The sequence below is a fragment of the Falco rusticolus genome, chromosome 1, assembly GCF_015220075.1.
Source record: "Falco rusticolus isolate bFalRus1 chromosome 1, bFalRus1.pri, whole genome shotgun sequence".
NCBI lineage: Eukaryota > Metazoa > Chordata > Aves > Falconiformes > Falconidae > Falco > Falco rusticolus.
In genome coordinates this window covers 1,875,127-2,018,350 of record NC_051187.1, presented here as the reverse complement: position 1 = coordinate 2,018,350, position 143,224 = coordinate 1,875,127, and the positions used below count along the sequence as shown (strand labels likewise).

General features: G+C 48.3%; 1 protein-coding gene and 2 long non-coding RNA genes across 8 annotated transcripts; 1 reads left to right on the top strand and 2 right to left on the bottom strand.

Annotated features, from left to right (window-relative positions):
* Nucleotides 1-47,800: 47,800 nt before the first annotated feature.
* On the bottom strand, nucleotides 47,801-71,395 carry LOC119155665. 6 transcript variants are annotated; one of them, XR_005106793.1, is made up of 8 exons: nucleotides 69,110-71,395; nucleotides 59,383-59,476; nucleotides 55,212-58,804; nucleotides 53,984-54,167; nucleotides 52,402-52,673; nucleotides 51,925-52,285; nucleotides 48,615-49,643; nucleotides 47,801-47,999 (listed from the first exon to the last, which is right to left on the bottom strand). It is a non-coding gene; the product is annotated as an uncharacterized LOC119155665 (long non-coding RNA). The 6 variants fall into 6 exon arrangements; XR_005106790.1 differs by having other exon boundaries at nucleotides 47,801-49,643; nucleotides 55,212-55,425; nucleotides 57,018-58,804; XR_005106789.1 differs by having other exon boundaries at nucleotides 47,801-49,643; nucleotides 55,212-57,211; nucleotides 57,928-58,804.
* Nucleotides 71,396-77,411: 6,016 nt separating this feature from the next.
* LOC119155661 lies at nucleotides 77,412-113,532 on the bottom strand. The gene is made up of 8 exons (XR_005106787.1): nucleotides 112,828-113,532; nucleotides 108,911-109,102; nucleotides 87,507-88,625; nucleotides 85,542-85,795; nucleotides 84,239-84,285; nucleotides 79,297-79,423; nucleotides 79,018-79,138; nucleotides 77,412-78,429 (listed from the first exon to the last, which is right to left on the bottom strand). It is a non-coding gene; the product is annotated as an uncharacterized LOC119155661 (long non-coding RNA).
* Nucleotides 113,533-114,832: 1,300 nt separating this feature from the next.
* SOX9 (SRY-box transcription factor 9) lies at nucleotides 114,833-119,571 on the top strand. Its single transcript, XM_037404556.1, has 3 exons — nucleotides 114,833-115,375; nucleotides 116,474-116,727; nucleotides 117,332-119,571. The coding sequence occupies exons 1-3, from the start codon at nucleotides 114,945-114,947 to the stop codon at nucleotides 118,117-118,119; spliced, it is 1,473 nt and encodes a 490-aa protein (XP_037260453.1). The 5' UTR covers nucleotides 114,833-114,944; the 3' UTR covers nucleotides 118,120-119,571.
* The last annotated feature ends 23,653 nt before the right edge of the window (nucleotides 119,572-143,224 follow it).

The window sequence follows — 143,224 nt, the reverse complement described above, 5'->3', positions numbered from 1 at the left end:
GGAATGGCAGTGGAGTAACGAGGGGTTTGCCTACGTCTGCCCTGCTTCCTTCAGCCAGATTTTGTCTTCTGCAAAATTAACACAAGCAAATATCGATCTGTGAAAGTATACAGAGAAAAGCTTGATTTGGGTACTCCTAGGTCACAGTTTCACACACTTGCAGTTGTCACATTCAGAGAGGTTTTACTGGCTCCGGCTGCTTCCGCAGCATCTCCGCTTCGGGCTATGGCACATAACAGCTATCTGGGATCAGCCAGCTCTCTCCCTCCCCCTCACGCAGCAAGCTGGGTATGTCTTTTTCCTTTCTGCTCCGCTTTTAGAAAGGAGAATTTCTGTTTATGGAAAGCTGACAGCCCTGTTTTCTCCCTAGGTGTGCTGCTGAGTAATGGGTTTCTGCACATCTGGGCAGCCCAGTTGTGTTACGTCTGTGTATCCCACAGGCTTGCTGCGATTGAGGGACAGTGGAGGGAAGCCTGGTGTGCCTGTAAAACGTGGACTGAAAGCAAGCAGCTGATAACTAATTATAGAAGAAAAACATGGCCTCAATGTATTGCACATCTGTTCATGATGCAAGTTTCAGTGGCAAAAATCAGTTTGGGGTTTAAAAAAACCACACCTCTTGGTTCTGTATGGTTTAAAAGCAATCTAAAGACTATGAGTCACTGTTATTAGATGCCAATTAGCATTAACTTGATGTTACTCAATAGAAACCATCTACCGGTGCGTAATTTTTGGCATAAACTGACTGATTTGCAAAATCGATTATCAGGTAGTGCTGTCCTGCAGCCCAGAGAACATGCCCCACTGCAAGGCTGCATCCTCCTGGCTACCTCATGCTAACAGGCTCACACAAACTCCCTCCGGGTCCACGACAAGCCAAAGCAGGGTCCCCAGCCTTGGCATCGCTGCTCCCAGTCCTGTGTGTGAACTCACAGCATCACGGTGTTCACGCAAGAGACTGCACAGGGTCTGTCAGCTTGAGGGAGCAGGACCTGAGCCACCAGTTGTTTCCCGAGGGAACTTCATCGTAGAGTCTCCTGCTGTAAATCAAGGCTGTCTGACCTTAAGCATGGGCAGGTACAAGCAGAGAGCTCTGCAGATCGGAAAATATGCTCATGGCGTGGAATGCTCTTTGCTGCCAGCAGCTTGAGTTTCCTGTTTGTGCCTATTGAGCACCCAGGCTGAGGTGGGACTTTTCGAGCTGCTCCTTTAAATCAAACATGGGGAAAGAGCGATCAAGAAGACAAACGAAGAAAGCAAACAAAGAAGGGCAGTTTCTAAGAAACCCTGGAGATTTATGGCTTCTCCACCTGATCCCATGCCAAGTTTATTTGATCTTCATCCCCTGCTGCCGAAGGGTAGTATCCGGATGGACCACACTCCCACCTGACGGCTGCCCTGCTTGTTTTCCCCCAGCACGGCTGAATCAGACCAGCTCTTCGGGTCACACATGAGCTGGCGCTGCCTGTAAACAAGCTGCTTCCCTGGCGATTTACTGAGCATTAGGCTTTGCCCTGTCTGCTATATGAAAAGAAAAGACAGAAAAGGCTGCAATGAGCAGCAGGACATGCAGTCAGCCCTGTGGATGCCTCTGGAGTAGGTGTGGAGGAGCGAGGTACCTGCAGCCCCTCACCTTCAGAAATGAAGGACCCTGGTCAAGTTCCCCAGCTGGAGACACACCACTTGGATAGAAAGAGGTTGCTGCGAGAGCCATCGCTGCACAGGACCTCCTGGGGACAGCTCTTCTTCGGTAGCCTGCAATGCGAAGAGCAGACCAAGTAGTTTCAAACCAAAGCAGAGTTGTACAACTTATCATCTCCAAAGCAGATTGGTTTTGTACTGAAACAGGCCCAGAAGCCTTCAACCTGCTCAGTGTCCCAGAGGAGACTTCTGCTGACCGGCTGGGGCAGCTGAAGCTGCGTGCTGCATTTCCAGCAGCAATATGAAAACGTCTGCCAGGGGTGCAGGGACCTGGCAAGGGAACAGGCTGTGCAGCACTCCCAGAGGCAATGTATTCTTGATCAGGATGATCCGTGCATGAGTTACCAAAACCCCCAAACCTTGATGACAAACTGTTTACGTCGAGTAAAGGATAGGGGCAAGTCCTACCTCTATTTCAATTCTGTTTTTCAGTTCTCAACAGTCTGCAGTTCTTGCCTGCTCATTTGGCTGAGGTTAGGGCTGAGTATATCAGACAATATTTGTACTGAGTCTAAGAATGCCACTGCTTGGTTCTCAGCAGTAATAATCCCATTTTTTCATTTGTTTTGTGCCCGTAACATTTGCAGAACAAGAACAACTATTACAGGAAACTTTGTCACACTTACAGTTATCACCTCAGTAGGACACTAACATGACAATAGGCATCCTCTCTAGTTCAGGACCCTTCAGACTTCATGGAGTTTTTGAAAAAATGAGAGAAGAGGCTTGCTCTTAAGACTAGAAGAGACCATTACCGTCGGTCAGCTGAGTGTTTGCATAACTGAAGTGGTGACATGGGAAATTTTAGGGGAGACAGAAAGCAAGGAAGCCCCAGGGTTGGAAACATTTGGATGATACAGCACCCGCTTTCCTTCCCATAGCCAGAAACCACTAGAGTCTTTTATAAAATGATTCTCCAATTCAGAGCTGCTGTTTTCTGCCCAGGGCTTGATTAAATATTGTATCCCTGTGTGAAAGAGCTGAGAGAATGCCCGTTTCTGTGCACTGGTGTCTAAATATTTGCCTGTGATCTGCTCGACGATCCAGTACTCCAGGGAACTGAGGGGAGCTGCCAAGTCAGCATACTCCAACCCTCTGCAAAAAGCCACACGACTGTGTGCCAGCGTGGGACAGGCGCGCAGCCTGCAGTGACAAGCACTGGAGGTGAAGCTGCTCCCTCCGTGATGGAGGCTTAACTGTGTGCTCACTTCAGAGACAGTTCCTCCTCCCATGACTGAAATCAAGTACCTTGTGCAAGCAAGTGCTAAAGGTGAAACAAGCCACAGAACACCCGTCTAACTCCCTGGGGACACAACAGTGGCTGCAATTTTCTTCATAGCACTTCCAGAGCTTAGCAGTGGCATTTCAGCAGTGGGAAGAAGAGCACAGCGAGGCAGACCCTGTCCTGTTCCACATTGACCGTCCTGGCTTTGCAGGACCTTATGTCCCAGCACTGGAGTTCCTCTCTCTGTCCTCCCATCCTCCGCCATCAGAAGGGCTCTGCCTTGCAGCAGGCTTGAGGTTTCTGCAGCAGGCGCAGCTGCATGACACGCTGGGTCACGGTAGCGAGGGGCAGATCCAGCCCTTGCCAGCACTCAGCTGTGCACGTCTGCCGTGCACACACGTGCGTGCACTGCAATGCTTTCTCTGGGTGTTTATTTGTTTGTTCTCCCAGGGCAGGCTGAGCAGGGAGCTGTGCTCATGTTTTCCTTCCCAGAAAAGAAAGAGCAAAGCTCCAGTGAGCGAGGAGGAGTCAGGAAGCAGCATCCTGCGACAGCTTGGAAAGGCGCTGCGCTCCAGGGCGAGCCTGAAACCTCTTGCCTCTGAGAGACAAAGCCAAAATTGGTCTCTTACTCCTGGAGGAGACATCAGAGCCCACAGGCACCCCCTTTCCTTCCCCTGCTGCTGCTGGTTTCCTGGCCCAGCCCGCCCCAAGGCAGGAGATGCCAGGAGGAGGAGAGCTTTCCTGTAAGGGTTAAATCCCAGCAGACTGGTGCATGTCTGGCGGGGAAGCCTTTCTGGTTGCTCCATGGGTGAAAGGCCACGGCAGGGGAAGCTGCAGTGACAGCCTGAGCTGACCTACGGTGGAGATGCCACATGGCTGTCACCCATGGTCCCCGCTCTCGCACGTGCACAGACAGGCGCAGTATCTATCTCTCTTCCTTTTCTCATTCTCTTGCTCTTCACACAGAAGGCTGCCATCCCTCTTAACTGGGACAGTTTCCAGCTCCCATTCGTCTCCTCTCTTCCCACTCTCTTCACTCCTGGCAGCTCCAAGGCTGCTGCCATCCTGGTCGTGCTTAGCTCAGCACAGAGCTGCAGAGCACCGGAGTGGTTTGGGCATGGGTGAGCCCCTGGAGGGCTGTTGCGGGTGGTGCTGAGTCCCGCGGGGCGGTGAGCGGTCCCTGCAGCCACCCGGCAGGAGGTCCAGCGGGTGAGAGCCTGCCGGCAGGGCGAGCAGCATCGGTGCCGGCACCCTGGCTGCTGGTGGGAATAGGCGGGGGAATCGGTGGAAACTGTAGCCCTTTTAAAACCAACCCTCCTCACATATAGCTAGTGGAAATATCCCTTCATCTGACCCTGAAGGACCACCCAGGGGTTACTTAATCCTCCAGTCCATCTTCTGAAAACCCACTGTAACAAGGTGTGTTAACCTCTGAGGTAGATTCGCAATTGCAGCCAGGGCTAATGACTGCAAACTCATCTCCCTTGTGACCTTCCTCCTCACACATGGAGGCTTTCATCAGGCTCCTAATATATATATTGCAGTTAAATGTCACTGGCATAAAGAGGAGGGACACCACCTCTCTAAAACAAAATAAATAGATTGCATTGGCATCGTTTAGGTTTTTCCCCAGCCATTTTAAAATAAAATGTTTTTTTGGAAAGCCTCTACTAGGATAATTCATGTCTTCATCAACAGAGCAAATCTGTCTTTAAGAAAGAGAGCACAGTGAGCAAGAAAAATATTGTGGTCCGGCAAATGACATACGGGTTTGCAGGGTAATTACAGCACCTCTGGTCCTTTGGCTATTTGAGCGGAAAGGGGGATGCGTGTTGGACTTCACCAGAGCTTAAGGTAGTTCTGCTGAAATGCTTTTCCCTTGGTCTCCTTCCCTCCTGGGACCGTATTGTAATTTGCCTTTTCCCTTCTTCCTTCCCCTGTCTTGGAAGAAGCATCCAGAAGTGAAGCAAACATCTTATCTGATGGATGAGATGGGAGCACTTTAATTAAGAAAGAACCAAGACCAGTTCCTGGTGGTGCATCAAAAGGTCGCCATGGCTGGGTGTTTCAGCCACGTTTCCCACTGCATCTAATTCAGTTCAGACCTATGCAGAAATCATTTGTCTGATATGAAATCAGCCAGCTCTTGTCTCTCTGGACCAAAATTTCAGTGCCTTGGATGAATGTTTAAGTCAGGGTAGATGTATGTCTGAAATGCTCTTGAACACTATTCTTTAAAAAATCTTATCTCACTGCTGATTGCGATATTACGCCCCATGTGAAATAACACATACTTCCCATAAACTTTAAATGTTTTCTCAAGGCCTTTATTATTTTATCTTTACAATATCTAAAATGTACTTGTCCCTAAGCCTTTGAGCACATGCACAAACGTTACTTCGAGAGCAGTATATTCAGCTGTGTTCACTCATTTACACTTTCATTGAAGTCTGAGCTGGGTAACATTAACTGTAATTGGGGAGGAGCAGCAGCAACAGCTTCAGCATACACCGGTGCGCTGGCAGCTCGTTGTGTCTCTGCTTCAGCTGCGCCTCAGAGCTCCTCTGCTGCGGATCAAGCCAGAAAAATACAGGTTTAAGCTACTGTACAAGTGTGTGTGTGCGCACACGCATCCCGGAGTTAATTACACAAGTTTAAAGGCATAGCTGGAGTTGTGTGAATGCAACGTTGTCTGCAGAACATGCCTAAGACTTCAGAAGCCAAACTCTGTGAGATTTTATAGATCCGCATAAACACCTGAACACCAACTGGAAACCCATGCAGGACTGGGATAATAGGAAGAATGTGTTCTCTACCGTGGGCAGCTCTAAAGGAATAGGTGTCTCATCTGTCAGCTGGAGGCTCTCAGCAGCCTCTATAGCCAGCATGTTCTGGTAATTAAACCTTAGCAGGACAAATACGCAGAAGGAGGAGGTGTTCTTTTTAGTATTTCTAGCCAAATTCCAGTGGCCAAGGAGGTGTCTCTGCCCACCGCCTCCAGATACAACTCCAGGACACAGGAATGATGCAGAAGCAAACTGAGAGCACACCTTTCCCTGGTCCAACATGCAACAAACACAAGTGAGTCTCCCGTCCCCTGGGGTGATGCGTCTCACGATCAGTGGAACAGGTTTGCCCCAAGTGCTGTCGTTCCCTTCTTATAAATGAGGAAAGTAGTGCAGAAAAGACATCTGCCACCTGCCTCAGCCAGTGGCTGGAGCTCGGTAAGACCCTAAATGTTTATGACCCTAATTAGCTCACATAAAACCTCCCAAGGAGGAGACCTTGCTGCTGCAACACACAGCCCATTATTTTGGAGCTCAAGTCCTCACACATAACCTGCATCTTCTCTGCTGTAGCAGAAGCTGGCACCCTGCCTTTCCTACAGTGCATGGGGAGAAGAACTGAACACACATCCTTTCTCACCGCCTTAGATGTCAGCTAGGAAGCTAGAAATGCCCATCTGCCAGAAGTGGACTTGATCACACTTTCTTTCTCTTTATTTTACATTGACTCATCACCACTCCCTAGGAGGTGACCTTCAGGCATCCTTCTTGACACCAAAACCTTGAGCCTAACCCTCCACCCCGTTACCCACTGCAAGCATTTACAGTAACATCAGTGATCTGTAATACACAGCCAAGTCTTTAATTTCTCAGCTGGAAATACTTTGCACGGGTATCTATGAGAGATTTGATGGCAGAGGTGGATCAGACCCATTCTCTTTACCAGCAGTATTAGCTTTTTAAAAACTGACCTGCTGCTAAATCTCATGGAAGGAATGCAGCGAAGATAGGTTACCACGAACTGTAGAGTCATCTTCTACTTATGCACAGTATGTGTCCAACTATAAAAGGTATTTCTAAGCCTGCTGCCAGTGGTGGCCCTTTGCTAAATATCTAACCACATTTATGACACCTCTGGCCTGTGGGAATTGCCTGTCTGAGACCTTAAAGTCAATTTTCATCCAGCTATGATGCAAGTTTAATGCCTGCCAGAAGAGGAAATAATATTTGGAAATCAAGGATCGAGGGAGGGAATCTTCAGCTGATATAAACCTTATTGACTTCAAGAGAACCACACTGGTCTGCACCAGCTCTGCGGGTGGCCCGGGGTTTAAATAAACTGCAAAGGGTAGCTTAAATCCATTTTTAAGGAGGAAAGGGCTGTTTGGAATGTGCTTTTATTTGCATTGATTTTACACTGCTTTAGGGGTTCTATCCCATCCTCCCATTTTGAAAACTGAGGACCGGCAATGTTGTATTTTGGGGAATAGGAACTCCCCAGGTTTTCTGTGCAATCCCAGAAAACCATGATACCCGCTCCCTTTCCACACCCTCACCCAAGTGGAGTCAGCCTGTTGTGGTTACCACCACTTTCTCTGAGCTTTATTCCCATTCTTTTCTGGAATATGAGGCTGGACCACAAGAAGCCATCATGCTGGAAGGCAGAATGGTCAGGGTGAGGGGAACTTCTCTGCATTCTGCAATGTGGCCTCATCGTTTGCGGGGGCTATCACGCGTGGTCACCCGCGCTTACTTAGTCAACCCTTGCAGAGGTTTGTGAGCAGTTTTGGGAAATGTGTGTTGAGTTGCCAGCAAATGCTCCGGATGACTGAGGAATTTGTGGCAATGCTTGATACTGATGTGGAGCTGTCTGTTCTGTGTCCGACTTTCACTGCTGCTGGGGACCAGCGGATCCTATGGACTTCAAGTCAGCAGCTGATCTGGAAAAGAGAATGCAAATACTGAGGTTCCACTTGCTCGCTTTAATCTGCTTATTCCTGAAATTTATGTCAAACCATCCCGGAGCAAAAATGAAAGGGCAGATTTACAGAAAGCTCCTGGAAAGCAATTGCAAAAGAGCTCCGCAGCAGTAGCTGCCTGCTTTCTTCCCCCAAAGAAAAAATGGTTTACTCTGGGGTATGCTAAAGGCACAGCAAAATGCAGATGTCAAACCTCCTTAACTTTCACTGGCTCCAAAGGAGGGTTTAATCAGTGAAATAAAGTGAGGAGTTGTGAGTTCCTTGCAGTAAACAAGTTAAACATTATTAAACACACACATGTCTCTTTAAGGAGATGAATTGATTGTGTGTGTTTATTTTTACAGCATTATTTAACTGAGTAAGAAAAAAAGACTCAGAGTTGACGCCAAGATGATATAGCTGAAACAAAGCCCAAGAAAAGATTTTTTCCGCTGTGCTCATTATTTTTTTCCTAATAACTGTCTCCCATATCTGCCAATCTTAGGTCAACAAACATAGGTTGATTGACAAGTTAAAATGTTTAGCTTAGCCTGCAACTCATATAAACCAATTTAAAATTTCTAGTGCAGGAGGGAGATGTAAGAGAAACAAACAATATCCCTTCCTTCCTAGCCTCTCCCTGGAGTGTAATCTAGAAATGTGTTTGCTGCGAGCAGTGGCTGATAGCAGGGGACATCCCCTTGTTCGCAGTTCGGCAGGTGGGAGCTCCTCATCCTCCTTGCCTCACCAGGCAAAATGATGCAGGTCCTTGTGGGACTGAAAAGCACTCCGAGGCTCAGGAGCTCAGGATGGAGCAGGATAGTCTGGAGATGACGTATTTCTGTCCCTACTAGGAGTTGTAAGAGAAGTGTTGTCTGCTATAACGTGATCAGGTAACAACAGCTTTGGCAACCGTATCCTAAATACTGATCCAATATGATTTTGCAGTGACAATGCTCCTTCCACCCTAATGGTCTTGCAATACTTTCATGGCACGATTAAACCTTTCAACAGTATTTCACAAGTGAGGAAATTCCAAGAGGAGGAAATTGTGTTGATCAAAAGCAAAAGTGTTTGGAAGGGTGGTAACTCCCAGTCTCCCGTTATGAAGCAATAGGAAGAAAGTAGGAACTGACACCAGCTACTGGAAACTGCTGCATTTTAGACATTCCACTAAAATGGAGAACTAAACTTTCCTGAAGAAATAATTTCTTCAGTCTCAAAGGTAACTGTAGTGAAAGGAAACCTTCCCTTTCCCGAAGTAGCATGGATTTGGGTGGCTGAGCAGGTGACCTGAGATGTGGGACGTGGTCTCCAGCATGTCTCTGAATCCCCCTGCTGCTTTCAGAAGACGACTGCATGTCCTTAAACTCCCATTTTCAGTTCTTACTGCTGGGAATCATAAATAAGTCCAAGAATATTGGACCTGGCCCAACAGTGATGGGAAACAGAGAACCCAGTAAGGACAGGGAAAGAGGGATGGGATTTAGTTGGGGTTTTCCCCCCAGTGAGCACTTGCTGAAACTGCTTTCCCATCTCGCAGCATCCCCTCCAGCCTGTGGCCTATTGGCTGCTCAGTGTATGAGACCTTACTTTATCTCTCCCCATTTTATTCTCCAAGGCCATTGATTTGAAATCCCTCAGCAGCATTTAAGCAAACAGTATCCCAGACAAAATGTCTTTAAAAAAGCCTTGCCTGACCTGCAAGGGAAGCAGCCCCCAAATCTGAGCCCCTGAAGAAAGTGGTGTTGCAGAGCAGCTACCAGCTCATTCAAGAGGCGGGTACCAGGAGCTCAGCACACCAATTTTTCAATGCAGTTTTTCTTGAAGATTTCTTACTGCCTTGCAGTGGCCACCTGAGCTGCCCGCTGGCCGTGCGGCAGGCACAGCACCCCGCTGAGCCCCAGCTGGGCTGGCTGCCCTGCTCAGGGAGTGCCCCCGCTCCAGCTGAAGCAGCCTGTCCGAACCCATCCTCTGAGCCTCCTGACCACCCGGAGGGGAAAAGCCACCGCCTCATGTTTAGAAATAGCAGAGCAGCGAATTCCCACTGCCACCTCCGCTCCCAGCCCGCCGCTGAGGGTGTCCCTGCCTTTAGCTTTCCCTGGGACAGCAGTGCTTGGAAAGCAGATCCTAATCTCGGGATCAGCTTCATCAGAGTTATTCCTCCAGATCCTGAGCATCGCCCTGTGCAGTTACAGTATTGGAGGGACCCATGTCTGCTTTTTTTTTTTTCAAATTTACGTATACACCTGCAAGTTTCCTGTGCTCCAACACAGAGATGTTAACCAGCTCCACTCCCTCACCAGAAGCGGTTGCATATTCTGTGCCTGTTTTCTTCTGTAAATATTTAGCAGCAAAGTTGTGGGATTCTCAAGATGTTTAAAAGATAAATCTACGTCATAGTAGCCCTGTCTCACAACTACATTTCCTTAAATTATATAGTAAAACAAATAACCCTTCCAACTTAGCTGGATGGAAAACAATTGCTTGGCTTTGATGGTGTGAGTACAAATGCCTCTGCAGTTGACACCTTTGGTGATTGATGTTTTTTGATGCTATAGGTTTGTTTTGCTCCCTTACTGTTTGTTTTCCCACTGGGCTGACTTGGATGGGGAATGCCGTTCCTCCGCATGGAAGTGCATATTTGGGCAGCCAAAGACTTTGGACTTTGGGATCAAAGAAGCGAAACATGCAAACACAGCAGTTCGTCTGAGAGGTCGAATGCCCTAGAACGAGCCAGGGAAGGCAGATGGAGCTCCCTCCTCCTTACAGATGTGGGTAAGGACATCTCAGAGTTGAAAGAGTAATGCACTTGGGATCAAAGAGGAACTCTGCTGAGAAAAGTAACTAGACAAGTTGGCCCAGGGATTTTTTCTTATTATTTTTATCTATTAATAAAGCTGGGTACTGCCTAATGACTGGCACAGTCAGAGCTGGGAATGCCAAGTTAAGCCAGAGACACTTTTCCTGTTAGACTTCCACGCTGCCCTTGCCAGTGTGAAAGGTGCAAATTGTGGGAGCCTGCGCCCTCAGTAACTGCCTCCTCTGAGATGTTCTTGCAGTAACCTGTTGTCAATCCCCTGTTATCTGTTCTTCAGCGGGAGAAAAGCGGCCGCATACCTTTGTGCGTTTGGGTCTTGTGTTCTTTATTTCCTCAGAACCTTTTGTTGTGGGTCTGGGGTAGGTGTGCCGCCGGAGAGATGCTGTGCTTTGCTCCGTGCTGCCATCTAACTTCTCAGCTCCCCATGGTGGAAGCTGTTCTGCAGCCTGGATTTTGGATAGCTTTGAAGCAAGGGAATAGGGGACTAGAGAACTGGAATTACCCAGCTGATACTCAGCCAACCACCCAAGGAACTGGTCACATCTCTGGTGCTCATGTCAGTAAAGTTTCCAGACCTGATGTAGATTTTTCCTATCGGTTTGGGTTTGTTTTTTTTTTCTAAAAGGCTATTGTTCATTAACGCTAGAGGAGGCTGCCCTGATACAGGGGCCCCTAAAAATGGTCCGAATGGGGGAAGGTCTGGGGGTATGTGTGGGAAGAAGGATTTACCGAGGTTTTTTGGCCTCTCCTGTAGGCATATGGGGTAAGGCAGGCATTGTGGTTTCTTTAGCCAAGCCAATGCAAGCAAGCAGTCTACCATGGGTCACTTCATGGTATGCAATGAATCAGGCTTGCAGCGGACTGAGGCATGGCTTGGACAGGTCAGAGCCTTCCCGGACTGCCCGCGCCGGTCCCCAGCGCCCGGGAGACCTTCGCACACCCTTGCACCACACACACTGACAACCTTGTTTCGCTCGCCACAGTCTGGTCAGGATATACAAGTAATTGTTAAAGATGTCATAGAAAACTGGTTTAAACTGAGATGTAGCTGCAGCTGTGTTCTAAACGGCGCTAAACAAAAGTGTCCTGTCTCCTTCTGGGTGGATTTCCAGAGAAGGGCTTGCTTTTCATTTCCTTTGGATCTAGCTGTTAGAGCTAACTTTTCCTTAACAAAGACCAGCTTTAAAATAAAGATGTATTACCATAGTATGGACGTGAAAACAAGAATAAAAATTGCTGAACGTATTGACAGCTAGATTTTGATATTTTTATTAAGATCTGTCTCTGCAGTAAAAATTATCATTGTTGCTTGTGCCATGGTTGTAAAAAGTCTTTCAAGAACTGCCCCAGGTAGACTTTTATATGATTTTCGTGTGTCTATAAATCAAAGATATTATTTGAGTAAAAGCTTCATAAAGCAGATCTGGCTGGTAAGGATGAAATACCTTTTTAAGGGCGGGCGGGATTTTCGGGTTGGGGGGGTCCGGGGGGTGGGGGGGCTATGCGTCAAAGGTGAAGATGTCTGCACACCACACTTTTTTGAGTTGTAGGACACCAAAAAGGAAATGAATTGGCAGTTGAGGAGTTATTGGTTGATGTTCAGTGTAGTTTTAATATCCCTAAGAGCGCTTTTAAATTGTTTTCCTGTGCATGACACTGCTGCTGAGCTGGAAACCAGTGCTTTCCTTGCTTTTCCGTGCCCAGTTGCTCAGTGGGAGCAAAGAGGAATGCCGTAGCAGTGTGGCAGGAGCGTTGTCACTGCCATTTAATTCATTTGGTTTGAGGTTTACATCCTGCATAACAAACATTTTGTTTGTGGCCTGACAACAAGAGTTGTTTAAAGCCATTTTCTTCTGCCAGCTGCTTTGTGGTCAGCTGGAGGGAACCCAGCCAGCCAGCTACCCTGCAATCAGATGGCTTTCTAGTCAGGGTGGTGAAGATAGTGGCGGGCAGATCCCTTACGCTGCTGTGTTTCAGAAAGCTCTTTGTTAAACAACTGTCTTCTGCCTTCACTCCAAGGCGGCTCCATCGCAGTTCATTTCCTCTCCCTATTAAGTGCTTATCTGTGGCTAGACATGAGCAGCTGGATAGAGAGTGAGTGAAAATTGGAAAATCTGGAGGCATTGCTCTTGTCTGAGGAAGCAGCAGCCAAGAGCCGTTTGCCTGCAGAGCTGGAGCACGGCCGGGGCTGCTCGGCGCAGGTGCCTGTTACCCTCGCTGCAGCTGGGTGATGGACGCGATGGTCACACAGGCTGTTTATCCTCTGGCACAGGAGGGACTGACTAGCATGAAAATTAACACTCAGCCTACAGCTTTCACTCAAAGCCCCCAACTGTGGGCTGCCAGCGGGCAACCTCAGGCTTCGAGTGAAAAATGGAAGAGGAAACCGTCTTGTTTTTCTAACATCCAACATCAGCAAAAAATTAGGAGAATTGTCAGCTACCGATGACTTCGCTTTGTTATGTTCCCAGTCCTTTCACTAACCTACATTATGGAAGTACCCACTCTCTGCCCTATATAATAAATAAATATATAAATAAGCAAGAGATAAGGACAACTCCAAGGACCAGTGTTTTTATTAGAGCAACATAGGAGATGAGTTTCCTGAATCACATAAGCTGGTTTTATCTTTATCTTGAGTCTTATCTACGAATGAGGCAAACTGCCACACCATCATACTCTTCAGGATGCACATTGATTTTCAAGTTTTTAGGCACATGGAAGCCCGTGAGGCGCATGGGGAAAATTCAGCCATGGCTTCGGCTCACCCAGGAGTTTTAAATTCGATTAATCCCCTTATCTGATCCGCACACTTTTTCTTGTACCGGTAATGGAGCCACAGGGGCTCTCGGCTTCGGAGCTGCCAATCTTTTTTATGAAATAAAAGTGTTATTTTTAATATTTTGTTACTTTCTGAGTGAGTTGAATGAGATTAAGCAAAATTAGCACCTTCCAGTTGTGAACTCCAATTTCACTGCAGCGATTGCTATTCCCCTTCAGGATTCATTCCTTTCCCGGGTCAAGAGTGCACAGTAGCACTCTGGAAGCAATGGATTAAAGTGCTGATAGGAGATATTTCTCCTTTTATCTTCTCGAGAATCTGTCTGATGACTGTTTTGGCCTGTTTAAATATTGGCTTTGATTTGATTTCCTTAGCACAGAGATTGTCCTGGATTTTACACATTTATTCTGTTGAGTTTAATGGCTTCAGTTGCTTAAGAAGTGTTAAATGTTTGCAAACATTTTGTAACTGTGTCTTCACTTTGCTTAACTGTGTTGAGGTTAATTTCTGAGAATGACAGTACTGCTTAAAAGCTATAAAGTGCAAGTACTTACAATTCCAGGCTTATATGAGCCTTTAGTCTTGAAGCTACGTGATAAACAACCATCCCTGATACTTGCCATGCAATACTGAAAGCACAAAATGATTAAGCAGAGCATGAAAACCACCAAACCTCTGCAAGGTAATTGCACAGTGGTTGGAACTTCTGTTTTCCAATACAAAACAAAAACAGACCTTGGGAAAATATTGGGTGATTTCCTTTCCCTGCCACAGATTGAGATTTAGATGGGGTATTTTGTTCCCATTGGGACAGAAAATAATATTCACTGGTATATTTGCTCAAAGAATGCTACTCTCAGCATTTTCAGAAATCAAATGCAATCCATCAGCTTAAAGGGAGATGGCGGCATTATTTTGAATGTTTCATTATCAATTTGCACTGAAGGAAGTAGCCCCATGCTGTTATCTGCCCCTGTTTTCTTTTCATTCAAGAAACCTGTTTGTGGATTATGTTGTGTTGCATTTTTGGCTTGCCAGGATACCGCCATGGCTTCAGAAAGGTTTTCTTATAAAAACCGCCCAGCTTCTATCATTCCTGTTTGGTGCAGGGCCAGCGGTAGTTAGACATCTGCCTGCTTAGGCTGCTCGGGGGGACAAGGTCAGCGCAGCGCGGGGGATCTCGAGGGTGCCCAGACAGAGCTGCGGATCAGCTGGTGCCGTTTGTATGGCTCCAGTACGGCTCAGGTAGCCTGCCCAGTTAGTGTAAATGTCATTCAAAGTGGGACAGCCGTTGTGCATAAATCATGGGAATTATAGTCCTAACAAAGGCAGGGAAAAAACACTGACCAGAGTGAGCAAAACCAGCATTATTTCATCTACACCACTGGGATCTACCCCTCCCCTCCTTCCCTAGCTTAGGCATGCCTGAAAACCAGAGACCTCGGTCCTGCAGTTACCCTGAGCACGGACCTGCATCCCCCTGAGCAGGGACACGATCAACCCCAGGCCCTTTGCTAAAGGAACAGCGTGTAGCTGGGGAGTTTTAGTTTCACTCAGTCCATCACGAGAAAAACAAGCCACATACACTAAGGTTACTGTGTTGAACTTAAGGAAAGTCAAACTTTTTCCACACACTGGAAAAGATTAAGCATACGTATCGTCCAGCATTTGTCACACAGCAGTCTAAATTGAGAATATGATAGAATATTAGCCTTGCTCCTAGGGCTGGTCCACTGAACACAAGAAATAACCTGGAATAATCCAAACTTACAACCGAGCTCATTAAAAACTGGCCTTCAAAGACTACAGTTTCTGAGAGACTTTATCCATCAGTAATGACAGTAGCATCTAAGCAACTAGTGGCCTTTGGTCTTCAGTTTCAGCTTTTGGTTAATCCACCAGGTGTTTGTAGCTGAGTCTGTTTGGTCATACCATGCTGAAACCCAGCGGAGCTGATGGAATAACCCAGGATTAGCTCACTTCCAGCCAAGATCAGACCCTGAACAAAAAATGGTGCCTACCCTCAGCCTTGGCTCTCTGCAACTCTCTTCCAAGTGGTTTCGTCCACACAGTGCAGGTCTTTCCATTTCCTTCCAGTTTAATTTGCAACTTGTCTTTTCACTTAACTATATTTGATTTAGCCAGGAGCTCTCCCCACTGATCCCCCTCCTGCTGCTATGGAGAGCACGGCATACAATTATTTTGTTTGAGTCAATGCATTGGTTTTGGCAACAAGCATCTGATCAGCCTGTTTAGCATCAAGGGAGAGAACTTGGGCAAGGAATTTTGATGAACAGGTAATGCAAAGTAACTAATACGTACAAGAATTTTTACTATTACTATCAGCAGTATAATGTTCGTGCCAGCTGCATGATTCTCTTTCCATCCACCTGGCAAGAAGCATTGAAGTTTCCCTCTAGGGCTGGCAAGGGACTCTTTTTCCATAGCATCGTTTGACCATGGAACAGTTGGCAGGGGGAATTTGAAGAGTGATGTGGCTGTATCCTCTTTTTCAGACAGTTAAACGTGTCTTCTCCAGTGGCAGCTTTGGCAGTGAGTCCCTGAAGATGGGAAGCTGCATGAGTGGCCTACCACAGTGCTAAATCTCAGGCTTCTTCAGGAAGGCAACAAATTCAGGGAATTCCCATTTGTAAACTACACATGCATACAAATTTGTTCCTTTTTTATATGCATTTCAGTTTGCAAATGGCAAGATCTCGAACAAAATCGCTGCAGACTGGCATTGGCAACCTCAGCTAATGGAATCGTAAACAGTAGAGTAGGAAAAGGTCCCGTGGGCCATCCCGTCTGAGCTCTGAGCTTTCCAGAGCGACTCAGTAATGCTCTGTGTAATCACTTTTTGCTGGATCTCTGCAGTGATGAATTCTTGTGCATACCCTGGGGGATATTATCCTGTTACCCCAAACTGCTCTTACTATGAGCATATGTTTTGTAATTCCCAGCCTTGGCCTGACTCTCTTTTTCGCTCTTTCCTGTCTCACCATCATCTCAGATGACAAATGATTTGCTGTAGCTATTACTATCCTGTAATTTATTTGTAAGAGTTAATGCTGTCTTCGTCAGCCATCGTTTCTTAAATGATGCGAAATCACTGGCTCCAGAATCTTTGTATCCTGACATATGTTAAATAAAACTTCAGTAAGAATTTTAAAAGTTATTATACTCAGATGGAAAACCAGGTGTAAATTTGGTTGCTCACAGCATAATTTGCACGACCAAACTAACGAAGAGAACAATGGCTGTGCTGACTAACACCACCATCGCCTGTTGCAAGTAATTGTTTTAATCATGAAAATATTTGGAGACCCCGAAACTATAAGGTGATTGAAATGCAAGAGCCAGCTTTCTCTCGTGGCCATTATTCAGCTGTGGTGAGATCCACCTCCGTGACTCACACCTCACCGCTGCCGTTCCTACAGCGAGCAGAGCCGGGCAGCGGGCAGCGCAGGGAGCTCTGCTGCCAGGGCTTAACTACAGCCCCGTGCATGGAAAAGGCTGAACAAAAATTAGACCAAACTAAATTAGACAAAGGGTGAAATGGCAAAGCCAAGGTGAGGTGACAACACGCTGAGTAACCACATTGTCTTATTTTCCTTTTCTTTCCCCTCATAGCCGGTATTTCCTTATTGCTCTAAGAATTTTTGCCTTTATTTGGTTTTTTGGTTTGCTTTTTTTCTTTGTGTGGGCCATAAACACATTTCAAAGTCATGTGAAAACAATAACAATAAAATATTGTTCCAAGAAGTATGAACCATCCGAGCCAGAAGCAGAAGCGGTGCCCTGTGAATCAGGTGATCACCGGACACTGAGAATAGCAAGCAGCTAATGATCAAATCGTACAGATCGCATGCGATCGGGAGATGTTCCTTCCAGTTTCTCGGTCAAACATCTATTAAAAAAATGACTGTTGTAACAAAACCAGAGCCGGTTATGAACAATTCACAGACAGTAAAAGAAAAAAAGAGGCCAAATTGTGAACAAATATTAACGGCAACAAATAAATCAACAAACACCTAATTATTTATGTCTTCTCACTGTAACAGTGCATTAATCTGCCCTGAAACAGTTGTGGATGAATCACAGAATATTCAGCTTTCCAAGTGCATGTTGGATTCTTTATAACTGGACCACAGATATGAAGAAGAAAAAGAAAAATATTACTGGAAATGGTGAAATAAATTGTCTCGTGGTAGTTTGTTTACGCATAACATTTTCAGTCACTCTAAGGGGGCAAGGGAAGGGTGGGAGAGAGCTGCCCCTACATAAACTAAGGAGCTAGGAGCAGGGTTGTGTTGGGCTCGCCCAGTAGCCCATGGAGGAAGACCAGCCTTTGGAGGGTCAAACAGCAAGATTTTGGAGACGTCAACTTCATCTTTAGCCCATGGATGTGGTTGTGTCTCCCCTTCCCCTCCAGATGGTTTTTAGCATCTTGCTACCTTCCTGAATTGGCAGCAGGAGGATATTTTGGTTCGAAGGTTCAAATAGAAGGCTCATTTTTAAGGCTTCTGGCTCTGCCACTGATTTACTGGGTGCTTGGGCAAATCACTGCATCTCTCTAAGCCTCCAGTCAGGCCTGTAAAACACAGATAATTACAGCGCTTTCGTCCTGCCTTGTGTCACCCTTGGTCACAACAAAGAACCACCAGGAAGGGGTCGAGTTCATGGGGGATAGTACCCAGCACTGGGTGGCCCCATCACAAACACTCGGTGCAAGTCTTGTTGAAGTTAAGCAGCAATAACAGGTCTGATGTTTCCTATCCTAGAAAGCACAAGGCTAGTCTGGAGCTATGGAAAAAGCAGGAAATAACTGGAGATGAGGGGGGAAATATGATGGCAAAACTTTTCTAATACGATCCAGTACTTCTCAAAATCCCTAAAGATGTGGTTCAAGTTTTACACAAATGTTGTGAGATGCTTTTATTTTCTTTGAAAAGGAGTTTGCCAGCCCTCTGCAAGAGCTGCTCGTGATGGAGACAATGACACGTGAGGCGAAACTCCGTCGCCCTCGGGTTTGTACATTTTCTCCCTCCTGTTCTCACCTAGGGAAAGGTGACCATCTGCCTCCGCAGCCACCGGCGGCCACCGCTGCTCTGCTGACCGCCAGGAAGCGCCGATGTGAAGCGGGGGTAACCTTCTTCCCCGGCTTGCCCTCCGAAAGCACATGAAACACATCGGCCCTTGTTGCTTCCATAAGCTGAAAGGAGTTTGTGATTCCAAGTCTACTCCGCTCACAGCACGACATGCCCTGGGTCAGCCCCAGCAATAATGTTTTTAAACAATATTAGGTTATTCTTGGCAATCGATGATGACATTTTCTACCAATCGGGATATGAGAAAAACTTCTAATAATAAGAAGTGATAGAATAACAGAACTGGAGACCAAAATATTCTCAAACGCAGAGGCTGGTTACACTGGGGGGGCAGAGGGAAGCTGAGACAAGTCCCAGCTATGATTTGTCTTAAGAGTTTAACCCAAACATACTGTTAATTCCACACTTGGGGAGTCCAAGTCTAATTACTCTGTACTTGAGATCCTCACGGTAGTAGGCAAGGCAAATGCTGCGTTTGTATTTTTCTCTGCTTCTATGTGTGATCAAACAATTAGGTACTTAACATAGAAATTGAAATAATTTGCAAATCTGACACATGAATAACTTACCAAATTCTAAGTCCGGGTTACTTTTCTGTATCTATGCCTCTGCATGGACTAGACTCACTTTTTTCTTGTAGGTCTAACGCAATTTTTGAAGTGTGTGCTGACACAGAAGTTCATATTTCCCCCCTCCTTCATACGCAGTGGTAGGTGCTTTGTGCAGCGTGTGCAACAAGCCTGGTGATGACGGCGATTTTCTTTTATGCGTATAGTGATAATATAACCCCAAAAATGCACTCGGCACAATTGAGGAGAGATTGAAAGAAGTACTGCCAGGGGACAGCGATCACCCAGGGGTGCTAGCTCAGGTTTGACACACGTTTGCGGTGTGAGTATACCCGCAGTGGGTTTGCACGCTGTCTGGAAGCTGAGGTGAGGCCCTGCTACCGTTCCCTGTGCAGGCTCAGGGACAGTGCCACAGACGGGCAAACATGTGCTGCCCCTTGTTTTTCTCAGCTTAAAAGAGGCACAACAGGAGAAGGTGGCTAGAGGTGCAGGATGCAGGGAGGCAGAAGCAATGGAGATCAGAGGCACTTTTCCACATTCGAAGGGCATCGTGCTAAGAAGTACAAAACAGCCACAGTGGAGGTGAATATAGGGAATCCACAGGAAGGCAGGACTTTAGGGGGAAGGAGTTTCAACAGAAAGCAAAAAGGCCATGACGAAAAAGCCAAGGGTGTTGTACGCATAAAGAGCTTCCAGACTAGGTCAGCCCTTAGGTCTACCTAGTCGAGTAACTCAGCCACAGCTCTGTGATGCTGGAAAAACGCTGGATCTGAATGAGTCTGACAGCGTGAAGCACCCTGGCTTTCTCTCTCAGCCACAGGTGTCTTTCAGCATCGAGTTACTATTGCCACCGTACAGATACAGGCAAAAGGCAACAAGGCACTTTAAGCTGAAGGTCTTTCAGAGGTAAAGATGTCTTTGCCCCCATAATACAGTGCTCATCTTTGCAGTGAGATTTCAATGGCTCTGTCTCATTCAGATTGAACAATAATAAGCTTTTCCTAAGGCACATCTTCAAAGAATAATTTCAGCAGCTCCTAGACAAATAACAAGACATACTGGGACTGGGAAAAGGAACTATCTCAACATTTCCTGCTGTTACTGCTCTGCCAGCTCGCATGGTTCAGTTCTACTACAGTCCTTTCAGGATTATTTTTTATGATGCATACAGTACCTGACCCTCCCAATGAAAGCATCGGCTGGTTCTTCAGAACCATTTCCAAGGGGTTGTTTTTATTACATATCCCATCCTACTGAAATTATAACTCAATTCTATTCAACTGCCCTCCATGAGTCCTTACCGGATGGGGTCTTGCTCAGTGTTGTATTCAAGCCCTTGTTCATGCACATGGTGTGGAAGTGCCTGTGGGAATAAGAGCATCCTACAGCAGCAGCATGTTACCAGAACCAGCTTCTCTGCTAATACGAGGGACTGACTGAACAGCACCATGGGCATGAAATCCAGTTTAGCAATTGTTTCTGCTCTGCTTTTTCCCTCAGTCTCTTTTATTTCATTCTGATGTGTACCAAGCCTGGACTATTCTTCCCTGATGCTCTGCTGAGTGGTTTACACACTTCCAGAAGCTGTCTTCAGAGAGTGCCCTTCAGGCCCTTCTGTTACAGCTGGGCTGACTGCTCTCAAACACTCAGCGTTTGTCACATCACATTATACCTGGTGCTACAGGGAAGGCTGAGGACGGCAACGCGGGGAAGTCCTGCCCCGGGGGTCAGCTCCAGGGTGCCCCAAGCAGCAATGAGCCATGCAGCCCAGCCGGGCAGTCCCCAGCCTCCACGTCTCGCTGCCGTTATGGACACAGCACACCACCGTTCCCTAAACTCCTCTTTTTCCATCTCTCAGGATCCAACATGTTTTTTTCCAGCCTTCTCCCCACCCCGGGACCAACTGATTGATAGTAGCTGTTGATCTTCATGCTCTCTGTCCCACTCAGATAGGCGAGCAGCTGTCATTTGCAGAGCAAGTGAACGAGCTCCTCCTTTCTTTTTTCTCCCCATCCATCAACTCAAAAGTAACGCTGAGAGCGAATGGAGTCTCCCAGCTGGTTTGATTTATTTGGTTTAATGTTCCACCATGACCCCTTGGCTTGGCCTGGCCTTTCATCCAAGCGCGGTAGGGGCCTGAGGCTACTTAACTTCCGTGACTAGATGACTTCAGTGTATTCCAGCCTGTTTGGCCAAAATCCAAGCAGTTCACTTAACTACTGTCTCCATTTTGAAGAGGTTGAGCTAAGGCACAGGGAGACACATCCCAAGAAAATCTGCACAGCCCAAAAGCACATGGAAAGTCTGATAGAACCTCTTAATTCCTAAGTTCGCAGAGACTTATGCTAAGTTGCCCTTGGTCCTCTCCCAGAAAGACAAAGCCCTTCAGCAGTGCCAGCCGTTCTGAAGCTGCTGCCCGTGGAAGAGCAGAACAGGCAGGTCTCCTTCCTCTTCCCACCTCCCATGGCCTTTTCCCCATTGCAGTGACTCTCAAATGTTTATTCAGAGGAAAACTCTCTTTTCCAGAGTGGCTGACGTGCAACATGCCAGGCAGAGAACAGCTAGCCCCAGAAACAGCAAAAAATGATCCAAAGTTTCAGATGGGGTCTCTTTCTTGCCCTGTGACACCTCTCCCTTTCTACTCTCAACCCCTGTCTTGAGCAGAGTCCTAGATCATCCATCCATCGACCAGCAAAATGAGAGGGGGACGCTTTCCTCTGATGAAGGGACTGCCCTGGGCCGCCTGCTCTGGCTCTGCCTTTCCATGTCAGAAATATCTGTTGATCCAGGTAAACAGGCCGTTTTTTTCCATTCTGCTTGGGATCTGACAAGGACCTGACTGAACGAAGTGTTTTAGTTCAGGTACAACACTGGCCAAAAGTGGCATATGAAAGTATTAGGAAGCTGCACATGTAGCTCTGGTCTACACACAAGTATCTTTTGTACTGGTGTAATTATGTTGGCTAAGGCTGTGATATTTTACCCATACAGTTATAGCAGCATATCCTGTAGTGTGGACAGCATAAGGGTGCCTTATACCATCTAAGCTCATTCCCTTTTCTCATACAGGAATAAGCCATATGAATATAAGTGTTTTTATATTAGTAGAGCTTCACCCACATCAGGGAAATTATACAGGTTTAGCCATCCAAAGAAAAATAAACTCTTAGATAGAAAATCCTTAAAGAGGTAGGTAGCGATAACCAAAATACTTCTTGACTGTCTAGGCTGACACAGCCAGATGGAGCTTAAAGACATCGAAGGAAAGAGTTTCCTAAGAATTTCAGAAATTGCCTGTGTATTTGGCATCCCCAAGCAGTCAAATCTGCCCTTTTTGTGTCTAGGCCGGAGTTAAACGATAAATCAAGGCCCAGATTTGATACCCTGGGATTACAGCAATAGGTTCTGATTGCAGTTTCTGGTTTCAGTCCATCAGGTGGTCCAAAAGAATTATGACAGCTTAAAAATAACCGCTATGGAAATTCAACCGCTATGGAAACTCACCCTTCCACTCTTTCTTCCCAGTAGCTCATCATGGTAAGTGATCTCTGAAGGACCGCAAAGACTTTACAGAGCACGTGGACCGGTTTCCATCACTGAGCTGTCCTTCAGGTGTCACTGGCAGCGACCATTTCCAGCCTGTCACCCATGTGCTTTTGAAATTCTTGCACCATCACTGAAAAAAATAATAAAAGGTTTGGGGAGATCATCTTCTAGACCACACAGATCAGCACCTTCTTACAGAAAAAGAAAATAGGGTGCAGACAGTCTGATCCCATAAAGATGGCACTGTAGCTTTGTTATGCGTGGATATTTCTCTTACTTCCACTTTGGCGTATTTGCACGGTCAAAGTTAAACATATGTGTTTGGATAATGAGAGCCACATAGGGTGTGATTTAAATAGCAGGAAAGAACATCAATAGGCTATTCAATATTTAATTACACCTACTCCATTTCACACTCCAGTGCTGATTTTGTTGGTCTCAAAAGTCAATGGTGTTCTTTCTCGATCCTCAGAGAAAGCAGTTTGTCCTTCTAAAATACTATCTGAATCCTTTTCTGTCCTGAAGCATGAGTTCTGCATGTGTCTTTAGAACACTTCCAGACCCTATGTTAATGAATTATCTAGTTCCGATGGCTCCCTGAGATATTTAGCACAATCGCTATGTAATTAATAATGGCAAACAAAATAACATATTTAAGGAAATCTAATGAAACCAATGCAGAGCTTTTCAGGGTAAATATCACCTTCCACAAAGCAAGGGCCAGGTTAAAAAAAGCTCAGAAATGTTGCTATGGATGTTAGGAGGGAGCTGGAAGGGCTGTTTCTCATGCATGTCCCTCTGTTTTGTTTTTTATCAGCTCATTTTTTAAAACAGCTTCCCTGTACATAAACCCTCAGCACGTGTGAGTTGGTTGTTTGGTCAGTCAGAAAACCCACCATGGTGGTTGGTCGTGGCGATGTGTTTGACTAATGGAGGTTACATTTCTCTACCTCTCCGCATCTTTGTCTTAGACAAGAAGGGGGGAAAAAAGTTCTGGCTTCCAGACAGCCATGAAAACTAAATAAACATGCATGTAAATGAGAGGTTATTTGGAAGAGGGATTGTGGATGTTGGCAAGAAGAACAGCACAACTTATGACTTCTCTTTTTTTTTTCTTCCTCTCTGCCTCTCTCATTTTTTTTCCTCTTCCCCGGCCCCCCCCCCCTTCTCTTTTTAAGGCCAACGGAGATATTTTTTAAGGCAAGAGTTTATTTTTAGACCACATTGTTATGGCAAAATGGGGAAATGACCTTTTCATTTAGTCAGGAGGCGTCATGTGATTGGCAAGTGAAAAGATATGGGACATGATCCATCCGTGTCTTAGGTCCTTCAGGGAGGATCCTTGTCCCCATGGTCTTCGGTAATCCTCTAGATGGAGAGCCTACACTCTTCAAGACTTTAAGGCTTGATATATAGGCAGAATTAACGCCCGTTCTTATCCTTCACCATCCAACAGCTTTTGTAATGGGAAACCATGAGCCAAATGCTGGTATCAGGCAAAGGCTCAACCTGTAGCAAGTTACTATTGAGGGTGGGATTAGAGCTCTCATTACCAGGGTGCCTAATTTCACAGGTGAAATCAATGTTGTAGAACTTTCTCCTCAAGGGGATAAAGGTGGCAGTTACTTACTCCATACCTAAAGCCAGTACCTTGCAAGAAATGTCAGTGTGTGTAAATAAAGCCATGTGTAGCAGCTGTGGGTTTGCAGAGGCTTTTGGAGAGAGATGCTGGCTTGCTGTGCTCCTGAGGGACTGGGGTGCATCCAGCTTGCTTCAAATACCTGCTGTGTGTCTGCTTGAACCAGAAGTCCTTAGCATCAGGCCACAGTTGGTAAGTGATGAAGAAGGGGGTTTTGTGTGTGTTTTTGTTCTTTTGCCCATGATAATTGTTTCCCCTTTATCAGGCTCTTTCATGCTTGGTCTTTGAAATAGCATCTGCAAGGATTTGAAAATGGAGTTATTCTCCTGTAAGGGCTGTAGCTGCTGCTTCTAAACTGTTTATTTTCATTTGATTTTGTCCTGTGACCAACTTTAACTGGCTTTTCTTTCTCATTTTAACATCTGCGTACTTTCTGAATGTAATCTCTAAAAGGTTTAGTTCTAGCTTTTCTTATAAATATACGTATCCATATGCCATCTGGCTCCTGCCCTGTCCCAACTTTTGCACAATTTGAGCATGGTGGGTGCAATAGCCTGCTGCCTCTGGAGCTTCTGTGGTCTGGAAGAGATCCCTGGATCCCTCTGGCAGGTGACCCATCTCATTTCATATTGAGTGCCTCTCTTCTCCCTTGTCTATAACTCTTAACTTGCGTTTTTCGCCTGCTGTTGAGCTTGACTAGTATTTCATCCCTGGAAAGCCTCTCAGGATGCTGAGCCAAGTTGGTTTGTTGTTTGTTTTTTCTTCAGTGTGTGTTTGTATGTGCGTAAGTGTGTGCGTGCATCTGTGTGTCTACGTGCATGCGCATAAGTCCCAGAATAGGTATACACCTATCATTACCAAAAGCAGTAAAAAAGATACTTGTCAGAGGAACTGATTTATTGCAACATTTAATGAGATTCTTGTCACAACCTGGTTTACTGGTGTAAATGCAAATGTCAGGTTAGTATAAATCACAAGGGCAGGGGACAGAGGCAGCAGAAGTACTCTGCTTCTCCCTAAGAGATAAACCAGCTCCCTGGTTAAAGTGGTCTCCTCCTTGATCTGCCATTTGAGATAAGCTAATACATGGCACACCAAGTGCCCTCTCCAGCATTAATTGCTGGTTAACTGGAGGGGCAGGGCCCCAGCTGTGCAGATGTGAGAGGTTCATCCCCCTGGGCTGCGATAACTTCCAGTGCCTGGACCCTCACCCTGCTGCGAGCCCCCTTTGCTCCCACAGAGCCAGTATCCCTGACGTTCTCCTTCCGTGTTTGCAGCCTCCAAGCTGAGGCTGTGCAGGTTTGCAGGCAGATGCCAACAAGCTCCAAGTCAGATGCTGAGCAGCTCTGAAACAGAAGCTGCTGTGAGCATTGCCCAGCTCTACAGCAAGGACCCCCCTTCACTGGGGCTGTTGGGCTCGTAGCGCAGGCAAAGCCTTCCCCCCAGGCAGCTCGGTTCCTTAGGCATGATGTCAAATGGTGAGATTCCCTCATGTCCAGCACGGACAGGCTGTAGCTGAGGGCTTTCCCTCTGCTCTCAGAATGGATTCTGCCACAGCGAAAAAGTGGGGGCTGCTTGGGGACACAGCCAGCAAACAAGAGCGAAGCTGCAGTGCATATGTGAGAAGCCAGCCCTGCTGTGCACCCTTGGGCTGGCTGCTTGCCCGGGTGGAAGCAGTCTTCCCATTTGTGCCTTGCTCCCTCGTGCAAAGCCCTCACCTGCCTGACCAGCAGAAGGCCCACCAAACTGCAGCAGCTGCTCCCCCTCCATCCCCTCGCTCCCAGCCCTTCCCGGGGAAGCCTGGTGATGCACACACGCCTTCGCTCCATCCCCACCCAGGGCTGCTTCCCAGAGGACCCTGCAGAACAGCAGCTGCTTTCCTGAGCTGAGGAAGGGACTTGGCCCGGAGGGTCTTGGCCCCTCCCTGGGGCTCGCTGTCCTGGTTGTGCCGTTCAGCTGCTGGTCTGCATCGCCTGCCAGCTCCTGCCTGCTTTTCCTTCCTAGGAGGGCTGGGGAGAGGGTCAGGGAAGGCCAGATGGTACTCCTGCTTTTCTGCCTTAAAGCATGCAACTTTTTTTCCAAACTCAGTAGCATAGGCAGCTAGTAAAATCTATTAAAGATGCTGTTGGATGTAAAAGCTGGCTTTTTTTTTTTTTTTTGTCCAGAGTCATAAAAGCTCTTTAAGAGATCCAAACCGGAAAAGACAGCCACCTAATAGTGAAAACAAGGAAAGGGGAATAAAACTGGCATAAGGGTCCTGAATTTTTCCATGACTGATGTGAGCATTGCAAGCCACTGGCACGGAAAAGCAACACCCGCAGCACCACAATAGCAATAAATAAAACAAGGAGAGGAGAGGCTGAGCTCTGCTGTGGTCCAGCAGCCCTGGTCCTGAGGCCAGCCCGGGTATCGGGTGCCCTGGCACGGCTTCTTTAGCAACCAGAACAGCCAGCACAACAATCGCGCTGGGATTGGGAACGGAGAGCGTTAGTTAATTAAGCCTGCATTTTTTATTCTCTGGGGGCAATTCAGCACGGTTTGAATAAGTTGGAGTGCCAGGACCTGGTGGGAATGTCTCTCCCAGCACAGGAGAATCCAGTCTCATGGGCTGCTTTATTAGCATAACAATATTGCCCAGGATGCACTTGGAGTGATGTAATGCCAAGAGTGAGCGAGGGGAGATGAAAGTTGGGTTTTTTTTCCGTGCAGGAGCTGGGAGCGTTTACCACTGACTGGGGCTCTGTCAGTGCATGAAATTCCTTTCCTTTCTCTCTCCCCTCCTGCCCCCTGGCCATGGGATGCTTGCTAATTGATGCAGCTCTGGAAAACAATAAGTTGTTAGAGCCCCCTCCCCCACCTTCTCTTTTAAATTCACATTATTCTGACTTACTGGCAAAGAAGGAGCCTTTTCTGCTCCTTGGAAAGTGGCATCTATCTGCATTTTCATGTGGGACCAATGGAGAAGGGGAGCACAGCTTGTTGGGATGGGCAGGTGGGAGGAGAGGGGGCCTCTGCCACCCTTATTTCCTGTAACAGATACTTCTGACAGCCCGCATATTTGCATGGGGAATGGCAAACAAAAATAAAAATGTCATTTCCCAATTCTCCCATTCCCCCGGCTTGAAGCATTTGTTCTGGCATGGTTCTGCCTTCAGTGCTAGTCCCTCCAACACTGGAGATCCAATTCTCTTTCACGTCAAAGACCTCCATCTAGGGAAATCTGTGTGTCTGGGGTCTCCTATATGACCAAAGTAAGGATTTCTCTTGCCTCATGTGTTAGTAGATAACACCAGGCACATGCTGGTTTAGTGGGCTTTGCCTATACTGTCCCTGAACACGCTTCTCTGGCTACCAGTGCTTTTGGTTATTGCTTGATCCTGTGGGCTGCATGGATCACCCATGCAGGGAGGAGCACAGCTGGCTCGTGTTAGCTGAATATGTAACTGTGGAGTTACAGCACTGTGTACTGAATTATTTATTGTAAGTACTGGAAAAGCACCTATCCATGATTGGGTCATTTTCTGAGTAAGCAATCTGTTGTAACAAAGCAATGACTTTCAGCTGGGCTCCTACAGGTAGCAGGTAGCTCTGCCCATCCCATTTGTCCTGATTATTTAAATGTGGCTCTAGAACAGGAATGTCTCTGCCTGCGTGGAGGTGCTGGCCTAGTTCTTGTAGCTTCTGGACACTAGAGGCCTCTAGACACTCTGGTATGATTAATACTAGTTGTGGCAGTCCTGTGTAATTAACATTCACTTGGAGCAAAAGAGCAGAATGGTAGCACTCTGCTGATTTTTATTTTTATTTTCTGCAAATGTTGCCCATTACAGTTGGTGCAATTTCTAATAAGGTACCTGGTAGCAGTCAGTTTACAGGAGAATATGGGCTGGGGGAAGCTGGCTCAGTGGAGATTAGGATTAATCTCTCTCTCTCTACCCTCCATTCATGTAGAAACACACACAGGCAGCAGGCTTCATCTGGGGGTTGCTATGTCTTTGGACACAAATCAAAAATGTGCTTTAAGAAAAAGTTATGAAACATGAAAATGAGCATTTTATATCTGTGCTATAGCAAAAAAAAAAAAAAAAAAAACAAAAAAAACCCCACCAAACCTGGGCTGGCCCACCCAGTGTTGCATTTCTGTCCTCTAACTCCACAAGCCCATGCATCCTGAAGGGCAAGGACCTCAAGGATGGTGCTGCCTAGAGCAGCCTGGGGTAGATCCCCACTATTGGCTTTGCTTTCCATCCCAGCGTGTCTCCTGGAGACTTCAGCCAAATTCCCTTGTAGGCAGGAACAGACTTCCCTCCTCTGAACTCCCGTCTGTATTTTCCAGGAAGCTCTTCATGCTGCTGCCTGGCTGGACGGGGGGATCTGCCCCGAAGGGGAAGCCTGCTGTCCCGGTGTGGTCTGCTCCCTGGTTTGCTTCCCTATTTTCCATGTCTCTCGCCCTGCATCCGAGCAGCCTGGCTGGGACACGCGGGAAGCTTGCTTACGGAGTGTTTCTCCAAGGGCTGGGGTTGCTGCTGGGAGCAATCTGTCTGTTAACCTTGATCAATCCAGATTGCCTGGCAAGGACTCCTGTATTACTCAACTTGCAAGAGGCAACATGTTTTCCAAAAGTGCTGTCCTGCCAAGATCCCAAACTCGCATAGGACCTACCTGGGTATTTTTTGTGCAGCAGCAGTTCTAGTCACAGATGGCTATCTAAGCTTCTGTTCAGTGTGCTGCCCCAGAACAATCTATTCTTGATGTGTTGAGTTACACAACTGGTGACCAAGGTTGGGGTGTTGTGGGAAGCCTCAGCAGCTCGGAGTGCCTTTGTTAAATGCGCTGTGGTAGCGATACCCCAGCAAACAGCCGCTGAGTCTGAGGGGAACCGGCTGTGTGAATTGAGGCACTAATTAAGAATTAAATGGTGTTTAGCTGCACCTGAAGAGCATCCCCCAGCCCAGGCAGTGCAAGCACCCGTGGGGAGGGGTGAGCCGCGGTCTCAAGCGGGGGGGCTCTGTGCAAGGTGGGAGGCAAAGGGCAGCACGAATCCCCTCCTCTGACAGCCCTGATCGAAACCACATTGCTGCTGCCTTTGGCCCCTGTGGCCAGGGAGGCTGTAAATGCTGGTTGCTGATAATTGTTGTAATTAGTGCGCAATGTGCTGCTGCTAAAGGGGTGCTGCCAGTTGCTTTAGCAGATGTTGGGGTGCAATTTGGCTCCTGGCACCCTGAGGAGGATGAGGTGTAGCACCAAGCCTCTGAGCTACTCCTAAAGATGCTGCCCCTGCTCCTTTAAGTAGTAGCCAGAAGCTTTCTAAATATTATCATCTTACCAAAAGAGGGGGGGGGGGGGGGAGGGGGGGGGGGAAGGCGGGGGGAGAAAGTGTTTTGGCATGAGAACAATTTCTCCATTACCTCAATTAGTTCAAATGATCTGGAAAGGTTCTCTCTGGAGAAATCAAGCTAAATCTCAGCCAGCAAAGGGGCTGGTGGCTGGTTGGTTGCTGTAGGTGTTGATATGAGCATTAGTCAGCAATGTAGATTGCAGTGAAGTCAGTCAATATTGCTGTCGCTGCTGTCTGGCTACAGTCATAAATTAATTCATTATATCACTGCAGTAATTGAAGGCCTTATTCTCTCTAGGATTCTGACTCTGGCACCTCCCTGCCTGTTTCTGAGGCTGTCCATCAATTCAGTGAGGTCTGGGTTTTACTGAGATCATTATTTCCTGAAATACTGTAAAGTCTCTCCATAAAAAGGAAACTTTTTTTTTTACCCATCTCCATCCTTTTCCCTATTGCCCGCAGAGGAGGGACAGCAGCAAGTTCAGGAAAGATGCAGAAGAACAAGGCAGGGATTTCTAGTTCTAGCAGTTTGGGGTTGTCCCTTTGCAAGTAGGAATCAAAAATATCCTCAGAGTCCCTGAAATGGCAATAGCATCCTATGGAAAGGCAGATTAATTGCTGTCAATGATCCAAAGCAGCTCTTTTCCTCCTATGGTGGGTTTGAAACCCAAACACTATGATGGAGTAAGATTGAGATAATGAAATAGGCTGAGAAACTCGGTGGGCTGGCTCCTGTGCTGGTGTAAATCAGTGTTCCTGCACTGGCTTTGCTGGAGCAATGCCAAATTCTTCCAGCTGAGGGTCTGGATTGCATATTCTACCTATAAAAATGGTGTTTAGGATATCTTGGCAAAAGTAGGTATTTTTGCAACCCACTTCTAACTGGGCAGTGCTGTGTGGAGATGAAATCCAGTTACTCTGGTGAGGAAAAAAAAAAAACCAAAAACACAACACTAATCGGGCTAAAAAACTTATGCTGTGAGCCTGTGGAACAGAGTTTTTTTTGTAAGACTACAAGTTGTTAGACACACAAGGATTCACATTGAACCCCAGTGGAGAAGAGGGAGGAGCACCCTTATTTCCAGCACTTGTTATTGATTGTGAGCTTCCCAGCATGCAGTGTTATGGTTGGAACTCCCTGCTCTGAAGGTAAGCAAGCGTGGAAAGATTTTTTGGCTTTCCCCATAAAAATAAAACTGATTTCTGCTCTTCATGGTTATTCATAATGGTCCCAAAATCTGAATTTCAGGTCCAAGGCTCACGAAGGTGAGGAATACTAAAGAGCATCAGGTGTGCAAGCTCAGGGTTCATTGCTCCATTGTGAAAAATATCGCTTATACTGTGTATGTTTTCTCATAAAAATTTTCAACTTGCCTCTAAATATGTAACATTGCTCAAGGCTGACATTACAAATGAATACAGCTGGTCATTTTTTATTTTAAAAGTAAAAAAAAAAAAAGCCACTATTTGAAATCAGTAGTTGTGTGTGTAGAGGGAATGGCACATGCACAGAGATGTTCAAGGGAGCCTCACTTGGGGGACACTTGGGACTGACTCAAGCATATTTGGGGCTGGAAGTGAAGATTTTTATCATGTCTGGTAGGCAAGTACAAAGAAAATGTGCTGGATCCTTCTGAGGCAAAACCCCACTTGGTCATGGGTGAGCTCATCTGGAAGAAACGACCTGTTCCCTGCCCTTGCTTCTGCACCCCGATCCCCCTTTTGTGAGTCACAGCATGGTTCAGTGTCTTCAGAAAATAGACCTTTGAGGTGTGCAACACTATAGGAAGCCCTAGGAGCTATGGAATATGTTTTTGTACACATATAAACCTCTTGATTAGTGCTGTAAAGGAGGAAAATGGTCTTATTCTGGACATGGCACTTCTGCCACGGAAGCAAGAAACACTTTTGGCTGACTTAGAAATCAAAGGAAAGGAAGGTACGGAGCTTTGTACCTGACCTCCTGTCAGTTGTACCCAGCTATTTCCATAGATTTCCTGCAGAGAGGAAGATATGTGTTTGGGTTTTTTAATAAGATTCAGCAAAACCTCACAAAATGCTTCAAGATAGTAACTGTATATTATTGACCCCCAGACAAAGGGGGGAGGAAGGACTGGCACAAGCTTTCACATGGTGATTTGGAAGCTGCTTCTAGGGTCTGTGTGAATGTGGGAGTTGGTCCCACTGGAACGCAAATGGGGACAGCGGGAATGCCACCCTGCCTGCTCCTTCCATGCAGCATCGCTGTGACCACGGGGCTTTGCAAAGCCCTGCACCCTGGCAGGCATCAGCTGCAGCAGGGATGGACCTGGGGGTGCTGGGGGCCTCGCTTAGTGCTGTGGTTACCCTTGGGGTAACTGGGTAGGGCTTCCTGGCTGTGCCCAGCTGCATGGTTTCAGGCACAGTGAGCAGAAGGAAAGGGAGCATCCCACTGACACCAGCCTTTTGAAGTTCCTCTTCATCCCCTGGGATCCCTGTTCCTCTGCCTGGCTGTGGCCTCTGGCCATTCTCCCAGCTGTTTTTCAGCTCATTTTAACTGCTGGGTGAAGCAGGAGGGAGGCAGAGCTGGTGGGGATGGCTTCAGGACATAAGGCACATTCCTTTAGGTCAGCTGGCGTTTCCAGGCCTTTCAGTGAAAAGCCCCAATTAACCGATAATCAGCCGAGCATGGCAAACCCAGGAGTAATGAGTGCTTCTTCTGACTCTAGGGCCAAAGGCTAAAATCTACTCATGGAGCTAAATTAGCTATCTAATTGGGATTTCTGTCCATCCTTATCATCCTCTGAGTCCCCACAAGAATGAGATCAGTGACAAACCTCCAGTTTGTCCCCCCACCATTGCCTTTCCTTAACAACCCTGTCTAATTAGTGCTGTAATGCAGAAGACTGCCCAAAGCCTGATGCTGGGTACAGGAGGGGAATCTATGCTTGAAGTGTCTTTTTTTCATTTTGTTCATACAAACTGCCCCAGTCCCAGAATTTGACCAAATTGCACTGATTTACACCAAGAAAAGGTTGATTTCTTCCCATCCTACTCCAGGTGGGACATACTAAGGGCAGCTCACCACATAATCCCCCTGCATTTCCCAGCTTTCAGCATATGGAAGAGGAGGGTGGCATGGAGAGGCTGTGGAAGCTTGCTATGGATGATGTCTCATGGCAGAGCGTGTGGGACAAAGCGAATGTGGAGAGCAAGTAATGTCATGGGAGGAAACCCTTAGTGCAGAGCAGACATCTGCTCAACACGTGTGGAAAGGTTTTGGTAACCTCTACAGTCTTGGTTGTCCTCAGCCTACCTTTCACTGCTCAGCAGTGCTCAACAGAAAAAGAGAAACTGCTTTCCTTGGGTTTGTTTTGCTTTGAAGGCAAAAATGGAAGTGAAGAGTGCCAGCACCTAACCCCCTCGGGGTGGAGCGGGGGGAAGATAATTCTGCAAAGGTTGGAAAGCGGATACCTTCATGTTGGAGGGGATGTCTCATTCCAGACTTGATGTGACTGTGTTTCTGAGGGATATCACAAGCCAAATATCACAATCTATTTCCATGCCCTGCGCAGCAGGTAGCCAGGATGAGAGGATGCAGGGAGGGGTTGCAGGAGCCAGAGCTAAAACCCTCAACCCCCTTGGGGGCATGAAAAATCCTGAACTATAGGATGGGGAGTGACCCTCAGAGGTCAGCCAGCCCATTTCCCTTGCCCCAAGGTAAAATCGGTGATAACTAAACCACTCCTGATTAATTCTTGTCCAAAATGTCATCAATGTTGCTTGTGGGGTTGACCCAAACTGGCAGCACATCAGCTGCATGGAGGATGGGGCATCCTCCTGCTGCCTGGGACAGTCAGAGCATCCCTTACTTTTTTTAATGATAGAAACTGCATCAAAAGGAGCTGAGTTCAGGCAGAGCTTTTAAAATAGCCTTTGGCATCTTTAGGTTTTAGGAAGAGTGACTGCTGTATCTGTGAGAGCTGATCAGATAGAATGTTGTCATTCTTGCTGACTGTTTTTACTTTAAAAAAGTTTTAACATTTCTTTTGGATTTTCAGCAATCAAAATATGTTGTCCCAAAGCTGAGGGGATTGAAGAATTTTGGAGGAAAATAAAGCCAGTATCTTTCCTAGGATAGGAAAGATGTAATAAAAAAATCTAATGTGATCAAACCCCTAACTTTCTATTTAAAGATTAGATTAATGGGTCAGATTGGAAATAGCAATTTCCTACTTGCTATGCAGAAATACATAATCCACACTTTTACTCTAAAAGCATTTAAAATTCTAGAGTATGAGTGAATACAAACCAGTGAAAAGCAGAGTTGCAGGGAGCAGTGGAAGTGCGATGCCTTCTCTTTCAGAGACTATAGTAATTCTGGGAATAAAATAACAGCCAGACCCTGGAGATGGGGGAGTTGTTCACGCTTTGTGCTCTGTCCGCTTGAAAAGTGTTACAATTCCCCTGCCACACAGGTCTGTGTGAGCTGGCAAAGGGAAGAGGCAGGATCAGAGCGGAGAGGGCACTGCGCCCTGCCAGGATGGGGCTCTCGGCACTGATTCTGCCCTGGAGCACAGGGACAAATTCCTCCCTGCTGGTATTTGTTCGTTTGATTATGAGAATTGTTCCCAGTACCAGGCACTGGGTTTGGGGATCTGTCCCCACCTCTGACACTGTGAGTGTGTGCAAAAGCCATCTGTCTATAAGCTTTGGAACTGCAGATACTGGGTTTTACCGTGCCTTGGGTGATGGATTCTAAATGTTCCTGTCAGGCTGATAGCAATAACAGCGAGAGTATTTGACTGAAGGGTAAAGGAGATGAACTAGATCTAAGATGCTTCTTGGAGAGATAAATTGCATACGCTGTTATGCTTTGAAAATCTGGAAGTTGTCCCCGATGTCGGCAGCCTTGGTCCCTCCAGCTGAGCCAGACGTGGCCGTTCCCTGCATCTCGCCAATCTCAGCAGCGAGTGCTTTCCTCCTCCCTGAGACCGGCTGCTCTGCACTCAGGTCCATCTCAAGGTGGGGTCTGTTCCCCCTGCCCCAGCTCGCTCCCCCCAGGTCCCCTCTCCCCACCAAGGACCGATGAGCCTGGGCACTGCGGCTGCCACCGTGAGCTACCAGCCTCCCCAGGGCAGCTCTGCGGCAGCCCCGCGAGCGCAGCTTCTGAAGGGGGCTTTCTTAGTATTATTATTTTGTGGTCAAAAGGTTGCATACACTATTTTTTTCTGATGCAGAGGCTTAGAAAGAGTGGAAAGCAAAATATTTTGATAATTATTCAGGCCAGCGGGTTACATAAAAGGTTCCATAGCCCTCTGCATCAAACCTTAACAGTTCAAACCACAAATTCTGTTTTTGCAGCCGTAAAACATTCGGGGGGGGAAAAAAAAGATATTAAAAAAAAAAAATCCATTTTCCATTTGCTTGAAACTTATAAAATTTTATGTGGTGAAAAATGACAGTTTACTCCCAGAAGGAAACTGCCCAGAGAGGCTTGTTTCATAGGCACAGTGGGATCAAGAAATAGGCATGGACTTGTGTCCTTAGTCACATAAAATAAATGTTGAAAGATGTGACTGAGCAGCAGGGCAAAGCTGCAGCAGCGTGGGTTACCCCCGCCTTGCTGGAGGGGCTCTTGCTGGTGGGGAGATGGAGGGGAGGGCAGGTGGGGGTGCTGCGTGTCCCAGGGCTTGCGTGGTGCTCTCAGCTTTGAGAAGCTGATCCAGCACTCGGAGAACAAGGGCTGTGATTCCATGGGGTGTTCAGGCCCCTTTGATCTCACAGGCTGTGATACAGCATTTACCAGGCTAAAGATGCATGTGTGAGATGCCCAGTGAAACACACAAATGGGAACAAGGGCGTTGCCGTAAGCATCCCAGTCTGTGTGCTGGTCCAGGCAAGGGCTAGTATCAGTGCTTACAAGAGCATCTCTGCCTCACAGGGTTGCCTAGCTCACATCGTTGCCACAGTTTTATTCTTTGATTCTCACAGTACTGCCTGAAGCAGAAACCTCCGTGGAGTTATTGAGGTTTTCCTGGGCTTTGCTGAGTTAAGAGTAAGCAGAATCAGACCCAGACGCCAAAGCTCAGGCTGCGATGCTGCAGTGTGGATGGAAGCACTAGCAAAAGAGCTCAGAATTCTGAATTCCTGGTTGCACAAAGTCAAGCCCATGGTGTCTGGGAGTCAGGTTCTGAGAGCACAGAGAAGACCTCTCTCTCCCCCCTCAGCTAGCTCCACAGCTCAGAGCAGTGCCTGGGGTGGGTCTGATGAGCTTTTGCCCCTCTGTCACAGCTACAGCTGGCACCGCTGCCCTGGGCAGAGCAGCCGCGTCAGCCCTAGGGCACCCGCCCGGTGCTCCTCAGCCGGGTCTTTTGGATGCCTGCTCCCTGCCATAGTTGAAATATATCTTGCACACTACCTTTACCAAAACCAAGCCGCCTTGAGGCGATGCCCTGAAATATTCCTTAGTTCACTGGTTATTTTCCAGCTCTATGAAGGCACAGGGGCTGATGCATTCTGAGAGCCCTTTGCTGGGAAAGTCCAGCTGTGCTGAAACTCCCCAACCTCCAGCAAGGCCAATGCTCTTCCTAAATGACCCGATACTGCAAGTGCTTTGAAAATCACTGAAAATAGCAGGTGCAGTACATGGGACAGGCTGCCACAGGGCTGCTGCATCCCCTCGCACATCTTTAAGTCCCAGGCATTGACAACACACCACTGAAATCCTGAGCAAAGTGTGCAAGTAGTTGAATTCCATACAAACACGTGTGTTGTCAGGTTTCTGGTTGATAAATGAACATAAAGACATGTATACAAAAAGTTGCAATTATGTAATTAATTTTGCTTTCTAGGTAAGATATCCTCAAAGTTATTGAGAATAAGATGTACTTCTTAAATGGGATTTCTACCCTGAAACATTCAAAAGTCATCTCATCTCCTGAAAATACAGGATGAAGAAATATGTTAAAAATTTCCCAATAGTCAGCCACAAAAACACAGACTATTACCAGCTAAAAAACAACATTATTCCCCCTGTGTGTTAGAATTTGACACTTCTAGGTATTGGCAACATTTTTCAAAAGAAAATTAAAAAATAGCTGCGTATAAATGAAAAAGGTCTCTTTATTTTCCTTTTCCATTTGCAAAGGGAAAACAAAACAAAAAAACTTGATGTTCTTTTTACATGGGAAACATTAAAAAGCCATCTAATCTCCTGAAACTAGCACTAATTAATGAGCAAACATGAGATCTGGGAGAAAAAACTGTAACCTGGACTTTCTTTAGCGCAATTCAAAGTCGTGACACGTTTAAAGCCATAAATTCATTTTGCTTGAATCTGTAGGATTTGTAATTAGCAACTTGAGAGGAAATCTATGGAGCAGTGAAACACAGGCTGCTTTTTTTTTTTTTTTTTTTTTAAATACTTCAGCATTAGTGGTTTTCTTGGTGATGAGGATGCGTTAAACTGCATCTGGAACCTCAAGCCCACCGTGTAGAGCCATACCACAATCTGCCTCTGTGGTCATTTCTGAAATACCCAGTTGCTCCTGTACCAAAGCTTCTTGAGATTTTGCAACCAAATGAGCCTCCAGCATTTTTGAATACCAACTTTGTACCTGGGAGATTAACTCTTGGCTTGACAGCATACCTCTGAGACAAGTGGGCTTTAGTAAAGCCCCATCCAGCAGATAAGCAGTCAGCAAGCCAGGTTTGTTCTATTCTTATTGCCACGCAGGAGAACCCATCCAAAACACCCCTGCCCAGAGCTACATCCTTCTTTATATTTAGTTGCCTACGCAGCCTGGACCTCTCCCAGGAGTGTGCTGAGCTTTGCATCAAATACCTGTCTTGTTGCTGGCTCTCATGTCCTTGCCCAGGGGACACGTGTGCTGCAGTGGAGGTTCCAGCATTGAGCTCTGCGAGGTGGCTCCAGCTTGTGGGCGTTTCAGACACCCTGTTACTGTGAAATGCTTTGCAGATGGAGACCAATGTCCTCAAAGAGGCTTTGCAGCTCATGGGGAAGTCACAGAAGTGATGTGCTACCTCCTAACACCTGATCTGCTGAAAAAATGTGTGTTCGGCACCAACTGGAGCTCTGATGCTAACAGCATCATCTCTGGGCATATTTATTGCTGTAGTCCCACAGAACAGGCCTATAATGTGAGAAATTGCATCCAGGTTGTCGCCTGCCAGGATGGGATGGATTTTCTTCGCTGAGCAAAGACAGGAAAAGTTGTTCTCAGAAACTGTCCAGTGAAAGTCTGAAGTCAGAAGGGAATCCAGGAGAAGGTCTAAGCTGTGGACTGAATTGACCGATTGTGGTTGTGTAGCCTCAGCTGAAGGCGTTATTATTTTTATGTCTGGTCATAAATAGAATAATGGACAAAAAACCTAACTCCCTGCATGAAGTCTGAGTAAACGTGCTTGGTGCAGTGGTTCACTGCAGGATTTGTGGTTTGGGACCTTCTTCAAAGCTGTGAATCAACACGCAAAGCAGCTCCAGGGCCACTCATGTGGCTGCGAGGACGCACAGGTACCCTTGGGTTCTTTATTCTGCCTCCTTCACGCTCTCTCAGATGGCCATAAGGGTGGTCATCGCCCAAGCACCTCCTCCTCCGTGTCCTCCATAGGTGAGAACGTGCACAACGCGCGAGAGCTGGACCCCACCACCAGCTGGATTTTATTGTCATCTGATAAAGCCTCTCCTCTGTTCTCTGTTTTAAACCCTTGTTGGAAAAACCTTTTCAATAGTAATTCAGGCTCTGACAATAAGCACTTAGAAGAGCTGTCCTCCCAGTTTAGAGCTGTCAGCCCTAAGTCAGTGGCGGTACCATTAACATAATCCAGGTGTCTTCACTCTCATTTCCAGACGCTACCCGCCGGGCAGCGGTCCTCCCTGCAGACAAGCTGCAAGACAAAGTAACTGCTTAAAGCAGCGTGATAGTGCTTGACCAAAAAAATACATATTCATTTGCAACACAGCGAAAGAAAAAGCAGTCTGGTTGCTGGTATTCCCGATCAATTCCTTCTTTGGTCTTGGGACCACTATATTGGCACTCTCCTATATAGGATAGGATAATAGAATAGAATATAATGTAATGTATCATATAATAATATAATATAAATGCTACTGATGCCCTGGGATATTACTGTTATGCTGAGGGATGTTAACGTAGAATGTGAACACTTTCCCTACATCACAACTTCTCTGAAAATATCGCGCTCTCTTTGTTGTTTTTTAATTCCCTCTGCCTTCCACGAGTCCCTCGGGAAACCCAGGGCTTCTGCTGAGCCAGCCAGCACCCAGATGTCGCCCCTCCAGCACCGCTGCAGTACTGGGCAGCCTGGTCACGCTCAGCTCAGGGCGAGACGTTCAGAGGCACCAGCTGAATTCGGGTGGGTCGAGCCCACACCACGCTGGTGGGCTCGGGCTCTCAGGGCTTCACACACACACAGGCTCAAGGTCAGCGGGTATTTTCTAGAGTCCAAGAGAGCAAAGCCAGGGGCAGCTGGGGAAGCCACAGCTGCATCAGGGGTACATGGCTGAGCACCGCTCACGGGTGCTTCTTTACTGAATTATTTCTAGGAGTGATGTCCGTGTGTTCTGCATGTAATTCAGATAGATGCCCACTGACCTGTTTTCAGCATCTTTCCCTTTTTATTCCCCCTTTTACTTTAATGCTAAGAGTACTTAGAGCCCTTGTTTATTTCAGGTTGCTTTTATATTTATTTTTATTATTATTATTATTATTAGGTGCTTGTTTATTTTGACATTTTTTTCCCCCTTGGGAAAACCCATGGTGTCTCCTCAGCAGAGATGTGAGCTGAGCCCTGCCTTCCCCAGCTACTGCCATTCCTCCAGTCCCAGCTCTGGCTGCTTTCGGTTGCCACAAGGCAGGGAGGAGTTCAAGGTTTGATGAGTAACTTTCAGTGGAAAACTTTGATTTGTTTCGTTTGTTTGTTTAATCATTCCCTTTCATACCTGGTTGGGGTTTTTTTTGCTGGGTTTGGTTTTTTTATTTGGAAGGGGAGAAAGCTACTTGCTGTGGGTGATCAGCTCTATTGTATTTAGTTATTACATTTATCTCTACATTCCCAATATGTGCATACTAAATGACATTTCCAGCCTAAATGATCTTCTGAAATTTTATTGAATGCTATAGATATTGCTAAATCTCTCTGCAGAAATCAGACAAACTAACATTGAGACAGATACCATGAGATCATTCAGAAAATCTGTCCCTTCTCATTACCTGCTGTATGGTGGTTTGGGTTTTTTTTTTTCCATTAGAGGTTACATGGGCTTTAAAATAATCTGCTTTATTATTGATGAGAAAATTGGATTCTTTTAATCTGTGTATTATTTTGAGGCTTTGACAGCAGTCAAGCCACCATGCTAATCCCTAATCCCTGGGCAATCATCACCCAGCAATTTTGAAGTGTGGCCTCAGTGAATTACAGGAGGAGCCAGGAATAAAGCAATCAGAGTCTGCACATCAGAGGACTTTCACTGTTATTAGCATTATTATTATTATTATTATTTAAAGTACACCTCTGGCATGTCTCACAAAAATCTCTTCCCCATCTGCTCTGCGTAGAATGTTTCAGGAAAGAGGCGAAGTCAATCACCCAAAGCAGAACAATGTTGAGGGTGAGTTTAATAAAATAAAAATAATTTTTCCTTTAAAAAAATCACATCGTTTGCCACACATTTTACAGCACAGAAAGTATTGCATAACTCCTAACCGCCGAGCGAGCTAGGAATACTGTATCCCTTTATTCTCTGAGTTTAATAGTTATAATTAGAACCTTTCCTATACGATTTCTATACCTACGTGTAATTCTAAAAAAATCCCTCTTGTCTTTCCCAATAAACTGAAGCATTGTTACACAGACTGAAATCAAACAATTAAAAGTGAGAAATGGAGACATTGTTTTTTGAAGAGGGTGGAGGGTTTTTTTCCTTTTTTTTTTTTTTCTTTTTTTCATTTGAGGCAGAAAAATTCTCCAACTTGAGATGTTCTCACAGCATCATCTTTTTCTTTGCAACATTCCTGTCCACACTTGGGTAGCCTCTGGAGACAGAGGGTGACTACCAAGAAAGTGAGATGGAGCTAGTTATGGGGAGCAGCAAACACACAGAGAACACAGAGATGGCAAGCCTTGGTAAATTGTCATGTGCAATTAAAAAAAACCAAAAAAACCCCTCAGATAAATGGCCCTCATCATGGCAAAATAAGACCTGGGGGAGGGAAGGGGAATATGGCCAGCAGCCCAGGGAGAAATTTGGTCTCATGAGAGCCAGGCTATTGGAAAGGAGTAGGAGAAAGAGAGACCCATGGCCTCTCATGGCCATGACACCGCAGCAGCAGGCATGGGCAGTGCAGCCTGATTTTACATCTCCCAAAGGAGGAGTTACACTGATGAGAGATGTCTGTTTAGCTCTGCTCAAAATAGCTTTAGTAGTATCAAGTCTGTCTGGGATGACACATCTCACCTTTCTCTCCTTCAAAAGGAAACCTCTCTCCTTGCTTAAAATCAGAGGATGGTAAAGAAAAAAAATATTTCTTGGACATCTTCCTAAGCCAGAGAAGCTCTTGTTATTAATGCCAATGTACGGGAGTGCGCTCTTGTCGTAACTGCAGTGTAGCCACACGATTCTACACACTCCTGTACACATCAGTGTTTCAGAATTCTTTCTGTAGATTTTTTTTTTTTTATTATTGCAGCTTATTTTTCTTCCCTCCTGCTCTGCATGTCATAAGATGATTGATATGTGTAGAAGTGGGCCTTACAAGCACAAGTCATTGCCTGGGGTTCTTCCTATAATCAAAGCACATGCCCACCCATAGCTAATTAGACATTAGCCTAATGTCAACTGATTGATTTAGAGCAGCCCTACCACCCACCCAAACAAGAGCACGGAGCCTTTGACAGTGGGAACGGAGGGAAAGTGGCACCTGGAGGAGGGGATGTTTTGCCTTTGGAAGTTCATGATGTAAAACCTTTTTGTGTATATTTATGTAAAAGAGATGCAAAGTAGTTTTTGCTCTTTAGTGTTTGTGTTAAGCAAAGGGAACTTGTCCGCAGGAAAAAAAAGATTTAAGGTCCATTCCAGTCCGATTTAGGATTAAGCTGCTGAAAAAGTTAAGTGTCGTGGAATATGTCACCATGACAAAAGCAAAGGTCTTGCCTCAGCCCCAAGCACTGAGGTGAGACCTGGCTGTCTTGCTGGGTCCAGTCTTGCACTTTGCAGTAAGCTAGGAAAATATATTTGGCTATGATTTACATACAGTTTTTCAAAATCCTTTGCATTTTTTTCTTTTTCTTTATTTTCCCACCCCCCCACCCCCCTTCTTTTGCCTCCCACCCAAAGCCCACCACCCTCCCCCCTTTGGATTTATGGGTTAGGAACCCTCAAACTTGTCCTGATGGATTAAGCAGAGACAAGTTGTATCAAGTAAATTAAAAATGAAATAGTTACAGCTGTTGGAATAGTCTCAGGGCCAGAGGAGGTAAAAGACTTTCTAGTCTCAAGGGGCCTGGAAGTAATCTGTGAAACGCCAACTGCTTAAATAAAGACAGCTTGAGTGAGGGCTGGTGTCCTGAAGGGTGGGGAGAGCATCCAGCACCATTGGGCCTGAGCGTGCTTTAGGGGAAAACAAGGGAGCAGCTACCCTCCGAGCGCAGCTGGCCCACGTAGCCCCAGACTCGTGTCCCAGGGACAGCAGGGTGGGCAGTGAAGAGGGCATTTTGGGACCAGCAGCTGCAAGGATTTAGTTTCTCTTATTGTGAATCTCTGCTCTGCCATGTGGCATCAAACCATGGGGGTTGAAGGTGCTCACGAGTGGTGATGCTGAGGCTGACTCAGGTGGAGATACCCGCATTCTCCATCACGCTCAGCCACATCTTCCTCTCTTTTGGCAAACTGTTTTGCTCTTCAGACACCTTTTCCCTCCCCAGCTCTCTGCTTTTTATATTCCGTTTATATAATGCCTATGCTACCATCTTGCTCTGGGGCTTGTGTTTTTTGGTTTGTTTATTTTATTTTATTGTATTTTTAGAGTAGCATTGAGCTGTAACAGGGCAATTCAATGAACCAGGAGCTATAGCATTGCAGTAATACCACGCACAGAGAAGGCAGTGTCTCATCCGAGGGCTTGGTCCTGTTTGATCCAGCTACCCGGAAAAGCGCAGTCTCTCCCTATTGATAATAAATCAAAACCACAGACAAACCCGTTCATAATTCACCTTTTGTGAATTTAAAGTTGTACAGAATGACCCTTTTTAGTCAAATAAAAGCACTCCAGAGTTCTTCACTGCAGCGGGCGCTGGTGAGCCCTCCCCCAGCCACACGCATTCACAGCGAAGATGTTTGGGCCAGTCCCAGAGTTAATGGAGCAGAAACGACAGGGATGGCTGGGAATAACACAGGGAGGAATTTTTTCATCCCAACTCATCTTCAGTGCCCATGAGCTCTCTGCTGTGCACACAGCGATGAACCGCTCTCTTCTCCCAGCACCAGCAACGAGTTCTGCCTCTGAATTACTGCCTTTAGACACGTTTAAGGTGGGATTTGTCACTGCAGATGAGTGGAGAAGCTGAACGTGGTCCGTGATGCAATATTCCCCTTAACCCAGCAGCATCTGGGGGAGGAAGAGGAGGACAATGCATTGCCAGCAGCAGAATCTGTGCAATTTCACATTCCCAGCTATAAACTTTTCAATAACTGGAAGTAAATCCTTCAGCTTTTGACTAGAGCTCAGCCTTTGCAGCTGCAAATTTATTCAGCAGGCAGAGAATCGGGCCAAAAGAAGTAAATATGAGTGATGTGACTGATAGTACTAGAACATTACCCAAGCTCCCACACGCCTGCAGTGGAGGGCAATTCCTTGGCTGCTAATTCCCTGATGGAGATCTCCTACCAGAAGCTGGAGCCATCCTTCCCAGGATGCTGGGAAGGGAGGAGGATGCAACTGCAGGAGGGAGAAGGTGTTTCTGGAGGGGAGCTTGCAGAGCTCAGCGCTGGACCGGCAGTTTTGGGATAGGAGGCTGTTCGTATGTGCTGGAGAGCTGCAACCAGGGATGATGCCCTTTTCTGTTTTGTTTATCACCCCACACACACCCTTGTCTCACGTACATAAGAACTATAAATCTATTTGTGGCTACTGGGGTTGGGCTGGAGGTTCAGCTTTTAGTGGTGGTTAAAGACCGGCCAGCGCACGGCACTGGCAATACCTCAGATGTCCAATTAATTGTGATAGTGTCAGAGCAAAGAGCAAAGGCTTAAAAGCATAAAGACCTCACTGCATAGCAAATGAGCATTTTGCCGCATGCATTACCCCACAACTGTCCCTAATTAACACATGGTGCATTAAACAGCCTCTCTGGGACGCACCTCGTGGTTTCGCCATGCTCAGGCAGCTCCGCCGCAGCACCCGGAGGCACGGAGGCAGCGGGGACGCGGGTTTGCCCGCAGGGGCTTGGCAGCAGCCGCAGGTGCAAAGGGTGGGGAGCAATCCCAGGTCACACATGCCAGCACGGAAAATCACAGGGGTTGCCTGGGTTAGGAGGCAGAGCAAGTGAGAGCGCTCTTCATCTGTCATCTCCGCACTCTCCGTTGCTTCCCAACACACTGAGTAACATCTTGGGCTGTACATTAAGGGGCTATACATTAGGAGGAGAACACCCCTGTGAACCCATCTCGAAGGCTGGGTGGGAGCATGTGTTTGTCTTTCCATGCAAAAGCCAGCGAGCTGTTCTCTGCCCTCTGGGACACGTGCCGTGGGAGGGAAGGTCCTTGAGCAGCATCAGGGGCTGCTCTCCAGCTCTGCTCACAGGCATCTCTGCCCAGAAACCAAGCGAGCCACAACAAGGCTGTTTTTAGGAGCTGTCAGAAGTTGCTGCCACTTTTAGTACTCAACACCTCGGAGAGCAAATTCCCCCTCCCGGCCTCCTGGTTCACCTCGCCGCTCCACCCCGCGTTGGAGACTGGCTTCTATTAACACTGTAAAGCTAATAAGTCCCCTGAAATCGGAGTGACCTGGATCATGCTGAGTGTGTGTGTGCGTGTGTGTTGTCTGCTGGTGAGGAAAAAAGGCTAAGCTGGGCTCTTGTGCATGCACACATATACACACACTTAGAAGGGGAGACTATTTCTTCCTTTAACCCTTAGGATGCCCTGCTCTCAAACTTTACCAAGCTGCAGCTGATGTCAGAAGGGGCTCTTTCTCTTTAGTATTCCATATTTTATTTTTCATTCCATATAATATTAAATTGTTGGGGTATCCTTTTATCACAGCCTTCATCTCAAGGAGAAAAGGACAGACATCTATCCTATAGAGCAGTACAGGAGAGAAGGGACTGGCTGACCAGTTACAGCATTTCATGAAAGCAATATTATATTTCCATATTTCAAACTATCATGGTGTGAGCCGGGGTGGAGGGATGGTCCTTTTCTTGTTTTGTAAAACTCCAGCTTCTGGAGTCATGTGAATCTCAAATTTCACTTAAGCAGCTTCTAATGCTCTTGTTACAGAGATACTAAAAACTATGATCTGAAATACCCTCTGAAATTTTAAAAACTAAATATGAAACATGAATGATCCTCATTATCAAATGAACCTTTATTAGTTTCATTCATGTAGCCAGTGTCTGTCTTCTGGAAAAACAAATTCTTGAAAGATGGTGCGGGTAATATTGAAGGTGCTGGACCCAAAGAAATACAAAGAGACAATTTCATAGGGACTGGCTGTTCCATCCCTGAGCTGCAGCCCCTCGGGCTCAGGAAGGTGAAATACAGCTGTGCTGTGCTGTGGGTGCCTTCCTGCTGTACCATATCCATCCGTGCATTCCCACATTGTAGCTGCCCAGGTAAAAATCAATATAGTCTGTTTGTGTGCTGTTGTGTGCCATATCTAGTACCAATGACGTGTGCACTGAGCTGGGTGAGGTGGATGCCGATATTTCTACTGGCGTTTGTGTTGTTGCTATTATTGCAGTTCCTATTGCATTAACACCTAGGTCCCCTGTCATAGAGTAAGAGCCCTCTGTGCTAACACTTACAGATGTGAAATAAAATTGTGAGGACTGGCCCAAAGCATCTACAATCTGACTAATACTTTTCCTCCCCCTCACAAATTGATGTTGCTTAATACTTCTGGAATCTCACAGCATTTCAGCCATCTGAGATTTTTATTATCCTTTTTTGTACACAGGGACCTTGTGGGCTTGGGGCAGCAGGGGTGTCGTTTCTGTTTTGACTTTGCTTTGATTTTGTAATTTAAAGTAATTTCTTGCCACTGTATTGTAAAGGGGTTCCATCAACTTGCAAGCATATTGACAACAGACAGAGTCTGGCTTTCTGATTTGAAAAGGACACTTCATTTGTCTGGGGTCTTTTCTGCCAATTTTCAATGCAGCAAAGCTAGTTTTGGATCCAGGAATAGCTCCAACATGCGGTCACTTTTTTCAGAAAAAGAATGGGGGAGTAGAATCTATTCTGAATGCTGGGACACCGAGATAATGCTGGGCTTCAAAACAAGCTTGCTCGGGTCTGCCTTTTTCGGGAATAACAGTGTGGAGCACCTAGGTCTGGACTTGAGTTACCTACCAGAGTCTGAGCCATCGTCACCAGCCCAGGAGGCAATGCCCCTGCAAGAAGACGGTGCCTGTAACTGATGGAGTGGGGGAGTCCCTTGGCAAAGCACAGACTGTCCCTCTCACAGCAAACCCCCAGGTTACAGCTGCAGCACAATAACCTGATTTTTGCCATGGGACACCCGCCGATGCCACAGACGTTATGGCTGCATCCTGGAGCCCAGACGAGAACATTCATTTCACACCGCAAACTTACTTTTTTCCTCCTCCGACGCTTTCTTTTATCGAGTTTCAATATAATAAACAAAGGGGACGATATTATTTCACTGGCAAAGACTCCAACTAATGCACAAACAGTTTTCAATACTGGCACACGGAGGGACTTTTTCACTGTATACTGGCCAGTCAGACCCATATCAGTCCTAATGGCACAGGGAAATGGAAATTCAGATCTTTCACCTCGAAGAATAGCCACAATTCATACACTGCTCATGCTCCCCCCTCCCCCCCCCCCTTTTTTTTCCCCCATTGCTAGCACAGCAAAATGAATCATCATAGTGGTATCAAAGGAAACTTTTCCAACTGTTGATGTACAGCAAAGGGACAGTTTCATATAATTCAGCATTTCATTGTCCCAGACCATGGCAATGCACTTTGTTGCACTCTTGTTCTCATCATGACTTTGAGCAAGTTGCCTCACTCTTCCGGGCTTCTGCTGCCCTTTGAGATGGTCCATTTGGATACCAATTCTTCCACCCAAAAGTCATGAATTTAAGCCTTATCCTTTGGCTTATGCCAAAGCTATTCCCAATAGACCACATCTAAATTGGTACCTAATTAATTAGGACAAAGGGTCAGAGGCAACCGAGTCCAGCTCTATCACTCTTTCTGTCCTACTGGCTTTTGCTACAGGTGCCCTTAATGGTGCTGGCCCCTGGACCCCAACAGAACTTTGACTAGTTACAAATAGAAGCCACAGTTCATACACTTGATAAAATTATTCTGTAACCCTAACTAGTGTTGGTCTAATGATAGAGCATCAGCAGTGGTTAAAGCATTATTTTTAAATTTTAAAAATTATTTTTATTTTTTTTTTGGCGTTAGCTTTTGACCATTCCTTTCTGGAGCTGAAAAGATACTGAGGTCGTTAAAGAGAGCTTCTGTATGAGCATTTTATGAAGGTGGAGATTTTTGCAGGCAACCCCCCAGTATGAGATCCAGAAGTACCTGCCAGCTTTCATGGCAATGACAAAGTGGAGTCCCCATCCCACCAGAACACCCACAGGGATTCACTGGGAGACCACACTCATAGAGGGAAGTGCATGAAGTGCTGCCACTAATAACCAAGCAAACCCCAGGAAAAAAGCAGGCCCAGCGCGATGCATCTGGGTAACTCCGCCAGGCAAATCTCTCCACCAAGAACAAGCCAAGATTCATTTCTGGCCAAAATTCCTGCACTAACTGCCGCTTAAGTGATTTTCCCTGAGATCATGACGCAAGTCATTGTCAGAGAAAGGGCTTATGCAAGGCTACAGCAGTCCCTGCTGAACACTTGAGCTGTTCGATGATCCAACCCACCGCACAACCCGTCAACCCTGTTACCTGCAGGCAGCTCCCCTGTTGGAAAAACATGCAATTTTCCAAAGGTAAGGGAGTCTTGGGTTACTAGGAACACAAATCATTATGAGTAAAACTGCATTCCCAATTTATTGTATTTGTTTTATTTATAATTTTATTACTTATTCCACATTTTCCATATTTTCCATGTGTTTCACATCATTGTTATACGTTCAGGCCTTTACGTGGAAACTTGGGCTCTTCTCCACTGCCTAACGTGCTGAAGTCTTTACAGACAGCCTTCTGTCATTGTTTGCTCTGCATGGTTCCACCCCAAGAGCACGCAGCTAACGTTGTGCCTGGTGCAAGCCTGAGCAGTCTCCTCCTGGGGAACAGGACAGGGCGAGAAGTGGAGATGAGCAACTACTGATATGATAAGCTGGTGAAAATAAAGACCTTCAAATTATTCAGCTGGCGTCCTAACAACGAACAGTTTGAGATTCCTCTGATTTGGGCTGTGGTTTTTTTCATGGTACGGTTTGAAGTTGTCAAAGACAGAGACTTTTCTGTGCACTGCCGTTAAGGCTGGACTGGACAACGAGCTGCACACGCGGATTTCCCACCAAACCCAAAACCACAGTTCACTGAATGACAAGGAATGTCATTCCCAGCGCTGCTAGGTTCCTTCCCTGCCGTACGCTTCTGGAAGGTAATATCATGCACCTGCATGCCCAGTCAATTCCTATTTTCTGCTCTCCTGGATGCATAGGCAAGTGTTTCCTTTCATGCTCCCATCTGACCACAGCCTGTGAGCAGATCAGGAGTGTTCAGCGGGGCTGCTTTTAGCTGCACTTGCAAGGGTTTGTGTCAACAGGAACGTGGTCAATTTGCAAACAGCCTCGGAAAATCTGGTGCAGCATCTCTAATGCTATCGATAAGACCTGCTTCAGTGCAACCCTGCCGGACTAACAGTTGTCATTCAGCTCTTGAGCACACTTACACCATCATCTCATCTATTTTTCATCAGTCTTGCACCCTTCATGACCCCCTTATCAATCCACGAGCGTGTTCATTCTGGTTCAGTGCAATTCCACAAGTACCGAGTCACACATGAACCTGACTGCTCTCGCAGGTAGCAAAAGAATGCTCAGGTCCTGAAAAAAAAACAAAAAACAAAACAAACAAACAAACAAAAAAAAACCACAAAAAAAAACCCCAAGTTTTTCCTATATTCCCTAGTTAAGGTGACATTTTCACATCAGGAACTCAAAAAACAATGTATTATTTGATGGCAGAGGAGGGGCGAGGAGATTGGATTAAAACATCTGGCGAGGTAATTAGATTCACTAAAAAGTTTACACTCCAAACTGCCCCCACATAATTGATGGGACCATCGTGATGTGTCACTTCCACTTACTGGTGCTGAGCAGCCGCTCTCACCTTGCTGCGCCCGGCGCTAACCTCCGTGGCTGACCTGCTGCAGTCCCCCTATTAAAGCTGCAATTATGGGGTGACTCCTAATAGCAAGGTCTTGCTTCAGCGTGGGGAAAAACGTTTCTGTAGCTCGCATGCAACAATTAAAGATCATTTAAAATGTAAGTAATTGCACTAGGTTTCTGGAAACTACTGTAGAGGTCTTGTCCCAGGCATCTGACAGGCATGGTGGTGTATTTTGACAAGTTTTGCGCAGATTTCCATTAAATACCAACTAGCAGCTCTATTTTCTTTGGAGTCATTGGTCAGGAAATGGGGATTGTGAAAGGTCAGGCTTGGAAGTTTTGGGAGGGGATGGAGGTGTTATTCATGTTCTGATCCATGGGGATCCAGTTCCAATGTAAATCCTTCAGTTGCTTGATGCTTGCTTTCTGGTTAGCCTTTGAGCAGGAGTAAGGTGAGGACTGATCCACAGAGAAGAGCTCCTGTTGAGTTGCTTTCACTCCTGCAGAGATTCCCAGCAAGGTGGGACCCACAAAATGTTCATCTGCTTTCTGAAAACCTATAGAAACGGGTTGAGTCTGGGTTGAGAGACCTGGCAAACACCGAAATATTTATGGGATCTCCATCCCACCACAAGCATCGCACTAAACCTCTTTGTCTGCAAAGCTAGATTTGAAACTGCAACTACTCCGAGGCTTCTGCAAGGTCAGCAAAGTGTGAACATGATGCAGAACGTACCCAGATACTTTCAGAGGTTCAGCAGTCCCTGAAAGAGTTTTGTGTCATGAAAACAGACTGTGAGATGAGTTTGGATTCTGCCACATGGTCCTAGTGATAATAAGCCATCTGCGCTCATCGTGCTGCACATGACCTTTCCTCTCTCAATTTGGTCTCCATTACTTTCCTTCAGTCCTCTCTGATTTGACCTACTTTTGAGTAACCCAACAAATGCCAGCAGTGCACATAGCAGAGTTACATACGCACTTGGTTACCAATGTGCTAACAAAGAGTGAGTCCATCAGCAGAGTGAAAATAAGAACATGAAAATAGCACAATCCATAAAATGGAAAAGGATCCATCAGGACTGTAATCACCTTCTGCCACGTTTGACTGATTTAGGCTTCTCTCTTATTGAGTGGGACTTTTGCTTCTAAATCGTTTGCGGTAGGGTTTTAAAAGATGTTTGGTGTCACAAGATGCATTTGAAAATTGAACTTTTATTTCCTTTTCCATAGCTGGATTTCTAAACCATGTTCAAAAGCTAGACATTATACCTCTCTGTTAGAAATGTATTCAGTTTGTGCCACTGCATAATAAAATTAACTATGTTTATAAGCAGTTGCAGGATCAGGATGCCTGAAAGCCTTATCCTTTGTATAACTTTATATAGGACAAAATACATAGAGGAAATAAAAGCTAGGACAGACTTGCCCTCATTATTGCTTTCAAGTGGCTGTCTTTCTGCCTGTAATATTTCAGATGCATTGGTAACACCATGGCAGCTCACCACAAAGAAAACATTGTGGGACTTCATAAAAAACAGAAAATGAAATTAAATATTAAAAAAAAAAAAGAAATTAAACATGTCTCTGAGGCAAAAGCAGTGAAACGCAAACTTAAACTGCACAACCACAAAAAAAAATTGCATCAAACTTTAAAATTATTTTTCTTCCTTTCTGAAACGCAATGATCCCAAATAAGAATATGCCCAAGCCCCTGGTCTTTATATTTATTCCAGTGTGGTGATTTTAATGAGGGACTCAAAGAGAAATTACCCTTGAAATGTAAAGACAGCTGCACTTCTTTTTTTATCATGACTCAAGTATCAGTTACGCGATGGCCGGATCCTTATGGATGCACCAGAATGACAGGAACAGCTTTTGGGGTTGGTTTTTGTAAGCCAGAATTGCTTCCTTTTCTTTTCTTTTTTTTTTTTTTTTTTTTTTTTAATTAAAAATCATCCCTGTGCTCAGACACAACATGACACATGTTATGGTGACCCAGACAGAGGGAAAAGGCTCCGCACCCTCCCGAGAGCCGTGGCTGAGTGCGCCTGACAAATGCCACCGCGTGGCACCGAGCAGAGACAGGCGCTGCAAAAAGCATTCCTGGGCGATTGCCTGGTGCCTCTCCAAGCTGACAGAGGAGGTTTATATTAACATCACATGGCTGTCTTCAGCTGCATTTGTTAGCACAGCCCATTTGGAGGTCTTGCCATGTTGGGCTGCATGAGGAACAGGAAAGGGGGGGGAGGGAAGCAAAAAATAAAAAAAAGCAAGCAAAATAGATCTAGATTTTTAGCACCGGCATCTTCATCAGTAATGCTATCAAACCCAGGCTCCTCCACCCTTGCCCATGCAAAACCTTTGTAAAACACTTGGAGGGCAGCATTTTAAAGTTTTCAAACACATAACATATAGGAAAATAACACACTATAGAAACTTGGCAATAAGTTTGTCTCAAGTAGCCAACTTAGGCATGGAAAAAAAAATTAGACAATAAAAGGTCATTTCTAGCCAAGTTTTAAGTATACAATACATACCTTTTTTTTCCCCCCTACTCTTTGCCTTAGTTATTGGCCAGCTTGGCTAGGAGCTTATGGAAAACACTGAAGTGGAATTATTATAATTGGGGTTTTTTTCTCTTGTTTGACCAAGCAAAAGTTCTTATAAGCAATAATTTAATTATGGCAAAAGAGTTACACAGACACAGTTTTTATCATCATCAAAAATTAGCATCATCAAAAAAGCCTCTCTTTACTACACCATACTTTAAACTAAGGCTAGTTCATGAGCGCCAGTGATCTAATACTACTGCTATTTATGATTTTTTAAATTATTTATTATAAAGTACGCCATAAAGTGGAAAATTACCGGTGCCGATCGCATTTCCAAGCAGGCTCATTTAGAAGCGAGTGCCGTAAGTCAATTAGGATAATAAACCTGCTGGAATGAGGAGGGGGACTTATTGGAATGAACTTTTTCATCCTGCTTCTGGCGTGCTGTCATGTGGGGATCAAGCAGGAGACGTTTAACAAGTGGCTTCTGAAGGCACCTTCCTGCTGGCTGTTTGGGTGGCAGCTCTCCTCCGGGATGCCTTCATCTGTTGCAACATGTTCCCGCAGCCTCCTTCCTTGCCCCCAGGTATTCCAGGTGGATGGTTGATTAAGAGCAAGCTCCTTGCTGACGTAGGTTGCGTATTTAACATCCTGCTCTGTTCCATACCTACATGCGCCTTGGGTTTTATTTTATTTTTTTGGAAGGGCAGTTAAAAAAAAATAAATAAATTAAAAGGAAATACGGGATTTTTCCCCCTCCCTCTGAGAGCTTAACTGGAGGGATCCTCCTCACCTTTTAAGGATGTGGTCTTTTAGTCTGGAGGATCAGAGATCTTCTGAGATGTTTGCCCTAGAAACACGGGTAATTCCAGCGTGCATCAGCACAGACCAGGCATCTGTGTGGCCTGGACCAAACACTTCAGAAAAAGCTGCATGAACAGCCTCTGTGGGCTGAAATATCCTGATGATGCAGGGATATTTTCATACAAGGACACTGACTCTGGATGTAAGATCGAGAACACAACTTCAAAACTGACAGAAGATCAGTTTTGAGAAGCCAACATCCTACATGAGAGAGAAAAGGAGTCAGGCATGGCAATAAGAGGGAGAAAAAAACCAGATGCAAAGATGAAAAGCAAAAAGAACCAGGGACCACAAGCCTGAGATCAATAGAAAGTTTATAAGCTGCAGGTTTGGTCTGTGTTTCAATAAGAACAACAGTTTCCTTTCTGCCACTTGTCAATTAAAGAAGGCAATTCCTTTTCAAATCTTACATTTTCTCATATTCTCTTGGAAACGTCCTTCCGAGTTGGATCACTTTTGGGTTTTTTTTTTTTAATAAATGAAGGGTTTTCCAAGTGCATTTACCTCTGCAATTTTTTTGTCTTTTCACAAAATAAGAATCTGAAGTTAAAAAAGAAATAATCCATTTCTATTTATGCTACTGGAAAATGGGAGGAAGCTGCAGCAATGGAAAAAGCAAAATATCTTCAGTTTGGAAAGACTGATTTTTTAAAATAGAAAATTTTCATGGCCAAACTAATTGTGCAAAGAAAAGGGTATTTTCCTGCTAGTAATATTTTATAGCAGAGCGCTACAAGTCACCTCCAAGCCCATGTTGGTTGCAACATGTAAGCAGTGAGCAAATGGGAACGGGTGGTGAGCGGAGAGCATCGCCCAGCTGGCTGTCGTGACTGTTATGCACAAACCCAGCGGCAGGCATCTCCACATCTCAGGCCCATGAATTTGGCAGCAGGTGATGCGCCGCCGCGATGGAACAGCCAGCCCTCTGGGCAGGCTTCATTGCAAGCTGTTTACTTGTGCTGCTGAGGGGTTTGCAGCCCAACAAGCCTTGTCAAGCTCAACATGTGTAAGGCGGGTGTGGTGATCTCTAATTATACCCCTTGGGAAGGACTTACATGACCTAACATATCTAGCACATAAGAAGTCCATTCCACACCGTTTAGATGGCATTTGTTAGCTGGCACGACTGGTTCTACTCTGCAGAAGCAGGGAGTTGGATGGAAAGCAAACACGGTGAGTAACACCAGAGTCACATTGGATGGGGCGTGTAATAACTTGATTTGTGACATATGCAGCGGAGAGGCTGGCTGATGCGACCCGCTGTCACCAGGAATTGTCTCTGCTGATGTACTGCTGATGCTTCATGTTCGGAAGTTCATTCTCATAGGTGAGACTATCACCTGTAGTGGTTCAAGAGCACTGGATGGACCTGGTTGAAGCGAGCCAGTGGGACGGGGTTACACGGCTCCTTGCTGCTTGCCCTGTCCCTGTCTCATCAGGCTGCACATGTTTTGGCAAGAAGACTCTCCTGCATTTGTGCAGTGTCTCTCTTGCACCTTTCTGCAGCTCACCTGTTAGTCATGTTCCAGCAGAGATTCTGAGAACTTCAACCACCCAACAGACGCATGGTGCATCGCTGTCCTTCTCTCATTGCTGGGGAATCTGCCCAGTGCTATTGTAGAAAACTGGGGATGGGACAGGGCAGCCTGCCACCCTCTCCTCAAGTGACAAGACTGTGTGACCCTGAACTGGTGCCTGCAGAAGTGCCATAAAATGAAATAAAATAAATAAATAAATAAATAAATCCATGCAGAAATGAAGAGGAATATGCCTTTTGCTTGCAAAATCCAGAACTCATCCTGCTATATCACCATTTCTGTTCTCGATCTCTGCTATCTCCTTGTCTCTTTTCCTTAGCCTAGTCCAGCCACCATGCACTCATTCTTTGGGCTGATGAGACACAAAATCCCACCCAAGTGTGAGACCCTCTGAGCATCACCAGGACATCCTGCTAGCCAAAGAATCTGGAGACTTCTAGCTTTTATGAGTCATTGTCATCATCTCAAGCAACATTAGAAGGAAATTGCTGTAGGGCACTGTCATTACAGTTTGAAAATATTTCTTGACGGTGCAATGACTGTGCCATTTTTATGAACCTGAGGCTGAGCGAGCTTTGTGAGATCACCAGCTTTAGCACATACAAGTTCACCAGCTGAGCAGAAAAATGAAGGTTTCAGCATCACTAAGAACTGGCAGGTTTTTTAAAGTTACTGCACATCTTTGTGCACAGTCTTTGCCAGTGACAAATGCAAAATGACAGACCTAGCACAGCTGAGAACAAAATATAATTAAAACTTTACATACCAATGTAATTACAAAGAGGTAGGTGATTAAATACCATTACTGATCTGGACCTAAACCTGTTAGCAGGAGGCAACAGATTGCAAATAGATACACACACTTTTGCCAACGACTTACACAATATTAGACTCCTATAGCTACCAAAAACCTGCATGTTTCCAGGTCTGGCTGGTGCTCACGTGGCCTGATGGCATCACCAGGAGGGTGCTCATTTATTCCAGACAGTGAAAGTAGCATCGACTGGAATTTTCCCATGCAGGAACGAGACTGACTCATGCTTCATCCAAAAAGACATCCTCCACACATGTCATTGCAAGACATGTCACCAGATTTAGTACGTACAAATGAACATGCAAGCAGACTTCATAACTTTTACTACAAAATAAGGTGCGCATTAGCAAGGATGCTAATCACAGGACTGTTTTCTCCCAGCTTTACCTCCTTGACAGCTGACAAGATGCTAAGTCTCCACCTTCATCCCAGAGATGAGCTTGGATTTGGTGTGAGGCAAGCGAGATAAAGTGGGAAGTCCCCTTTTCCTTCTCCTCGATGAATCCCACCACTAGTAATTTATAGCTGGCACCTTTCATGTCAAAAATAGATGTCAACATGACCTTCTGCAATAGCTTTTTGCCCTGGACACTGAAGTCGCCTGGAATACATGAAAATGGAAAGTCTGTGATGCTGGGTGGTCAGCACCAGGTCAGCTTTGTGCAGGGGTAACTATTTGTAAGTATTTGATGAGCCCAGCCTCCAGCATCCCAGTCATTAGGCAGGTGGTCCATGGAGAGCCTAAAGTCTGGATGGAGGAAAGAGGCAAAGGAATAAACAGACAGATAGGTGTCATTATTGTAACGAAAATTAGCTCTCCTGTCCTCTTCCAGTCGGAGACTGTCTTGTTCTGGTGAAAGGTGGGGATGGTGACCTTTTCAGAATCAAGCTATCAACCCCATAGAGGAGCCAGGACACTTAAAAAGCTGCAAGAACATCCCCGTGTGGAAGGTGTCCTGCTGGAGAGAGGTCCTCAGTGCAGGCAGAGATGAGCGAACAGCACCGGGCTCCCCTCCGAGGGCGTTTCCCAATCCTTGCCTTGCAGGCACCCCACCGCTCCAGGCGGTTGACTCACCGTGACAGCTCAGGATGCGTAACCTCATCACCCTCTGAGCAGAAAGCTGTTCCTGTCTCCCAGACAAACACAGAAGCTTTGGGGAGGCAGAATGAAAAATTGCTGTGTGGCCACAAGGAGGTGATTGTCAGCTCTCTCTTACCATCTGATGGGGCTTAAACCCAGTTTTGTCCAAAATCTATGGGCATTTGCCATAGCGGTGCTCTAACCACAGGGTAACACGCTCAGAAAGGCTGGCTGAGATCCTAGTGTAGCTGAAAGCAACTTGAGACCCAGCCAGCCCAAGCAAAGTGTTTTGTTGTTGTTTTTTAAAAATGATATTCATTAGGACCAGGAATCGGGCAAAGTTCCCCTCTTTTCATCAGACCAAAGTGCTCTTCTGCAATTGCTAATATTAAAAGAAGGAGACGGGAGGGGGGAAAGAAACCTCAGAAAATAAAACTTATTTGGCACTGCTGATTAAAACCAGTTTGTGTTTCATTGTGAAAGGCTGTGTTTGCTCAAGGTTTATTCAGTTCTGGTCTCTTCCATCCACATAAGGTTTGTTTTAATGACCGTGGAGTTATATGAATCTTTTTTTTTTTTTTTTTCCTGAAGGTTTCATAATAACAATGCCTGTTTTTTTCATATAGCACTTTACAGCCACGCGTCTGGAAATGCATTGCAAATGGGCAATTAGCGTCAGCCCTATTTTGAGGATAGAGAAACTCAAGCAGAGTCTAAGCAAGACAATTCCTAAATAGCAATGCCAAAACCAGGCGTTTAGCTTGATCTTGAAAAAAATTGGAGCTAGAGCCTGAAACAACTCTCAAAAACAATTCAGCAAGCATTTAATTCAGAAAAAGGGGAACGACTGACATCAGGAGTGACCATTGATTGCTGGGCAAGCCTGGCTCATGGTGCAGTCAGGCAGGAGTCACCAGTCACCTGCCCTCATGAAAAAGGCAACCACTGGACCAGAAGGTATAAATAGGATTATTGCTTGCAAAGTCCTTAAGGGATGCACTCTCCTGCCACCAACCCTGGGATGCTGGCTCCAGCTTCAGCACCCGTCACCTTGTAGGAGTGTGGTAGACCAGGACAGATGGAAGAGGGGACAGGAGCAAGGATGGACTTACCAGCACGGGTGCTTTAACCTCAAGAAGAGCAGGAGGAAGAGGGCTGTTTCAGTAGTGATAGACTTCAACGAGGCCACTTACATTCCAAATCCAGCAGTGGGGGAGCCCGCTCCAATGATGGTCACAAGTTCAGTAGCTCCTCCTTTTTGACAAGATCTTGTTTCTTTTCTCCCTCTGTGTTTTAATGGGAAAATCTGGAAAGGTTAAAGGTCAGAGTAGAAAACCAGTGAGAGAATATTATTTGAGGCAAATCTCTAACCCTTTACTTGGGCTATGTGGGAGGCAAGTGAAAATATTATATGCAAGGGAATATTAAATTATTAATATTATGTCTAGGTTGAGTTTAATCAGATTTCAGAGACGTATAATACCCACTTGCTGCCTCCTCAGATATGGATGTGGGGGGGCATGCATTTAATAAGCAAACTCGCACAAGGAGGACCACAGCCTGCAGGGAAACAGGTCCTGGGGCAGGAGACGCTACCTTGCACCACAGGTCTGAATGCAGCTCACCAGAGAAGAGCAGCAGTTGGACAACAGCTCCCTGCACGGTGAGCTGAACAAGCACATGCAGTCCCACCAGTGGGACGGAGCTAAGCCAGGCTGCCCTCCCACCCTCCTGTGTGGATGGCGCCACTGCCAGCTTGTCTTCCCTTCTTTTCTCCTCCAGGAGGAAAGGATACTCGGGAGACCTGCTACTAAATCTGGGTACCAGCAGAGATGCTGACACCAAACCTCCCCCCTTCCCTGATGCACTTGGCTGCATGGGCTTCTGCAAACAAGAGGCTGTGGTTGTGCCCAGCCACAGCTGCAGATTTGCTGCCAGAAATATTGTGGAAATACATTCAGCCCTCATCAGAGCTGCTGGATGAAACTCCACAGCCTCTGCAAAAGCTCAGAAAAGCCTTACCCCGGGTGCTGCGCAGGCTCCTGATCTCTCTGTTGGGTCCAGCCCACGCCAGGCTGCAGCATCCTTGGACACCTGGCCCTGGACCGGTGCTCCCAAGCCACTGCTCATGGACAGGCCACCCGAGAGGAGCATCCACAAGCCACAGAGCAGTAATTAAGGTGGAGCCGGGCACGTGGGCTGGGTAATAGCAGACAGCCAGGAGGAGCCGCCGGCAGGTAGGGGACGTGGGAGCGGGGCGAGATTAGAGCCAGCCAGAGACCCACCGTCATATTTCACTTTTCTGCTGATCCCCAGAAACCTGCCCATAGATCATCCTGCAGGAGCAACACGTGGATCTAATTCTCTAATGCCAGGCCTCACTGCGCTGTTATCCACATAAATTCTGAAGCCCTGACACCAGCCCTTTCATCATTTAACTGGAGTTTGTAGGGAAGAGGGAGAGGAGGGAGCGTAGGCTTGGAGGGAGAGATGGGTCTCAGCAGCAGGCACGGCTCCTCTTTCCTCGTGGCCTTTATCCTCCTTAATAATCCTCTCTCTATTTCATATATCAGCTGATAACATGTGGGTCCTATTTCCCCCTGCCCTCCCCACATCTGAACTAGATGGCAGATAAAGCCGTCCTGCAATCTGAGGCATGTTTGCAACTGCTCTTGATTAAAAAAAGAAAAAAAACTCTCGGTGTAATGAATGGAAGGCTCGGAAGGGCTCCCCGTGCCATTGCAAATGCCCTGGGTGATGCCAGTTTCAGGCTTTGTGGTGTGCGTCCTTGGAGCTGATCCTCTCCTGCCTTTGAGGTGACGGGTCAGTTTCTCACCTGGGGTCCACTGGCACAGGGAAATCCCCCCTTTTTATTATTCTCCCAGCTTACTTTGTCTACCTAAACAAATAATAAATATAGTAAATAATTTTAGTGGCATTAGGAACAAATCCATGCATTTTCAAGTAGGAGGTTTTGAGAGAGGGAGGGTGTTTCATCCCAAATATTTTTCTGTGTGAAAAATCAGGAGTGTGTTTTGTTTGAAGGAATAGAAACTAAAACCAGAAAATCCACAATTTTAAAATCAGAAGGGAGGGATTAATGAAGCAAAAATGTTCCCACTTTCCTTTTTAGGGTGGGAATTAAGAGAAGTTATTTGGGGCATGAGGTTGAGATGCAGCAGAAAGAAAAATTGCCTGATCAAGTGAAGCAACAGAGAAAGTATCAACCAGACTGGGGACATTTTCACCATTAAACACTTCTGCCTGATATTTGCAATATGAAAATATTAAAAGTGTGAAATGGACCCTTAAATAATTTCTATTTCTTCAGGATTTCCATCCTACCTGTTATCAGTGTTCCTGCCCGGGTGCATCGTCCTCCGAGTTCACAACAAAGGAAAGTGTTGAAATCACATAATCTGGAATCAGTTGGAAATGTGAGGATGGGGGCAAAAGCAAGAGACCAAGAAAACTCACATCTCCTGAGACCTGGACAAACACTTCACCACCAAGATCTTCCAGCACTTCTAAGTGGCTCTTGGTTACTGTGAGTCCTTGAAGCTTCTCCTTCCTGAAATAACAGAGAAAGACAATTAATTCAGTGCAGAACTCAGTTTCATCCTGAAATCACCTCCCAGCACCATCAATAGCATTTTGCTTCCCGCATTGATTTATCTACCAATTCATTTGAGCAGATGCTGGTCTACATTTCCAGCCTTTCTCTTGCATTGCCACCCATCAGCTGTAAATCTGGTCCTCCATGGGTTTCCTGTGGTTCAGGCTGCTTTGCCACCCTCCCAGCTGTGGGCTCTGTTGAGGGGGAGGGTGCTGCCACCCAGCCCCTTGCCAGGGCTCTGGGGCTCATCCCTGCCCCTTGGGTAGGTGACTACGCTCCGCCTGGGTGAGCAGCCCTTGCTAAACCCTGTGGATTGGAATGATCCTGCACCAGGCTGGGAAATCTCAGTTAATTCAATTAGAGAGTGGGTGCTGCTCTTTGAAGCTGCCACAGGCCAGAGCGTTGAGAGGTGAGGAGCGAAGAAAAATTCACAAGATACATACAAAAGAAAAAAAGATACTGCAAGAGAAAGAGATGATGAATGGCAAGAAGGGAGTTAATGAGAGCCAGAAACTCAAGTTGGAGAAATGTTGATTTTATTTAGCATTAATTGCAGGAAAGGGCCTATAAAGTGCGGTAAAAAATTATTAAGTACCACTATGCAATGCCAGCTTTGTGCCAGCCATCCCTACGAAACAGGTGTATTATTCCTAGTTCCCTAGGTATAAATAAATAATTGCTTTTCCACATCTTTTTTATGATGGCATTTCATTATTTTTTACTGCCATATTGTTATGGCTCCAATTCCTCCAGAACAGATTTGGAGATTGACCGGCGAGGGAACGCGTGTGCATGTGCGCATATGGATGCTTACATGGGCTGGCACGTGTGAGCTGGATAAGCATGAGGTGTCTCAGGTCGCAGCATCCCAGGGGAGCATGCAAAGCCTGGTCCCCCTGCCCAGAGGTCAAAACAAAGTCCCATCAGCGGGCTGAGCTCTGGCAACGATGTCCGGATGAATATAGAAAGGAAAATTATAGCCACAATTACAAGGCAACGTGCATCACATCAGGGAACCACTCGGCAAAGGGAACAGCTGTAACAAACAGACCATCCAAGTTACCTTTCCTGAGAGGGGAGTTGCTCTGGGACAGGATGTTTTGGAGGCTATCACCCTGGTTCAAACACCAGTATCATGTCAGCCCATTTATCTTGATGTCAGGGACACAGAGCTGGGGTTTCCCCGAGATAGCCCATCCATCTATGACTCCCATTTGCATGTACTGAGATTAGTAAAGGAAAATAAAACCTATGTTGCACTCCACTTTTAGTTTTCTGCTCACGATCTGCCCATGTGCTTTTCCCCCCAGCATTGTTACATGCAGGCTCCGATATTCTCCGAGTTAAGCACAACGAGGGCAGATCACATTTTTCCTAAGCAATGTTTATATCAGCATTTTTGGGCTTATTTTATCAAGTCTCTCACTTCTCAGAAGGATACTCAGCAGGGAGATAAGCACTGGAAACGTTTTCCTAGCAATGTCTCTTGCTTCAGATGAGGCCACCAAAGACGTTCAGGGAAGCAATGATTCCCTGGTAATGCCTCAGTCCAAGCCCTGACCTGGAACCGTGGGCTCTGCAAATACGCATAAATCTTCAGCTCACATCCAAATCACTGCAAGGTTCAGTGAAAATAGCAAAACTGCCAGTGAATCTAACCTAAGCTTTAATCCAGCTCCGGCATGATTTATGACCTCAGGTGGAAACCATGAAACGTGATGGCTCCAGCCCCGAGCTGGAGGATGGTCGGCGACCCCAGCCCGGAGGTGGCTGGGTTCAGCGCTGGAGAACTGGGACAGCCAGAAGCACAGGTGAAATCAAACAGCACAAATGCCCCAACAAAGTCTTCAAACCCTGTTCATCATGTGTCAAGTAAACGTAGCTGACACACAAATCAAACCAGTGTCCTGCTCAAGTCAGAGACAGGAAATTAAACAAATCAAAGGATAATAAAGGCAAGCAAGCAATAAAGTTGCCTTTTTTTTTTTCTGATTGAAAAGTAGCAATTCACCAGCTTCACCATTTGTGAAGCTTCCCTAAATGCAGAATTCTGCAATAGTGCTGCGGTAATTCAGGACATTTATAATGCCTTTTTGATATTTATTCCCCTACCAAAATATTACCATAGACAGTAGGAGACAATTACTTTTTCCTACCTAAATAAAAGAGGAAAAAGAGAGAGGGCTTGAGTCTCAGTGACCCAGTTTTATAGGGACGAATGGGTGTCACACCAGTGGGGAAAGATGCTCCAGTTGTTCTCTGCCGGCAAAGTTCCCCCCAGCCAGAAGCAGGAACGATTATCTCTGCCGAGCATTAACGAGGCCATTTCCTCTCCCTTCTCTGACCCTCGTTATCTTTTTACACGTTAGCTTGGAAAAACTAACCACGATAACAATTAGTATCAGATCCCAGGTAACATGACCAAGAAGACTTTTGACCAGTCTAGGTATCTAGGTATCACTAGCAACCTCCAAATAATCATTCTCAGTCAGCCCTTGAATTTTGAAGCTCTTTAATAGTTTAGCTGAGAAATTAGTGGGTGGGGAGTGGAAGGATGGGCGAGGGGGGGGCGGAATTTCTGCAGCATTAGCATCTTGAAAGGCAGCCACCAAGAGCTGCTCGGCTCTGAGCCTGCAGTTTACAGCTCACATTGACACGGGCTCACGCAGTAACATCTGCATCCCACCCCAGTGCCAAGTCCATCTTTTTTCCAATACTCGGCATCCCCCCCTCCATGTGCATGTAAATCTCCAAAGGGAAACACTGCATCATGGGTTTTGACCAAAAAGGTAATCCCGGGCAGTACGTTATAGCAACACCTGCAGTGTGCTGTGGCTTTTCCAGCCCAGACTACCGTTATTGTGGCACCGGGCTCCCACCGCCCCCAGGACCCGCAGACAGCCATGAGCTAATAAACCACAACGCAGACAGTTTACGACACCCCGCAGGCTTTTGGGTCAGGAGGCAACAAGAAATGGGTCACTCAGCCGGTGACTTCGTGGGACTGGGGAAGGTGATGCTGTGCGTGCAACAGCCAGGTGCAGTGCCCAGGCCAGGCGCAGCGTGGCAGGGGCTGGTGGAAAGGGCATGTGCCATGGCAAGACAGAGATGCCAAGAGCAATCAGGGTGCCAGGGAATGGAACAAACTGAATTTCTGCTTCCTGGTTCAACAGCACCCAGAATCACAAACCCACTCACCTTGATGCTTCCAAGTGTTTTGATTATAATTTTCTCCTGTTTCTTTATGCTGAGTGTGGGCAACCACTGTCATGACCGCAAAGCTGAAAAACCAAGTCCTTGCAGCTTTTCCCAGTTCTCCCCCATCTCTTCTGGGCGCTGTGCAAAAGAAGCTGGAGTTGAATGGCCCTTTGACTGTGAAAGTGGAGTTTCCCTGTTTCTGGGAGCATTACCAATGCACCCCTCTGCATGCTGCAGCCCCCAGTGCACTTACCAAGCCCTTAATACTCATGGCATGGCCACTCCTGCCTTCAGAGGGTTTAGACTGGCTGGAGACATCTCTGACACTGAATGGGTTTAATTCACCATAGAAGTAAGAAATTAATCACTTTACCTTTACACAACATCAACTTCTTCAAGCAGACAAAACCTAAGGCAGTTCCCTGATTATTCACAGCTAATTCTCATCACTGAGTTAGCAAGTGTGACATGGACACAGATGTCACAAAAAAGCCACCTGGCCCCAGCTCGCTCTGTTAAAGCCTAACACCTCTGTCCTAGGCTGATCAAGCTTTTTGTTGAGGCAGACATTGGCAAAAACATAATCCAGAGAGCTCTTTCGCTCCCTCTCAGTGCAAAACTGGAGATTCCCAGCTCTTCTCATAGGAAAAAGTAAGCTTGCACTGAAAGGGTTGCTGCAGGACCTACCTTGTAAATGAAATGTGATTAATAACAACGGTTTTGCCTTTTTTTTTTTTTTTTTTTTTTTATTATTTCAAGTGAAAGAAAGAGTGTGACAAGGAACCAGGAGTCTGTCTGCCATGGAATAATCCTGCAGTACTTGGGGCTGTGGTTTATTTTACTAGTGGTGACTAGTTCAAGCCACATTTAGTCAATAAATATGAGATATGAGGTCACTCCGCCATTTAGCTGTTACCCTGTCTACATATTTCACAGCTGGGTAGTAACCTTTTAACTAGCGTCTACCTCGGTGGGGAGTCTCCATAAAAAAAGAGCCAGGATCCATTGGTCGTGGTGGGGGATCAAGGCATAGGAGCACCACGGAGATTCCTGGGCAGGCTGAGTGGGAGAAAGGGAAGGCTCAGGGATTTGCTTTTCATTTTCTTTCCCTGCTTTCCAGTGACATAGCACCCAGCCGAGGTGCAGCAGCCTCCAAGCTGGCCCTGCACCTCTGCACAGATAACAGGTGATGAAGCAGCACATCCCACAGGCTGAGTTTCACAGCGAGTTTCCCCATCTTTCATAGAGAAATTGGCCAAGAGACAGTTTCCCTCCAGTTACCAGCTTTACAGAACACACCTGTCTCGAACATTTCCAAGGGGTTAGTTTCTCCTTTTATCCATGTCTTATAGTCTTTAACAGAAATTTAACTTTTTTAGAAGGTTAATTCTCCTTTTTCCAAGTCTGTAGCTTCTTCTTGCTGCCTTTGCTTTGGGATGAGGAGGACACTTCCCTGTTTTCTGAGCTGGTAACTCAGGGCTAAGTCTGGTTCATATGGAGCATCCCTGAGTCCAACAATAAACCTACACGCCAGGCCATGTTGCACTGAGAGCAAGCATTCTGCGATTGTCTCAAGTGTAACCGGGAACAGAAGGTGCATACCCAGCCCTGCCCCTGCCCTGGCTCGAAATCTTCAAGGTTTCAAAGTCAGTGGATCTTAAAGATGTTGTTCCTGTAGTTCTACCTTGTGCCCATCCTGCTCCATCACTGGCGTGGTCCTGCCGAGGGCTCAGCCCCAGAGACGGTGGCAGCAATCCACAAGAAAGCGGTGAGCGTGAGAAGGGACCCGAGCCAAGTCACCTGGCCTGGCGCCAGCGAGGTGTTTAAGTGTCTCCCAGAAATGAGTGGATGCAGCGAGAAGCGGGCAGGGAAGAGAAAGCAAACCCGCGAGCGAGAGAGGCCACGCTAGGGACCCAGCTGCGGACCACACCGTGCGGCTGTATTGCTTTACACCAGCTCTGCCCATCGTGCTGGCATACGCATGCTGGAGACAAACGGAGACCGAGGACCTCAGCTGGCCTCATCCTTCCCTGCAAACTGCTGTACCTGCAGCGCAGCCACCAACAGCAGAACCAGAGAAGGGAGGGAGATGTGCCCACCCTGTGGAGCAAGGTGCTAGAAAAGTCCCTTCCAAGCATTGCACACAGTCTCCAAGAGGAGAGCCAGGAAAGCAGCAGCTCGGCACTGCTGGCAGGGCTGCGGGGATGGCTGGGGTGAGCGCGCAGCTCCTGCCCTCCAGCACGCTGGGAATCCCATCCTGGCTCTCCCTCCCCAACGTCACGGCCGGGGCTCGGCACCAGCAGACACAGCTCCGGCGCCGGAGACGAGGCCGGCTCCTCCCAGCTCAGCTGGAGCCTCCGAAATCAGAACCTTTCTGTCAGCTGCCTTTTATAGGGCTATAAAACCACGGGTTCATGTAAGAGTCTGTCAGACGTTGGCTGGCATCAGCCTCTGCCACCTTCACCACCACCTCCCTGACTCCCGCACACGCGTGGTCCCTGCTCCCTCCATCCCCAGAACCCATACCTGAGGACCAGTACCCTTCAGGTGAACAACTGGACGCGCAAAGATGGACTTGCAGCAATGCCAGCTCAGATGGACATGCCCAAGCAGAACAGGGTACGAGCAAGGCAATGAAATGCCCCTTATTTGGAGCCTCCCCATTCTAATGATGCTCAGTGGCATAAAGAACACCTGCACCATCGGCACGGGGCTGCAGCTGGACACCCACCCACCAACCCCTCCCAGGCACACACTGCCGCAGCCCTCCGGACCCTCACGGCAGGTTGGAACCAATCAGTGGTGCCACACGCTATTATCAGTCACCACTAATAACGTGTACACTTGTAATGCTGGGCCCAGCGACAAGAATAACATGAAATAACACTGCACCCACCCACTGAGAACACCAAGTGTGTCACACTCCTCTGTGTCATGTGTTTAAAAATATCTCTACTGACGGCCTCTTTTTTATTCCCCACCCCCCCGCCCCCTTTTTATTTTTATATTTATTTATATTTTTTGAATGCCTGACTTGGCCAGGTGGAAAAAGTTTGCATCAGAGCTGAAGCAGAGGATGGTGACGGGTGTCTGCTTGTTTTACATTAAATGGGAGGAAAAGGAAGAAAAAAAAAATAAAAAGTTTGCAATTACATGTTCTTTGCAGAGAGGTGTGGCCATTGGCACGGAGAGAGGTTTCAACCTAAACCGCATAGACAGATGCTCAGGGAGGTGGCTTTCGTGGCCAGTGGAAATACACAAACAGGGGCAGCCTGCAGCTGAGATTTTATGGGAGCGAAGGGATTAGAAGCTAATTGAAAGGCTGGGGAAGAATTTGGTCCTCGTGAGGGCTTCCGCTTTGTGTTAGTTGCTTTGCCCAAAGCTGCAAGAAGGAGTTGGCAGCCCCAGGTGACAGCGCTTGGGTCCCTGTCCAGATCTGTGGGCACTCGCTCCGGCTCAGGATCCCATCGCTGTGGAGCTGGCAGCTGTGGCCACACCGAGCAGCAGGTCCCTATCAGAGGGTAACATTGCATGAGCCTCAACTAGCCAAAACCAGCAGCGCACTGCGGTCCGCATCCTGCATAAACACTTTTCCTACCCTTTCACTAGCTGCTAGTATTTTTTTTCCCCCCAGAAAATAAGTGTTGCGGTTATATTTAACTCATCAATACGCATAGTTAGCTTTCAATCTAAAGCCTCCACAAATGGAGGCATCTGGGAGCAAGGTATATTTGGAGAACAGCCAAAAGCAAACAAGTCAAATAATGGGTCAAATCACAGGCATAAGGGGAATTTTGCCAGCTGAGAATCAGGGCTTTAAGGCAAGGCTGGAGGAATCAGCAGGCTGGGAAACAACTAAAGTGCAGAAAAGAGAAAAAAACCCAAATTTTGGTAAAATAAAGGCTGAATCTCTCTGTGTTACCCTTGTCTGGCCTGCCAGCCTTGCTAAAATGACTTTAAACTAAGCACAATTGCCCTTTTAACAGAGAATCGTCATGCTGAAGACAGGATGAGCCAGAGCAGCACAAGCGGTGCAGGCGTGTCCCACTGCATGAGGCTTCATTTCTTTTCCCTTGAAATTCCTCGTGCCCCTTTGGGGCAAATTGTTCCTTTCCAAACCAGCATAGAGTGGCTTGTGTTTCTAGATGATGCATTTAATTGGCTTTTACAAACCTTCCCAGAATTAGTGACCCATTTTTTCTGTCTTTTCCTTTTGCACAGGTTTTTGGATTCCCCAAAATTTTGGACTTTCCCCCTTCCCAACCTCCACTCGTCCACCATTTGGGCTTCAACCCATCACATTATCATTCCTGCAGACATTGATCTCCCAGGTACAAGAACATCCTTTCTACCACTGATGCTGTTGATGCCCATCACAAGAAAACATACTTGAAATTAATGGCTGAAACAGTCCCATCTGAAATTATTACATTATGCTATGTTGGGTTTTTAGGTTTGTTTGGGCTTTTTTTATTCAGACAAAAGCACAGCCACGCAACAACCGTCTAAAAGTACTTCAGTGGTGCTGGAGTGTGCAAGTCGCTACAGATGACGTGCCAAGCCGTGGGAGGTGTGACATGGCCATAGCTGCATTCCCTGGGGAAACCTGCTGGCAGAAGGTTCATCCCTGAGCCCTCGGCGCTGCGGCCGGAGCCCGGCTCCACCAGAACCCTTCCCTGCACAGGGGCACGACTCCATCCTGCCCAATGAGGCATGAAAGCATCGAGAGCCCGACAGTGCTGTTTCTGTCATCTCTTCAGCCTAATGTAATCCTGCAGGAAAATGGGGTTTGAGCTATTTTTGATTCTTTTTTCCAGGATGGCAAAAGGATAAAAAAAACGCAATGGGAGGCCCAGAGCTCAAAATCTCTCCCCCTAATTTTTTTTCCCCCTTCTTTCTTTCTTCTACAATACCAGGCTGAGACACCAAATCAAATTGCTGTCCTAATGCACAGCTGCTGCAGGGTAAGAAAAAAACAATTGAGTGATGCCTACAATTGCCATGTTGTGGCTTTCGGGAGGCTCAGCTGCCGAGCTAATTTGGTGCAGCTTCCTGTTTTTCTGTAGCAGACAGAAGGAGAGAAGGAGGGAAGGGAGATGCAGCTGATCTGAGCAGCTCGAGCTTTGCAGCTCTTGTGCTTCTGGGCTGAAAAGCTCCGCGCAGCACACTCAGAGCCCCAGCTCCAACCCATGGTTAATAGCAAGCCCCAAGCAGCTCATCTACTGCGAGGCAACACTTACCCAAGCTACCAGCTGGCTTTTGCAACTGGAAGCCTAGGGATGGGGTTTGATTGCACCTCTGGGCAGCAGTCTGGTTTTGCAGCTGACTGGCCAGGTCGGGGCTTGCACAACCCCCTTCCAGTTCCGAATGGTCATTGCGAACATCCCTCAGGCTCAGAAACCACTGGGGGCACGGTGCTTAAGCCTGATACACGAGCATTAACTTCTAATGTTGAAAAAAACTTCTAAACATATCTGAACTCCTCAAAGTCTCTGCAAAACATACACCAAACCAAGAGTGTATGTCTGTAAACAGGTGGGTACACACTGCATATATACACATACGCTACATATATATATACTCCTACTAAAAATACATAACACCTATGTTGAATGCATTGTAAGGATAGCAATTTCCAGGGCACTACTATATTTTAAGGAGCCGACTAATTGACAGCAACACTGTGCTGAACCACAAAGCCATGTCCAGCTCCTCGGACAGGCATTACAGACTCATCCCACAGTCAGGGAGAGCCATTCTGCAGCTGGCATTAAGAGGAGCTGCTCATAACTGCCCCCAAGACCTCTGAATCAAAGAAATGCCACTTATAAACAAGCTTCTTTCGGGGAACTTGCCTAAAGGGGCCTCGCTGAAATATCTGCCCCACCTCCCTTCACCCAGAGCATCTGTGCAAATAAATACGAGCCACTTCAAGCAGCAGCCGTCCCTTCCACATGGGGCACGGGCTCATGCCTAATCAGTAACAGCAAGAAGGCTGTGCATGCCACAGCCCCTTGTTTGAACATCTGCTGGCCCTAATAGGAACGGCAAAGTACAGCACATGCCGACTCCTGACATGGATGGCGATGGATGGATCTGAAAAATGCATTTCATCATCTGTACCAGGGAAGGATTTCACTGCGGCCAGTTGGTCCCATCACTAGCACAACACCCACAATCTCAGATTATGTGACACTGCAGCCAGGGACTTCAAAAAGGAAAGGATTATTGTCTAATTGGATTTCTGGTCTCAATTAGGGCAGAAGGGAAACCAAATGCAAAGCTGACATGGAAAGCTTCAAACATCTGTAACAACAAGTAGCTAATTTACAATGTACCCACCTAGGACCGTGCAAGCAGAATTCAAACCTTCCTCTTGAGGTGACTCACCTGCTCCTTCGTGAGCCCACGGATACCTCAGATCAGCAAGGACCCAGTATAACCAAGTGTCGCCTCCTTTCCCTGCAGCATCACGGGGACGGCACCCAGAGGACCGGGTTCAGCAGGTGATCGCTGACTCCTTCCTCCTTCCAGACACAGGCTCAGCTGGGGGAGACAAGCAGGATTGAAGGGGGCAGCACCCCTGCAGCTCGTTTGAGAAACTCCAGGAAACTCAAATCGGTTTCACCTTGAAATCAAACAGAGATTAGGGCCTAACAAGCAGCTAAAGCAAAGTAATGGCCTAGGCCACATGTTGCAGATCAGATGCCATGTGAGGCTAATTATTGCAGCCCAAAGGTTAGAATGGCTGCTCAAGCATTTCCACATGGGCTTTGAGAGCCAGCCCTGGAAGCACCAAAAAATGAATGAGTCAGTACCGAGGTACCAACAGCTGATGGCCAGTGCTTCTGCTGTGCTGCAAGGAGAGGTGAAGCCCAGGCAGGGGGGAGCCTGAGGCACCCCTGTGACCGATGTGGCTACTGGTGTGGCTGTGTCATCCTGTGCTTCCCAGCACTGTCCATCAAAGGACCCCAGAGACCTCCAGGTGAAAGCCAGGCATATCCTTCTCTTTCATATTGCTAAGGCAAAGCAGCGCTGGCAGCAGCCCCAGCTGCTGCATGCACAGGGCACATGCACCCATCCCTCCTCCCTCCACTCCTAGAGCAGGAGACGGGAGGAGATGAGACTGGGACGTGTACCAGATCACCCAGTTTACTGGCACTGGGTTCTGCCAACTAAAACACTGGTGATGGCATCACCATTTTTTGCACGAGACAGCATCTGTTGAGAGGCAAAGGGCTTCCTTACAGCTGCTAAAATCCAAAGGCAACATACAGCTTTCAAAACCAGTACTCCTGGGAAACAAACCCTGGGAAGAGCCACGCTTCACGCTCCAACTCTCCCTCTGCTGGCTGCTGGCCCGTGGCCGCTGCACACCCCTTGCTCCCAGGACCCCCGACAGCAGAGCGGGGAGCAGAGCCGCTTTCCCGTGTGGCTGCCAGCCCATGCGAGCCCGAGGAGGGGTCTGCTCCATGGTCCTGCTCTGACCCTTCAGGCTGGGCTCTTCAAATGCAAAAGCATCCTCTGCATCCCCACAGCAACGTCCAGCAGCTCTCCCCTCCTTGCTCTCTGAAGGGCATCGTGCCTGAAGGCAGGGGATGAACCCGCTTGTCCTTCCCACAGGAGGAGGCTCCAGGAGGCTGGTGCTCACTCTGCCACCAGTGCCTTTCCCACTGCCAGAGCAGGAGGTTTGCACAGCATTAACATTTTCCTTCAGAGTTCCAGATTACATTGTTTAACTATATCTTGCCAGCTGATATACTTGCCATATAAAATTTGAGTTTGCATACATTTGCATGGCACGTTTACATACACATAAGGGCTAAATTCTGCTTTGTGAACACACCATAGTTGCAGTAACCCCAGTGGCTTCACATAATCCCATTCCTACCTGGCATCGCAAGACTAAGAGCTGTGCTCCCAGGGAGGGAGTAGAAATTACATTAACGTTTGGGGTGACAGACTCCTCCATCACACTGCATACTGTGCTGATGCAATGGAAAAATGCACGATGCATCTTTTTTTAGCCCCCCAAAAAGGCCTGTTTCTCAGGGAGCCATTCACCAGCATCCCCGGAGCCACCCGGCAGCAGGGCTCTGGCCAAGGGGCAGCGAGCACACCGGGGCTGCGGCCGGGGCGCACGGGCTCTGTGCCGCCGCAGCGGGAGGGAGCCCGGCCGTGGCACACCACGCAACCGCGTCTTATTTATGACACAGGTTCTAATGATCGGCTGCAGCCACGGAGGAACTCCCAGCAATTTCCACCCTCAGCAGACACCAGTTTTCAGCACTGGCTATTTTTGCTGCCCACAAGTATTTTCATTCAGCTGGTTCAAAATCCGGGCTGTAAATGTAGCAGGCTGGATGCTGAGTGGGTGCGAGCAGCTCTTGCTCCATCTAAATCCAAGGGAGATACTGCCATTCTCACCCACACAGCATGAGATTATTGCTTGGCCCCTTTTCAGAGGGGTTTCCAAGCAGGTTTTTCCTTTCTGCTGAGCAATCTGGAATTTTACTTTCCTCTGCTGTGTGTTCTCCTCAGCGGTAGACGCAGGGACTGAGGGTTCAGCACAACATCTTTAACGCCAGTGCTCAAGAAGGGCTGGAAGCAAGCCTCGGTTTTTGGAGTGCATCAACACTAGGATTGGGAAATGAACCCCAGCGGTCACCAGCACTCTCTCCTATATTGAGGGAAAAAAATCAAATGAAATCTCACGAAGATGGCACAAATAGCAAACAGAGTGGAAAGAACAAATGCTTGGGAGAAAAAAATAGGACAAACCACAAAAGCTGCAAGCAAAGTGGTTACAGAAAATGGATGCAGTTTAAGTGTGTGATTCAGGGAGTCTTGTCTGAGTGTCAGAGGTTCAGTACTATTGCCTCCAATTTAAATCATTTTTAAAAGAAGTGCAAAGGAAAGGTGATGAAAGGGCCCTAACGTTGTTCCCTGGTCGGAAAAACACAGCCCACTTGTGCACTGTGGTAAAGTTTTGCATTTTGGCTAGACATCGCGTGCAGGGCTGTGCTGGAGCCTTTGCTTATTTTTAAAACTTGAAGTCACCAGTGATCCATGGAGGCAGAAAATGCTTTTGCCTTTGAGGAAGATGCTGTAGGAGCAGCATCTTCCAAAAGAAGGGAGCACAGCCACTCCTGGGGGTCCGAGGGGGCCACAGCATGCATGGGTGCCTCCCAGTCCAACAGTGCATGGGTGAGGATCAGACCTTGGACTGACACCTCTTCCTGGTCACTGGCTAAGGCCTGCCATAGATTGTAAGATGGTTTGGGTTAGAACATCGAAGAATATCTAGTCCAACCCACCTTCGGCAAAGCCATCTTCCACCGGGCCAGGTTGCCCCCAGCCCCGTCCGGCCTGGCCTGGGACACTTCCAGGGATGGGGCACCCACAGCTGCTCTGGGCAGCCTGTGCCAGCGCCTCGCCACCATCCTCACAAAACAGTTCTTCCTTCTATCCCATCTAAATCAAATCATAACCCCGCTCCTCCCCCCAGTCCCACTTTGGAGAGGTGTTCGAGGGCAGCAGAACTGCTCGCGAGTGGATAGTGGTGGGCAGAGCTGCAGCCCAGCCGCAGGGACCGCTGCAGGGACCAGAGCGCCCGCACGCTGCCACGGGGATGTACGGCCGCGTGCCATGGCTCTCACAGCACCCTGAGTCTGGTTAAAACCATTCAGTGGCAAAGCTGCCCCTATCCCTGGGCTTGCGGCATCGGGCGACCCCGATCCTCCCTCACCCCCAGAGGCACCGGCAGCAGGTTTTGACATTCCCACCCTGGCTCCTGGCCTCGACCGGGATTCCTGGTAGGGAAGGCCGAACCCTGCCTGTTTTCCAAGATAAATACGCTGGGCTTTAGGCAGTTTACTCTATGGAGGCCCTTTGCTGTGGCCTGTCTGCTCTGACCAGATGCTGGAAGTGCCGTGGCACCGTGTGCCACCACCCTGCGAGTGAGCAGCGTGCCAGCCTTGGAAGCGTGGTGCTCCCCGGGCTGCGGGTCCTGCCGGCACCCCCTGTCCCGTGGGGAGGCAATGGACAGGCAGCCCGCGGCAGGGTCTGGCCCCGGTGGTGCAATCACCAGGGCAAAGCCGGGGTTCACCTCACAGGACCCGAGGACCCGCATCCAGCCCCTGCAGCCCTCAGTGGAGCCCATCCTGACAACACAGCACCACAGGGATGCAGAACCCCATCGCCCTCCAAAGGGGATGGAAAGCCGGGCACAGGCAGCCACAGCCTTCACCAGAGGGCTGGAAATAGCCGCTTCACCAATGGAAAGTGCTTTGCACTCACGGGTTTTTTTTGAAAAAAGGGGGTGGTGGGTGGTGAGAGGTGACAAATATACTTTTTTTCTGCATTATTCACACACCTCGACATTTCACACACAAAGCTAGGCTCAATAAACTCACCTGAGCTTGGATCATTCCTGTCCCTGCATTGAATCTTAGATTTCAAGCTCAGCATGAGCTATTATTATTATTATCCATCTCCTTCATAACCCAGGCCAGACACTTTCACTCCTGTATCAAAACAATAACTTTTAGTTAAGCCTGCCAAAAAAATTCTACGTGGATGTTCTCTCTATATTTTAAAGGAGAAGAGAAATGCACAATAAACACTCTTTCATTACAGCAGCCTTCAGGATTTGGGGTGTCCCTGTGTGTGTATAGGCTTGGACTGAAAGATAAGTTTAACAATCGTGTGATTTCTTCTTTTTTTTTTTTTTTTTTAAACTCTCCTCCTGCTTATGCAGTGAGTTACTAATATCCTGATTGGAACCAGATTTGCATGAATTAGAAGTCGAAATTGGAGCAGCAACTGCTGTGCAGAGGATGTAAAGGGAATAAAATGAATGGGGTATTAACCTTCAACCACTGAATATTAATCAGTGTTTCACAAAAAAGAAAATACAGAGGCTGCCACACTAAATATTTTTAGCATTTATTGACGGGCTTGATTTCCTCTCTCTTTTAGACCTTTTGCTTCCAATCATGGACCATAAAAAATCACACAGAAGATGGGGACGACTAGAGAGGGGGAGGGGGTGAAGAAAAAAATAATCATCCATTTTCTTAAATGCTGGATGATATTTGTGAGTTATGCAACACAGAAACCCATCTAACAAACAGAGTACCTTATCCCACAACTGATCGGTTCAAAAGCTCATTTCTCCAAGTCCCAAACCAAACAGAAATCTACCCTGAAGTACAGCGAAGCCTTCGGAAATGAATGCACGATAAAGAAATAAACTTCTTAAAATCTAAACTTCCTGTGTGCTGAAAGGTAGAATGCAGCTGAAAATCAGCCTAATAAAAGAATCAGCTGGTTAAATGAAGACCTTTTTTCTTCCTTTTTTTTAATTTTCTTTTTTTTGCCCAGTGTGCTCCAGTGCAGTTCATAAAATAGCTCAGTGGAAAAGAAAATATGAAAGCCTACCGATATGCCCCTTGAAATGGTGACATCCCCATCGCGCTGGAAACGCTTTGGCCTGAGAGCAATAGCCAGAGCACGGTGGGGTGCCACATCCCCTGCATCCCTGGGGGACTCAGCTCTTCAACCGTCCATGGGATAAGGGCTACATTAGGATTTTTACTGGCGTTAGCAGTAATGGCCATGGTTCTCCTTGGGTTGTTACAGGGTGCTGGGGTGGGTTGGGCTGTGGGGAGCCTGGGCAGGAGGGTGCCATGAGTGGTTGGAGGGGGCTGCCAGGACTGATGCTGGAAGCATCGATCCCGAGGTCCTTGGGAGGTTGGGGTTCATCAGGCGGAAAGTGCGGTCCCTCTTGCAAAACCATATCACATTATATTGACCAAACCACATCATCCTAGAGTTTTCTCACAAACAATGTCTAAAATAACAAAAAAACCCACACAAGTGGAAATTTACAGAGCTTCTTCTTTTGCCGTTTCTCCTCTTCAGAATTTGGCACGGGAGGATTCTAAAGCCAGATGTCCCTTGAAATCTCTTTTCAGCAGAGACAATTCCCTCCCTCGCAAACACTGCTGCCCTTCTCCTCAACGCACCTTCGCAAAACAGAATTCATTTGTTTTCATTAACTTCTTATCAAGTTACCTGGATTTGTTTCAATACTCAGAATGTATTAGAGAGAGGGAGAGAGAGAGAGAAAACAGTGGTAGGTTTTCAGGAAATAGCAAGTTCTTTTTCACTGAGATAGAAATCGTTTGGCAAGCCACAGTGAAATACTTCTAGGTTCCAGAAGAAAGCAAGGGGGGGGAAAGCAAGCAAGGAAAGGGAAGATGCTAATGAACTGCAGAGGAGAGAAAAAATAAAGTTTAAAAGAAAAAGAAAACAAAAGAAAAAAATTAAACTCAATGGTGGTCATACAGCCACATTGAGCTGATCCGCAGAGGGAAACTGCAGCGTGTCTCTAAGTCACTAGGTAAGCTCCCTACACTCTTTTCTCAGGGAATGGTTAAGGATAGGTGGCGTTAAAGTCCCAGAAATAACTGGTATTTAGACCCTTTTTGCCAAAAACACCCTAGGCACCAGGTCAGCAAAAATTTTAGGGGCATGCTTCCCTTCTGCCTCAGTAAGACAAGAGCCCAGCAGGTATGTGTGTCAGTGTAAACAGCAATAAACATGCGTAACTAGCACACACTGAAGTGCTTTCTTTTTAAATGGCAACAACTCCGTTGAATCTGTGCTAGCCTCCTGCATTTGGTGCTCTAAAATCTCATAGCACACCAAAACCCACCGTGTTTGCTTGAATTCCCACCCTTCTGCAGCTAAGTGTTAGACCAACACAATGAAGCATTGGGTCCGACCTAGGCAGGAATCAGCTGCTACCAGACCCACAAGGCAGCTGGAATAGGGTAAATCCCAAAGTTTTTTTCCCCAGGAGAGGGCTGGGACAGCCCAGCACCTCCTCAGCCACCTCCCAGCACTCCCAGGAAAGCGCTAAGGAGCAATCTTCCACTTGCACGCTTTGGCTGATGTGTATTTTCCAGCTCTAAGCTGAGTTATTCCATATTCTCAGCCCCTTGGTGCTCAGTCGGCTTCTTTCCTGGGGAGGAAAGGGGGATTTTTTTCTTTTTTCTTTTTTCTTTTTTCTTTTTCCTTTCTTTGCATTTTCTTGGAAACAAGGCTGCATTCTAATTAGTTTGCATTTATAGGCTGCATAATGGAAATGGGATCCGTCCTCTAACCTTTATCATCTGTTTCTTATCTTCAGAGCTGCACAGTCCCCTTAACTCTTTGTGCACAGGGAGACATTTAAAAGCCCTTCTGCTGTGAGGAGAGCCGCAGTGAAATGGGAAGGAGGAAGAAGCAGCATCCCCAATCCATGTGTGTATCATGGAGGGAACACGGACATGGCTCTCTCCTCCCACCATCCCCAGGAGATGTACAGGAAGATGCTGGCTGCTGTGTCCACATGGGCTGCAGAGCTGTACCGCCAAAGGTACACAGCACCTCGCACTTATCCTCTCTTAGCATCAATCCATACCAACCGTACAGGCAGCAGCAGAACAGTGCGATGTGCTCAGGGGCCAGAGGGATGTTTCTGGATGGTGGAGGAGAGAACGCAAGGCAGCTGTTGACACCATCTATCAGACACGCTTTGAATTAAACTCTGTTCTGCCCAGACCTTTGCACCAGAGGCTACAGCAGTGCAAGGAGCAGCGCGCAAACGAGCATGAAAATGCAGCAGGAGGGAGGCTGCAGAGGCCAGCAGTAGCACTCCCAGAACAGTTTGGCAAGTGATGAGCATTTCTGCAGAGCTAAAAGTTTAATCACTTGTTTAGATCTTAAATAAGCCATATGCCAGAAAAAAACATCCTTCTGCAGCAAGTGTCTTTGGTTAGACGTTTGTATATATAGCCCCTTTGAGCCGCACGTTAATTGTAGGTTGCTATAAAAAAGTTTTTTCCCCTTGCACATTTTAAATCTGTCAGTTTTGATTTCCATCATATGCTACTAATGCAAAACGTCCTGGGGACTCTCGGCGTGGAGCAGGGCTCATCCCAAGCTGTTCCTCCTGTGCTGGGAGGGGAGGAACCTCCTTTGAAGTCCTCCCTGTGATTCATGTCCGAGTCCTTCCTGTCCCCTCCCCAGGAGAGGTTTCCCCGGGCTGACCTGACCTCCTCCCCTCTCCGCCTCCATGGCAGAGGCAGGGAAGATCAAGCGACCTTCCCAAATCCCAGGTCAAGGAGGAAAGCCTTCCTGCCCTGCTGAGCCTTCAGCAGCTGGGAGACCCAACCCTTCCAGTTTTACACCAGAACTGGACTGGATTTAAACATAAGGGAAGACAACCTGCTTCAGCCTTACAAATACTTCGGGGGTTTTTTCATCTGAGAGGGATCCATTAGGATCTTTTTCAGCACTAAGTTCAGGGAGTTTCATTGGTGATTACGGTGGTGAGACAAACAAAAGCCTTATTTGTTGGCATCACTGAATCACCATGCTGCATCTTGCTTTGATAATACAAGACTGCCAGCTGGGGTTTTTTTATTATTTTTTACTGTTTCTCTTTTTGGTGTTTTTTTTTTTTTTTAAATAGTCTGTATTGCTTTTTAACCTGTGCACGTGGTTCAGCCTTTTACAAAAACAAAACAAAAAAAATCCCTAGGTGTGAGAAGATTAAAGATTTCAAGATCTGGACATTTTCAAATCAGAAACACATGTTTAAAATAAATCGGGCTGGCGGACAGCCACCACTTTCAAAAGCCAAAGAGCTGCTGCATTAAAAGGATCCCCCGAAAGCCTAAAGAGAACAAGAGCATCAGCGGTTCCTTCCACCTCCCTGTCAGGGACAGGGCCAGGACAACTCCACAGGGTTTTATCATTCATCTCCACAGCCTGTGCCTGTCTCCTACCCACATAAATGTCACAACCATTTTTCAACCAGCCCCAGTGATAGCTATGTGCACACACTGGCCATCCACATCCCTGAAACTTCAGCATCCTCAGTCTCCTCTGAGAAGACCTCAAAGCCCAGCCACCTTCCTGCATGGCCCAAATCAGCTCCCACCAAGATCTCCAGGGGAAATTGCAACAGCAAAAGCTACAAAAGCCCATCAGAATTCATCAGGGAAAGAAGAGACCTGCTCTGCAAAGGACAAGGGAATGGCCAGAGCCTCTGCTCCTGCCAACAAAGAACATGTACCTGAAGGGACACCAGGAAGAAGCAGCAGCCCAAGCTGAAGAACAGCATTGCTGGATCCAACTCTCCTGGCTCAGCCAGGGAGCTGCAAATAGTCAGGAGGAGATGGCTACAAGCTGCCTCTTCTACCTCTTCCCAGCTGTTTTCTGCCTCCTATATCCAAGGTGTGCATCAAGCTCTGTCCCCCAGCCAAGACCCAAACCATAAAAAATGTGTATGCTAACCAAACAAGATCTCAAGTCCAGTCCTTGATTTAGGTCAAATAGGCATCATCTCACCAGCAGCAACTGCTGTACAGCACCGGGGAGCCTGAGCTGTCTTGAATTTTGCTAGCATGAGTGCTGAGCAGAACCCAGCACAACTGAAATACCTCCCAAGAGGGTCCGTCACAGCTGGGATGGAGCTGCAGACTGCAAGAGCCATGAAAATAACCAGGTTTCTTCCTACATTTCCAACCAACAGGAGAACACCCCAGAAAGAGTACCAGGCACTTCGTTCGCCACTCCTCAATTTTCTCATTCCTGGTATTTTCCTAGTTACCAGCAGGAGAACCATCTAGAGCTGGACTCTGGTTTTTGGGGGCCTAATTGGTGAGGAGAAAAAAAGAATTAACATAATTACCTTGCCGTGATGTTCAGAACCTGCTTTACATGGAATAGTATTCTTAGTCCTACAGTTGTTTATAGGGTCTTTAACTCTTCCCTTTTTATAGGGGGGGGTCTGAAATCTATTTTATTAGGGGAAAAAGATTTGAGTGTATTAGGCAAAGTGCCAGTAGCCATGGTAACCTCGGATTTTTCCATCTTCATTACAAGTTCAAGTAAAACCTTCATATAAAGTCTAAATGAAAGGGTACATTATAAGTCCATTTTGAAATGTTTGCCTGGAAGTAAAACTTTGGACTGCATCCTTTTTTCTCCGCTGAACATTCTGGTTCTATGCGGAACACATTTTTCAAGTCAGATTTTTGTTTTCTTTCAAATTTTATTCCGTTTGCTCATACAGGGTGGGTCGTCTAGTGGTTAGAGCAAGGCATCAAGGCAACTGGTTTCCAGTCTCAGTCTGTTCCTGATCGGTCAGGGAGTGTTCCCAATTTTATCCAGGTGACTTGGGCAAATCCTGTCAGCTTTAAAAATCTTCCCTTTTTTTTTTTTTTTTTTTCCTTCCTTACCAGCATAACAATGATGATAGTTACTGTCCTGAGGCTGCACCAGGATTCACTCATTAGCATTGACAAAGAGGTCGCTCCCCAGAAGCCTGGCTCATCTCTTTCACTGCATTTTCTCCTGGGTCTGGAAGGCAGACGGAAAGGTTTAGAAGAGGTAGCGGTTATAGGATGGCATTTATTGTCTGTTTTCTTTTCAAAGAACTTGATTAGGAAGTAGGAAATTAGACTTCCTGGTGTAGATACTGACCCAATGTTGTTGCAGGAGATACTCAACATACTTACACAACCCTTTGGTGCCACTTGAGCGGATTGATTCTTGCGCTGTGTTGTCTTAAAGCGCTCTGGTTTCATCCAGTCTTGGGAGGAGGCAAATTCTGCAGCTGCCTTTCATTTCTGGGCACCATCTCACCTATGGCCAGAAAGCCCCAATCATTGCAAGGACTTCCTTCTCAAACAGTCCCCTCCAGTGCATATTGCTGAGCAGCTTCTCTAAGGCTAAACCAGAAGGAGAAATCTCCTCTTCAGCCTCTGTCCAGTCCATGCAAGGCAGACCACCCCAGGGACTCCGCGGAACACCTAGTACTTTGGTTTTCCCTGGCAAACATCTTGAGACCTTGTCCATGGGCTGGTCTCAAGGCTGCAGAAACATATGGGCGGATGCACTGCAGGGAAGGAGAATTCTTAGAAAAGCTCTGTACTAATCCCCTCGTATTTCAGCCCATAGATGGGTACTGAGAACTCAGCCCCTGTGCTGTGGCTGCAGCGCATTTTGTCTGTGCATGGGCTGAGGGTGACTCAAACTGGCATTTCAGTGCTTCATCCCAGCTTCAGGCTAGCTGCAAACCTAGCTGCAAATGTTGTGGGCACAACTCCCACCCACTCACGCTAAAACCATCACTTACCTTCTCAAATGGGGTTTTATCAGAGCAGCCCCCTGGTCCGTGCATTACATGAGCATCTACTCATGCTGGGGCAGCTTTTACCCTAAAGGACCACCACGTGTGGCTCGGAGGGGCTGGAGCACACTGGCATAGGTGCCAGTGGGCAAGGCAAGGCGAGCAGGAGGCATGCTGTGCTACGTGCCAAGAGCTGCAGGCAGCAGCCAGGGCAGCCGGTGCAGCCGTCCCCCCTGCGCTCTTCACCAGGCAGGGACAGGGCACCAGCCAGCCTTTAGGGCTTTTCATCCTTTCTAATGATGCTGGAAAACATTTTCCACATCTGCCATTAGACTGAAAGGAGACCCTGCTCCTGTTGAATCTGATTTCCCTTCTTCTTTGTTACAGTCAAAACTACAACCTGCTGCCTCCTGGCTGGGCACGTTTCGGGAAGGGGGGAGGGGGTCACAAACAGCGCAGGGGCTTTTGCTTTTTTCGATACATCCTTCCTTCCGCTCTTCGCAATCAATTAGTGGGCAAAGACTTCCGAAAAGCTCTTTCCTCCCTAACCTTTCGCAGCCTGTTGCGATAATGACTCTGGAGAGCTCGACCTGGGCCTTTGCGTGGGGTTCGTTACCTTCCCGGGGCAGCGGAAGGTGACCTTCATCACTCCCTCCTCTTCCTTTCCTACCCCTGCAGCTCGGATGGTCTCAGGGAGGAGGAGGAGGGGTTGAAGCTGCCTCCCTCCCAGCAGATACAGTTTCTCTCCAGTGTCCTCTGACTTTTTTTTGCAATAAAAAGTCAGAGGGTGGTTCTAGAGATAACATAGACCCTGGGAGGTGGAGGGGGGCTGCCCTTAAAAATAATGATTATGATTATGCATACCTTGAATCAAGGCATCAGGAGATGGAGGGAAAAGGGCTTTCTGGTTTTAATTTGTAATTTCTTTCTCTCTCTCATGAGGCATGCTGCTTTCCAAGCACCAAGCTGCTCCAGCCTCCCCCGAAAACACAGCTTACAACTGAAGGAACTTATTTTACCAGCAGTAGTGGGGTTTTTTTTGGTCCCTCCATGATGCAGACACACAGGTAGGATGTACTACCAGAAGTTTTCCCTGGCACCTGCAGCTGCTTTCACAGCCTGCCTGCCTGGGGACAGCGTATCATGGGCTTTTCAAGCAACACCTTGTAGAAAAGCATCCCTGCTCCACAGGGCAGCTTTGTGCTGGCTCCCATGCCGGGGGAGCGGGGGGAAGGACTGTGAATATGTCCTCAGACAAGCACATCCCACACAGCATTTACACAAGGTCTTCCCCAAGACCTAACAATACTCCCTAAATCTGGCAAGTGACTCTCCCGTTGCACCAGCATCACAACAAACCTCACCCTCCACTGCTCACCATACCCCACCCCCTGGAGCCACCATCCTTGCTGTGCCACAGGCGACAATGCAGTGGTTTACTGACTCACATCACCGTCCCCAAAGAAGCAGCTTTCCAAGTAATTCTTCCTCCTTGAATAAACGAGGGAGCCAGCTCCACCGCAGCACTGCTGCCCACAGAGCAGCTGCATGTGGGGAGATACAGCAAAGGCAGATAAATAGCTGCTAAAACCCATGATTAAGACCATGCAACCCACCAAATGCAACACTTTAAACACACCATCCTGATACAGTCACAGCTGCAGTGATGCAGGTCCTTCTTCAAATGCAAAGTGACCCCCTCAGCCAAACAAGGGGGCTTTTTTTAAAGTTACTGCCAAACTCGGATAATGCAGGAGATGCTTTTCTCCCCAAGCACCACCTGTACCAGGAGGGTGCGAGCAGCCACCTGTGCTTCAGCTCCTCCATGGCTCAGCATCACCCCATTTGCACCCGCAGCACCCCACACCCGTTTGCTGCCCACTGCAAAGGTGCTGCCCACAATCACAATGGGCTCTCGCACGCTGATGGCAGGTAATCAAAACCATCCCATTCAAACCCAGCTGAGAGCGACTGGAACCACTTTGAGGCGAGAAGCCCATTACTGAGTTATAAACCTCTCCCATCCTCCACGGCAGCCTTTCATAAGGCCAGCTAGAAAAATAATAACTCAAACCCATGTGGTAAGAGGGAGAGAATACGGTGTCTCCAGGTCTTCTTTCGCTATTGTTCCAGCCATAAAATGGATTTATTAAAAAATCCAGAATTTTATTTCATTTGAATTAAATGTGAATGTGACACCCCTTGCTCCCCGCTGAGCATTGCTTAATATTTTTTAAGCTACGAAGTCACAGCTGAGTGCATATGATACGGAAGGCTAGGCTCTCGGTGGCTAAAATAGCCCAGCCTCACTGGTATCAATGGATTAGCGTTGATTTACATTAAGTAAAGGCTGGGCATATATGGTGTGTATGTGCAGGCAGTCAGCACGAACAGGTCTTGGCGCAGGCATATTTCTTCCTCCACCATCCACCTTAACACAGAGGTCCCAGTGCCCCTCAGCACATCCCTGCTGCCGTCCCACATCGCCTCTGCCTAGCAAGGATGACAGGAAGAATCAACCCCCTGAGCCACTACCATGGAATGAAGCCTTTTTTTTCCTCACCACCTCTAGTTTCAAAAAAATCCCCCCATTTTTGTTCTTAAAACTTTTCCCTGCCTTGGCCCAAGGGGGCTGGGGGAAGCTCTCACCTGCTATCTGGAAGAGAGAGCTGCACAGAGCTGTGCCCGTGGCACAATGGCGATACCACGTTCCCGGCAGAGGTAGGCTCCCCCCGGGAACACGCTGCCTGCCTACCTTGGATTCCCAGAAGACACCTGAAATTCACAAAATTCCACATTTTGCTCCCCCATTTACTCTGCTTGAACCCGTTCCACCAGCCTCTCACCCCACTCCAGCAACACCCTTTGGAGGGACAGAATTCCCTTTCACGTAACCAAGAGGATTAAAAATCAAAGTTTTAATCACAGCTTGCCATTAATAACCCCATGATAGACCCATGCAGGGTCATGGATCTGCCTGAGACTGAGATAACAGCTACAGCTCAGGAAAACCTCGTAACCTCAGGACAAAAAGTCCATCACTACATGGTCTTTTAGGATCACTGATTTTCTGCTGCTTCTCCCCTGAAATCTCATCTCTGGCCACTAGAAGCAGAAGAGAAAGTCAAGAGACAAGCAGAGGACACGGTTCCTACTGCTTTGCCCCCTCCTTCGCCCAAAATCTAATAAAGACGATTAAATTACATGTCTTTTCCTCCCATTGAAATCACCGCACACTGCTCGAATATTAGAGCTCAGGAAATCAGGCACGACAACTTCCCTCGTGAAACTTAAGAAGGCAGAGCAGGGGTCTGGAGCGACAGGCCTGCAAGACTGGGCTGCTCTAATTAAGAAATCACCCTGCTGAGCAGAACCTAATCTAAATAAAATAGAAAAAGGAACTTAGTTCAAAATGCTGCCTCGCGCTCGCCCCCCTCCCCGCCAGCCCACCTCCCCCCATAAGGAACCCATCCAAGTCACAGGGAGTTTTTCTCCTCTGCTCTCTCGGAGGGTGAGGGAGGCTCACACAGAGCCCTGTGTGTGCTTGGGGTGGCCAACTTCCAAAGGAAAAATACACCAGCCATGGATGGCAAAAGGCTGCTATGTTTTTTTATTGGTGATTTTTTTTTTTTAAATGATACTTGGCTTGCTGTTTGCTAAGGAAGGGGGGGTAAAAAAACTCTCTGATGGTTACATTGTTGGTATGGCTGGTCAAAACTGGTTTGGGACAGAAAATTGGAGGTTGGATTACTTCTCCCCCTCCCCTGAAAGAGTTCCTGCCTTTTATGGAAAAATGTTGAAAAAATGAATACTAAACAAAAAAAAAAAACCAACTTTTTAAAAAAATTATAGAATTTTAGAACAAAACAGTTCAGCCAAAAATCTCAGCTGATTTGGTCATTCGCCATCTTTTCCCAGAGAAGTTCCTTACGTTCGCATTCACCCCAACAGCTCAGATTCCCCAGATGAAATAAATCTCCCGTGAACCAATATCCCCACCTCCCATGCATCAGCACCGGGGATCAGCCCCCCAGCCTGGACCAGAGATTCAACCATCATCTACTGCTTGTCCAGGTCTCCTCCAGCCCCATTCTCCTCTTCTCCCCATCACCCGCTTCCCCACGTGGTTTCTCTCCCCCTCTCCCATTTGGAGTAGGTGTCCCACCATGTACGGCAGCCGCTCGGTCCATCAGCTCCTCACATTCATGAATTTCAGGAGCATGAAGTTACTGTGCAAATGGTTATTTAAAAGCTCAGGCACAGAAAGATTTATAGTGATAAACAGAGAAGCACAGACATTCCCGTGTATGTTTTAAAAAAGCACTTACCTGCTTAAAAGGGAAAGTGCTGCTACTTGAAGGTTTCCTGGCCAGACCTGAAAAGTAAATCAAACAAACACTATTTGCATTTATTCATAATTCCCAGCAGACTGTTGTTCTAGGAGCTTTTGACTTGAGTGGAGTTAACCTGACTCGTGCCAGCAGAGGACCACGCTGGCTGAAGATGTTCTCCTAAAGGCATCAGGAACTAGACCAGAACACCAAAACCAAACACTCCAAGTCCATGTGGTGCAGGTAGGCACCAGCTGAAGGATCATGTGGATTGAGAAACCTAAACTAGAGGACATCTCCTTTCCTCCTCCATGTGACATGATGCAACAATGTCAAGCATCATAGATTCAAGTACACACAAGGGCTGCCATTGCCAGCATGTCATTTAGTGTCTGGAAGAACTGGAGCTGTGAAACAGAGAGGAGGACAGAGCCCCGTGCAGCCCACCCAAGCCAGTTCACTGTCTGCAACACCTGCAGTACCTTGCCCAGTCTTGGGCGACACCTGTACTAGGCAGGCATGGACACACTGGCTTGAGTCCAGTAGAAGACATCAAGAGAGGAGGGGACAAGCTGAGAGAACTGGGTTTGATTGGCCTTAGAAAGAGGGTGAGTTATTGCTGTCTTCAACTGTCTGATTCGAGGGTACAGAGAAGATAGAGCCAGGCTGCTCTTGGACAGGACAGGAGACAGTGGTCACAAGCATTAGGACAAATTGTTTTCACCATCAGGGTGGTCAGATACCGTCCTGATGACCACAGAGGTGGTGGGATCTCCATCCTCATAGATACTCAGACCTCAACTGCACATGCCCTAAGCAGCCCAACATGGGTGGCCCCGCTCTGAGTGGGGTTGGACTGGAGACCTGCAGAGGTCCTTTCCAGCTGAAATTATCTGCAGTTCTGCATCTCTCTGCACACACACCCCCAGTGCTCCCAAGCATCCTTCCAGCCTCCACTTGCTCCCAAGCTTCTGAAGGGACGCAGCATGCTCCCAGATGTATTACTCTCGCAATTTCTTCTCAAACAGTAAACCCATTTCTCCATAACTCAACTAAAGCGTTAACACTCCTGTTTCAGTTTCTTTTATGACAGCCTCGGGCTTCTGCCAGTCGGGCTCCCCTTGTCACCCAACCCACTCTGCAGCAAGTCCCTCAACTCTCTCACAGTGCTGCCTGTTCTCCAGTGGGGCAGGGGTGGGGGGAAGTAAATAAATACGCTACAGAAGAATAATATTGGAGTTATTGGCCAACAGAAAATGGCAACGAGCCAGCATCAGCCTCAGGTCCACATTGCACCCACCCCACGTGCCAGACATGGGTCCAACCTGCTTCGGCCAGAGGAGCTGCCAGGGGTGCAGCAAGGCTGAACAGGGCAGCAGGGCTCTCAGCCGCTTATCTGTGCTGTTCGTGCCTGTTCTTCATCCCTCCAGCTATAAAGGGAAAAACTAGGGGCTGGAGTGGAACCCGGTGGCTTTTCTCCTTTCCGTGGTCTCTCCCATTTTTCACAGGGGGCTGCACAAGTCCCACAGCTGCTCCTCTGATTTGGTTTCTTCCCTGTAAAACAGAAAAAGGTTGTTTTAACTTTATCGGCCGTTGTGAGAACGAAACCCACTCGCCAGGTATCAGGTAAGGGATGCCCACTGTTGTATAGAGGGAAAAATAAACTCCTGCCAACATCTGGTTCCCAGTGGGGAGGCGTTATCCCCCACCCCTGCAACGCTCCCCCTGGGCGCAAGCGGCAGCTGCCTTACGCAGCGATGCTGCGCTGAGATGGCATTGCTGCTTCTCGAGGTGTGACCAGCTACACAGTTGTGGTGCACTGCACCCAGCAAGTAGCACCAAAGGGGTAAGGTGCTCCTGCCCTGAAGAGCTTATGGCCTGCGTAGATTTTAGGTATGGGAGTGTGATGACAGATGATTTCTCAGCTTAGCGCTGCATGCGGTATTTTAGCAGATCCGGTGTGAGAAGCATCCTTTACATCTGCTTCTTTCTCTTTTTTTAACAAAACCAACGGGAGACTTTCCCCCCAACACCTACCAATGACAAACTCAAAGGAAATTGTTTTTTCCCTCCACCTCTGATTCATTCACTACCAGTTTCTGTTCATTGTGGTGCTCAGAACAGATCCTTTGGATTCAGCACAGCGCAGATCCAGTGCGATCCCCTGAGGCACTTCAGTAACTGCAGCTCCATCGCTACCGCCCAAGTGAACACGTCAACGCTTACCGCACAGACTCTGCCCACCGCCCCTATCTCACCACTGCTGGGAGTGTCCATAATTACCGTAATTCTTCTTGAATAGATAGGAAACTGAGGCAGAGGGACATGTGACGTATTCTGCCGTGAGCACAAGACATAAGCAGAAATGGAAAATATTTTTTTTGAACCTGAGCCTGTGTTTAACCCCCAGGCCAGGCTTTCCTAGGTGCCCAGGGTCATCCCTCCATTCTGCTAATGAGGACATACATTTCTAACAACTTTAACCTCACTATTTTGTAGAAATACGTAACACAAAGTGCAGCACTGAGAGGCACCATCACTGAGTAAACACCAAGTAACAGATATCAGAAGAAAAGAAAAAATATTCAAAATCTACAAGGAGATATTTAAAAAATCTTGAAGTTCTAAATGTTCATTGCAACTTAAATTCTTCTTAGCCAAAAACATATGCAAGGCCCCAAACTACAATCACCATAAATTTTTTGCTTTATATTACATAAAAGCTTTGCACTTGCACAGTCTATAGTACACTCTGCTGCTTACCTGCACACCGACGACACCAATCTGTATTTTATGTCATTAATAAAGCTTTTATTTTACTTGTATCTTTTCTGAATACCTGCTGAACTTCAGGAAATGAGTCAAACCCTTTAACAAAACAGAGCACACCGGAGAGGAAAGCTCAGTAAGGATGGGAAGGCACCAGGTGACACTCTGCCACCACCATTCCTCCCCCTGGACCCCTGCAGCTCCATTCCTCAGTCCTGCTCCAGAAGACACGCTTAGAGAGAGGATCCAACAGCAATGCTGCTGAAACCCTATGCAGCTATATGGTCTCCTGACAAACTATGCTCTCCTATAGTTCATCCTTTGAACAAGCTAAACTCTCAGCAGGAAAAACTTGATTTACTTCCCATTCCAGGTTGGAGAAAGGTATTAAGAGTCTTTGCATGGGCTGAACATAATACAGCCAGGCCAGGAACAACGGGAAGGCACACGTGCTGTACTTACACACATACACACACACACAGAGGCATACACATACCTACACACCCGAGGGTTTATGCGAAGCCATTCCAAAGTCATGCTTTTCCTTTTTATCCTCTTCATCTGTGGTGGGGATCCCAGGGCTCCTCTGCAGACCATGGACATCCAGCCTCCCCGGAGCAACACGGGGCTGTCACAGGGACCATGTCCCTGCAGTGCTTACAGAAACCCTCCTGTTCACCGGTGAGTTTGCAGCTCAGAGCACGCTGCAGCAAGCCATGCAAGCACGCCAGGCGGAGGCATGGCCGATATTTGCTCCTTAGCAAGAAAGCACCTGTGCTGCTCACGTGGACTGCCTGGCCCACCTCAAAGGACAAGTTGCCCCAAAGACCCCGTTCAGGACCAGCTTCCCCGCCCCCCCTCCCCCTGCCTCTGTCTTCAACTTTGCTTTCTGCAACGCCAGAGCTCCCCAGAGAGCAGGGACCACCGAGCCGCAGCCCTGGCACCCCACCACAGTGCAGCAGGGACGAGCAGCTAACTGGCGGCTGCCGGCAAGGAAATGAGGCTGAGCGCACTCCCATCTCATCTTTTATACTGCTTTGTTTATAAGTTGTTGGCCTGTTTCAGGAGGCAGCGGCAGCGAGCGGGCACACGCAGGGAATGGAGAAGATGATGGGTTTTAGCAAGAGTCCAAGGACACCTTTTCTTAAGCTTCATTCATAGAGGCAGGCGCGGTACAACAGCCCAGCAATTGTTCTCTCGAACATCACTTTCCCATGGAGGCCACTGACAAAAACCTCCCCTCACGGGTATGTGTGGAAGGCAGGACGTTTTATTATTTTTCTAAGGATTTTTTTTTTTTTTAACCACACTGCCCTGCAAATATCTCCAGAGAAATTCCACCACGCACAGACAAGGATTATTTCCACTCCCCTCCTCCCAGCTCTTCCTTCTCTCCTTTGCTTTTCCTTTCTCTCCTTCTTCCTCTCTCTTCCCTTCTTCTCGCGGCTGGAACAATTTGGCTCTGTTCACCTGCATTCCTGCGGGCCCGCTCCTCGGGCTGCCCACGCCAGGCTCGCTCTGTGCACGGGGGACGCACAAGCTCTGCATTCAGGCAGGGGTGGGCAGGAAAGCGAATCTAATGTACTTGGGGATTGTTGTGCCATCAACTTAATACCTGCGCAGGGAAAACAAAGGCGCTTTAGAGAAGTTACTTCGATGCTGTGACCCTTCCCCCAGCCCTGAGGAACCCAAGAGATAACAAGAGCTGAAAGAAAAGGCACAAACATAATTAAAACTACCCAAGCGATTTCTGCAGGTATTATAGATGATGATAGCCCAGAGGATAACAGTATTCCTGGTATTATTAACATCCATTGGCACGAAGGGACAAGCGGTTTGCTTGCTTTTTTTAAGCTCTTCAATTATTTTGGAGGGGGAATAAAACATTCCTTTTTGGAAGGGAAACCAGGGTGCAGTTGGAGCCAGGAGCGGTGCTGAGCCCAGGCTCTGCCGTGCTTTCTGTGTGCAGAGCTGCGGCGATGGGACAGGCATCCCCGGGGGCACGGCCACCCCATCCCCCCGCCCCCCCCCCTCCAGACCACTCCAACCCACAGGCTGGATGTGCCCAGGAGGTGCCAAGGTTCTCCTCTGCCAGCTCAGGAGTTCAAACCCATCTGGCATGGCTCGGCTCTCCATCCCACGAGTGTGTTGAGTGAAAAGCATGGTTAATTCTTCTGCTGCGGCTGGTTTCTTCTTGCCTGCAGTGTCGTGTCTGCTGATGCAACCCTGGCTGAGGCAGAGCGAGGTTGAGCAAAGCTAGACAGGTGCAAGGGATTAACGTCCCGGACAATCCTTTTGTTCACATGAAACAATTTCAAGCTCTTGGCTAATGAAGTCCAGAATCGGGCTATTCATCTCTCTGCCCATAGCAACGCTCTCTTAATCAGGCTAACTGATTCCCAAACCTGGGCTGGCAGCACAAGTGAGCATCCCCTCCTTCCCTACCAGCACATGCCATCAGTTGGGATGTCCCTGAGCACCGTGCCACGGCAGCCAGCCAAACACTAGCCCTCTCCTTCCCTTGGCTTCAGCCACTTTGCCAGCCCTGCTCCCACTGCTATCACAGACATGTTCCATGGAGTTTAACTATTGACCTAAAGACAATTCAGTTCAAAAAGTTCAGTTCCTTGGGGAAAGTGCTTGTCCAGCATTCCTGGCCCATCGTACATGCTCAAGCAAGCCAGGTCCATGTGCTGTGACCAAGCAGACCGCAGCTATCACAGGCTGGATTCAATGATCCTCATGGGTCCTTTCCAGTTTGAGAGACCCTATGACCCCAATTTGCGATTTTTGCCATCAGCACTGCTGATACACCACATCGCTTTGATACAGATGGGAAAGGCAGCAGCAAGACCCAGTGGAGAAGGCTCCCCAGGCTGGCCCAGATGGGTTGTTTTGGCAGGATGGCTCCAAGCCAAACAACCATGACCGGTGAAGGTGAGAAAACGGTGTCAGGAGCATCACAGAAATGTTTGCAAAGAGTTTTTGACCCCAGTCTATTACTAGATAGAGCCAAATTCCATCCTATTCCCATTGCATAATATAATTAATAGTAATACAAGCTCTGCCGTTGTGCAAGAAAACTGGGGGCACTTTCTGTTCCAGTTTCATCTTGCCTTAATCACTGCTTTCTTGCATCGGAGTTAACAGTGTCTCCTCGCTCTGCACTCAGTGTAACCTCATTAAGCAAAAGCATAAAGTCTATGTTATTTATTTATTCCACATGATAAAACCAGGATATTACTCACTGTGATAACACGGGTTAATTTTCACTGAAGCCTCTCTTGGCAAACTTTTAATACAATGAATAACACCCCTATCAGATCTGAGATAAAAGGCTGTCATATTGTAACCTCATTTCAGCCTTTGTCCCAGTAAAGCTACACTTCAAGGTGCTGTAATTACGTTCCACTGATTTTTTTCTTAATTGTTACTCATAAAAAACAAAGCATAAAATTAAATTAGTTCAATGTTACTTAGCACAAGCTTTGTCCAAAGCCAGAGCCCATGTCAGACTGAGAATGGCTGTGTTAAACTCTGCTGCCAATGCACCTCTCTGCTGGCCCTTGAGTTTGAAATTAGGTGGACAGCAGCTGGGGTAAGTGGGATAAATATAGTCACCCATCCCCTTTTGCCGGCGCAGGAGGGTGCAAGCAGAGCTAGGGGCAGCCCTTGGCCATCTGAGCCCCCAAAGCTGCACCCAGAGCAGGTACCCAGAGCATCCTGCTACTAATGGGAGAAACAAGGGAGAGAGAAAAAAAAAACTGACAGCTGTTAATCTGAGCAATTCCCATCAAAAGCAAAAAAGGATAAAACCTTTACAGTCTGGGGGGGAAAATATGCAATGGTCACAGATTAGAGTTACCATTTTGACCCACCCCAGCTGAAGTCTCATTGCAACACTAGAGACCCAAAACGAGCCTTTCATCCCATGCGAGGCTGCTTTAGTCCCAGCAGAGCCCAACACTGCTTCTGGGGCAAATGTGAGCAATATGAGCAGTGCAGTTAACGGTTTCTGGAAGGCTGGATCAGCTTCATTGACCTCAGATCACTCCTCCTGCCTTTATATTTTACCAGCGTAATCCAGTAGAGAAACGGCCACATGATTCAAGGGCAATGGTGTTATTTTAAAATTAGAAGAGGCCTCAAATAAGATATTCCATGAATTCATTTTGCAAGTTTACCTTTTTTTTTTTTTTTTATAATATCTAGAATAGCAACGCGGTAAAAAGTCTACGCAAGAGATGGCATGAAGCATGCTATTAAACCAGGGAAGCCTTCGCGAGGTGTCAGAGCCATGATAAGTCCTGTTTAAACTTTACCCAGAGCTAAACACCAAGTGTCAACACGAGCCGCTGCCCAAGCTCTCTGATCAGGCCAGGCAAACATCCAATCAGGAGTATAAATCAAAGCCCAGACACATCCAAGTGAGACTGGAGTGTTTAACTCTACAATTCCCATCTGACCAGGCCTTTCCCAGCAGGTTACCCACAGCCAGGTCTCTCCCCAGACATTTATTTATATAAGAAACCCATCTGTACGCATTATTTTTATATTTATTTTCCCCTGGTAGGCACAGACACAAAGCAAATGCTCCGCAGGGTACACGGTGTACCAGCCCAGCAGCATCCACGGGGACTGCTGGTAGACGTTGTATTTGCTTTTCCTCCCACCCCATCTCCCCACCACCAACGCTGCTGGCCCCAGGAATCAGCTTCTGTCGCTGGTTCAAAATTGCAAATAACAGGAGGGAAAAGCCACGCTCCTGATCTCATCAAGTGGGAAAGGGGAGGGAGGGTCACACTTTAGTTTGGGGTCATCAGGCTCCCTCCACATCACCCTTCCTCCCCCTTATATTCCCCATGTGAAGCAGCACAGCAGGGAGGTGCTCTCCTTTCAGGAACTCTTTTAAAAAAACCCAAATGCCACTTTCTTAAACTCCCTCACAGCCCACCGTCACCTACAAGACCAGGCACCCACTGCCAAGGACGGCAGGACATCTTGGCTGCCAACAACGCATGCCTTTGGGAGCTGTTGGCCACAGCAGTCGCCAAATGTTTGCTTCCAGGAGTGGCTTTTGCAGTTTTCCCTGCCCATCCTGGTGCCTGGAGGAGGAGGGGGACCCACTCCCACAGCCACCCACACTGTCACCCTGCAGCCACCCACACCATCACCCCGCAGCCCTGCTCCGGCACGCGCCTGTGTGTCAGCATCCATGTACCTTAACACGTGAACGTCTCTCGAGCTGACAGTCTGTCTGCTGAGCTCACTAAGCTTCATATTAGGTCTTCAAGTGATGTAACTCATAATTAAAAACCCATGTCAATATTCTGAGAACCTTCTTTTTTTCCAGATTGGACAAAAGAAAGGTTAAAAAACACCATCTGTCATGGTAATTTTTTTTTCATATTTCTCTGTCCTTTCCTTCGTTCAAGGGAAGCAGGGAGGGGAGAATGTTCATTTGAAGCTTGCAACATGTTTTATTAATTGATGGCAAATAATCCTAAGATAAAGTGCACAATAAAGTTTTTAATGAGAACATATGGTGGGGAAAATTGATAGGACAGAGCCTTTGAAGGTTTCCTTGTGGGTGCAGTTACAAGAGGAACGAGCAAAGGCTTGCACGGGGGAGCCTGAACACTCCTCAAAGGGAGACCAAGGCAAGGGGCAGGGGGGATCGCTGCCCCTGCCAGCCAGGTACCAAGTGCTCCAGCTAGACCCAGTCCCCAAAGCCATGCCCCAAAACCCGACGGCTCACTGCCGGTCTAAACACAAAACCATTTAAGCTTTCTAAATTCACCTGTGACTTTGATCCGTGCTGGGTGTCCTGGTACCACTGGCTCCAGGGATGCTCCTTCACATCAGCTGGGTAGGAACAGGCTTAAGCTAAAGTGAAATCAGCTGCTCATAAAGAGCAAGTGGCTCAGGAGTTTATGCCCATTTGGCCACCTTAATTAAACAAGAGTGAGTTTGCACAGGGATGCAGGCTTGCTTTCATTTGCTGTAAAGCTAACAGACCCCATCCTGGAATGACTTTGGTAAAACCAGGAGGAAAAAAAATCTTGTGTTTTCACATTACTTCCTGCTAAACTCCATGGACGACCTTTTGCTTCTCCATAACCTGTTCTCTGCAAAGCCATACTACACTGAGATGATGCAACAAGGACATGGGACACCTGAACCGTGCCCTGTACCCAGCACCCTGCACAGCATCCCCTGCCCCTCCTTGCCTCCCTCGCTGTAAAACTGCCATTAAACAGCAGCAACTTCAGGCTCCACCCTGAGAAAGGGAGCGAAGCCTGAGCCAAAAGGAAATGCCCAAAAGCACATCAGGAGCTGTCTACCATGAAGTGTTTTTTCTTAATAATGTAATTCATTTATTTTAGATTTATTAGCAGCACCCAGCTGTGCTGCAGACACATTCACAAAAACCAGGGAACGCGACGGGAGTGGGGGGGTATTTAAAGCAACATCTGTGACAAAAATAAATAAAAATTACCTCCCAAGAGGTAACCTGATCCCCAAGCAGCCATATCCACTAAATATGGGATTCTTCCAGGGACGAAGTGACTTAGGAGCACAGGTCCCCAGCTGATTTCTAGAGGACTTGTGCTTACTTCGGCATCTCCGAATATCCCATTCTAACGCATGTCCATAAACAGTTACACCCTCCAAACCAAACACACCCTGGCCCTTAATCCACCACTCCCAGAGGAGCCTGAGAAAACAGCCGAGTCTTGCAGGGTATGATGAGAATTAGCTCATGTAGCCAAGTGCTCCCCACCACGCACCAGCATGTTTCAGCACTCGTGAACCAGTTCTATGTCAACGAAGGCCAACCCCTGCCCTGGCCGTGCCGGCCTGCTGGGGATAATACCTTCAAAACACGGGAGATTCACCACACGTGCTTTGGGAAGGAATTTTGCCTTGTACCCCACAGCAAGACACAGCTCCGGGTGATTCAACACCTTTAGCAACTCCTCAAGCCCCATCATGGGATGCGGATGCACAAACAGCCCCAAGGATCTGGGCTCAGGCTGGTGCTGGAGGCTGACCCCAGATTTCATCAAACAGTCACTTTAGAATATAATTAATTCCTTCATTAAATGGAAGTAAAGAAATGAAAAGGCATCTGGCTTTCACACAGTTCATGTTCACATAGAGAAGTGGCTCGCCTCCACCAAAATCCAGCTTTCAGGTAGGAAAAAATAGGGATTCACACGGTTCCAGGAGCTGGAGCTTTAAAGAAAATATCCTCGGAGTGGAGAGCCTGGTGCTTTTCCAGCCTGTTGATATTTCTTGGCCCCATTCGATTCAGTCATGAGACCTGGCCGGGGCACCTCGGGTCAGGAGCTGGAAGTGCCAGTTTGCATCTGTAACCCATTAACCACAGGCAGATACAGATACTGAAAGAACTTTGATTTAAAAACATAATAGCTGCAAAATAAGATGCCTTGCACCTGGACTTCACAGGTTTTGCCAGTCATTTGGGACTCCTGCCTAACACTTTTAAGACCCTGATGAGATGGACAAACAGTTCTGGACCAGGAACACACTGACTGCTTATAAATGCAGATATTTTTCAGTAGCACACAATAGAGGGTGCTTCCATTTTCCAGCAACCAGCCCTATTGCCCTTCAGGGGAGCAATGAAAACCAGATCTTTTGAAGATATGATCCCAAAACAGCCATCATGCCCCACCTGCACTGGGTGGTCCTACAAGCTCCTGCCCTGGGCAGCGCAGGAGGACCTCCAGCGTCCCAGCCCCAGCTGGTCCCTGGATCCCAACCCAGCAGGATTCCTCTCGTTCTTCACATGGACTTTCACACTCAAACCAAACATGGGAGAGGAGCTGCCAGGAGCACGAGCAGGTAGTGGTAGTGCCCGGGGGAGGACGGGCAGGCTCAGCCAGCCCTGGCAACTTTCCCACACTTTCCATGATCCCTTTTTATCGGCACTGTGACAAAAGATGTCAAGGACAGTGCCAAAGGTGCCTCTCTGGCCTTATGGGGTGGCACTGGGGAGAACTTGCCTTCCTACAAGGGGTCCCTCTTTGACCCAGCAGCTGGATCCAGGGCAGCTCTGGGACCCGACATGGGGGAACACCTCGGTGCCATCCTCGGGAGCAAAATACTCCAAAAAAGCCCCACAGCCAGCAGCCCCCCCTTACTGTCCAACCCACCGGCACCAGCTCCTGCAAAACAGCCCCAGGGCAGAGAAAAAGGTCCCCCACATATGAGGGGGTGAGCAGCAGTAATAGGAGGGGTAACAGCAAACAAAAGCTCCTTGGACACTTAAACAGGCTCAGGACCCCATCGGGACCCCAGGACCGTGGCGGTACAGCCCCGGGAGGAGTGTCTGCAAAGTGCCCAAATACCTGCATGGCCCCTGTTTCAGCAAAAGGCTTTTGGAGGGGCCCGGCTGGCTATCAGTTTGTTTAACACAGTATCCTGGGAGAAGCAGAGACACCTCCCCGAGCCAACAGTTCCAGCAACTGACCCTTCATCACACCCCATCCTCCTCCTCACCCTCTTCTGCACATGCAGCCTCTTCCCACGGCTGTGCTCCCTCTCCCTGCTCGTTTCTAGCGGGATTTCCAGCTTTTTGCAGCAGGTCTTGAAGGAAAAGTCAAAACGAAAAGCCTGGCAGTGGCAGGAGGATGATGAAGGTTTAAGGGGAGGGAACTTCTTGGAGGAACAGGGGGTTACTTGCTTGGAGAGCCGTACGCCCACCGCTGCCCTTCCTCCCTGCCAGTTCCTCGCTGTTTACCAAAAGGCACAGACCAACCCAGACCCGCACAATATTCACCAATTTCCATGCACCTACTTCCAATAGCCTGCTCTTCATCCCTGCCAGGTAAAGTCCTGGGACACAGGCAGGATAGAAAGGAAGTTTTTTCTTATGGCAGCTCCTAAAATTAAGACTCACAGAACAAAAAGGCAAAACAACAAAAAAAAAAAAAAAGGCAAGAAACTGCGTAAAAATATTTGCAACATTTATCTTAAAGCACTACTGGAACAAAAGGCATCAGTAGTGAACTCGGGTCTTGCCCACAGCACTCGAAAACTGGCCAGTTCCATTAACACAGTAAAGGCAACATGCAAGCGTCTGCACATATTATTTTTTTTCCACATAAGGATACATATATAATTTTTCCCACAGAACTTTGGACTAAATGGAAAGTTGGGCTAGGAATCCTATGAGAAGAGAACAGAATTTCCCAGGAGATTTCCATACTTCCTCCTGGCGCTCAGGCCGGAAAGCTGGTGCTGTGAGAATTGTCCTTCTCTGGGTGTTTTGGCCCATCCTCTTCCAGTGCCAAACAACCTGGGGCCAAACGGACGGGAAACATCAGATCACCTCTGTTTTTTTAATTAAAAAAAAAAATGATGTAAATATTGTTCAAAATTTGGATAGAAGTTCAGACTTGAGAAGCCATTTTCAAACGGGGAGTCTGCAATCAGACACGGGCTGTGAAGTTATCCAAGCCTGAGGTTGCTCCAAAATGACTTTGCTTTGCCGTGGGACCCACAAGCAGAAATCCCAAGCCACCGATGCAACCCTGACCAGGCACCCTTTGGAAAACGGGACTTCAGCTCTTTGGAGGACACCTTGTTGACATTTGTTCAATAATGAGGCATCCACCTTTGGCATAAAAATATTCTATCCAAGGGAGAGAGAGGGGGATCAGCAGGTTTTCAAGGAAAAAAAAAAAACCAACCAACTTTCCTCACTTCATGGCTTGATCCTCCCCAGGACTGAGGGGGTGAGGCCATTCCACCTGCATTCTTTGGGACAGAAATACTACATAAAGTGAAACTTCTCTACTAAAAAAAAAAAAATATTTTCATTGTTTCTTAAGTTGGGCTAAAGACACTTTTCCTTATTGGCTGGTGTATCAAAGAAGCAATCATAAATCTTACCTAATTTTTAAAAAGCAAGGCTCTGTAAAGAAGATGGAAATGCAACATGCAGCCCTGTCATACTTGGTTACTGTCCCCATCAGTAGCCCATCCAAACAGAGCCCCAGGAGGCCAACAATTTGCCCTAAGCCAAAGAAAAATTAATTTGTGACTTCAGAACTTCAGGCAGACTAGGAAAAATGACGGCTTTAATTTTTTGCAGACCTATAATAACGAACCGCTTTCTGTTCAGTCACAGACAGAAACCTGCAGAAAATGCTTTGCCCATCTGCTGCATCCCACAGAGCAACACAGCATCTGTAATTCTTTTTTTCTGTCTAGAGACTAGATGGCAGGTCCTTGGGAATCTCATTGCATCGCTATGTGTGTGGAGCAGTACAGGCAATGATGCCAAAAAAATCCAGTTTCTAAAGAGATAGAAAATAAGGACTGGGTACCAGCTTAAAAGCAAACAGAAAACAAGATGTGTGGATGTCCCTCAGTTCCAAACATCCACACTACTACATAAACAAACCCCACCAAAACTATCTGACCTTGCACCATGGATAAGGTTTCCCCAGATCTGTCGCCTCTGCTGCTGATTTTGCCCTGATTATCACCAAATGCCAAACCCATTTCTTTACAGTAGCTTTTTCAAACCTGACTGCTTCCAAGTGGAAACCAAGTTCAGCCACAGAGTCCCATCACCACCCAACACCCACATAGGGATCTTCTCTGTACAAGTCCTTCCAATTCAGAAAATACAAATCTTAAGGGAAAACACTAAGGAAGGATCTGAGGAGCTGGGCTGGGGCTTTTTCTGACTTCAAACCCTTGAGGTCTCACCTTTGTGAAGAAAGAGCATTGCCCACACCCAACTCTGTGCACAAAACCAGCCCTGTGCGCTCAGCAGCGGTAACTCACCCACATTTTGGACAGTAATTAGCACCGTGTGTGTCCTCCCCCCACCCCTGCCCACGCTCAAGGAGGCCTCAGGTCGGCAGGGAGGAGGTGGGAAGGGAAAGGAGGGGTGTTCAGAGTGAATTTCAGACTTTCGCATCCCCTCTCCAGATGTGCCGGGTAAGCAGCCGGGAGTGGAATCTGACCCCGGAGGAAGGGATTTAAGACATGATTTAGCAGTTTACCTCCAACGTTTGTCCTGAATTTTTTACGGAGCAGTTCGAAGTCAAGCTGAGAAGTTTCTCAAGCCCTTGTCCAAGCTGGCAGGGCCGCCGTGCCGGTGCCAACCCTTGCCCCGTACTTCCCCGCAGATTCTAGGAACTTCACCCGAGCAAGAGAGGAATTTTTCTGCAACCTCCCTCCCTCGCCCTTGTACTTTTTGGCCGGGACTGCGTAATACCATTTGGCCTGTCCTGGCAGCCAAGTGCCAAGGTATATATGTACGTACCGATCAAAATGAATGGAGCTGCTGAATTAAGTGTTGGAGCAAAACCCCACAGGACAATAAAATCCATTGATGGTGGAGTGGAGTCCAAGTCTCCATTGCTCCAAGCCAAAGCTCCCACAGCAGAGCCCTCTGCTGTGGGATGGTCACCAGCCTCCCAGCTGGATTGCTCCTGGGGAAAAGCCACTTCTCTCTGGAAACATGATGGGCAGACCTCTGCTGCCAGCTCAATGTGGGTTTATGTCTTCTTTCGGATCACCTACCACCTAGTCTGTAGCCATCTCAGAAGCTGCCCAAACCCACACCCACTGGAAGAGGAGTCCTGGTCACCCAGTCCACATAAACTGAGACAGGGCATGGTTGAGCAGGCACTGGTTTAAGCCAGGTCCAGCACATGCCCTGGCAGCCTGGTGACTCAAAACAATGATGGTTGCATGTGCCTTTGCCTTCCAATGCTTTCCTTTTGCCATGCAAAACAAAAAGTGGAAGCAGCTTCCAGTTGCCACGCTGAGTTTGGGAGGGAGAAATCTCACCATGACTCATAAACGGAGCAAATTTGATACGGACAGCCATTGACAAGGGATAAATAGTAAAAAACCTGTAGGATGTCAAATTTACAGTTGCTCTCTGGCTCTTTTCTGACTGTAACCACACTTTAAACACTAGTTTATGATGCAAACAGCCAGCAACCTACTACTGGAAGCTTGTGGAACGAACTACCCACTTTGCAGAGATAGCAACAGCCCAGGTAGACATGGGCAAGCCAGCTCATTTGAAGGCTGAGCCAGGACAAGACGACTTGCTTGGCTCTGGGATGCAAACCACAGCTCTGAGCCATTGATGCTGCCCATCTGCATGTGAAAAAGCAAACATATAAATAAAAATTACTGTGAATGGCAGAAAACGATGCCGGAGAGCATTCCCACTGGCTTGGCTTCTCCTTAGCCCTGGAAGCAGAGCTGCACCGCAGCCAATGCTCGGCCAGAGCCAGCCTGCACTCATTCGCCCACCTCTGCGCCGGGTGTGCAGGCTGGGCTGCAAACCCTCTCCCACCCACGCTTGTTGGAACAAGGAAGAGGCTGTACGCTCACAGCTTTTAAAAATTATTAATGAAAACGCCAATGGGTTGGTCATGGCTTTTTTAAAAAAAAATAAAAAATAATTTGGTTTTGAATGACACAAACCCTCCTGTATTGCAAAAGCTCATCTACCACACATTTGCCAATGGTGGAGTCTGCTTTCTGCAGAGGAATGATCCATGATCTGCCAGGGTTTTGGGTAAGGATGGAGGTTGGAAAACTCACTGAGCTGCCTCTGGGATGGGCCTGCTGCATGACTGCAAGAGCTTGTTTCAGCTTTCTCCTGTGGTAGCTTATTTCTGCCGTTGAAGGCAGGAGAGATTCATGCTTGATGGTTGCACCATTGCCACCGAACTGGTTCCTAGGGGGTGCTGGCACTGACACCCCAGTACACACGTGGAGTCCATAGTACAGTAAACGGGCCAGGCAGATTCTGCACTGCGCTCCCCGCTAGCACACAGCCGCTCCCCAGCAGCTCTTGAACATGTAACACCTTTGCTCTGTTTGCTGGATCTTTAAAAAAACCCCAAGACGAGACCAGAAAGGTGCTGGTTACCCAACCTGAAAGGTGCCGCAACAAAAAAACCTGCAACCTCAGCCTCTTATTTTTACTTTTTTTCTAAAAGTTGTGGAGTTTTCCTCTGTGTGTCCATGGATCTGTCATTCTGATAGCTTCAAAAGTTATTTAGATAAGCCGACCCTTTGGCCAGTTTCAAGCCCATTTGGGAAAAGAAGGAGCTGCTAAAGGATGGAGCTGTTACAGAAGATGATCAGGGAGAGGAAGAGAAGCCTATGGACATGGTGACTGAGAAAGGACTGCCCTGTGGGCACGTGTCACATAGATGCATTGGACAGAAGAGAATTAACCCAGAGAAAGCTTTTGTGAATGCCCCAGTAATGGGAAAAGCTTTCACCCATCTACTCTGCTAACAGAGTAAGGGTTTCTCCACCCTTCACCCCACCTTTGGAACAGGATTTATAGGACGGGAGCAATTTATTTCTAGCGATCTTGAGCCAGGTGCGCAGTAGTGGCACACCAGCACCGGAGCATGGTCTTGTGTCACACCCAGCACTCAGCTCTTCTGAAAAGTCCAGCCATAACCTCTTACATTTGCCGCTCACCACATTCCTGCAGCCTGTGCCAATGCCACTGCAGAGGCTGGGACTCTCCAGCAGACAAAGCACACAAAAATGGCCATAAGAGACCGACAAGGTCACACCGTGCCGTTCGCACGCATTCACCAGCCCCTATGGCTTTCTCCACTGCAGCAAACCCGGCCACTGCAAGCCAACCCTACTGATCACCCTGCAGTTACCGGCAGATCTCATTAATGCAATTCACCCTCCTGAAGATCATAATTTTAAAGAGAGAGAGAGACAGGTGGCACACCCTTCAATAGAGAGGTTTTTCGTAATGGTTAAGCACTGGCCTGCAGCCAGACCGCAGCTCTGAAAGCTCAGGGGCAGGAGGAAGGGACTTGGGAGCTGAACTCCAAATTTCACAACTGGTCCCATACACGCACAGGGACGAGCCCAAACCCCCACATTCAGGAGGCTGAAGTCAGATCTTGATCTGAATTCGGTGGCTTGGGCTAGTTTCAAGAATCACAAATTACCTCTACTTATTATTAGTAGTAATAATAAAATGTTATTTTATGCAGGAGCTTTGAGGCTCATTGTGATATGCAGACAAGCAGTTAGACCAGGGGTGAAACACACAGCTGGCCGGAGTAGGTGGGATTTGCATTGTCTCCCGCAGCTCCCAGCACCGAACTCTGCCCGAACCCCGCGATGGGAACATGCCATGTGCAGGTCTCAGCACCACCTGAGCTCCACGCCAGCCCCCAGCCCCAGCCTGCCAGCGTTCACCTCAAATCCCCGCTCCCGGCTGCACAAAAGCAGAAAGATCAGTGTCCTGGACCTTCACCGTGAGCACCACCAGCCAGGTTTGTCCCCTGCAGTGGCCACAAGCCCGGGGCTGGCTCTTGGTCTTCTGCCATGGAAGAAATTTTACCATGGAGAAGCAGGATGAGGTCAGACACCAAATCAGTTTGGCGCAACCCACGCTAGCTCAAGTCTGCATACAGCAATCTTGTTGGGCTTTGGGGGAAAACTTTGTGAATACGGTCGTCTAGTCTTTCTTGTATTGCCCAGTTTTGGAGTTTGTTTAGTAAAAGAACCAAAATTGATAAAAAAAGATGTTGCTTCAACCTACAAAAAAAGGAGGGAGGGCTGGAGCCTGGAGAGGACCCACTGGAGCACTTCTTTCCAACCGGACTTCAAACGGATTTCCAGGAGCTCGGCCTGAGCTGCGGAACACCTTCACCCAGAGCCAAACGGCACCAGCAAAACCCACTGCCTCCCCTAGAAAAACACCCCGACAAGCAGCATTTCTGCTGATGCCAAATGCTCCACCAGCTCAGCAACCCCAGCCCCTCAGGGGACAGTTTTGTTTCTCTGTCTTCCCTCGCAATGCAAAGCCTCCCCCGTGACCTTCAACCAGGGCAGCGTTATCAGACCGGCCGCTTCCAGGCTGGGACCACTGGAATTGCTGGTCGTGTTCCTCAATCATGTTTGCAAACAAGCCCTCATTTCCCGCTGGCTGGGCGAGTGCCGGCACTTTGTCCCTTTGAATCCTCGTCTTCAGCCAACGGCACCGAACACTGAGCAGTCCTCACCACAGATGCTCAACGCCATCAGATTCAAGGAGTGGGTAATTAATATTGAAAGGTGTGATTGCAGCCAAGCAGGCTGGCTAATCAGCTACTGATTTTGCTCTAACATCCTAGATCATTTAGAAATATAATCTGGAGGCGGTGGGAGGGACAGAGGAGCACTAACAGGAATTACTGTGGAAATGCCGTATCCCTTTCCACGTCTAAACACCGCACAATTACGGCAGTGACTCGGTTACTTCCTTATTCATCAGGCCAAGGCCAAGTTCCCAAGCTAAGGAACGTGGATGTATTTTTTCCTCCAGCCCTATTCTGCAGCAGGTCAAATGTAGCTCTGCAATACGCAGTCCTTCCCAGGCTGCTGCATTAGCAGCTGGATCAGGAAAAAAACCTTTGGGGTGAGTTTGGTATCTCTGCCTCCCTTAAATCATAAAACACCAATATCCATTTCCTATAACATTGCTGTAACACAGACCCAAGCTACCCGCAGGAACACGGCCAGACCAAGGCTGCTCAACTGATGCAGCTCTAAGCACAAGGCAAGAGGAGGAGGACGCACTCACACTACAGTTTGGAGATTCATCACAGGTCATCAACCCCGTGGATCTTGTCAGGCCATTAAAGCGAAGGATTGCTGTGACTACGTCATGTCCAGAGATTCCACAACAAAACAGTTCCTTTAAAATTCCATGCAAACCAAACCCAGTGTTTCACATATAGGGTATTTTATACCCTATAGGTATAATTCATGTATAGAGTATTTTATAAGCGCACTATCTTGTAGATGGGCTACATTAATAATTAGCGTTCTGTTTCGATGAGTTGGAGACTGCAAGGAACCACCTGGTTGATTGGGCTTCAGGGAGCTATCAGTGGCTTATTGAAACTCAGAGCCCCAGACCACCATAGCTGGGACCTCCGCAGAGCAGGTAGCTCTCCGAAATTACTCACTCCACAGCTGACACCTACCACCGCATCCCTCCATCACTCCGGTCTCCCTTATCCCTAACAACATCTTTCCACCAAACAAGCCATCCCAGGGCAAGCAAGGGCATGGTCATTTTGCAAAGCACTGTAGATCTCCTTGGCCAAGCTCTTTGTAAGCCAGAAAAACACAGGGGAAAGCCGACACTGTGCTGAGAATCCTGTCCCCCCCTTTTCTGCAGACCTGTGAGCCCATCAGCCTGGCTGTCCCACAGGGTGCTGGGACACAAAACACTCCCCAAGCCACAGCCACAGGCTGTTGTCTCACCTTGTGCAAAGGAGATTAGAAGCCAGGATCTTACGCTACAAACAATGAAGCTCTCCGTCTCCTAGATTTGTGCAAATCATTGCTCTCCCTCCCCTTTTTAATTAATTGAAACAATCCCTCTGCAAAAATGTTCCCGGTTTTTCAACCCAGGAGGGTTTCCACACCTTCCCCCTCCCACTGTTGGAGGGGAGGATGGCCCTGGGATGCCAGCACGGTGAGAAAGGACACAGACCTGCCCTCTCCTCACATGGGAATCAGCTGCAGCGAGCCCGCATCCCTGCGACAGCTGTTTGTTTTGGATGCGAAGCCTGGTGCCTTGGGTTAGATGTTACTCAAACTGACCTTTCCTGTTTTGTGAGTCAACGGTCTCAGATCAGGCAAGTCAGGCACAAGATGTTGAAAATTAATCAGCATCTGGGGCTGGCAGGGAACAGCTTGATTGCAGAAATGGCACGTGGTGGGAGCAAACAGCCTCATTCTCTCAGCTGAGGCGAGGACCTTGAATGCTCTGCTAAAAAGCCTTCCTGGGGCCATCATGAGCCCCTGCAAAAGAAAGGGCTTATAAAGCACCGAGTGGTCACAATCCCACCACAGAGTCAGCTGAAAGCACTCAGCATCCTGCAAGGTCAAACTCCAGGTGCTGATTGCCAGGGCTCAGCCCGCACGGGAGGGATGCACTGAGTGCCCTGGCAGAGCTCCCAGTTGAGGGTGGCAGCACCAGGCAGGCAGTGAATGGGTCACAGCACGGGCTTCCTTAGCGCAATCCACCAGATTCCCCTAAAACAGTCCAATAATTTCTGGGATTTGCCTTAAGAGCCTTACCAAGGCAGAGAGGTCCCCTCTCATGTGTGGACACACTCCACAGCCACCCAGTTGTACTCCTGGCTTTTTCTTCCACGAATGCTGCCAGACCAGTAAGACTGGATCTTATTTTCTTCAGGGGATATTTTTTTTTTTTCTCCTATCCCAAGATATATCTCTCCAACCCCAGCAGTACAGAAAAAATGTAGGCATTATCTGTGTAGTTTCAGGTAATTTTGGAGACCTCAGATTCATCACTTTCTCAGGGACTGTTGCTCAGACTGTCTCAGAGAACGAGCATCTCGGAAATTATTCAGTCTGGACACCAAACCTGGACCGTTAGACCCCAAAAGATAAAAGTGACAGACAAGTAGCTAAATAAAAAGCCCATGAGGAGTTGTACGGGCAGCAGGAGACAGGTGCCTGCCTTCCTACAGATAGTCCTCAGCATCTGTGGATTCTCTGAGGTCTAGTACAGGGGAAGCTCACGTTGCCATTCTTCTTCTCAGCAATGTTGTACTGTATCTTCACAAATTACCAAAAAAACCTGATCTCTTCAACATCCTCTTTGTCGAATTTGGCTGAAATTGGAGCAGGAGTTCAAAAGGAGGATGCAGGGTGCTGGTGAAGGAGGATGAGACACACACATACACGCTCATACTTTGTTTGGTTTGAGTTCAGGCACACAAAAGGGACGCTAAGAAGCCTCAGTAACAGGAGGATGAAAAAAAAAAGCCAACCCAACTGTTTTATAAAGAGCAAACACTCCCCACTGCCAGGCCCCGGGGCCGGTGGCATGAGGACAGTCCCGTCCCAGGACTGGCAGAGCAGTGCTGTCCTGGCCAGCACGGATCCAAAATCCTCCTTTGTTTCTCAACTTGGCTCTTTGAGTTTTCTTTGCTTATTTTTTTTCCCCTTTTTCTTTTCTTTTTTTCTTTTTTTTTTTTTTTTCCCTAAGGTAACAATACCTCCTTTCAGGCACTGCCAAAGTCCTACTCAAGCCCACTCAGATAAGAGCTGGCAGGAAAGGTAACTGCCATCAATATTTTGGTGAATGTTAACTACCTGAGGACAGACTGGGTGGGGGATCACAACAGTCGGTTGCGAGCACCTGGGCTGTGTTTAAAAACACCACATTAAAAGTCATCTCCCTCCCTGGATCCCCTTGAATTCCCAGTAAAGTCTCTCCAGCGTAAGTGGCTGTAAAAGACAGCGCTTAGCGAGTCGGGACTAAGCCGGCAGTCATGCTCCACACGAAGGTACGTTTCCATGATGCTACTTTTGCGGCCGTTTCACTTACTCCACTAAAATATTATTCTTCAGCCAGAGTTTATTTTGGATAAGTGTGGCAAGTAGAATTTGTAGCCCTAAATTCTCAAGTGCAGGCTTCAGAATTAAATGTTAAAATAAAAAATAAAAATAAATTAAAATTGGGGATGTCTTTTTTTTTTTTTTTTTTTTTACTGGGGTTTCCCAAAGAGCTGCAGGCTGCCGCTCCCTCGCCCAGGATACGGGATACGGGAAAGCGGCATTTTGTCTGTCTTTTGTGAAGGTAGCACCTGTTTTCATCCTTCTCTTCAAAGTTAAAAATCATTTCGTATGTTATGAGTAGGAACCCAGGATTACGATAAAGAGTGGTTTCAGACTGACAGCAAATTAAACTGCAAGCCAAGGTATATATACACCATTCGGAGACATATTTATAATAGGTTTTTTCCTAAAACCAGAAAATATAATGATATTCTGTCATGGAGTCTGAGACTTTCTGTGTTATTATTAAGACATAGCAAACATTTCTAGGTAAAAAACTGGGAGCTGGATGGTGTTATTCTCAGAATAAACTTTTCCCACTTAGCAGCAGGATGATTTTTTTTCTCATGTTCATGCAAAAAAAGTATGATTTTTGCCAAGCTAAATGGCCAGTGCATATTTCTAATCTGTCACAGATAGGAGAGGCAGGTAGACAGGCAGACGCAGAAAAACCAGTACTCCCTGCCCTCCGATTTCTGTTTTTCTATCACACTCCGCCTTGCTGTATTGCTTTGAACGCACTGAGTGTGATGCTGGTTTTTCTTTTAACCGTAAGCGCACCATGCCTGCGACAGCTGTTCCTTCTTTTTTGGTACATAAATGAAGCAAAATGGAATAAATCACAGAATCATAGAATCATTTGGGTTGGAAAAGACCTTTAAGATCATTGAGTCCAGCCGTTAACCCAGCACTGCCAAGCCCACCACTAAACCGCGTCCACCAGTGCCACAGCTACACGTCTGTTAAATACCTCCAGGGATGGGGACTCAACTGCTTCCCTGGGCAGCCTCTTCCAGTGCTTGACAACCCTTGCGGTGAAGAAATTTTTCCTGAAATCCAAACTAAACTTCCCCTGGTGCAACTTGGGGCTGTTTCCTCTTGTCCTGTCCCTTGTTATCTGGGAGAAGAGACCGACACACACACCCCAGCCCCTGTCAGGCAGCTGCACAGCCATCAGGTCCCCTCCAAACCTCCTTTTCTCCAGGCTGAACCCCCCAGTGCCCCCAGCTGCTCTTCATCAGACTTGTAGACTGCTGCAAAATTTCATTGTTAAATAAATATTTTTTTAAAAAAAAAAGTTAGTTCTGTTTACAGATCAAATAGTGATTTACAGAGAAATTCAAACAGCAGCTCTGTCTCGGCTGCCCAGCACCAGAGCCAAGGTGGGTCCATATGGGGACCTGGACCTCGGTCCAGCCCCAGGGCAGGTATTTAAAATCAGCCTTTAATTTCGGTGCCTTTTAAATAAAGCTCACAGTCTTTACCCCAGTCCCTTTGGACACCCACCCCGCGAAACTCTCTTAATCACCTGGACGGGCCAAAAAAGGATGAAATGGGTGAAGCAACCGTGAACCTCTCAGAGGTGCTGGTCTGCCAGGAGCATGGTGCCAGCCCTGAGTCCCTGGGTGCCCAGCAATGCCGTCCAGCCGCCACCATCAAAACCAGTCACCTTAAAAATGGCTTGAAAAGCTTTTCCCATGGAAAAAGGAGCCTGGGAGCTGCTCAGTGATGTGTCCCTCTCTCCCTGGGACGGAGCACCCTCAGCATCTGTGGGGAACTGGAAAATGATGTCCCATGCTCAGCAGCATCCTTGGAGCTAGGAAAACACTCAGCACTCATTCCCAGCCACATCCTGTCCCTAACTGATGGAGACACACAGCCACATCCAATGGCGGAGAGACCAGGGCAAAAATATGACTAAATTTAAGCAGAGCAAACCCTGTCTCAGCATGCCCCGCAGTGGGTGCCCATCCCCAAAGGGACGTGCACAAAGCCAGGCACCGAGCGGTGAGGGACCGGGGTGGCCCGGAGCACACCCTTGGCTCTCCCCGCTTCCAGCAGCCCCAAGGAAGAAATGCAACACAAAACACAAACAAGTTTTTATCTAAATTCTTAGACACATCTTAAGATTTTTGTTCTATGTAAAGTAAAATATTTATATAGCGCTCCGGCACACAGCTACGCACTTGGCATAAAAGAGGAACAGCAAGGCACAGATATACATATTTTCGGTATATGTGAGTGCATGCATACGTGAGTCTGTCTTTAGATATATACATATAACTAAAACAAATCCCTGTTTATTACTCAGTAGAGAAAACTGCAGGTTTTTTACATAAATAATCCCAGTGTAAATAAACTCCCCACCCTGAGCAAACTAAAAGTGATCCCATAGCAGATTTCTCTATTTTTCAAATAAATCATCGTTCCACCCGAACATGGACCTGGCAGCTAGAATTTCCAAATCACTCAGGAGCAGCGGTGGGATGGGAGCTGGAAACAACCCAAACAAACAATTTTACAAGTTCCAGAAGTCAAATGCCTGCACACCCACCCCCCCACCACCACCACCATATCCACCATCCCTTTTTTTTACATATAATTTCTTTTTTTTTTTAATTTGAAGAGTGGGAGGGTTGGGCATCGCCGCATTCATTGGCCCATAGGAAATCAGTGACCCAGGGACATCTGCAAGCCATTAGGACACAGACTTCAGGTAGCTCCCAGAAACACGTGCTGTCCACATTACACCCTCCAAGTATATTTCCACAACTTTACTTCTCCAAATAAACAGTCAGGCTCTCCCCGCATTAGCAAGGAGCTGCACAAACAGGTAGAGAGAATGGCAGTTTTATTCCCCCTTCCAATTCTGATGGATTTCTTGTAAGCTGTTGCTGGGCTGTGTAATTTGAACTATTGCTTGGAAAACATAATAGGGCCAGTTTAAAATTACAGCCATTTATTTATCTGTATGTGACTATGAAACATCATGTACGATTTGCACAGCGTGTTAGTTCGCTTCCACACTATACCCAAACTGCTGCCTATAGGAGCATGTTGTAAGGAACTAATGGTTCAAAACAAAACAATATATATATATGTATATTAACTAGAATCCACCAGGGTTTATAATTGGGTGGAGAAATATTTTATTTTTTTTAATTTATAAGCAGCTTTTATACCTTCTAAAGCAATCCTACTTCTCTTTAAACTCACTAAGAGCTTTCACGTTGCCATGCACGTCCCTGCACAGGCACAGGGACATGTGCGGTGCTGGCAATGCTGACAGCGGGGCACTCATGCACTTATAAGAAAAAACGGGAAAAAATGGGTAGAAGATGCTGCTGACCACATGTTGCCAGCGTTTCCTTTAGGGCATTTTTCCTTTTCTGGAGAGCTCGGTATTGTTATGAATGAAAACTACGTCTTTTGTCCTCATTACCGGAGCTTTACTTTTGGCTTTGATCAGTTTACCTTGAGTGATTCGAACCAGATTGATTTATCTTAGCATCTGATGGAGAACTGCTTCCAGCTCTGGCTGACAACCGCTCCGCAGGGACGGCCGGGGGATGCCGGGGCTGGCAAACAAGGCAAATCCGCAGCCAGCAGCAGACCAACAGACATCACTGATCAGGCCAAAAGTATTCACACGCATTAAAGGTGCACCTCGAAAAAATAAAAATAAATTAATAATAATAATTCTCCTCTTTTTCTCCCAGGAGAAACACCCAGCACTTTGGGGAGGGTATTTCCATTCCACTTTAACTAAGCCTGATAAATTTTCCATTTACTCAAGTTTGCAGAGCTTCAAGCCAAACACTGCAAGCAAATAAATAAATAAATAAATAACCCAAAAACGTATCGCTTTAATCTCCAGCAAAGAGCATTTGTGAAGTACAAGGTTATGCGCGGTGGTTTCCAGCTGTGGGAGAAAGAGCAGCAGAGAACGGCGAGGTTATGTCTATTTGCTATGGTGGAGCCTGCGCCGGAGCCAGGGAGTGTTCCAACTCCTCCGGCGCTGCTCAGCTCGGAGATCCGGACTCCAAAATGTGAGCGAGGATAAATCCGTCACTGGATTTTCCTTTGGGGAAGCAGCTCAGCAAACTGGGGAGCTGCCCATCAGCACTGGTATTTCTCAGTAGCAAAGTTAAAAATCCCCATCTTTCTCCCTCCTTTTCTCAGCTTCTCATATTTTCAGCATTTTCAAAGTTTTTTTCCGGGGGGGGGAAATCTTTTCTCTGATCCAAAAGACGACAATGACTTTACTGCCGTCCCTCAGGCTCAGCCTAACCCTGAGCACCTCAGCAGGATCTGGCGCCCAGGCGCTTCATGTTCCCAGGATTATTTTTTAAGTGGTAAATCTTAATGCTATTTAAAGTGATGCTATTTCACCAGCCACAATGAGTGTGCAGTTATTTAATAGCTAAAACAGACAGACAGGGTCAAATTAACACTGCCACCCAGCTCAGCCCTTGTAAATAATCAGAATCATTTTACAGCAGCGCTGAGGTTCTTCCGAAACTTCTGAATTTCCTTCGTTTTATTCTATAGAGTGAGTCCATCGAGACAGTATTTTTAGGCATGAATTAAAACACTGTAAAAGCAAATATCTTCCAGGCACTTGCCTCAGAGTCTTCAGACTCTCTGTTACCTTACACGCTGAAAAAGAGGGGGGGGGGGGGGGGGGGGGGCGGGAAATGCCCATCCTTCAGCTTCCTCACCCATTCCCAGGTCAGCACGTGCCAAGCTTGAATCAACACACCCTATTGTCTCCAGCTCAAGCTTTTGAGGACGGTATATTATCATGACAAGCTGGAGAAACAGATAGTTGTGGGGTTTTTTTTTAAGTAGAATAATGATGTAAGTATACAGTGTCAAGGAATTCTTAGCTAAATTTACAAAATGCATAACAATTCTGCCCCCAGTACATCACCAACCCCCTACCCCCTACCACTCTTCCTCCCTCTCTTTTTTTTTTTTTTTTTTTTTACTGTACAATGACCTTCTGATAAGGACATGTCAGAATGTGCCTGAGAAATGCTCGGGCTTTTGAAAAATAAATAGATATGACCACAGGACCACAGCTTTGCGCAAGGCGGAGGCTGCAAACCCTGCACAGGAGGCCGGGGCAGGCGTGTCCAACAGCCCCGACGCGAGGTCACCTCTGGACCAGCTCAACTCCTCCGTGGCATCAAGGGTCCCCTTGGAAGGGGCTCGACACCAGCCTCATGTCCTGGGGACCATGGCTGATCCCATGGCCCTTGGGCAGGTCACACTGGAAACCCAGGTGCAAGCTCCATTCCTGCATCCGTAAAGCTTTTGAGATGGGAAAGAAATGCGTGTCGCTCAACGCAGGAACACCTGGATCGGAAATATGGGAGATACATGCCCTGGAGACCTGACCACGACTTGAAAAAGGTGATGGAAGAAAACTAAAACATGAATATCTTGTGTTGCACGTAAAAACATTGAGCCGCAGCCAAGGGGGTGACTGCCCCCCCCCCCCAGCTCACAACCCTCGTTCCTTAGAGAGGAAAAACCCAGAGCACGCAAAGGCTGTTTGGCTGCTGGAATTATTTGGTGCTTGGTGGGATGCAGCCTAATTCTCATTTTTAATAAAATGTCATTGTTGAGGAAGGAGTGATTTTTATAGGAGGGAGCGATAATTACGCTGCAATTAGTTGCGCTGCACCACCCCCAGGACCTGCCTGCCGAAAGCCGCCATCCAAAACCACTAGAGCAGACGGTCCCAGAAAAATCCAAAGGCACTATCGTATGTGGTGTTCGTGTTTTATGCCATCAAAACAGTTTTGATATCAAAATTAAGCAATCTGGTGCAGGAATGCCTTTTTTTTTTTTGAGAATTCCACTACAAGCCAAACCTTGCAGGTTTGCCCCCGTTTCACACCATGGCAAATGTGAGCAGGGAAAGCGTTTCTCTGGAGGGGGAAGCAGCCCCAGCTTCTCCTTGGGTTTCTCACTGACTGGGGGAGATGGACTTGAGCACAGAGGTGCTGCTGGCCCTGTGTGACGTCAGAGGGGATGGGGTGACATCACAGCCTCCCTAGCAAAGCCAGCACCCATCCAACACCCATCCCTTGGGGGGTGGGGGGGTGTAAGACCCCCTGCAGCGGGGAGGAGAGGCACACAACTTTAGGAAGGAGCAAACTTAATCCAGCTCAAAGGGGTAGCTGAATACACACGCACACACATCCCCCCAGACACCAGTAAAATATAACTGATTTCAGCACCGCAGATCTGATGCGCACCAATATCATACTTTAAATGTTTAAGAGAAAAACCTCCCCAAACACCCCAGGTGGGTGCTATTCCCTTCGCTACCAAGACTCCTGTCTCCTTCCCTCTCTGCTCAGAGCCCGGGACAGATTGTTTCTTAAAAACCGGTGATTTGGTTTAGCACAAGGCAGAAAACCCCATCAAACAAGGGCTACAATCCATGCGCTTCTTGCTGAAAATCTTTGCCACGGTCCGAGCTTGCCACTTATGATAAAACAATGTTAATTCTTTAAAAAGAAAAGAAAACTTCCATCCTGACGTAAAAGCAGCAACAGCTCATCACTTGAAAGGAAACTTCTAGCCTTGCAAAACAACTGCGATTAATCAACTTGTCCATATTGTCTACATAGCCCATAGAACAGGAATTAGAAATAATAATTCAGAAATCATAAAATTACATGTGATAACATAACTGGAAAGCTCATTTCCATTTCTCTTTTGTTTATTGTTCATACTTGTCAAACCACTTTCTTTTCTTAAAACAGATTCTTTTCTAATGAAAAGGCAGAGTCCCTTTCAGCAGATGGACTTTCAGAATGAAAAGCGTTCTAATTATTACACTTTTCATTAAATCAATTATCCTCCCAAATTGTTTTTCTGTTTATCTTTGCCAATCAGCAGTAAAGCCATGGAAAAATCTTTTGTCACCATATTTTTCTCCTCCAGGTACATTTGTTCAGATTTTTGCTACAGCAGCTCCAGCTGAGATAAGAACAACCTACTGCCTGAGTTTTCTTTGATGTTCCTATAACAAATACATATATTAAAAGAGATTTGTTGAGCTAAATTCCACTCACGCACTAGCCTAGAGCTAAAATTGCCAAGGGAAAATATTTCAAAATTATGTCCTTTAGCATTTAGCTAAAGCATTGCTATAGCTTTACCTTTTTCACTGCAAATAACGACACACAATTCAGCACATCTTCTCTTGGGCTACTGCATATTTAGCAAAGTGAAAGGCATGTAACGCTGTGAAAACCGTCTTCAGTGTCGCAGGCATGAGAAACCCCAAATGCTCCTGAAGAAAAACCACCCTCTGCTCTCATTCCCCTGTTCTTTCAGACAAAGGCTCTGGAAGCAGGACAGACACTTACCTTTAAACTCACCCAAAGAAAACTAGTTTCCAAAAGTTTGCAAGGAAAAAAAAAAAATCTCAGGGAAAGATAGCAAGGACAAGCAGGGTCTACCAGGGTGATTGCTTTCAAACGCATTTATTCAGAGCTCCTTCCCCCACTGCCTTTTGCATTATTAAAAAAAAAAAAAAAAAAAAAAAAAAAACCCAAACTTTTTTTTTACGTGCCATTTCCAATACCTTTAAAACCCACTTATTAAGGTCACGGTGACAATCGTGATAAGGGATCCACACCAGGGACCGGCTACAGAGGCGGCCGCTGCCCCAGGCTTGTCCACCAGGACAAAGCCTGCAAATTAAAGCAGCAAATTAAAGCGGCTTCGATAAAGCACCAACTTTAACGCTCGAGTTGAAATGAAAAATTATGCCCTGCGTGTTCGGTGCCGGGGGAGGCGGTGGAGGTCTCTGCCCCCAGACCCGGGCTGGCGGAGCCCCGTCGGGGGAGGGACGCGGGTCGGGGGCGCCCAGGTCCCATCCTCACCAGAGACCCCCGCTCCTGGAAACCTTGAGAGATGCCATCTGCTCTGCCGGCCACCCCGGCACCCGCTCCCCTCTGCCAGCACCCCGAAGCTGCGTTCTGACGGGCTCGGGGAAGCGATTGGCAGCTAAGAAGGCACATTCTGCCCGCTTCGCTGGGAACAGAAATATTTGCATTTTTCTAGAGATAACCTGGAGACCCCCCCGCGCTGTTTTGTTTCGATGCCAAGAGTTGGTCACCCCGGGAAAACTTTTCTTTTTTCTTTTTCTTTTTTTTTTTTTTTTGGGGGGGGGGGGGCCGGGGGCAGCCTCCTTCCCCTTGCGGATCTCCCGCACGGGCTCCGCCGGCAGAGCCCGCTCCCTCGCCCCGCAGCAGGGCAGTCCGGCCGGCCGGGGAGCAACGGGGCGGCCCCGCCGGGCTAGAATAACGTTATGGAAGCAATATCGGCGGGGGGGCTACACGGGGCGGGGGCGACGCGGGGGGATGCGCGACAGCTCCCCCGACACAACCCCCGTGGGTTTAGGGGTGTTCTCGGTTCCACGCCCCCCGTGTCCCCCCCCGACTCTGCGCTGAGCGGGGGCGGGGGGCGCAGCGGGCGCGGACACCACCCCCCTACCCGCCCCCGCCGCGCCGTTCCTGGGCTTTTGGCGCCCCCTCTGGACAGCAGCGCGCACCGCCCGCGGGTCCCGCCGCGCCGCGCTCCGCTCCGCGGAGTCCCCGGCCGGCGCCGCGCTCCGCCGCCGCCGCTCCGCGCCGACGGGAAAACCCACGGAAAGACGGCGGAGAGCGTGCGCGTGTGTCGTCCCCCGTGCTGGCCGCACAACCGCTGAAAAACCAGAAAACACCGCGGCGGGCGCAACGCAGCCCAGGGGCGCGGAGGTCCCGCGCCTGCGACCCTGCACCCGCGCAAAGGGCCGCGCGGCGCCGCGCCGCCTCCCGCCCTCTCGCCGCCGCCCCCTGCGCGGCGCTGAGCGGCACTGCGCGCCCGCCGGCCCCGCCCCGCGGCGCGGCGCAGCCAATGGCGTGCGCGCCAGCCCCCGGGGGCCGGCCGCCCATTGGCGGAGCGCGCCCGAGCCGAAATCGCCGCGCAGAGTATTTATTCCCGCGCCGCGGCGCGGGCCGCAGAGCCGCGCTGGAGACCGGCGGGGCGCGCCCGCCCCCACGCTGCCACCGACGGCCGCCCCGGCCCCGCGCTGCCCACCGACGACCACCCGGCCCCGCGCTGCCCAGCCAGCCCCGGCCTCCCGCCACCCCGGGGTTTTGGGTTTTTTATTAATTTTTTTTGTACTTTTTTTTTTTTTTTTTTTCCCCCTGACTTTTCTCTCCTGCAACTTTCAAAAGTTTCTCCTCCTACCCTTGTTGGGTTTTGGGTCTTTTTTTTTTTTTTTAACTTAGACGAGTAGGGGAAAACAATAATAATAAAAAACTTTTGCAAACTTTTTCCAGCTTTCTCCCTCCTCTCTGTAGCTGGGCTTCACACTGGTGGAGACTCCGGTCACTCCTAGTTTTACATTTTTAACCATTCCCTGCCCTTTAGCCACCTGATTTTTTTATTATTATTATTTTTTCATCCCCTGTTCCCCCCTCTGCCACTGTCTCGCATGAATCTCCTAGACCCTTTCATGAAAATGACAGAAGAACAGGACAAATGTATCTCCGATGCCCCCAGCCCCACCATGTCGGATGACTCGGCCGGGTCCCCCTGCCCCTCTGGATCCGGCTCGGACACGGAGAACACCAGACCCCAAGAAAATACCTTCCCCAAGGGTGACCCAGACCTGAAGAAGGAGAGTGACGAGGACAAGTTCCCGGTGTGCATCCGAGAGGCAGTGAGCCAAGTGCTCAAGGGCTACGACTGGACCCTGGTCCCCATGCCGGTCCGGGTGAACGGATCCAGCAAAAACAAGCCCCACGTGAAGAGACCCATGAACGCCTTCATGGTGTGGGCACAGGCGGCCCGCAGGAAGCTGGCGGACCAGTACCCGCATCTGCACAATGCCGAGCTCAGCAAGACCCTGGGCAAGCTTTGGAGGTGAGTGCGGAGGCTGAGACCGGGCAGTGGCGGGGCAACGGGGGATGCTGGGGGACCAGGCTGCAGCCTGCAAAGTCCACTCCAGCAGCCAGAGGAGGTGGAGGAGGAAGGAGAGGATGGCTGCAAGGCTGGAAAACTCCCTGAAAACTTTTGCATGTGCTGGCAAACTTGTTTGGCATAGAAGAAGCCAGAATAGTAGGGAAAAAGTTGGGAAAGTGGTTCCCTGTGGCTGCCTTCTGATCTTGCAAGTGGTTTCTTTCCCTTGAGCAATGCTCGGGGTGGAAGCTGGCCCCGTTGGGCAGGAGGGGGCTGGGCAGGGGGCTGGCAGGACCCCCCACTGCCACCCAGCCAGCCTCCACAGCTGGGCGAGCAGGGCCTGCCTTGGCGATTGTTTGTTTGTGCGTGCTCTTGTCCAGGGGAAATGATGGTTTTTCTGGATTGCATCAGCTTGGCCCGGGAGGAGAGGCGATGCGGGGCGAGGGGAGGGGGTGGGAGAAGCCGGGCGCAGGGCAAGCGCCGGGGATGCTGTGCCAAGCCCTGGGTGGGTGGGTGGGTGGCTGCGATGAGTGGTGCATGGCTGGGTGCCCTCCAACTTCCAAAATAAGCAGGGAGGGGAGAAAAACAGAAGGAAAGTGAGTCACCTGGCCGCCTCTTACTCTGTGACTGCAGAAGGGAGGAGGAGGGGGGGGGCTGGAAATCCTAAATTTGCGGCCGCTCTTGCGGCAGGAGTAGAAAGCAGTAAGCAAAGCTGCCCTGGCAGGCAGCGACGGGGCCCTCGCCGAAAGCACCCCGGGGACCGGACGGGTGCCCTTGCAGGGACAGACAGAGTGGGGAGGGCAAGGGCCAGACCCTGCCGTGCCTCTTGCACCTCTTGTTTGGCCACCAATGCAATCTAGGGGGGCAGGGGGAGAGGAAGAGGGGGGCAACAACTGGCATGTGCCCCAGATTGGGGGTTCAACATTTGGGGGGATTGCATTGCTGTTCGGGGGGGATCCAGGGGAAAGGTTTGGGCTACTGTTAATGCCATGGGGGGGGGGGGAGCTGCTAATGCCCCCCCAAGCTGCAACTGACCTCTCACCCCATCCGTGTCCCCCCCAGGCTGTTGAACGAGAGTGAGAAACGTCCCTTCGTGGAGGAGGCCGAGCGGCTGCGGGTGCAGCACAAGAAGGACCATCCCGACTACAAGTATCAGCCGCGGCGGAGAAAGTCGGTGAAGAATGGGCAGTCGGAGCAGGAGGAAGGCTCCGAGCAAACCCACATCTCCCCCAACGCCATCTTCAAGGCGCTGCAGGCGGACTCCCCGCAGTCGTCCTCCAGCATCAGCGAGGTGCACTCCCCCGGGGAGCACTCGGGTAGGTGTTCAGGGGGTGCTGTGGGGCAGGGGCGTAAGTCGCGGCTACCTAAGGAGGGTCGCATCCCAAACCAGGGGAAATTGGGATGAGGTAAGAGGCGGTGGGGAAGGCGAGAGACCCAGAAACATGGTGAGAAGGGGATGGCTGCACCGCGGGAGGGGCAGAGCTGCCCACAAGCCTTGCCTGCAGCACGGGCACACCAATGCTCACCCCTGTGTGCCAGCCCCTACAGCCACCTCCACCCCCTCTGTCCATGAGAAATGCAAACCCGTATTTAACAGGAAAAAAAAAATGGAACAGAAGACAGCCCCACTTTTGCAGCTGAGGTCTGAAGGTTGGATTATTTAACCCCACGCGATACATCGGTGCTGATGGGGCTCGTATCTGTGCTCCTCGCACCTGAGGATGTTTGTGTTACCCTACACAACCGCTTTCCAAAGCAAATGCGCTGTTATCCAGCCAGGTTAACTAACCACAGACCGTGGGTTAACTATTAATGGCCTTACCGTGTCCGGCAGCACCCCCCACCTCAGGGAGCTGTGGGCACAGGGGTGCCCAGCCACAACACCCCCTTCATGCCCGTGCCCTTTCCTTCCTCCCGCAGGGCAATCGCAGGGCCCCCCCACGCCCCCCACCACCCCCAAGACGGACGCGCAGCCGGGCAAGCAGGACCTGAAGCGGGAGGGTCGCCCTCTGCAAGAAGGTGGCCGGCAGCCGCCCCACATCGACTTCCGAGATGTGGACATCGGCGAACTCAGCAGCGACGTCATCTCCAACATCGAGACCTTTGACGTCAATGAGTTTGACCAATACCTACCCCCCAACGGCCACCCGGGGGTCCCGGCCACCCACGGGCAGCCTGGCCAGGTCACCTACACGGGCAGCTACGGCATCAGCAGCACGTCGGGCTCGCCCGCTGGGGCTGGCCACGTCTGGATGTCGAAGCAGCAGCCACAGCCGCCGCAGCCCCCGCCGCAGCCCCAGCCGCAGGCACAGCATGGGCTGCCGGCGCTGAGCGGTGAGCAGGGCCAGGCGCAGCAGAGGACGCACATCAAGACGGAGCAGCTCAGCCCCAGCCACTACAGCGAGCAGCAGCAGCACTCCCCCCAGCAGATCAACTACAGCTCCTTCAACCTCCAGCACTACAGCTCCTCCTACCCCACCATCACCCGCTCCCAATACGACTACACCGACCACCAGAACTCCAGCTCCTACTACAGCCACGCCGCCGGCCAGAGCAGCAGCCTCTACTCCACCTTCACCTACATGAACCCCACGCAGCGCCCCATGTACACCCCCATTGCAGACACTTCTGGGGTCCCCTCCATTCCCCAGACCCACAGCCCACAGCACTGGGAACAGCCCGTCTACACACAGCTCACCAGACCCTAAAGCCATTAAACAAAAAGTAAGAAAAAAAAGAAGAAAAAGAAGTAATTAAAAAAAAAGAAGCAAGAAGAATGGAAAACTTCTGCAGACTTTTTCCTTCTTTGAAATTAAAATAATAATTAAAAAAATACGCTAAACTTCAAGCTAGCGGGGAGGAGAGAGCGCCTGGAGCCTTCTGCACTACAGCTACAGCATCCTCCAGGAAGCGGCCAGACCGCTCTAGAGAACCGGCAGAACTCGGTACAGACTTGCCAAGGACTGGACTTTAACTTTGCTTCCCGGGCGCGGTGTGGAGATGAGATTTCTAACCAACCAGCTCAGCTGTCTTATTCTCTGGACTTTTGTAATGATTTTTTTTAGCAGTAATTAAAAAAAAAAAAAAAGAAAAAAAGGGGGGGGGGCGGGGAGAAAAGAGAAAACTCGGAGTCCTCTGTGAGGAATATTCTCTATTTTAAATATTTTTTAGTATGTACTGTGTATGATTCGTTACCAATTTGAGGGGATTTATACATATTTTTTAGAGAATTTTTTTAAATGCTCTTATTTTTCCATCAGCTAAAAAATGACACTTAGTGGAGCAGTCCTAGGTTTTCTTGCAGAGGTATTTTTGTATAGATAAGTGTCTTTTTCTCTAAAAATAAAAAAAGCGAAACGGCGTGCTTTTAACTGGGAACAAAGCTCTGTGAAGTGGCCGGCGTCAGGCTTGGCGATGGTCAGCTCTGCAAGCTGAGATTGTGTGGGGATGAGCGTGGGAGAGGCTTTATTTTTCTAACTCATAGCAAAACCAGCCAGGAGGAGATTTTTAACTTTATTTTTTAAAACCTTGAGCCTTAAGAAAGAGAAAGGTGGTGGTTGTTGGTTTTTTTACAAAAAAAAAATAAATAAACCCACACACAAACAAACCCCCACACGCAGCAGAAAGTGCTGTCCCGAAGCCTTAAAGCAGCCCTGCGATAATCACTTGTCCCCAGCTCTGCCCGTCCCTGGGCTGGGGGGGGCTGAGCTCGACCCCCTCCGTGCAGCCCCCCCCCCCGCCCCAGGCCTGATGCAAAACCCATCCAGGGGCTCCTCTCTGCTTGCGGAACATCACAGATACTTTAAATTATTTATTTTGTGAGAAGAGCAGTTTTAAATCACAATTTTCTTTTTCATTTTGTTTTTGTTTTGTTTTTTTTTTTAACCTCCCTTCTATTTTAAGTCCTTTCAAAAGCAATTGCATTTGTCAGAGCATTATTTGGAAGGTAACCGTGCCTGTTAAATTATGGTCTAAACTGTAACCAGTCCTTTATTTATCTCTTTAATTCTTTTTTATTATTATTATTATTCTTTTTGGAATCTGTGTCCTGGGTTTGTACAAACTTGTGCCCTTCCTTTTTTTTCTTTTGTCTTAAGGATAAACTGGAAAAAAAAATAATTTGTACAAACTAAAGATTGCAAATGTAGCGTATCACTGAATCATTTGCCTTGTTTTCTGCCTCAGCTCTCTGGGACACATGAGCTCGTGCAAGGACGAGACCCATCGCCCCGGCTGTGCCACGGGGGCGGCCCCGTTTTAGCCTTCCACCCCCAAACTGGCATGACGTGGGGACACTGACATTGGTGAAGCTGTGGCTGAACAGTTAAGGATTGCTTTTTAAAAAAGACAGCGAACTTTTTTTATTTAAAAAAATGATATATTTGTTAACATTTTTTTTTTAGGGATTCAGTAGAAGAAAGAAAAATCTTAAAGCACTCTTATAATATGGCATCCTTCTATTTCTGTATAAAAGCGGATCTTTTTAAAGTATTTCTGTAACTTAAAAGACCTGTCATTTAAATCATATTTTGTCTTTAGGTAAGTTTTTGTTTTGTTTGTTTTGTTTGCAAGATCCTTCTCTTTGTGAAACTTACCTTTTGTTTGTTGGTTGGTTTTTTTTGTATATTATTGTTTGCAATAAATATACATTGTATCAAAAGTTAAACAGACCACCTGTGTCTGATTTATTAACAGCCTTCGAGCAAAGCTGGGGATGAGCTGAAGCCCCAGGATGGTTTTGGCTGCACTGGGGGGGACTGGGTATGTCCCTCCCCTTTCCCTAGTGCAGGTCCCCAGAGCCAGCCGGAGAGTAAGCGGAGCGAGGGAAGCCTTGGCAGGGCGTAGGGAAGCGCTGGGATTTGGAGATGGGAAAAACCAGACTTGGCTGTTCTGGGGGTGATCTCCAAAGGTGACAAATGAGCTCTGGCTGTCCCCAAGCCATGCTGGCTCTGGCCGCAGGCGCCGGGGGGTTGTCTGCTCTGAGCCGTCCCGGTTTGGGGTGAGCGGGCAGAGAGGGGCTGCCAAGGGGGTCTGAGCTTTCAGGTCATTCTTATAAAATTTCTCGCCAAAAAAGCTGAAATCCCCTAAACAGCCAAGTGGGACATGTATCATCCTCAAAGACCAATGTCACCGTTTGTCTCAGAGATGCAGCACAGGCACCTCAGCAAGGAAAGACACAGCCCACCCCCACCTCCTGGCATTACTTTTCCTATCAATCCCATCCCAGATAAACCACTGCTCCAAAACCGCCTGATTTCCAACCCTGCTGCTCCTTGGGAGCAGCTCGCTGTGCTCCAGGCAATCCAGCCCATTGCCACCTTGCCCCACCTTAACCTGCAGCATCACTTGCCATACCCCTGCCCTGGGGCACCTCTGTGCTGAGCTTGGCCAATCCTCTGCCCCACTGGTTTGCAACACTGAGAAGCATTCACACTGAGAAGCATTTGAGTCCTCTGCCCCGCTGGTTTGCAACACTGAGAAGTGTGCACCGGCTGCGGGCATCCTTGCAGAGGTCACTGGTGACGGCACAAACCTGTGTGAGTCCCCTCCCCTCCATTCCCTCCAAGGGCACAGTTATGCACATATGAAAACTTCCCCCAGGATGTCATAACTTGACCCAGGCTGTGTGGAAGACGCAGGTACCACGCGGCAGCCCCACGCCACGAGCCCAGCAGGCTACAGGACACCTCAGGGTGCTCCCACGGGGCACAGCACAGAACAGGGGCTACGCTGATAAACTTCGTCAGACCGATCTGATCAAACATCACCAAGTTTACTCTCTCCATACTCTTTACCTGGCCAAAAAGCCCATCTCTGACCCCAGCAGCCAGACCTGCTCCCCAGAGCAGCCAAGCTCAGCACCTCGGGGCAGGGATGCTGCTCGCAGCAGCCCCAGCGCAGAGCACAAGGAGCTCACGACTGCAATGCAAAGCCTCTGCACCGTTGTAAAATATTTACTCTCACTACAAGTAACACTTAAGCCAATTAACTGAAAGAGATTCATTTACTTTGTGCATTAGTTAGGGTCAGTGTCACTATTTACCTGTGCAATCAGCCACCACGGCTGGTGGGAACGCTTTGGTCCCAGCCATTTTTCTGCAGCACGTGGCAGGTTTCCCCTGCCCTGATCAGACTTTGCCCGCTGCAAGTTTGGGCTTTGCTGCTCCTTTGGAAAGAAGAATAAATATAACTACCGGAGTTATGGTGAGGAAGCCCCAGGAGCCCCAGGAAGAGCTTGGCAGGCCCACCACCGGCACGGCACCACCGGCAGGGCACCGAGAGCGGCAGCCAGCTGTAGGCACTTCAATAAACCAGTTAATGTCCTTCTGATGCTCATGGGGGTGGGGTGGGCTAGTACCCAGCGACAGGACAGCAAACATCCCAAAAATGGGACAGCCTTTGCCTGCCTGCAAACTCCAAGGGTCTACATCCCCCAGGTTGGCACCAGTAAGAAGCGGAGGGTGGGCACAGGGCAGAGCTGGGATGATCGCAAGCAGGCAGTGCTGTGATGAGCCACAGCAAGCCCCAGCTGCTCTTGGGGTCTGTGGTGACATTTCTGTCCCAACACAGCCATGCTCACCTCCCTCTCTCTCCCGCTCCATGAGCCAGCTCCACCTTCCAGCCGGAAGCATCCCAGGGATATCTTCCTTGGAAGAAACCAAAAGAGCAAAGCTCATGACCCAACCCTGGACCTATAATTTCTGCACTGTTTGCTTATGGTGTGGGCTTTAAAACTCTTGGCCTCCGTTCGCGAAAGCCAAGCTGGACACGGTCCCGGGCAGCTCCAAGCTTCCAGCCCACCCACCACCAAGGCTGTGCCCCTCACCACGGGGGATGGGGGTGGAGGGGTGGGCTGCTTTCTGCACAGGGGGCCAAAGGGGAGAGAAAAATGCTGGAAAAGCTGCAGAGCTTCAGGGGACTTTGTGCTGGAAAGCAGAGCAGGAGGAGGGGCGGCGGGGGGAATGAATACAAGGGAACTCTGACAATGCTGCAGGGCAGGTTTGAGCCGCAGCAGGTAAAGCGGGCGCAGGGACAGATGTGCACCAGGGCTGCTGCAATGCTGCGCGGCGGGTCGGGCAGCGCTGCGGGCAGGGCAGGGTGGGGGGGCACCGGTGGAGCCCCCCCAGCTCCTGCAGAAAGCCACAGGGTTGGGGTGGCGGTGGGCAGAGCGAGGCCGAGCCGTGCACCTGGCTGCTTTCCCCTTTGCCGTGCCGTACCGGGGCTTAGCAAGGAGTTTGCTTTTTGTTCATCGGGTCAGAAAATAATAAGCAAATAAAAAAAAAAACCCACAAACAAAAAAACAAAACGAACGGGGGGAATGTTTCAAAGCAGCCCTGGGGAGCCCCACAGCACACCCCTTCTCCTCTGCCTGGGTCCCTGTAATGCCCCGTTGGGCTGGGCTCTATGCCCGGCCAGCTACAGCCACACACAGCTCCGCCTGCAGCGGTGTCAGCTGCTCAGAAATGTAGCTTCAATTTGCATTTCCTCAGCCAGCTGTTCATGTTGACATCGTATTAAAGCCGGAGCTTTCTCCAAGAGAGAAGGCAAGATCACAGCCAGCTGTGCGCCAGGATCCTGGGATCGGCCGCGGCTCCTGCCCAGCTGTAGCGTTTGGGACATGGAACAGCGATATATCACAGCAGAGCCGGGCTCACGGCGAGTCAGCCGAGATTTGCTAGGGTTTCTCTTTTCCTTTTTCAGGGGCCAGTTCCAGGAGTCAGGTGGTTAAATGAGGTGGAGATTTATATGTCAAAGTGAAAAGCGCAAGCTGGGTTCCCCCCAGCATCTCAGCGTCAGGCCCCTCCCGGACCACACTCAGCAGCTGGCACTCCCCAACCCCTGGCCGGGAATTGCTGCCTCCACAGGAGAGATGTCTTAGGAAGGTGGGGGACGAAATGCAAGCCCTGCTTTCTTGGCTGATATCAGCAAGATTTGACTAAGGTGCTTGGATTCAATGCCGTAAAGATAAAACCATCTGGAAAAGATGGAGAGAGCAGAGAGCTTAGTGACACAAGGCACAAACGGGTCCAAGGAATTGGAAAGGATACTGAAGGAAAGCTGGAAAGCCTTAAACATCTCTAGCACAAGCCTCCTGCCTTTCAGGCTGTCTCACACCATCAGGATGGCAGTGGCTGGGGGTGCAGGTGGGATCGCTCGGGAAGCAGGTGCCAAGGATGCACTGTGCAATGCTGCAGGCCACTAAGCCACTGCTGTCCCCTCTGCCACCCCCAGCCTGGCTGCTCGCTGTCACCCAGGGGCTGCACCCACCAGCAAGGACCGCTCCTGCACCCACGTGCCTTGGCTTTGCAGGACCAGCTCCCGTGGTGCCAGGGCAGAGGGCTGGACGTGGCCAGAGCAAGTGGTCACACAGCACCCATCACACCCAAGACCATGCTAACAACGTGCGAGGGAGTGGAGGAGAAGGCTCCAGAGGACCCCTCCTCCTCCCCCAGTAACCTTCCTCCCCAGGGAGGAAGGTAAAGCCACCTCCAGTGCAGAATTAACCCCTCCAGAGCTGGAACGGGTTGTTACCGAGTGCAGGTCAAGCAGCAAAGCCCAGTGTCACCCACCTGTCCTGCAGATCCCAAAATTCCCAGGAACAGGCTACAGACACCACAGCCACTCACATCAGCGTGGGCACAGACATGCCGTAAGTGCTACTGCAATATAAATAATTGATCCTAAGGTGTCTCAGGGGCCATAAAGACCTCAATTGTTAGCTCCTTGGGTCAGAGCCCACCGCTTTACTACATGTTTGTACAAGGACTACTCTAATGGGGCGCTGAGCCGCAATTGGGGTCCTGAAGTGCTATTGTAATACAAATACTAATCATGCAACAGCCGTTATACAAGCAGCCCCTGCTCAGGGCTGCGCTCCGAAGGCTCATAAACCAGGCAAAGCTCTATTGAAGTCAACAGGAGCTTGGCCCATGCGTGGGGACCTGGATCAGAGCTGCTCAGCCAACCCTGCGGCTGTGAAATGCCAGTTTAATTCTGCATGTGTGTGTGTGCGTGCTTCTGTGTGCGTGCACACATGTGCACGCAGAGGCTGAGGCCATCAATGGCGAGTAGCTTGAGCTTTGAGACACCTTGTTTGTAGAGCTGGGGTGGGGAGGGGTGTTATTTCTTCATTAAAACAGAGTCATGTTTATAAGAGGCTCAATAAAAATCATTTGAAATAAGAAATAACGGCAACTATTCGAAGGGAAGGGAAACAAGCCTCCAAATTCACATTTCTAATTAATTACCTGCCTGGGAGCTGCTCTCAGTTTTTAGTGACTGAAACATTTTACGGGGAGAAAGTCTGAGAGCTCAGTCTGTGCAGCTTACGAGCGCTGTAACCGCAGCGCTCCGGGAGCGGAGATGCAATAACAGCTCTTCAGCCCGACAGAGAGAGGCATAACCAGGTCCAAGGGCTGCCCAAGCCAGACAGATGCAGCTATTCAGCCTGGAAACAAGTAAATTTTTAACAAGGTCGTAGCTCTGATTTGAGGAAACCCACAGGCTGAGTAACGTGTGGCCGTCCTGAGATGGCCACGTGCAGAAGACACCCACGTGGAGTCAGAGCTGCAGAGGTACCAGCACAGTGACAACCTGGCCCTGTCCCCTGCCCTGCAGCAGGTCAGCTCCAACCCCTGGATTGGGCGTCACCTTCATCATCCTCCTTAAAAACCCCATCGGGATCTGCACCCTATGGAGTTCAGATCCACAGTCTATTTTCCCAGCATTTTAGGGGACAGTTTCAGTCCCCAGACCGGAGTTTCCTTCAATACAAAGTGACATGCCTCATTAGTGGAAAGGATGAAACCCTCGTCGCTCAACGTGACGACTTAGACGTGGTCCTCCAGCTCAGCATGGGCAGGATAGGGCTTCTGCCCAGCCACCCTCCCCGGTCCCCTGCTCGCCCTGAGATGTGTCAGAGAGAGGGAAAAAAATAACCACCAACCAAAAGCTTTACATTTGATTTTCCTTCCCCCAGCGTGGGGATTAATTGCACACGTTGTCTGGGCAGAAACCAACTATCACCAAGCAAAGTCTCACTCCATAAATTTTAAACTGCTAATAATAAGGCTGGACAGGAGTTTTAAAGCTTCAGTAGACAGTTTACAATTAACCTACTCCTGTCAGCTGGAAAATCACCTTACAATGTGATTCCAGTTCACGTCTGACTCACTTTGAGAGTTAGAAACTGCTTTTGAAACCCGGTAAACGTATCGTGCAGAGCTGGGAGGAAGGTCTGAGGGGCAGTTTCAGCCCAGACCTGACCAGAATTTCTCCCAACATTGGGACAGGTTGTCACCAGGTGTCACGCAGGGCTGCCAGCCTGTCCCTTGGGAGCTGGAAACCAACCTCCCCAAATTTTGAAGCTCTCTGGACCCACCCCAGTCACATTTTTACCTTCTGCTCCAAAAGGACAAAAAACCTGGGTCAACACAGCTTTGATTCAGCAGTTGCAATGCAGGTGAGGGAGAGGGAGATGTGGATTTTGAAGTCCCAAACTACCAGAGATGCATAGGGGATGCCACGGAGCATAGGACATCCTCACCACACCAGCCCTGTTGCGTCCTGATTCTCCATGGGCTTTTCCCAAGCCGTCCAAGCTGGGAGGTGGAATCCATGAGTTGGAGCCACCATCCCAGCGGTCACCTCCCGACTGAGCCAAGCTAACCAGGTCTACATGGACATCCCTATGGCGCGATGACGAGTTACATCCCTAGAACTCAGTTGTGTCCAAAACCCTCTCCTCCCTCTTTTACCAGCTCACTCACAACTTTTTAAGGATAAAAAGCATACTATGAAGAAAACGTGGAGTTCCTTTGGTGACCAGCACATATGTTTAGGGAAGTTTGGGCACCCAAAACAGCCTACAACCTCACAGACCAAGACTTTGGCCACAGCCACAAGGTGAAGTTTCAAAAAGGTCCCATCTGAAATATCTTTTTGTAAAAAAACCCAAAACAATAGTGAATTGCATTAGTGAGGAGTAAGTTGGGGCGGCGGGAGACACCCAGTCATTTTCTGTGATTAAAAGGCAAATTTTATTCCTCTAGAAACTTGGAAGCAAATGTGGCGTTGCTATGGTTTCACACCCACTGGCTGGAAATGACAATATTAGCAGGGTGACCTGGTAATTAGAAACTGTGCCCCCAGGTCAGACTGCGGAGAAAATAAAGAGAGATTACGGAGTCCTAAAGACACAGCATAATGCTGCGGGCTCCTGGGCTCCCTACCTTTTATAACCGGCCCATTTAAATGCAGATTATGACTTTCCACCTGGGGCTGCTAATCTGTCTCACAGCCAGATCAAACAATAAGGCATCTCTCCGCACTGTGGGGCCAGGGTGCTTTCGAGCTCGGTCTGTCATCAGGTCTGTCAGTCTGTCTATCCCCCTTTTCTCAGGGTAAAACCCAGAGTTTTTCATTCACAGATGATTATTTTTCCACCCTGGATGTTTACATCTTCCTCTCCCTCCCCCAAACCCCAACGATTTGGAGCAAACCAGACTCAGATTTTCCTGTCGGTGATGCAATGCAAAACAAGGGGGAGCAGTCAAGCTCATTAGCATTGGGCTGGCATGCACTCAGTTTGGGGGGGAAGGATTATGCAGCGATACTGAGATAGCAGGAGGGTGATTTCAAGGAAGCAGGTGACTCCTCTCAGGCCAGCATCCTATGATGGCATGAGAATGGCTCAAGGACTCAGAGTCACTCTCAGCCCAGCAGATCCTACTGGTTTCAACTGGGTTAGGGTGGGTAGATGCATGTCATCCCCCATGGGAGCTACCTGCCCCAGCACCTGGGCCATCCCATGGCTCCAGCCCTCCCCCTGATGAGATGTCTCATGGACACAAGCAGCATCTATGTCGACAGCATCTGGAGACCACACTTCAGACAGGGAAGACAACCCCTGTGTGTCTGAAACAGGGTAAGATACCTGCCTATCAAAGCAGGGGGGAAGTCTCGGAGATCCAGCACTTGTTCTGGTCCCCAGCTCACCTTGGCCATCAGCCTGATGAGCCTTCCGGTGTGCAGAACCTCCCACCCCAGTAAAGTAAGCGTGCTCCATCCCTGCCACTCTCCACAGAAGGTTGCTGAGCCTGGGGTCTGATCAAGGCAAAAGCTGTCAAGGTATTTTTAGCTGTGTTTTCTCTGGTGGCAGCTGGTGGCGGTGGCTGGGTGGTGACTGTCCTCACACAGGACTCGCATGGTATACAAGGACGTTAGAAAGAAACAACACAGAAGTAATCCCTGTAAGCTGGACATGAAAAAGCCATCCCCCATTTTAAACGCAGACAGTGGGTAACGCCAGTATCATTAAAGCCAGATGACTCCATCAACACCAACAGAGAGTGAAAGGTTTAAGCTCCTTAGACTCTTGCACCTGGCCCTTTTAACGCTCTCCATTTTCAGTAAGTGAGAGCATTTCAATGAGGGCTAATAACAACGCTACACACTTAGCAGCCTCCATCCATGTGTCTGTCATATATTTTCTCACAACCCAGAGCAGGTGTCAGGTGTGTGGTCATCAGGCACCTTCCACAGCTCTTCAGAGACAGCCAGGAATTTTGTCTGCTCTTCTGAAGATGCCAAGCCTAAGGCCTCAAGACCCCGTTTGCCCTACTGTGAGACTGTGACAGATGCTGGTGTAGCGTGGGGTTTCTAGGTCCCACTGCCCCACCTCGGATGGATAGCCACCATCTCTGTTGCTTTATGGTCCTGGAAACCCAAGCTCAGGCAGCTCCATCCGTGACCAGTTTCAAACATTCCCCATTCCAAAGCCACCTCAACCTTCTCAAAGTAGGAGAGTAAAAGGGAAAACTATGCCCAGAAGGCTTGGGAGGACACAGTGGAGGATGTTGTCTTCCTCCCATATCCCACTCTTTGCAAAACATTCTTAGCAAACATAGGAAGGAAAAGCCAAGAAGGCATCCTGGAAAAGAACTTGGGAAGATCAGCTTCTGAATGCAGCTGGGGGGGGGGGGACCCTTCATTTCCAGCTGCCTTCTCTTCAGTAGTGAAATAACAATTGCTCCTCGTAGCTATGCTGGAGTGATGATAATATAAGGAGGAAATGTGAATGCTGCAGTGCAAAACACTGGAAACACAAGAAAAGCAGAATTGGATCCCCCAAGCCTTCCCACGCACACCTCTGGCACCCAGACAAATCTGAGCTCTTCCACGCCTCAGTTCCCCCCTGCTTGTCCACCCGAGATCCAACTGCACTGCAAGAGCAACTCTCATTTGATGCTTGGAAACCAGAAAGACCCAGTTTTGCACGAGATCATTGATCACTGCAGATATCAGCATGGCAGACATGATTTCGGTCGCCTCAGTCCCGCGGGCAGCAGGAGCTGCTGAGGCACGGCACAGGCATGTCTCTTACCACTGAGAAAAGACCCCAATAAAAAGCCAAAGCTGAGCCTTATTAGCTTCATACTTGCCTTCCTCAACCCCTCTGCTGCCTCCCATCCCCTTTCCTCACCCCCTTTCCTCCTCCCTTCCCAAACTGTCATGGTTTATTTTGTTTGGGTGGATTTTCTTTTTCTTTTCTCCCCCCCGCCCCTTGCAAACAGATAGTTTTCCCATGGAGATCCAGCCCGCTCAGTGCCTATTAGCATCCTTGTGCATAATTAGAGCCCAAGGCATTGTCATGCAAAGCAGCCTCAGATGACAACACTTCAGCCTGGACAGCACAGCAATGCTGCGAGGAAGTTTCTCACACTGGTTTTAGCCAAGGCAAACTGGACTGCGCACGGGTTTGAGATTTTAATTAATCGATGGGTGCTGGGCTCCCTTCGCAGTCCCACCACTGCCCGAGCAAAGAGCCCCATCTGCCCATGGGCTCCCCTGCACCCATCCCACCATGGGCTTCACATTTCTGTGTAATACTTTTAGCTCATTAAAATAAATTAAAACCCCCACCCCAGGCAGTCACAGAATCATTTCTCACCAGTCACGAGGGACAGCAGGGCTCAAGCAGAGTCTCCATCACAGCAATGTATCTTTGATGGGCTCTGTCTTCACTGCTCTCCCTAACAGTTCACATGCAGCCAAAAAGGTTCAAAAAGCTTTTTCTGCTCCCAGGTCAATGTCTTCAGGGGTTGTCTGCTGGCTCAGTGGGTCTGGTTTGCTCTAGCTGGATACTGGCGGTGTCCCTTGGGAGAGTTCATGCAGCGTAACGATGGTTGGGGAAACGATGGGTCAACTGGCCCAGGACAGCTCAGCAGAGATGTGCCTGGTGCTGAGCCCTGCTCAGCTAAACCCACCCTCTCCTGGAACCTTCCCCTTCTCAGCTACCACCCCCCTGTTCCTTGGGCAGCAGATGTGAGCTGGTGGGTGCACGTAAAAGGCATAAGGACACATTTTCCCAAGGACCAGAAACGCTATAAATTAAGAGGAGCAGATTTTTCAAATACCTTCAGCAGAGCCAGGGGAAGACACCCCTATCTACCTACCCCACTGAGAACAGCCACATTTGCCATATGGCAGAGCAAAAGATCAGCTCATAAAGGGAGAATAAAGGTAAAATTTTAACTAGGCTCTAAGAAATACCCAACTCCCATTTTCAGAAGGGATTTAACTTCCTAACGGGCAAAGTCCCATTCACTTGCAGTGGGATTTGCGCATCATGTGCAGCAGTCACTCTTGCAAAGAGCTTAAGAACCTCCTGTCAGAGCATTTTGCTCCAAGGGAGAATATTTAGAAGCATTTTATCACCACCACCCCCAAAACATTAACTACAAAAACATGCCATGTCTGCTCCCCCCTGCCCCTCACCTGGCTGGAAAGGGTTGCTTTCCAGCACTTTGCAGGCAAACCCAAGCTGCCTGTGGCCACTGAGTTTTTAACTTTCACCACTGCCAGGTTTGCTTTTGGCTGGAGGGGGTTTTACCGAGCAGTGTCAGGACCCCCAGGACAGCAGAGCCAAGAGCACTCCTGGTCCTGCTCCATGCTGCCTGCAAGGAGCTCAGCCCGGGCACAGGCAGCGAGGTAGAGGGCAGCCTGGCACGGGCGATGCCTCCCTCCAGCCAGGTACCTCTCGTGCCCTGCCTGCCTGGGATGGCACCCTGCTCTGCGCCACTGCCCCTCCTTGAGCCAAGGCACGGGCATCCTTGCTCTGTCTGTGCCAAGCAGCACCTGCACTGGTCCTGCCTCCCCCAGCAGTTTTGGCAGGTACCTCGTGCGCATCTGTTGCAAAAGGCAGCTGCCCCTCCTCAAACAGCAGCACAGGCAGGCAAACAGCCTCTCTCCTGCCAGCTCGCTGCCTGGGGTCCCAAACGTGCATCCCTGCAAGATCCACAGCCAGCAAAGCAGCAGAGGCCAGAGGGGCTCCTCCAGACCCGACAAACAGAACAAAGCAAACCCCAAATCCTGCCTCCGCAGCCACTCCTGAAGCATCAGTAATTTGTCCTGGAGCACTGCCATACTTCCAGCAAGCACTACAGCTCGCAGCAGGGCTGGGGGGGACGGTGTTGCAGCAGGGGCCGATTGGAGGCAGAGGTATCCCAGCCTGGGTTCCCATCCACTTCCTTGAGATCTAATAAGAAGCCCCCAACAAGAGCCACCAAGAAGTGAAAGGCGGCTGAGTTTAGAGCTGTTCAGGCAGTGCAGTCGGGTAATTGAAATGTGTTGAAACGATTTGGGATGCTTCTGGGATGGTCAGAGATTAACACACCTGGAAGGTCTAATCCTTCCTCAGAGCAGCACCCTGCAAGCACTTTCCTCCCTGAATGCCAGCTCCTCTGCTCCTCCACCAGCTGACAGGTATTTTGGCACCAAATTTTCAATGTCTTTTCATATCCCTCGACATGCTTTGCCAACATTTTCTGTAACAGTAACAAGAATGCTTTTGATAGAAAAATTAAAGAGAAAACCTGTGGGAAAACTGGGGCTGCGGGGAAGGACAGCTCTGCTTTAAGCCAATTTCTGGTTATTATTTTTGCCATTCTTTGCTCTCCCTCACAGTAATTCCTGCTCGGCAAAGGACCGGGTTGCAAACATCACGCATATACATCACAGGAGGCTTCCCAATGCACACAACCTCACACTACCCAAGCATCCCAGAGCTTTCCTCATGATGCCAGTGACCCTTCAGACCACAGGCATCACCCTGACTCAGGATCCCGCTGCAGCAGGTTGACTCACAGCAGTTGCAGTCTCAGGGGAGGTATTTGGGACATTTCTGAGGTGTGCTGGTCTTAACTGTTAACCTCCAAGCTATGCTTTTTGGTTTCAGCCTGAGAATTCACCCTCCCTCAAAGCAGAGGCCAAAGCAGTGGCATTTAAAATGTGGCTGCAGAAGTGAATAGGCGTGAGTCAGCGAGAGGAGGATGGGGAGGTCCCCCAACCACATCCCTGGAGGATGCCAACACCCCACATCTCTGGCTGATCAACTCTGCAGAACTCTGCCGGTCACAAAACCAGTGATTTCAGCCAAAAAAACAGCTGAGGGCCACCCTGTACATCAGTGGGTTGTTAAAGGATCTGGTACTCATTAACAGTCCCGCGGGGCTGTGTGTGCCTGTGCAACCTCCTGCTGCGTGACCCTTCCCTGAACAGGAATAGAGGAAAAAAGTGCAGTGGAGGAGCTGAGGGTGGTACCAACACCCACATGTTCCTCCCCATGTCCTCGCCTGCTCCCACCCACGCTAAAACAATGAGAGCTCAGCCGAGGGGACGCTGTGACCAGCCTGATACTGATCAACTGGTCGATGCCACAGCTGCTGGTGGAGCTGCCTGGTGGACACGGTGCTAGAGCAGCAAAGGGGAGACCACTTCAGCCAAAAAACACTCCAAAAAAGTGAGACGGATCTGTTTTGAAGGTGGCATCGTTTTGTTTGGCCATCTCCAGTGGCTTTGTGCTCTGCTCGCCACACACAGGCAGCCACTGAAACGTCCACCACCCTGGCGGCTGCAGGAAGCCCCCACCTCCGCGGATGCTGGGGGCTGGGGAGGTCAGGCATTGCTGCTGGCTGGAGCTCCGCGGCGTGTTTGCTTTGCCTGCCCCCAGACCCTGCCTCAGCGAGGTGGGCAGAGCCGGCAGCTGGGGCTGACCCGGCCGCTGACCCATAACCAGCCCGGCTGAGCCCCTGATTGCAACCTTCTGGCGGGGGCAGCAGGTTTAACGCGCTCCTGCGGCATGGGGAGCATGCCAAGAGGAGCTGCCGGCAGCGCTTCCCCTCCGTGTTTGGGTGGCTCAGTTGACAAGGATCTCCTGTAAAGGTGGGTGAGGTACAGCAGCGCAGTGTCCGGGTGCAAATCTCAGAGCATTTATAGGTGCCAATTCAGCCACGGTGGTAGCCCAGCCCTGGAGGGGCGGTAAGCAAAGGCCTGGGGAGGGGGACGGGGACATTGTCGACAGCTGGGACAAAGGCACAGAGCAACAATGGAGGGGGACAAGGCTGCGTGCGGGGCTGGGTGGCACTTCTCCAGGAACAGCCACCGTAGGCGAGCTGGCAGCAGAGCCGCAGGACTAACCCAGGCTGGCTGCCCGTACCTGCTCCTGCAGAGCCCCTTCACCCGACCACTGCTGCGGGGAGCTGATGGCCAGGGAAGTGTCCTGGAAATGTCCCCAACTTCACCAGGATGCCTTTCCAGTTCCCTGACAGAAGAAGAGATCACTGATCCCTTTCACAGCTCCTGTTATTTTAGCAACTCTTTGCCAGCGAGATCTTTGTTTTCCTTCCTGCAAGGTTTCTTGAATGGGAAATGATTTTGCAGCGGGACAAGAGCTCGCTGGGGTAGATCACCCAGGATCGTCCCACCACAGAACAGAAAGAGGTTGGAAGATAGAGTAGAACGACGCATATTCCCCATCACCCCCTAGTCAGCTGCTCTCTTCTCCATTCATTTTGGAAAGTGAAAAAATAACCCAGAAAAATTAAATATTCCCTAAAGTTAAACCTCCGGCACACTTTAACTTTCAGCAGTTCACAAAATGACAACTCTTTGTTTAGACTTTCTCCTAATTCATATTTTATACAGGCCTCTCATAATCCATACTCAATCCATCTTCCTTCTTATTTGTTTTCCCTTTCCCCCTCCTTTTTTTCTTTTAACCTGTTTAATCCTTTTAAGTTCAAGGATTTGAAAAGTAAATACTATAAAAGATGAAAGGTGCGTTGGAGGAAATCAACTTTGATAAGAGGCTTTTATGGCTTGTAAACCTTATTCCGGCCCTTTGGCTTGAAAGGCAACACTAATTTTAAGAGCCTTATGCAAGCCTCACGTTGAGCTTAAAAAAAAATTGTACCAGCCTAGAAAAGATGGGCACCTGGCTAAGGGTCATCTCGTCACAGCATGCTGAAGGCTTGCTGAAAGCTGAACAACCAACAACAGGACGACTCTGTGCTTTTAATTCATTTGCAAGAATCCAAGCAACAATCAAAGCAACTTTTTAAAGGAGAAAAAAACCACTAAATATTAGGATTAGTAGCGCAATCCTGAATAAATTGCTGCTGCGCTACTCTCCCTAAGCGCAAACCTGCAGCAGGAAAGCATTGCACTGCCAATCCCCACCTCCAGCACAAAAATCCCCAGCAGCTCCGCACCATGGCCCCGTGCCTCAGGACCCCTGCCCAGGTGGGAGCAGCACTGAAAGTGTTAAACAGCCCCAGCTCCACTTCATGGACAGGCTTCAGCTTCTCCCATCGCCAGGACCTGGGTGCAGTTAGGTCACAGCTTGGCAGAGCTGCTCCTGCTCGGGGCGGAAACTGGAGAGCACGGATTGCGTAAGAGGGGTGTTTGGAGACGGAGATGTGTTATTTGACAGTGCAAACACACAACTGCATCAGTTGTTTGAACACGGGCCACAAGACTCAAAGGGAAACGTTGGAGCGGACGGACCCAAGCTCAGGACAACGCCTCTGAGCAGCAGATGTCCCACCCCCGGTACCCCACACCAAGGTTGGGACTGAAGAGCCACTACCCTCACCTCCAGCAAGCCCTGGGTGCTGGGCACCACCAGCAGTGCCATCACCCTCATTGATCCGTGGGTGACTGCAGAATGGAGTCACTTCCACGTGGGCTCTGGAGGTGACCAGCCACCGCTCAAGGCAAACACCCAGCGTATCCCCAGAGCTGGGGTTTGTTGACCAGCTCCTCGCTCCTCTGAAGTTTTAGCCTGAATTTGCATCAACAAATACCACAAAAGACAGAAAATAACAAGAATTCTGCTCAGCCACCATATAGTTTTTCCAACAAGCTTTGGGTCAGGCCCTGTGTGTGTTTTTAGGACCGCCTGGTACAAGAAAGCACAAAGAGAATACAATCATTTTCCAGCCAAGCCCCGTGCGGAGCTAAGGACTTGAGTCCAATGTGGCAGCTTGGCCGTGGTGCCAAGGAAGGACAATGCAATGAGCTCCAACACCCCGGCAGAGGGAACAGCTTGATGGACCCACACTAATGGGATCTGTGGGAGTTTCGCACGTAGCCTCTGCTGCTGATGGGTGCTGCTAATGAGCAGTACATTTAGCACGAGCAGGCTGAAATCTGGGCTCTCCTTTGCAGGGTAGTAGAGGCACAAATGGGAAGCAACAAACAGTTTTTAATTTAAAATATTTCCTGGTCTAAATAAGCAAAATTGATAAAGGGTGTGAGAAACCGTGACAGGCAGGGAACACAGACCTAGAGAGCTTAAGGGATTTACCCCAGTCACCGAGCGGGGACTGAACGCCAGATTTCTGGATCCCAAATCAGTTTGATCCCAAATCCCTTCACGTGCCACTGCCCTGGCCATCAGGAACTGTTCCTACATGAGAGAAAATCCCACTGCAATTCTAATTGAGCCCCTTGCAAGCACCAAACCAAATATCATTGCAAGTGCTACGTGGAGACACTGCAAACCTTCTGCTCACCCCAGGGAGGAACTTGGACTACAGCAGCTGAAGGTGTTGAGATCCTGAAAGAAATGCCGCTGGGACACACAGGTCCATTCCTGAGGAACAGACTTTTGGAGCTCAACCTTGTGCATGGGGCTTTTACATTCATTCCCCTCATCTTTTTTAAGTATTTTTTTTTTTTAAGTATTTTTTTTTTTTTACTGAAAAGCAGAAGTGTTTGTCAACACTGTAACCAAGCCATTTTCACAACTGAAAAATGCTTCCAACAAATCTAAACAATAGAAATGGTTTTCACTATCAATCTTGTATCGCCTGCAGACCTGCAAACCCTCAAAGCATCTTGTTAGTACACTGGACCGAAGAAGCGCAGTGGGCTGGAAATTACAACAAGATCAGCTCAGCTTTTTTCCATTATCCAGGCTGAAAAAATGCCAGTAAATAATAACAATAATGAAAATAATCAGGGGAAAATGGCTAAGGACATTTTCAACACCATATGTAGCAGAGTTATCTTGGGAAAGACTTTCCATCTCAACCCAGATGTCAGGTGTTACACCAAGAATCCTTACCAGACCCAGGCTCAATTTCCAAGGCCTTTTTTTGAGTGAACCAGTAATAGAGTTATTGTTTCATAGCAGTGCTAAGCAATACCCAATCTTTGGCTAATTGTCACCTGGGAAGCTCTTCAGGCAGGTTGGGAGCTGAAGCTTAGAGCCATGCTCAAGCAGGAGAGGAGGAGAAGATGAGACACAGCACACGCCGCTCCTGTGCCATCTCCAGCAGGAGGACCGCGATGGGATGCGGTCACTTTGCTGCCACTCACCACATCCCTCTCCCAGCCAGATGCAGAAACCCCAGGAGCCATCAGGCTGTGCAAAGATGAGGTGGGAGAAAAACAGCCTCCGCTCACGGGATACAAAACCTCAGACCTTTAGTATTACAGAACAGCATGGCCAGTACGATGACTTTGTACCTCAAGCACCATCCTATGGGAACTCCAGCCTGCTCCACAACAGTCCCCCTCTCCCCGCTCAGCAACACCAGTGACCAACTAATGTTACACAGGAGGAGAGGCAAACCTAGCAGCTGTTTTGTTAAGCAGCCCCACACTGCAAATGCAATTTGCTAACAGTCATTACAACGTGCCTGCAACATTTGGCCACCAGACTTGCTCCTTATTTGTTTTTAGAGGACGAACGATTGCTCAACAGCTGTTGTGTAGGACTGGTTAGCCAAAAAAAAAATAATACCCTACCCTAAGCACATCTCCAGGGAGACCAAGTGGTTTTTCCACTTATTTATACACTACCAGTAGCACCAAGGGATTCTTACCAAGATCAGGCCCTTGGCATACCAGCCCCATGTGGAGGGAGAGGAGCCACCCAGCCCCACATGGAGCGAGAGGAGCCACCCAGCCCCACAGGAATGCAGGCTGCCGGACAAGGAGTGAGGAGGAGGAAGGACTGTCCTCCCCAGGCTGGGAGGTGCAGCACAGAGTAGCTAAAGAAGTCACCCGGTCCCATAATGGGTGGCCATGGCTCAGCTGGATCTAAATTTCCAAGGTCTGAATGCCTGAAGGAGGAAAAAGCACTTCCCTGGCTCAAAGGGCTGTTTCCAATGAAAAGGAGCAGGGAGAAGAGCGACTGCCTGTGCGCCCCCAGCTGCGGTCACACTTCCCGGACCCATCCACTCAGCAGTGCAGGAAGCCATCGGGGCCAAACCAAGGAGTGAGGTAAGGAGCCCAACAGCCTGGGAATAGCAGCACAGGCACTTGGACCACACATGCAACCTGCACGCGTCCTCGGCTGAAACCCGTCCTGTAGTCCAAGAGCTGGTTTGACTCATTCGAGGCCTGGAAGGAACCCAGCGGCAGGGAAACACACGCACAAGTTGTGTGAATGGATGGGCAAAGCTCCTTTGAACTTCACAAGCCCTTAAAATGTTCTGTTTCAAATACTGGGGGGGAAGGTCTTAAACAGAATTATTTTTCTTGTACCTGGAGCAGTTGACATGCCCTTCCTACTTAAAAACTAGGCTGGAGAAACACAGCTGCCTACATACCTGTTTTCCAAGGGTTTTCATGCTCCACAGCCCCACCAAGCCAACGCTGGTCCCAGGGGCCACCTCACCCAACAGATCAACACCACTTTGGACAGGAAAAGAATTAGAAAAGTATCTCTGGATTTACAATTTTCCACTGAGGCAAGGGAGGATGGCACAACACGTATCCCCACTCTTCTGCAAGAGCATCATGTCATGGTAGTGTCATGGCTGTCACCTTAGTCAATAAACCAAACAATGAACTGAACACCTCCAGAGCAAATATGGTGAGCTACCGCACGGCTCTGCCCTGGGTCTGGGGAAAAGCGCCGCATCCTCTGCGGGTATCAGACACAGGGACAGTTGAAACACACTCTTGCAAGTACTCCCACTGGCACAGTCACGTCTGACACCCTCCTTCTTCTGCCGAGAAAGGCTGGAGCTGCCTCACCTGGCCAAGGAAGCCTGTCTGCCAGGCACTGCCCACAGCCCCTGCCATCCTTCGGGACTGGGGCAGGTCTGCACATCTGGCCCCATTTCTCTCCCACCAGCCAGGGCAGCAGCAGAGGCACCCCACAGTGTGCCAGCCCCGCACTCCTGCGCTTGCTCCGAGGACAGCATGCACCCAAGTGCCTTGTATCAACATTAACCCCCATGTAATGGTATCAAAAAACATACAATAAGCTTCAAAGATTTTATGAAGGAAATAACGAGCCTTTTCTCCTAAATTAAAATCCTTTTCTTCCCTTTTCCAACACAGCAGGACTTACACTATCCCCGAGTCTGATAAAAAAAAAGATCTTTCATGTCAAGAAGGAAATGTATTTATGTAGGTATCTCAAACAACTTTTAAAATGTTATTTTAATTAGCACAAGTTCCCAAAGGCTGAAGTTACACACAAACTTTCTTCACGTAGGTGCACTCCTGCCGAATTAGCAGAGGTAACACCAATTTTTTACAGAACATCCTAGAGGAGGTGAGCCTCCGCAGGCCTACATGGGCTCCCAGCAGGATGTAACACAGACTATGGCTTCAAGTAGCGAGAAAGACAGAGATGAGGAGAAAGCAACCCCATATTGTAGCAATCTTCCCAGTCATTAATTGCATCCTGCTGGCACAGCCCTCTCTAAGTCTGGTCCTAAAACATGTCAAACACACTTCCCTCCTCCAAACACTTGTTAAAGAGGCTTTAACCTCTTCACTCCTGAGTCCCAAAGACATCTGCTGAGTAGGAGGGAAGAAGCCGGAGAAGAGGTCCAGGGGAGCGGCACTCAGAGGTCACCAGCCAGCATGAACCTCAAGTGCCTGACTTCCTCCTTCTGGGGAAAAGAAAAAAAAAAATGGGGAGGGGAGAGGGGCAGATGCCTTTGCTGGGATGAACGCTGGTGGGAACCCACTCCTGCTTCTCAGCTTTGGGAGGATATGGTCCCAGCTGGGGTTCGTCTAAGATGAAAGGGCGTTTGACATTTTCAGACCAAAGGGTCCTATTTTTATTTTATTTTTGAGGGCTGCATGCAGTCAAATACCTTTAATGGTGCTAGAAACAGATGGGCCACCACTTTCTTTGCTCGTACAAGGCGCCAGACATAAAAATACCACTGAAAAATGAGGAGTAAAAAACTTTCCCTTTTTTATTTACCGCTTCTGCTCCTTTCTGGCTCCAGAGACTGCACTGAACAACAAAGTGGATAGAGTGTCAGCAACTGCCTAAGCCCAAGGTGTCCCCAAGGGACGAATGACGCCACAGAGGAGTCAGGAGACTGGAAATCAAGACAATAAACTGGGTTCAAATCCCAGTTTTAAGACTTTTGCAATGTGCAGACTCCCTGAACTGGACTTATCCCAGGCATCTGTTGCTTCAGCCTAGCTGCACCTACTTTTCCCTGAACCATTAGTGTAATAAGGTCAGCAGGGCTGCAGGGTGCGGAGGTCCCAATCCCAGCAGGTTTCTCCACATCACATGCTTTTCTCCCCAGAGGTCTCCAGGGGGGCTGAAACGGCAGAGGCAGCCGCTTACAAGAACAGCTTTTTTTCAAAGACTACCTCCAGCCATCCCTGTTAAAAGGGATGCCTTAACCCTGCTCAGCACTCAAAAATGATGGGCAAAACCAGAAGCAACAGGTCAGTGTTGTTCTGGACAGGAAACAAAATCTCCCAGCTCTTCAAATGAAGGAATATTTCTCATTTTCAATAAGAAGCCAAATGAAAATCTTCAAACTTTTCCAGTTTCTTGATTTTTGCTTTTTTCAGTTCTTGGGATTATTTTTCCCCCTTTTCCTTTACTGAGACAACAGAAGGGGAACAAAAAATGGAGAAGTAAAAGGGAAACCACAAGGACGGAGGAAGGATGGAGGAGAAACCATTTTCACAGCTGAAAATCAGAAAATTCAAATCCAGAGTTTTCTCCACAAAAAAAGCTTTGGCTGAAAAATTCCAACCAGGTCAACTAAAATAACCTGCGAGCCTTTTACTCAGGGATGGTCCTCAAGGTCCACGTCCCGCAGTCACACACCTCAGCTGCAGCCCTATGGGAGGATGGCCCAAAAGCTCCAGCTCCACGTGGACAAGGCATATTATCATGTTTGGAAACAGGCAAGACCTCTCCTCTCTCTCCCCTCCTTCCTCCCGGAGCACTGTATTACTACCATTTCTGCATGAAGCGCGCAGCCAAAGCAAACACAGATTCCTGGAGCCGGCTCTCGGGAGAGCAACTGCACAAAGCTGGCAGCCCACATCCTTCGGGACCCCCTTTTTGCCATCATCCCCGTAGGCCACATGCACAGAAGGCTCTCCTGGCAGCATCCACGTGCCCTAGAGCAGGGCTCTCACTTCCACATAAACCATCATCAGCTGGGCTTATGCCTCCACAGCTGGAAGTGCAAACCCACCTCCTCCAGCATCAAACCCTCACAGCCTCCCTCCACCCCAGGTGCAGCCCCCCATAGTGTCGATGGAAATAGCAGGGTAACTTCAGCATCAATCTGTTGTAAGCACCTGAAACCCTGTTATTACCTCCTCCTTCACTTTGTATTCAATGGTGTTCTGTCATGGGCAAAAAACATTTGCTTTCTACCCCAGAGATAAAATATATTTCAAGATAATACACCTGTGGCATTGAAGTCACCCTCAGAGCTCTGACCAAGCCAGCCATTGCCCATCATTTCTCCAGTGAGCTACATGCGCTGGAGGCCACTTGCCCAGCTCTCCCAAATAGACATCACAGCCTGTTTGTCTCCATGGGACAAGGGCCCATCTCTACATAGAATCATAGAATTGTTTAGGTTGGAAAAGGCCTTTAAGATCATCAAGTCCAACCATTAACCCAGCACTGCCAAAGCCACCAGTGAACCATGTCCCTAAGCACTGCAGCTACAAGTTTTTTAAACACCTCCAGGCATGGTGGTTCCACCACCTCCCTGGGCAGCCTGTTCCAATGCTTGGCCACCCTTAATGTCGCAGGGACCATCCTAGATGTCACAGATCTGGGACTACCCACACAGAGCTTCAGCTTCCCCTGAATCAGTCCACACCAAGAACCCTTCCTCTGAACCTCCTAAGGATGCACAGCAAAATTCCCCGGGCAGAATAAAAAGTCAGAGGGGGAAAAAGAAAATGCTCATTTACAGTTGGGACTCGGAAGCCTGGGATGCAGAGAGCCCTTTGGAGTTACAGTCCTTGCCCTCAGCCTGTCTGTGCACCCATATGGAGGGTAACACGAGGTATGGCCCTTGAAGGGTGGTCACAGAGATGGACATGCAGGTGACTGCTGGGAAGGCTCCTGACATCCCCCCCAAGGACAATATCCTGATGACGCCTGTCCCAGGAGAACACAACCAGCCGGCGTGCACAGTCCCAGCAAGCTGGGCTGGGAGCTGCTGCCCCCCTGCCTGCAACAAGAGCTGGGGGAGGCACACGGAGCCTGCCTGTGGGAACACATTGCCAGAATAAAAAATAACCCAACCCTCAAAAGAAAAAAGATGACAAAATACTGATACGTATAAAAACTTATATAAAAATGGCTTAAAAACCATATGAAAAATGGCTAAAAAGACCCCACAAAAATGCATTTTTATCAACAGCCTCAGGGCTTCGCACAAGGAGCCACTCTGTGTCTCCGGGTTGGCAGTACCACCCCTGCAGCACAGCATCCTCTGCCCTGGGGCTGGGCAGCCACTGCTGAGCCTGCACAGACCTACTGCACGCATGTACTTCTCTATCTGTGTGATTAGGACAATCGCAGAGGGGTGTTTTTCCATTATCTTTGCAAAAGCAGTTTTGAAAACAAACCGGTTTTAAGTTTTCTGCCCTGGGATGCAGGGAAGAGGTTGGCCAGAAGCTGAGGCAGAGACTCAGCTGTGTCTGAGGGAGCCACGTTCGCAGAGAGGAACCAGCCTCTTCTTCTGATACTTTTTCTACCATTGTGGGAAACCAAGTGATTGTCATCTGAAAAGCAAGACGTAACTGAGCATTTCCAGTTTCCATCCCTGTTCTGACAGCACTTGTAGAAAACAGCCGAAACAGGCACTCCTCCCCAGGAACAGAAATAGATTTTGGTTCCAGAGCTATTTTTATTCCCTCCAAAAATATTTTGACAAAACCCATTTGCATCATCTCTGACACTTCCTCTCATACACGAGGTATTGCAACAGGTATCCACCCATGGTTTGAGGAGGAATTTGAGAAACAGCTGTCTTTGGCAGAAAGAGAAAGCCCAAAGGGGTGGAAAGCCATCACAGCAATGGGACAGGTATCACCCAAGGCTTTTCGAGATCCTGAAAAGCAGCGATGAGCCCAGGCAGCCCTCACCAGGTTGGCAGCAGCGGGATGGGAGTAGCTTGGCGCAGGTAGAAAGCAAGTTTCCCAGTGCTGCACCTGGTGGAAAAACAGGGCTGAGAAAGGAGAGCTCCTCTAAATTTCAGCCTAGGCTGCCAGGTTGGCACTGCTCACCATCAGCAGTTTCCTTTATTAAAATTAAAAAAAAAAAAAAACAAAAAAAAAAAACCAACAAGCAAAAAACAGCCCATATGAACCTTATTTCCTCCCTTTTGAACTTAATCGTAGCCAAACTCCATTTTGCCTCCTCCCATTGCACACTCATGCACCCCCCAGCCCCACAACCACCCTCCGCACCAAGGGCACCTGGACCAGCCCCAGGGCACAGAGTGAGCTACTGGAGACCAAGTACATGCAACGGATGTGTCTCTAGTCCCCCAAACTTTCCAAAATATTCAGGAAAAAAGGCCCCAAGTCACATTTACAATATGCCAGAGGACAAAGTAGTGGAGAAGAGAGGGTCCTTCCATATTGAGCAACCAGAGCACCCTGCAGTATGTGATTAATACAACACACGTGGTGTAATTCGGCAACCTCATTACCTTTCAGATACCCTGGAGACACCGATGCGCTTAATGACAAGTCACACCTTTGAGCTCAACTTGCTACTTTCACAGCTGTTCTCATTCAGCGATGACTTAGATACTGAGGAGTGCTGGAGCCTGTTTTCTCCTGCTCCACACCTTGCTCACCCCAGACCAAAAGGGAGATAAAACTCCCCCCAGGGCAGAGCAGTTACGTGCTCTTTCTCCTTCCACCACAGCGAGCACAAGCAGTTGAGCAGTTGTGAGGTTGAAGGGAGCAGGTCCCTGTGCCCTCACCTGAGAGAGGTACATGCCGAGCAGATGTGGCTCCACAGCATGGCCGGGGAGCAATCACATCCCTGTTCCTTTAGGAAAAAGCCCAAGACCGAAAATATACCATTGCCTGGGATCCTCTGTAATGATCCCTGCTTGGAAGTTTGGAAGTCCTTCCCTTACTTGCTCTACTGCATTGCACAGTTACAGCATGAAAGAGAAAATACTAATTTTCTGCAGAAGCTCCTGGACTTTTGTGCCCTTCCCTGGCACAGGGAGCCCACCAGCTCTGCGGACGAGG

Coding starts and splice junctions, on each gene's coding strand:
- SOX9 (XM_037404556.1), top strand. CDS start 114,945: ATGAATCTCCTAGACCCTTTCATGAAAATGACAGAAGAACAGGACAAA. Junction 115,376..116,473: donor ACCCTGGGCAAGCTTTGGAG/GTGAGTGCGGAG, acceptor TGTCCCCCCCAG/GCTGTTGAACGAGAGTGAGA. Junction 116,728..117,331: donor CTCCCCCGGGGAGCACTCGG/GTAGGTGTTCAG, acceptor TTCCTCCCGCAG/GGCAATCGCAGGGCCCCCCC.